Below are 144,179 nucleotides of genomic sequence, written 5' to 3' on the forward strand. Positions count from 1 at the left end.
TTTTAATGTCTTAAAAGCATTTTCCTGTTCACTCTCCATAACCCTACAACCACAGCCTTGTCTAGCATTCCTACCCACAGCCCATATTCATTGTGTCTGCTAAAAATGGAGTTTGATTTAATTTCCCTCAGATTGATCGTTTTGTTGGCTTGAATGATTCCCTACCAAATGGGACCACAGGTCACTCCAGAGAAACACCATTATGACACAAATGCAAATGACTTAATACACTTTATCCAAGTGTGGATGTAAGTTGTTACTGCCCATGGTCAAATTTGATTCCTCACTCCCTGAGAGAAGTGAAGTGGTAAAGAGCCAATATTCTCAGAATTCTGAGATTCATTCATCAAGACAGCACCTAGTGGCAACAAAAGATAAATGTCTTTATTAAAAACACCAGAAATCCACCTGCACTGTGGTGCTTTTTAAAGTAGGTGCTAGTCTAAACACTCTTGCAAGAAGCTGAATATCTACAAATAACCTTGCAGCTTTGTGACATATTCTCAGAATATTAGAACTATTATAGATCAAAGCTATTTTTTAAAAGTGTGTAGTTAAAGTAGTGCTGCATTAGGGATAATTGTGTACAGAAAGTGTCTGATTATACACTTAATGGCCAGATGTCATTCTTTTAATATCCTTTTGATGTTGGAAACTGCATTTGAACTTGCTCTTATATTTTTGCTGCAAGTGGAATTGCTCAAGTTTGTGCTATATTGCTAGAGCTGGAGCAAAGTTAACTCCTATTGCTCGAGAGAAAGGTAAGTCCCAGGTGACTGTGACATGCATGGTGATGAGCACAAAATGGGTGGACATGGATTTGTTAAAAAGCTTTCAGGTAAGTGACACTGTCATCACTTTTCCTACTACAGATATTTCTGTTACTTATATCTTCAGGACTTGAAATTATAAAGTAATTTTAAGTACTTTTACCATCAAACTTGTCTGCTACCAAATCATTAAGAGGTAAAGAATTCTCAAAGTTGGGAAGAGAGATACATAGCAGTAAATAGCAGATGAGTGAAAAAAAAGATTATGCATAGTGAACATATTAAAATTTGTTTAGAGCCAACATAAAGTACATACATACATGCAAGACATATAATCATGAATTTTCAAATGTAGTTCAGTTGAATATGTCTCTGAGACATATCTCAATTATTCCTCTTGCACAGTCTGGTCTGTTAGCTTATACTGGTGATTTCAGTCCAGCCTCATTTCCGAGAATATGAGAAACCTTACATAGTGCTGCTGTTTAATCTATTTAGTATTATTCTCTTAAGATTTGGCTACAGTCCCAGGAAAAGCACATAGATAAGGCAAATATTTGCAAAATAAAGGTGAAACCTTGGAGGAGTTAATTCAAATAAGCTAAACAGGACTATTTTCTTCAGGAATCATAGAAAATCCAGTTGCATAAATTCAAGGGACTTTAACATATAGAAATTGTTTTTACTGTAGTATGGCTACCACTTGCAAGTAAATCCACTGCTAGTTGTTAATTAGCTGTCTGGACAACAATAGCAATGAAAACACAACCCATAAACAGATTATCAGACTGCCTGTACATAGGGCAATTGCATAGGTAGAATCCCCAGGCACTTTGTCTTTTGGTTCTTGGCTCACAATAAAACCCAAACTGTCAGATCTTTATTCTGGTATTTTGCCTACTGCAGTCATTCCTGAACCTTCTCACCTACGCATGCTCCAGATCTCCTCAGTGTTGTTCCTTTTACAGTTACTTTCTTCCAGAAGGAAAACAAAAACATCCATATTTTTGGACTGTGTGCATATAGACTTACAAAGATGTGCACTTCAAAATGGCATAGACATTAACTGGCAACTCCAAAGAAAAGTGCTAAACTTTTGTCTAAGGCAAAAGACTTGAGGTAAAATCCTGTCACTCAAAATAACTTTTTCTTGTAGCTATTCCCAGAGGAGACAGAATAAAGTATTCTGTATTTTCAGCAAATAAAGAATGGAAAGGAGAAAAATGTTTCCTTATTCTTTTTGAGGTCATATGTCTGATCACAAACTCCATTTAAACAGGCTAAAAGAACCCTGGTGTAATAATCAGGGAGAAATGGAACCTTCAAGCATCTCCTTTTCAATCAAACATTTTAATTTGTAAGCAGAAGACTGAAGTACAGGAATATATGGAAACTCATTCTGCTCCTGGATATTAGATAACTAATTCATAAGGGTGCCACATCTGCTAAAAGCAGGAGGAAGAGGGAGAATCATAAAGGCAGAGGAACTGCCAGTGTATTAAGTGGCAAATTTCCATGATTGTCCTTAGATTTCTACCAATCTACATATGTAGACTGCCTCTGAGCACAGCTTCTGACATTCAAATCAAAAATAATGGTCAAGGGAGGTAAATGAGACTACTTGCATCTATATTCATCAGCAACAAGTGGTTTTAAATTATCAGTGTCATGGACATGCTATGAGAACCTCTGAGACAATCAGAAGTAACAGGAAGTAATCAGTAAATTGGGGGAGTCTAAAAAGTTAAAAAGAGGACAACTTTAGCAGGGAGTGCATGAAATGTGGCATGAAGCACAATTCTCCCCTCAGATGCTCTCAGTGTTGGTATAAAAATTATCTAATCAAAAATTAGTTTAATCAACCTGACTACCCCTTGGAGTAGGAATAAGGCTTTCAGGCATGATTAGAGTAACCATACCAACTAGAAAACATATAAACTGAACAAAAAACATCCAAGATTTGCCTCACTACTTCATTAGGACTTTACTAACAAACACTAAGAGAAATCTGTCACCCAATAAATGTCAGAAGTAACACTTTGAATAGAAAAAAATGGCAGAATTTGTGAGTATTGCATCTGAAGACTGAGATTTTTGGAACTCACAAACTGCCCAGCAAATGAGATTCCCGACTAAAGGAATATAGGTTAGAATGCAAAGAAATGAAGAGTAGAAAATCCATAGCATAGTCTCTTCTGTTCTCTTCCATTCTCATGGCAGTGCACTGGCCTTGTCTGCAGATCTAATCATTTGGACAGGCTTTCAATTCCGACCCTTTAGTTGACCAGAATGGATGAAGACCCAGCATCTGGAAGGCTGGACACTAGACTTTGGGTCTGAACATATCAAAAGGAGTAAAAGGGCAGAGCATGAATCTTCAAAACTGTAGCTTCCCAGAAGCTCCTCTAGTCTCCTTGGCACTGATATAAAGGAAGGGCAATATCAGGCAGAGACAAGCCAGTGTCATGTACTCAAAGCTTTTAACATCAAATGAGCCTGATGCTCAGGGTAAAGCACAGCAGCATACTTCTAGCAGAGCACCTGGTGGTTGGTATTGATTGCACTGGAAATGACGAAGAGGGAGAGTAAAATGAAAATAATATTAAGTTCAAGGGTACTGACAGTCAACGAGCAAAGAACAAGAAGATTCACACTGACATTTACATGTGTTTGTCCTGTTTCAGCTGCTATGTTATCAGTCCACCATGCCACAGACAGTGTGCTACAGTCAGGATTAAAATGATGTGCTTTTTTTCACCTGACACAGCAGAGTCCTTCACCACCCCAGCTATTTACGAAAATATATCGCATATAATTTTAGGTCCTAGAACAAACTCTCTTTTGGTTAAAAAAAAAAAAAAAAAAAAACCAGAAAAAGTACATGGAAGCATCCCTAACAGACCTTTCCCCCACCAGTTTGCTTAATTTTCCTTTTATATAATTTGATTTTTTTGCTGCTTACTAATTGGAGAAATGTTCTATACTATAATTTTTGTAAGATATAACCTAAAGGAAACAGATCATGACCCTGTGACTAAGACACTAACCTGGTGTGTAGCAGACTGCTCTTTAGAGGAAAACAAAAACTAGGTCTGATAATTTATTTCCAACAGGAATTTCAATCTGAATACTTGTTGTCTGTTTACACAAAGCCAATGCCAGCATTTTCCTGTGGGATTTATTTTATACTAAGCAAAGCAAGAGGGGACTAAATCTAGTCACAAAGAATCTGTAAAGCATAACCCCCAGGTTATGCTCCAAGAACAACATTATCATTTACTACCCACGTGGAACATGAATTCTCCCTTCACTCACCGCTGATAGTGTTTGTCAGGAACACAAAGTCAGACACAAGAATAGCTTAGGAAAAGATAGAACTGAAGACATAAAAATAATCTTAATTATAGCAATGGAGTTTCAGTGAACAGAAGCATCTGCCTTTGGGCAGACAGCACACATGGAGCCTATGCGTGGGTGCGATGCCTCACATCAGAAGGGACAAGTGTCTCAACCAGCCATTTGCTGAGACCATGGGAGCGCTCAGACAAGCTCCTTAAACACCCCAAAAAGGTCTTTGGAAGAAACCCCAATGTGTTTCCTCAAGTCTGCTGGATTATAGTGTTAAGCATACGTGTGATGTATGCTTTTCTTTTATTGAAAAGAAAACTAACAGTATCCTAATTTATGAATAACTTACAAACCATCTCTGGGCAGGAAAATAAACGGATTGCATGCTATTAATACTCTCATAGCTTCTCTGTTTGCAGGAGACAAATTTGGTGATGATACTGCTGAATGTTGGATATTGGGTATCCAGTGAGGTATTTGATTAGGCTGTCATTGTGAATAGGAAGAAAGGGGCTGGACAACCTGCCCCAGGAACGTGCTGGGGTCTCAGTATCTAAATTGCTGGTGGGACAGTGAAATCTCTGTCAGAGACTGGGCAGATGGCCCAAAGCACAGCCTTTTCTGCTACCATGGTGGGTGGCTGTACCCAGCATGGGTACTTCAGGGTGTGGTGCCAAGGAAGCCCACAGGACAAGTGGCTGCCTGGCTGGAAAGCCTGCTCCTTGGGAAAATCAGGGCTGGATCACCATGAAAGCAAGCTGCAAGAGTGGGGAAAATCCTTGCAGCACTCATGGGATGGGCTGGGCATGCCTTGAAACCCTCCAGGTCTGAAAGGGCCCTAGGTCTCTGTGCAGAGGGAAGCATGTGGTGGCTTTGTTCCTTTTGAAGGAGGCATTTGGGGTGTCATGGGTATATTCCCCCTTTCTGTGGAGGTGTGGTGTAAGGGGACGGTCAGAGTGGGCTGGTGCTGGAAACATAGCAGCTGTTTTAAGGCAACCAATGGAACCTGGCTGAAAATAACTCTATTTTCAAGTTCAAGCACCTAAATTATCTACATATTTTGGAAATTTTATTTGAGAGGGTCCTAGTCTAAGATATTCAAGTCCTTTTCTTCCCTTCAAAAGAATACTCTGTTCCTGTAATAACTCACTGATTATCATGCATTCTCCTGCTGCAGTTTACCATGACAATGGGATTACCATGCATTTGCTTACACATTTCTTAAAAACCAGGACTAAAAATTTCCACTTTAGCATGCCATCAGAAAGAAGACCAGTGCTTCCCTTCTAAAAGGGAAATGTGCATCCAGTCTTCAACGTCCAGTGTCACTTCCTAATGGTCTAAGAAGATGGGGAGTATATTTAGTCAAACCTCATCACTTTCCTTTCTGCAGTCCTGTTCTACATGATCTCTGTTGTTTGTTATTGTTATTAACCTATATTTGCCTCCAGAGGCCCCATTTAGCTCTGTGCTGGAAATTGCTTACTGCAGTTATTGCTGTTGCCAAACAGCTGCGGTACAACTCCTCTCATGAGCCCATTCAAAGCTGTTCAAAATCAAGAGAGTGATGACTTTACTGTAGTGACCTATTTCATACAAAGCTGATTTTGTATATTTAATGTGTAACTCTCCAGGGTTCAGAGAGGGAGCAGCATAACTTCCCCCCAGCAAGCCTTAGCTCAGGCCAGCTTTCCTGCAAGAAGGATTTGTTTATGATGGGTACCTGATAGGGGCACTAAGTACATTTAACAACTTCTTTTTTCTGTCAGAAGAGCATTTGCTTGGACAATTAGCCAAGATCCCTTAAACTAATGAATAATGAACTCGCTCACATTCAGCACATACATTGTAAATCTATAAGGTTTGTTTGGGAATTGAAGTAAGGAAGTTTCTACCATCTACTGGTCACACATTCCTGCTGTCCTTAAGGAGATCAGTGTTTGAAAAAAGATAATCAACAGCCCGGCACATCAAGGAAAGAATATTCTTGAAAAACCTTTTTGTCACACACACAAAAATAGTTGTTTTGTGTTTCAGTACTTGTAGCCAGTAAGGTTAAATATATCTAGCATAATTCCACTTCAAATAGGATTTTATGTATAAACTTAAACTAAAATAATATTTATGGGAAAATATTCCATGCTGATGTTTGACCTTTTTAAAATGGATTTTAATCAATAGAATGGAAATACATGCTGTATTTTACACATGTGTTGGGGATTAGGATTTTTACTTTTGTCTCTTTCTGTCATGGAATTTTGTCCCATCTGTTGCTAAGAAACAATGACTATTGTTTTTAAGAGAAGAAAAGAGGAGGGGGAAGGTGCAGCTGGTTACTTTCTTACCTGGGGGGTTTTCTCTTAGGAAAGACAAAGATACCAGGAGGTTTTGGCCGTGTGGTGATGGGCTGGGTCTCGCTTTCAGCATTGGAGAGGCACAGGCAGTCTGTGGGTGCTGCCCGGAGGATTCGCTGCCATGATGAAGCTTTTGTCATCCCATTGCTTCTGCTACCGTGGTGAGCCTTTGCTCATTAGAGCAGCTGTTGAACTGGGGCCTTACTAACACCCCTTCTGACTGGAAGGGACCCTCACCATCTATTCAGGTGTCTCAGGGCAAAAACCCAAGACCCCAGCCCATTCCCCCTTCCCAGAGGAGGCGTCTCCCTGGCTGCGTGCGACAGCTGCTCCGGAGGAGCCTGGCTGCCGCTGCCAAGCCCCACTGCTTTCTGCTGCTGTCTCGGGCTTTTTCACCACACTCAAACCTGCACCCCCTGCCTGCTGGGACACTCCGTGGCTCCTGCTACAGGTGCGGAGTTTCTGATACGTTTCCTTTGCTACTCTGGGGTCTGCTCGTCCCCGCCGTCCCCGCCGTGGCTCCGTGGTTCCTGCTGCAGCCCATTTCCCCACCCAGCCCGGCCGCCATTGCCGCGTGAGGGAGGCCGAGCCCGCGCCGCAGCGCCCCCTGCGGGCGCGGGGGAATCATCGCCCCTGCCCTGCCCGGCCGGGAGCCAGCAGCGCCCCTGCCGGCCGTGACTGGAACTGCGGGGAAGGGGAAGCGCAGCGGCCCAGGGGCGTTACTGGGTTTCTGGTTTGGTTTGTTGTTGCTGCCATGGCTGTTGTTTGTTTGCCTTGTTATGTACGTATGCATACTAGTAAAGAACTGTTATTCCTTTCCCCATATCTTTGCCTGAGAGCCTCTTAATTTCAAAGTTACAATAATTCCAAGGGAAGCGGGTCTTATTTTTTTCCATTCCATTCAAAGGGAGGTTCCCATCTTCCTTGGCAGACACCTGTCTTTCAAACCAAGACAATGTGTAAAAGTTGACCCAAGTCCTTCCATGTATTGCCAAAGTACTTTTGTATTTTTCAGCCTGAATTCTTCCAGGTCATCTTTCTATTAGCTTGATCTGTTTCCGTAGCTCTGGGAACACAACTATTTTACAATATGCAACTGTAAAAGGACGGAGTGGAGTTTTATGTTGGAGACTTGGCAAATCAAGATTTGCTTTTGTATAATTTTAAAATTTAACCACTTTTCCATCAACTAATCAGTTGAACAAATTCCCTTGGGATCTGAAATCTAAATCTTTTTTAGCTCATATCTGACAGCATGGAATAAAAATACTGCAATTGCAGCTTACTGTCATTTACGCTTGATGAAACTAACATGAAATGAGTGTAAAATTGATTGGGAAAAAGTGTTCAGACAACAGTAGGTAGAGACAAATAGTTTTGTTTCAAACAGGGAGAAAGCATTGACTGGGTTTTGCAAAAATAGTGGGTCAGTGTTTTTATTACTAACTTGGATGATGGAATACAGGACACAATTTTAGGTCCGAAGATGATTCCAGGCAGTCAGGGTAGCAATGATGCTGAAAGACAAGGATTCAAACCAATATGCATGTGGGAAAGAGATCTGAAAAAACCAGAAACAACTCAATAACAATCCATGAAAGATGGTACATAACAATAATCACCTGCATAACTGGAGGCACTGTAGTTTAGGTAACAGTTTTGAAAAAAAGAATTTGGCATTGATATTATGTGAAAAACTGAAGATGAATCAACAGTGTTTTAAAATAGCAAGCACCACTCCAGAAACAGGAACAGGATAGGTAGGTAAGATGAGGAAAATAATCGTGCTGCTCCATGCTCTATTAACAATATATTTTCTCTGTCTCTGTATCTCATTTTGAGCACTGTACTTGAAAGGAAAAGTGACCAAGAGATGAAGCACAATCTGGAGCATGGTAGAGGAGTGGTAGAAAATGTGACATAAGGAAGGGGACATTTCTAGCCTGAGACAGCAAAGACTGATATGAGATATTGTAAAAAATACCTTCCTTTCAAAAAGGAAAGGAATATTCTGTTCTCCGTATTCAGCAGGGCTCAAATGCAAACAATGTGCCTCAGCTGTAGCAAGGGAGAGATAAATTTAGTGTTTGGGAAAATGTTAAAAATTAAGATTCTCTGCAATAGGTTTGAAGTAGGTTGCCTGGGAAAACTGAAATCTCTAGTGCTGGAAATTTATTAGAAGCATGACAAAGTTCTCAATCTTCTTATCATCATGGGCTGTGGTTTGTGGATTCTAATTCCTGCTATTGCACTATTGCATGGTGCCAAACAAGGACCAAATCTTCTGCAAATAGGGAAAACAGAACTATAGAAACTACATTTCTGTAGTTTCAGTTGTTCATGCACAGCCCTTAAAGCCTTAGGCATCCAAAGAAGGTAAAAGAGCAAAGGGCAGGGATAGCATCATGAATAAAGAAGTTAAAATCCTGGCAGATTAAAGGGATTTCTTTTTTAGAGATGCTAAAATATCACAACTTGCTGTTTACCCTTTGCATCTATGCTGCAATCTGAGGAGGTGTAAGCTCTGTTTGACACCTTCTCAGCTGATGGGGCATTCAGAACTCTCTGTGCCTCTCTTGCTTTTCCTCCTGACTTGCTTTGTGTGGTATATATATACCACGTATATTTGGGCAACAGAAGAATTTGATGAACTAAGAAAAAAGATAAATGGAAAGGAAAAAAAAGAGGGAGAAGGGTCCTGCAGGTGTGGACTGAGAGCAGAAAGCTGAGGGAAAGAAAAAGCTTACACAAGCAGTCAGCACAGAGCAAAATCTACCCTTGCAAAACTGCAGGAATTTTCATGGAAAATGTGTTATTTGTTAGAGTTTTTTCAGCTGATGAAATGAATGACTACCAAACAATCCTTAAAGATAATAATCTGTCTACTTTCAATTTTAAATTGGTCTTCTTTAGAAGTAGATTATTATTTTGTAGACCAAAAAATGGTTCCTGGACAATAACTTCTTGCAGAACACAGCATTGCCTGAGTAGAGTTAGCATTTGCACAGTTGGTGGGAAAAGCGAAGCAAGAGGCTAGTCACATTTCTTTGGATTATTTTGTAAAGTGAAATGAATTCTTGTGCAAAATGCCAGATAAAGAATCCAGAAGCAAAGTCTCCATTGATTTCAGCAGAGCAGAATCCATTCCTGAGTGAGAATCCAGCCAAATCCAATGCACAGAGCCATAGTGCCATGGGTTGTTTGCCAAAAGAGTAATACCCCTGCCTAGGAGCCTAGGGCAGAGACAGACTGACCTTTTCAGTCTCTGCCATCTCAAATAAGACTGCCAACAATAATGATACCTAGGGATCAAAATACCCATCTGCTATGTATGAGGCTGAGAAAAGCAGCAGTCTGGGTGCTATTTACAAAGAAATTTGTTTAACTTAGAGCTAAGTATTTGCCCAAATGTAATAGTGCAGATGAAGGTCTGTCACTTTCTCTTGGTAGGAGTGTTGTTCATTACTTCATGCAAGAAGGGCACTGTCAGTACAATGTGAACAGAGTGCTGGAGAAGCATCACCCAGCAGATTACAGATGGGCAGGAACTAGCTAGGCCTGCTTTGGGTGGCAGGATGGCATCCAGAGGCATCTTCCATAGTAAATTATTCTGTGCATCTCTGAAATAGTGGTTCTGGACAGCATTCTCTCAGTCCAGTTCTGGCCCTGGGCACCAAGTGCAGACAGCAGGGCAGCCAGAGGTTAATGGCCAGCAATTGCTGCTAGTGCAGCACTAAGGACTTTTCTGGACACTACTCAGGGACTCCCTGACCATTGCAGAGATGAGAACAATGGTGATTCCAGCCTTTTGAATGCTAACAAGCTTAGAACAGCACCCACTGCTCAGACCATCAGCTCATTGCCTCATTTGAGAGATGAACAAATACAACTTTAAAGTCCTTTCATTTGAGCTGTGACTACTCACTAGTAAGACCAAACCTCTTTGGTGAGCTGGAGAAATTACTCTGATGTAAACTTGAGTTAGGATAAAGAGGAGGATTTCTGCAGCTCCAAGCAATACATGTAAAGGTTACATAAGGTCATTTTCATTTTTCTTCATGTGCATCTTTTTCTTCTAAAGATATGAAAAAAGCAATGTTAAGTTTTCTCAGATAAGACAAACAGAAAACACTGACAGTGTTCTATGGCTTTAAAAGGGGAAGTAGCTTTGAAAAGCATTTTGAAAGATAACATTTGTGAAAACTAAGCCATCTTGCTCCTCTGGGAGCTTCTGCTTGTACCTAATAGGAAATCCATTTGAGTCCAGAAATCACACCCTTGTTTGGAAAGGGTTGATTCTGCCTTTCATCAAACTTCCCCTTTATAGAAAACTAGGCAGCCTGTGGAAAATTATATTTCATTTAAAACATATCTCACTATTGTGCCTCTCAAAATCTTTGCAAATGTATATTTATTCTATTATCACAAATAATTTCAAATAATAAAAACTGAAGGCCTGTATTAGAAAGAAACTGTAAAAAACCAAAATATAACATAGTGTATTTACTCCATAAGGTTGTTCTTAGACTTACTTATGCTCTTAAAAGTCTGCAGTGGTGTGTTTTTTGTGTGGTCTGACATAAAACAGCTTTGTAAACTCAGGCTATATCAAAAAGCTTCTGACTACTTGGATATGAAGTGTCTTTCTTTGTGTTCAGTTTCTCTTAAATCTAATAAAAAATAGGATTATGTTGGTCCACCTTGAGGAGCAATGGCTTTCAATTTCCTACTGAAATGTGACCTTTTAAGGAATAAGCAGAGTACTGAGTAGATATTGTTGCCAATAGATGTTTGGAAAATAAGGAGTACGGAAGGGATTATATTCTTATTTCCTGGATTAAGAAAAAAGTACTGTGAACATTCTCAAACAGACACATTATATTTGTGTATTTGGCAGTATTTTCTGCCCAGGGGAAAGAAAACACTTGGTGATTCTCCACAGCTTGTACACGAAATTAGATAAAATAACTTTACTACTTCTTGAAGAATCTAAGAAAGTGCTGTGTTATCCCAGCATTAGTACCCTAAATTAAAACAACAGAAGATTCCAACTGTATTGCTTGGAAATGCTGACCCTTCTCTAAGTTAAGGCCCTGTTCCCAGCGTGGGGACATCAGAGGGTCACACAAACAGTTCTACTTCCACAGCTATTGGAGAGGAGTCATCCAAAAAACTTAATACCCTCCACCTCCAGATAAACTTTATTCAAAAATAATGTTAATCAAAAAGCTCTCTTCCCAACCTAACCTCTTTCTCTTGATCAATTCAGTCAGAGAAATGGAGCTGCTTTCTTTTTTATGCCTAGCCCAACCTTCTCTTTGTTCTTCAATTTGTAAATGTGTCAAATATAATTAAAACTGACAGAGGCCAAGATTAAATCAAACAAAATGTAAACATCGTTTGTGTTATTTGGTTGATGTAAAGCTTTCACCATAAAATGCTTTTAGATAAATTATTTCAGCTATTAGAGTGCTGTAGCACTGAAACTTTGCTCCAGCTGTTTGAAATTTTCAGGGACACTGTCAGGTCATCTTAGATTCAAAACCTAATACATGTCTGGGGTTCTGAAATTGCCTAAGGGAATCAGGTACCTGACTTCTACTGAAAGTCGGTGTGTGGTGGGAAGTTAATTGACTTCCAGCAGGAATTAAATGCCTTTGAAGAGTCTGTTCATGTCCTTGCAAAAAGCAGCCCATGTCCTTCATGGAGATAAATGAATGTAACTGCTTTCACACTTTACCTACGAGCAAAGTGCACATATTTTACTAAACTAGCAAGAAAACCCTAAGAGCTACCTCTACTTTTATTTGATTGTATTTTGGTTAGCACTAGATATTTCCTTTCAGTGTAAAATAATTATACTGTTCAATAATGATATTATTAAGTTGTGGCATAACTACAAGGTTAAATTTCAGCAGATTACTCCATTAAGGACTTTCAGTTTCAGCCTGGCAGGCTGCAACCTGCAGTTTAACCCACTGATTTTAGTGGTACTCCTGACCTTTTAAAGTGCAGATTCAGAATCTCAATGCATCCAAGGTTTTTCCCCAAGCATTTTTGCCTTAAAAACCTCACCCCTATATCTCAATAGCCACCATGAAAATTCAGGGCAGGCAACAGAGAAACTTAGTACTTTTGAAAACAGGTTTCTGTCTTGTTGACTGAGATTTGAGTGTTAAGCAATACGGCCTTAAAAGTTACACAGCTTTTACAGATCCCTGACTATATCTAATTCCTCATTGCTACTTTAAAAAGTAATGCAAGAAATGTGATGTTATCTGTATTTTTATTGTAATTTACTTTTCACACAGGATGGGCATTTGAGTCCTGTGTTAAATTCTGCTCTTATTTTGGTATGTGTACATCTGTATCTCCACTTGTTTTGCAAATTTAAGATCTTGATATTAAACTATAATATTATAGCTTATTATAATCAGAGCTTTTGGGGATTTCTCTCTTCAATGCCTTTTGTAAAACAACTGTGGTAGTACCATGGGATTGTAGTCAGAAATTTCTCTCTCTGATCTTAAAAATCTGATTTAGCTACAGATATTCTCTAAGAATTCTACACTCCCCTTGGCAAAGTTACCTCATTCAATGTTGAGTGTGGCTGCTGTAAGGGGAGCTCAATGACAAAGTCAGAGGTCTCTTAGGGACAGGATGACATCATGGTACAAGATGGCACAGGGACAGAATATGCTGGTCCTTCATCTCTGGCAATTGGCATCTGAACAGAGATGATTAGTGCAGCTATTCCCTCATTATCTTCAGTGGACAAAACCAGAGCAGAGATCTTGCACCTGGCAGGCGTGGCTCATGAGGAAGGCAGTGCTTGAGTGAGCAGAAGGTCAGGGCTGATCAATGAAAACAGAGCTAGTGCACACCAAATATCCCTCACAGCCTTGCCAAGTCTCTTGGATAAAGACTATTTATTAGTCTCTTGCTTTCATAACCATAGATGTTTTCAAACCTATTAAAAATAGCTGACAAAGATTCCTCTATGGTGATGAGAAACCAACACTGCTTACCAGAAAGAATGGAATAGAGCAACACAACTGTCTCATGTCTTGAAACCATCTGAAGACCCTCTTAATGGTTGCTGAAGCAATGGGTGAAGTCCTATACTACTTCTGCTAGTTGGCAGAGGAATACATCAGTAACAATGAGATCTTAGGATTACAGGCAGTGAACAGAGGCGTTTCTGAATGAATTTGGAAAGCAGGCTACAGAGCAGTACAACTCTGTTTTTATAGCCAAGTATTTTTATTCAGTGTGATTAAGACAAAGAAGGCCTTGGGATTAAAAAAAAAAAAAGTGTAACAGTGTAATGGATCTTGGGTATTATAATATCATCTGAAATAGCTCAGTGGCAATTTTTGCTAATATCTCCAAAAAACCAAATAAAACTGCTTGTCTCACAGAAGTTAGGTTTCTTATCTGATTCAGATTTTACATGGATGCAAATGTGAAGTGATACTGTTAAGACTATTCCATTGCTGCACAGATGAGTTGACAGATATCAGAATCTGGACTGATGACTTCAGCTTGAAGCTTTCCTTGTAACTAAGAACAGCAGGATTTGACTTTCAATCAGGATTTTTACTCCTAATAATGTCAAAAAAGCTTGCAATTTTTTCACTAGTTAAGTACATTTGTTGAATATCTTGGGTTAGCTTATTACATGAAAGGATTCCAGGCTTTTGCTTTCAAAATCAAATATTGATAAAATGAGTATAAAAATGTTAATCTAAAATATTAGAAATGTAAGTGAAAGAACTTTAGGCCAGAATGAAGAAAAATAATTAATTCCTAATTCAAATTAAACTGAAGAGGCTATCTGCATTGTTCCATATGAGAGAACTACATCATGATGTTCTAAATTTCTTAATATTGCAGTATTCTGAAAGGCTTTCCAGTTGTGAGAAAACACAGTCCTGATGCATATACTATTCTTTCCAGGGGATGGGGTCCTTTGTGACCAGTTCTGCTTATTTACACTCTCATATACTGTTTAGCTTTAATGTGTTGCATGTTTAAAGGAGAATCAGGAATTCAGCCCAGTCTTCTTTAAATTCTTGCTAGATTTTATGTTAATTTAATTCCTTATTTCTCTAGCTACCTAATACAAAGGATGATTTCACTGTCATTAAAAATCGCTTCTTTTCCTGTTTTCATGATCTTCTCACTGTTATTATTCTTCTCATTGAAATTTCCTTTCTAGTCCTAATGAGCACTCACAGCATTTCATTGAGAAAAACAAGGAATTAAAATTTTTTCTATTTCCCTAATCAAGACCCTGTCATTATTATCACTGAAAGCCAGAGAAACAGATGAAGAATGACAGAGTTACACGAAAAAGAAAAAGGACACTGCCAAAGTGATTCTTTTATCACAGTCATTTATAATAACACTCTGGATGCTGGTATGGCAATCTAATTGCATACTAAAGCCTGTTGTGTAAACTCAGTTACTAGTTGGATTACACAATGCTCGTGCTTCAGTCACAATTGAGGCAAATATGAACAGAAATTTGTAAAGTCTTTGCTATTGTGGAATAATTCATACCACTCATCAGTATGTCAATTTTCAATTTAATTTGACATTTTTGAAACAGAAAGCCACAGTGATTCAATTCTAGAAGAAAAAGTATCCTTGGAAAAGAATCATGTTTTGCAAATGAAGAAAAGAAAACTAAAGTAGGATAAGTTTTTATTCCATTGCTTTTGACAGTATCCTATTATAGGAAAGACTAAATAAATTCTAAAGGCAAAATTCTCTCCCCATTCACATTACAATAGCTCCAGAATACCTACCAACTTTCATACTATTTTCCATTAAATTAGATCTGCAATATCACAAAGGCTGATTCATCTTTTGGTCTCAGATAAGTCACTTCCAGGAAACAGGCATGATGAGAGTAAGACAGAAAGCTCCAAACAATTTCTGAATTAAGAATGTGCTCAGTAGACACACGTGGTTTCTTCCCATCCCACAGATTTCTTATCCTGAAATCTGTATGTCACATAATGGAAAAGAACAGGACATGGAAATTTTATCTGAAGGCTAAATTAAAATCCTCCTGCAGTAACCTGCTTGAGGAGTAGAATGATGGGGAAGAAGGAAGGCTGGGACTGGTACAATGCAAAAACATTAAGTGACAGCCCCCAAAAAAGTCAAGAGGTCTTCCATCAGGAAGTATGCTCTTCACATCATCCCACCCTCTGGTGGTGCTCTTTCCTTAGCTATTTCACTTGATTCACGTTGTTTCAATACCTGTTGAAATGGTTCACACTGTTTCACTGTTATTACTGTTATTATTTTACCTATCCACACTTGTCTCTGCCAGTCTGTTATTCATAATTGCTAGGGCTCCAACCCCACCAGAGAATCCATTTTGCTTCGAGTTAGAGCTCATTTGCCTTGGATACCCATTAGCAGTTTCTGACAGCTGTTTCTGCATGATGGCCAGAGAGACTTTATTGGAGGCCAGGAAGTCTTTCATGGAGATCATCTCTCCTGACAGACGGCGTCCATCCGTGTCACTCTCATTGACACCGCCAGTCTCAATGGAGATGTTCCTCTGGTTGCGCACATTTCCTGGCATCACCACATTCCTCCGTGAACGAAATAATCTCCTTTGGCACCTGTGGCAGCACTTGCAGGCTAGCTTCTTTAGTATCCAGTTTATGGACTGTTTGATGACAATAGAGATCACATTAAACAAGGAATAGATGCAGCACACCCCCATGAGTATGAAGACAAAGTTGCCAAAGCGGTAAAGGCCTTGGCTCTCATACCTGATGTTCTGGCTACTGACCAGATCACCAAAACCAATGGTGCTAAAGGCCACAAAGCAGAAGTAAAGTGAGTCAAAGTAACTCCACCCTTCAATTGGTGTGTACATTGCAGAGGCACAGCAGGAAATGATGAGGGATGCTACACATAAAATCAGCATTACATAGTACACAGAGGGCTTCCAGCCCGCCAGGCTGTCCACCTCAGAGGTCCCTGAGCCCCGCCGGCCGTTGTGAGGGAGAACCCCTTTCCTCCTCAGCTGTCTTTCGTGGCAGGACTTCATGACGTAAGCTATGACAGTGATCAAGCGCTCCAGGAACAGGTTAAAGAACAAAATGGTCCCTGCACATCCTATAAGGCCGTAAAATATCAGAAAAATTTTGCCTCCAACGGTGGCTGGGGTGGTCATACCAAACCCTGGAAGACAAAAAAGAACAGTTGAAAAAAATAAACCTGTAGGTACCATGTTAGGATTTTCATCACATGCAAGACAGATGAACTGGTACCAAATCCTTGTGGTACAGCTCAGCTTTGAGGAAAAATACCTTCTCCCCAGATGTCACCCACTTGTGCTTGACTATGTCAGAGCTGTAAGGGGAAGGAACACATGCCAACATTTCCTCCAGAATCAGAATGAAACAAAAAGCAGAACAAAACACATGGACAGGAAAAGAGAGTTTAGAGGAGGCCTGAATTTTGGTCTGGTTGCTAGGTTCACTGTTTCTCTCTGTGCTTTGGATTGCTTCCAGGCTTTGGGGTTATTGCAACCACTTTCTTCTGTCTGATGCTTTTCTGCACCATGGCTCTGTCCCAGGGGTGGCTCTTGCCTTCCAGAGATCCATCAGCACCAAATCTTTGGAATACAAGGTGAAATTTCTCTGAGGCTCACTTGACTCCTGGAGGTAGTGCAGGTGGCACATCCACCAGCACTTAGCACCCACTGTAGCCTGGCTTTGGAAGCCCAGGCTGGGAATACACATCAGATGACAGCCCCTGACAGGATCATCATGAGCATCCCAGTAGGAGTTAAAGATGCCCTGCATCTGACTTGGCTGTCTGTCACTCATCAACCCCTTTTTAAATCAGCATTGCTGAAGTTTTTCTATTTCTCTGTGTCCCACTCCATAGCTCAATTCTGCATGTGTATATTATCAAAAGTCTCCTCTAGTCTGATTCCCTGTCATGGGATTTCTCAGGCCAGAGGTGCTTCAGTCTACTCTCAAATATTTCCCATCCTAAAGCCTGAAAATAATAATTTTGTTTTGGTTAAAGCTGTTGATAAGACATTCTTGCTTTAAAAAGATATTACTACAGAATAAAAAGATGTCCAGAGCATCACTGAGCAAACTGGAATAACACTCATGACAAATCTTTGCTGGTGTTTTATTCAGATTATTAAAGGACTACATAACTGACCAACTAAGCAAATTTTTTGTTGACAGGACAGAAAAATCACTGGATTTTTTTTTTCTCTTTGTAAGTATGAGATGCCAATTATGAAATAAACACATTAGGCTCTGAGAAACAAAGGAAAATCCAGTCAGTATATAGTATATATATACTAGAGAGAGAGAGAGATTCTACAGTATATAGTCACTTGTACTTCAAAGACAAGAAAAGAGCAATGTGAAAAGACCATGTTTCCAACAGTGCCAAACTGCACCTCTCTTCCCTTCCCTGGCAACCTGCTGCCAGCACAGATTCCTCTCTAGCACTGGCCCTGCCTCACACTGTGAAGTGTCAGCCCTCACTCTCACCCCTCCAGCTCGAGCCCCACTAACACCAGCTGCAAACGTGGGCTCTCCAGGGTCTGCACTGCACTTTTGCCTGCATCCACAATCAAACATCAAGTGGTCCTACAGGAGGCTCCAGCCTCCTCATTAAATTTCTGTGCTAGGGAGAGCTGGACTGCAGCTCTGTGGTGTGGAAAACAACATGACAAGTGACAAACCACAGGTAAAATGTTCTTCACAGCAAGAACTTTCTCCTGTTGTTGCCTTTGGCACACAAATATTTCCTCTTGCTTTCCACCCTCCCTTTCTGTTCCATGACTTGATTCATGATTCATCTATAATTGTAGTTTTAATGCTTATTTTTGGTGCAGGCTGGCTTATATGCAAGTCATGACCTCCACCCTGTGGACAGACACAAAAAAAAAAAAAAAACAATGGACAAGAGGAATCTCTCAGCAGCTGGTGAGATCTGCCCAAAGAGGCTGTGGGGAGGGAAGTGAGGGGCTGCCATGTCCCCGCCCCAGACTGTTCCTCGAAGAAGGGAGGCAGATGTAGGCTGGGCAGAGATGGAAAGGTGGGGAGCCCCTGGCACAGGGTGAACAGCATTTAGGGACTGGCAGGCATCTCCTACAGCATAAAGCAAGTGCCCTGGAAAGAGAAATGCAGTTAAGGCTCACATTCCCAGAGCAGTTTTATGCCTTTTGCCTGCTTCCCACATGTTCCCTGTCGGGATCCTGCCTCTGGCATCATGGCCAGAGCCTGAAATCCTCAGGTTGTTTTTTTAACTGACTGGATTTTGTCGCTGGGTTTGTTCTGCGACCCACTAGAAAAGGCTTTACAAAGGCATTCAATAGGCATTCCAGGGAGTCATGCTGAACTATGAAAAAATGACTAAGTGAGCAATTAGAGCACCAATGTGACCCATAGAGCACAACAGCACAAGAACAAGAAGTTACACTGCAGATTGGGAAGCAAATACAAAATGAAATTATAAAATCATATAGAAGAGGAAATAAAAGCAGTGGCTGACACTTGGAGACTATTTGAAAGTACAAAATTGCTTCTCGTGATGAAGAAAAAATAAGGACACAACTGCAGGAAAAAAATGCCAGTGATTTTATGGTATGAGAGAATTCTGAATAAGTTTAGTGAATTTTATTTTACAAGCTGGGTGACATTTCTTAAAAGCACTGTTTCAAGTAGTAATTGAGATTATAGTTAATCAAGTGGAAATCAGATAATTCTGGGTTGGGAAAATAAAATGTTTTTAAGGTACTAAAAAGTGTTTCAATCAATTTGTTAGACATGTCTGCAGATATGGCATTAGATTATCACTATTGATAGAAATGCATGACAAATCCTGACTTTACAAGCCCAGCAATAAAGGCAGCAGTCTTAATAAAAATTTCAGGCTCCTATTTTGAAATCAGTCTAATACTGATTTGCCTCTGTCCCATGTTCCCTTGACTTCTATAAATGAATGTGATCTTTCTTAATATTCCATTGAACTGACCAAGTACATTCCTTATGCTTCAGTTTTCCTCTAAATATTGTGGTTTGTTTTTTCCACCTATTGCTTAAGCAAGAATTCTGGGGTTTTTTTGGTGAATATTCATTTTAATTCTGAATTTCTCTGTAGCAGATCTACTTTATTAGAAGCTAGAGGAAATTTAACTCCAAGTAGAGTCAGCAAAATCTTTCTAAACACTGCACACCTCCTATGGAAAACAAATCTTTAGATTTTGTTTTGGCAGCAAAATTTCTATTATGAAGTCTGGTACTGCAAAGCACTCTAAAATTCACCTGTGGGTTCAGGTTATATTATGTGGATATTCCAAAAGTATACACTTATATTAAAAAAAACAACTAAAATGGGAAATCACATCAACAGTATAATATAATCATGCTTCATTATTTCTTGAAGTACTGGCTATAAACGGAGAAAAGGGAGCAGCTGTAATTCTTATCAATAGCCAGTTTGATAAGAAGGACTGAGGTGCATCAGGAAGTTTTCCTAAAGCAGATTCCTCCAACAGCAAATAGTGAATTACATCAAGGAAGTATTAGTCTCAATCTAACAGTAAAAAGACTATTTTGAAATCAAACAAGAGGAAATAGCCATCAACTGCTTATTCCAGGCCAATATTAGTAATTTCATCTTTTCTGTTGCAAACTGCTCCAGTGCTATCAACTGCTGTAAGTGCTTCTCATGGGTTATTACCCACACTCATCTCCCTCTGCCCAGTGACACATGGTTTGGCATTTTGTGTTTTAATTCTGGATGTCCTGACAAGTTACAGTAATTGAACTTCAATATGAGAAATAGTTCATCAGTTCTAATCCCTCATGAATGAAGCTTGGGGCACCCCATATAGCATGTGTGTAGGAACACTGGGACAAACATAAAGATTTCACAGTTAATTTTAGATCATGCAATTGGGTCTTTCTATTGTTCTGAAAAATATCTCTCTTTTCTGAGAGGTTTCATTCCTGTTCTGAATGTGTGCAGTTCACTGCTCCTGCCCTTCCCACATAGAGGAAGTAGGTAGAAAAAGGGGGCAACAATGAGTCATTGAGATGTTGGAAATATAAATATAAACACAAAACAGGCTCCAGTTTAGCCTACAATGAGCTCTTTGTGATGTTTTGTCTGTATTCCTAATGTAATTTATATTTATTTCCTTTCTCTGTCAGTTTGGTTTAGGCAATCACTGGGGAAATTATGAATTTCCAGTGAAATAGACAATGGATAATAATTGAGGTTCATGATAGGTGTGAACCAAGCTAAATAGCGCAAAGACTTTCAACTGCAAAAAAAAAAAAATTCAAGAAAATAGTAATTACTAATGAAAAACACAGGAAGATACCTGCAAAGATGCTGACCCTCCTTTTTTCAAACACATTCTGTACTGAACTATCTACATAAGGATGTTTTGTTCCTCTAAAAGAGACAGAAGAAACAACTCTAGCAGAAGCTGTAAGTCAAAGGCTTCATTGAGAAAATGTCCTGTACTTCACACTGCTCCAACAGTGTGCAGACACCAATAATTTGGCAAAATTCTCTTCTGCCTTCTCTGGTGCTCTCTGAGCAGGTTAAGTACTCCTAACAAAACTACTTCTGCTGGAGTAATTCTCACCTGTAGAGACTTGTAGGAACAGCTAAAGGACTCTCAAATCTTGTCACATTGCTGCCCTCATGACACAGCTGTGTCAGCAAGCTTGTAAAAGTGTCCTGTTCCAGAAAGGAAGGAGCACATGAAGTCCTTCTTTCCCGAAAGAGAAGGAAAAGACTCAGTTCTGTGAGGACTTCCACTGTATGAGAGGACACATTGATGGAAGCAGGCATGGTGCTGTCATAGTTACCTGATGGCAACTGAGGTCCAATTTCTAATATGAAAAAATATCTTTACTGTTATTGATTTTGCTAAGTCTATGCAGAAAACCACACACACACACACATGCACACACAGACACCTCTGATTTCCCTTTAGTGGAAGATCAGCATCTGAACTGTGCAGCTGGCTGGTGAGACATGCATTCATGCATCTTGTCTTAAACATTAATTCAACACCTTGATCTTGTCTCTTATGAGGAAGGGAGAATGAGCTAGCCATGAAACTTTCCTTTAATGCAACAATTTTTTTGACAAAAGAATATTTTATCATGACAGTCTGGACTGTGGTATCATTTATTTAATTGTCAATGCTATTTTCTTGTGCAGATGGCCAAGAGGTGGGGAAAGACTCATCCTGCCCAGGGAGGCAGGGATACATGCCTATAACAGCCTTCCTTTGTGCTCTATGCTCTTCTATTTCCAGATTTGTCTGCCTGAGCAACCTCTGCACCTCCTGCCCAGCATCTCCAGCACTCCAGAGCTGTAAAACCTGGAAGTATCTCCAGGGCTATTTGAGCTGAGTCATAACTGCAGACTGCTATGATGAGTGCTCAGCTGCTTGGTGACCTGGGACCTGCCCTGAGTGCTGCTGCTGCTGCTTCCATCTGTGTCAGCTTGCACCTGCTATGTCATGCACAGGCAGGATGAGAGGGATGCAACCTCCTGCAGACCTCCTGGCAGGGTTCAGTCTGTTCCAAAAGGACAAACACTGATGCTGGAACTAATGGTGTAGGATGTATTGATGAAACAATACCTATATGAGACCTTTTTCCCTCTCTAACTTGTTTGGAGACTCATCACACCTGACAGACAGCACTCTGGACACTGTTTCAGTGAGGCTGAAGGGCTGGTTGGAGATAATGATTTGAGGACAGCATGGATGCCATGCTTGCTCTGTGCTATCACTGGGACAGAAGCCTTGTCTGAGAGATTTGGTGTAACATTTCTTGCCCTCTGAGAAAAGGCTTCTATAAACCCAACCCTGTGACACAGATGTAGGTTGGTGTTACACCAAGTACGTGAATGGGACCTCAAGGTTAGAAATAGCAAAACCTTGGGCTTTCACTGATTTGTTCTGGAAGGCATAAGAAAAACTGGTTTTGTGTTAGTGTGTGAGGCAATGTCTCTATTTAACACAGCAAAGTTCAGCTCACAGAGAGTCATTGTTAAACCCTCTCTGGAGAGTTGGATGCCTGTTACTGCCCTTCTCTCATTTCACATATGGGAGCTGCATGTTCTGCCTCGAAAAGAAACCTACCTTAAGAAAAGCTTCCAATGTTAAGGAATCTAAAAGACATAAATGTCACCAGAGGACGACACATAAATAGAAGGAATGCTAAAGGGATAACATTAAATGAACAATGTCATCAAAAAATCAGTTTTAATAGACATCTTGAGGGGGTCTGTTGACAACTCTGTTATCATGTCTGTGTGGTCCCTAAAAAATACATGACTGTAATTTTCATAATTTCAAGATTTTCACATAAGATAATTTATGGAAACCTTGCCATTCTGTGTTATATATTTAAGGTTATATTTTATTTAAAGTTCACATGAGGTCTTCTATAAGAAATGTACACAGCCTTATTACAGCTGCTGTGTGATCATAAATTCAATGTATAAATATTTTATGCCTACCTTCAGTTTTCTGTTTTTAATTTTTATGTAGTTTTTGATGCTGGAGGTGCTAGGTCTAGTGCCTTTCCATCTCCCCTAGATAGATTTGTACCTCTGTACAGCTTTTGTGTTACTATACGGATAGAACAAAGTTCAGTTTTGAAATACCTTATTACTATTTTCAAACTTCATAACTTGTTGGACAGTCATTTAAAGGTTTTTATTTAACCTTAAAACATATAAACATTTGTCTAATTAAATAATATGAAATACAATTTTTATATTTAATACAAAATAATATTTTTGTTTTAGTATGTTGTATGAAAAGGCACTTATGCCTACATGTGCCTGGCTCCAAGACAACCTGAAATCATATGCTCAGATGTGTTGAACAGCTTCTGCCTTGGTATGGGTACACTAATATTGACGAGTGGTAGTTCTGTGGACAAGGTTCATAACTGTAATTATGAATAATTCATACAAATTTACACCTGAGTCAGATATATATACATATATAGAAGCCTTCTTTTTTGTTGAATAGAAACATTTCTTTTCTGTGAATAGTCTACCTTACTAACAAATAACAGAACTTCAAACCATAATTCATCTTGGCAGGATAATAGTTTATCTGAATTGTGAATCAAATTAACACTGTTTCAAGGGTTTATTTGCAGTCATTCAGTCTGTGTAAACATAATAACCCCAACTATCATGGAATAGGAACATAATACTGTGTACTCATTAAGCTATAAGCTCATCTACTCTAAAGTTTTCCTTTTTAAATCATACAAAGCTGCTTGTATTTCAAGAATTTTCAAAGGTTAGTTTAAAATTGCTAATGGTTACTTTATTGCTGACATACGACTTTTCTCTGGAATAAAGTTTCAGCATTTCTTCTCATTTAGGGGTAAAACTATGGAAAATAAGGCAGGCTTTTTGACCCCCTTAGGGAAAAAAAAACAAACAAGTGGTGCCTCCTTGAATCCTCTTGGTAGCCTGAGCTGGGGGACATACTGCTCGGGGAATCTCAGTGGAGGGGATTTTGTAAAATTAAAGCTCTTCCCTGGCTTTATATACCAACAATTTTAAGCAACAATGTCACTTGTGATTCAACTGTAACAAAAATATCTCAGCTGTGTGTATTAAGCTCAAAAAAAAAAGTAAAGAAAAATAAATCTGCAGTATTACAGACTGTAAGGAAGCTGGACACAGATAAGAACTTATGTTTGATAAGTTGAAGAAACAGTACAGGTGCAGGTGGTGTCTGTGTGTGATTACATTTTCCTAACCAATATCAAGCCTTATCTGGATGTCAGAGAGGGAGTTTGGTAGCCGTTGCTACCAGAACCACCACGGGCCAAGGACCTCAGCAGTGCTACTTCCCAGGAAATAAAACCTCATCCAGAAAATTAGTTTGGCCTGATGCTTGGATGCATCAAACTAAAGGACAAATCAAAAGACCATGGCATAAAAGACAGTACAGATACTGCTTTAGTTTCTTGGAGACTGACAGAAAGCCCCTAAAAACTAAGAACAAAGGAAAAAAAATCATAGTGCTCAAGCAGGTGCTGCAGGGACTAAAAATATGAAGCAGAGTCCATGAGGTCACACCATATAGAAAAAGTTGTTGGTATTGTGTGTAATAAGGATTTTGAAATATTCCATATAAAATCAGAACCAGATATTAATATTGTAATTGAAATTTTAAAAACTGACAGATGATGACAGACAACATTATCAGAGATTTCAGTAAATATTCATCACTGGACAATTGGTTATGGAGAAATGACAAATCTGAGAGTGGTTGTGATGAGCATATGATGATAAACTTCAACTTTGGTTTTATTAACTCTGAATTTCTTCTCCATTAATCTGTGTCTCAAAAGCCAGGAGTTATGAAGGGGGCAAAGGCTATTTCTCCTTTTTTTTATATTTTGAAAGCAAACATTTATTCTGGGGTGGGGGGCACTGATGGATGGACACTTGGAGAAAAAGTCTGAGTTTTTCAAGCAATCACAGAATTACAGAACAGTCTGGGTTGGAAGGGGCCTTCTAAGATCATCTCATCCAGTCCCCCTGTCATGGCCAGGGACACCTTGCGCCAGACCAGGTTGCTCAACCTGAATAATGCTGGGCTTCTCCAAAGACAATACCACCTACCAAAAAAAAGCATTTTTGGCACGACATGCAAAAATATCAAGACAAGATACCATAACGAAGGGAAAGAAAATCAAAGAATGTGACAGCATTAGAAAGCACAGTGAATTTTGGCTCAGTGAAAAGAGTAAGTCATTGCTGAAACCTTGTGCTGGCTTCTATCTACACAACAGCAAAGTGTGCACCTTTGTTTTTGAAATTTCTGACTTTTTCAAAACATAAAAGGACTTGCTAAGTCCCTGGCTCATGGATATCCTAAATCTAATGCATATGTCCCTTCCTGTGAGGCCAGAGATGGCCTAATGGCATCTCTAATGGCAAATGACAGCTCTAATGGCAAATGTCTGTAAGACAAGCATAAATTCAGTGATCAAGTCTACTCACATGATTTTAGGAGGTCCAAACATTTATGTAAAACAGGGAGGCCATTTGTAAAATATGACAGAGAGGTTCAACACTCTGCTACTCCAAATCCTCCACAGTAACTTTGGCTTGCTGTCTAAGTGTTGTGCCATTGCAAATGTAAAAACACCCACAACACAATACCTATTTCAAGGGCTGAATCTCTTCTCACCTATCTGGGTGATGATCAGTCCTGCTCTCTGTGCATCAGGCATATTCAAAATCTCAGCATTTGCCTTACCCACGCAAACAGTTAAACAAGGACAAGACAGGCATGCAGAGGCGGGGAGACCTGAATGAGATTACGAGATTATAGCAAGATGTTAAGGAGTAGTTAAAAGCTACAGAGTTAGGCACTTTCTGATATGACTGAACAAGTGATGTGCTATGGGCATCCCAAAGTCAGACAGTGGCTAAGGTGGGAAAGGGACCTCTGGAGACTGGTCAGTCCAGCCCCCTTGCTCAGCAGGACCTCCCTTGCATGGTAGGTGCCCTGTTAGATGGGAATTCAGCTAGACATTAAAAGGGATCTTTGGCTTTCCACTCAGATATTTATGGATTTGTGGAAATAAAAAACATACTTTAATTATGTCTGGAAACAGAAATGTTCATATAGGCAAAGATAAAACTGCAGTAAATCCTTTCAGAGGTAAAATTATGAAACTGATTCTGAAACACTTTAAAGCTTAAATGGCCCATAATAGATTTTGACATCTTTATTTAAAGATCTTTGTTTATTTCAAGAAATCTTTCTTTACTTTCTCTCTGCTTTATGAGATTTTTCCCTGCAAGTGGGTTAACTGAATTAAAAGCTTCTTTTTTTTTGTGAGCAATCACTGCACTGCTGTTTGAAGTGCAAGCCATTCTAGAGAAGATCTCCTTTCTGCCCTGAGGTATCTGCAGCTACTATTTCCAACAAAATATTTGAGACCCTCCAGGTCTCAAATGAAAAACATAAGAGTAAAAACTTTGTGGGTGAAATGCCTGGCTGAACTTCTAAGAGGTTAGAAGCATAATTTGAAGCATAATTTAGAATAAAGCATAATTTGCTTTGGAAAAGAAGCACATAATTTAATAATAGAATTTCTTAGGACTCCAAGTGTCCAGTGGCTAACTGTGTGAACAGAAATCTGAAAGATTTGAGGCCATTTATCAAATCCTTTCTGCACTAGAAGGACTCTGCCATCTTTTGTCTCTCTATAATGGCTTCCTGGAAGTTAAGTCTAAAACAGTTTGCCATACATGAAAAGGCAATAATGCTTTGATACAGCATATAATGTACATGCTGAAAAATAGGTACAAAACCCTGTGCCACAAAGGATTCTCTTCTAAAATAAAAACTTGTTAGTGAAGTACTTGAAGAGACAGAGTCTATCAGACTTGTGAAAGAAAAGTTTTTGAACTATACAGAAAAAAATCACCCAGGCAGGAGCTGAAGAAATTAATGCTTTCAAAGTCACAGCAACTTTTCTAATAGGTAGAGAAGTCAAATTCTCCATATGAGTTTTAAATGAAGAGGAAAAGATTATTCTTTTATGTGAAGTTTTCAAAAAACATCATCAACACATATGATGAAGAATGATGTAGACAGAGAAAAATTAACCCTGTTTCAGCAGCACAGGCAGACCACAGCTGCCAAACTCCCACAGGTGCAAAATATAGGAAGAAACCCTAAAACCAAAAACACGCCAGACTGTTGTCAGGAGCATCACATGACTTCAGCATATATTAACATTAGAATGTTGAATGACCAAATTAGCTGGTCCAGTACAAAAGTATTTTGTGAAATAATAAAAGGATTAAAAATTTGGCTAGTAATTATTCCAAAGTACTCAGCTTCATCTTGTTATTAGATCTCCTGGGATGCTGATACTTTAATGAAAACTATGGCTTTCAAAACTATGGCTTTGACCTGGTGATGCCATATTTTGCTGTGTGCTGTATTGCTACCTTCCAGGACCTTTAGGAACACACAAAAATCTGTATCACACATACTGGATTTGACAAAACCCACCACTGTCCTTTCTTTTCTGGCCTCCTATAAAATGAAAATTGGCTGAAGTACTTTTTACTCAGTGTATTTATAAGTGTCTGTATATATACATATATATATTTAAAGATGTGATTTTAAAGTTTGACTTTGAATAAAATTTTGCTTTTCAAGTGTCACAATGAATGTTTTCTAAAAAACGGTTAAATGAAAACTAGCAAAAACATAAAACCAGCCACCAGCTGTTTTGCAGTCCCCAGAGTGATGTTTTGCTTACAAACATGACAGTAACATTCTTTACCAGATGTATGTCTGGGCTTGCTAAAATGTGGTTTCATATAATCTTGACATATTTATGGTTTTATAATGTATCTTTTTCAAAATGCATTGCTAATAGTTCTCCTAACAGAAGAAATGGAATGACAAGCTTTAGGTAATTCAAATGACCACTTGAGAGGTGGATCTGTGCAAACTTCATGAAATTCAACAAGGTCCAGTGCAAGGACCTGAATAGGTCAGGAGGATCCCAAGCACAAATACAGCCTGGGCAGAGAATGGATGGAGATTAACCCTGGGGAGAAAGACCTGGTGGTGTTTGTGGATGAAAAGCTCAACATGACCCAGCAATGTGTGCTTGCAGTCCAAAAAGGCAAACAGATCCCAGGCTGCATCAAAAGATGCATAACCAGCTGGTTGAGGGAGGTGTTTTTGCCTCTCTGCTCTTGTGAGACCCTACCTGGAATATTGTGTCCAGCTCTGTGGTCCCCACACAAGAAAGACATGGACCTGATGGAATGAGCCCAGAGGAGAGCCATTAAGTTGATCACTGGGCTGGAACACCTCTTCTGTGAAGACAGGATTAGAGAGTTGGGGTGGTTCAGCAGAGAGAAGAGAAGAGAAGTTTCTGGGGAGACCTTACAGTACCTAAAAGGGGCTTACAAGAAAGCTGGAGATGGACTTATCAAAAGGGAATATAGGGATAGGACATGGAGGAAAAGCTTCAAACTGAAGGAGAGCAGGTTTATATTAGATATTAGGAAGAAATGCTTTACTGTAAGAGTGGCGAGACACTGAATAAGTTACCCACAGAAGTTGTGGACTCCCCACTCCTGGAAATATTAGGGCCAGGCTGGATGGGGCTTTGAGCAACCTGGTCTAGTGAAAACTGTTCTTGCCCATGGCAGGGGGATTGGAACTAGGTGAACTTTAAGATCATTTCCAACACAAACCATTCAGTGATTCTATGAAATGCCAAATCCTTCTGGTTAAGAAATAAAGCATCCAATGCTGTCCATTATTAAAAAGCATTTAAAGTATCTAGTGCAAAATCAAACATAAAATCCATCCTTGTTTGAACATTTAATGGCTATTCTGGTTGAGCATGCATAGTTCAGGGAAAGAGGAATGATGATGTTTTCATGAGTGAATAGCAAACTAAACCCCATCCATCTGAGTGAATGTGCACTGACAGATGAGGATATTAAGACGCTTCGCTGCCACAAAAAAGTTTTCTTTTGTGTAAGATCTGTTATTGCCCTTATAACACAGATGATGAGGTGTCACCAGACAGAAGATCTGAATATACTTGAACAACCTTTGGCTAGCAGCTGTTTCATGTGCACGTTATAGCCAATTCATGTTCTCTTCCTTCTATCCTCTAATCTGCAGTTTTCAATATCAGGACCTTCTCAGCAACCATTTACAAGACTCACAACTGATAACATAATGTTTAAAGCTGAAGATGTCTTAGCAGACCTTCTACTGAAGGCAGAACTCACAAAAACCTTGGCACCCGGATTCAAGAAGTACCTCAGGAACTGGTACAGCTGCTTGACCATGTTTGAGTAATTACCACATACCCCAGGCAGTATTTGGCAGTGCAGAAGGTCTAGCAATACCTTCACCTCCTTCCCAAATCCTGGTATGGGTGGAGCCCGTAGATTATTGTGTTTGGTTAGATCTTCACTGAACAGGTGAGCTTATTGGAAGTCGTATTAATTTCCATTTCCATGTCTAGTAAACTTGTCTTGAAAAAGACCAGCTGCTGGACAAAGGGTCCACAAGCAGAGAAGATACCAGCATCCACATCCAGGGACTGTGGATGCTGAGGGCGTACAAGGGGAATGGACTGATGACTTTGACCAGGCTTGCACCCCCGAATGGCATCACCTCCTGCTGCTGTTGGAATGGCTAGGGAACAAAGGGGACCATTGATCTGGTTTTGCTGAGAATTCTTTTAGTTTTTATAGGAACCCTGCTTCCCTGCTTGATCTGTCAGGATTTGCATGTTATTCCAGCTCTGCTGCACATTCTGTCCTTCCTCCCTCCCATCTTCTCTTTTCATTTTGGCTTAGATGTCCTATTTCTGTTGTGTTCCTTAGCAAAAATTCAACCTCAGAAAATCCTTATTACCTTGCTTCATTATTTAATAAAGCATGTGAATTAGAAAATAACTACTATGAAACTTCTTAGAAACATCTCATTAAATCAGCTTCCAGCATTTCATAGAGATTAAACATGGCATACTTACTGACACAATAAAAACCAAAGACATGAGGGACGCTGGGCTAACTGACATCATGCACATGATTGAATTTTGGGTACCTCCTCCCAAACAAGTGTTGATGTGAGAACCAATCTGTTCTCATAAAATTATTAAGGGATATTAGCAAACCAGATTTACTTTACTGCATGTCAATTTAAATTTGAGAACAAGATTCTGTGGCTAAAAATATATAGTTTGAATGGCAAATTACTGTATTTTCTCCCTACATTATTAGGGTACATATTTCTCTTCAACACAAAATAATCATGACTACATGTATTTCAGTTTTATTCACAACTCAATTATGAAAACACAGAGTGCTCTGTAGATTACCTCCTACATGTCTTGCCACAGCTGAGGCCTTGGAGCTTGTGGGGAAGAGGATGTGCAGTTCTTCCACTCTTGTCTTTCTACAAAAAATTCACAATTTCAGTTTAAGACTTTGCCATTTTTACCTTGGAACTATTATGTCTGAGGAGATCTCTGATGATTCAGGCAAAGACCATTTGCTTTGCAGCCCATTCAGCACATGGAATTATTTTTTTCAGGAATGTTGTTCACCTCAGGTTTACTGAAAACATCAATGCTTATAGTATATTACTTTTGGTACATTAGAAAATGCAACATTAAAAAACCCACACTTCCACCTTTTATATGTCACCATAAAAAGCACCCTTTTAAGGAGAATGTACAGTTATGCTTCTTTTAGTACAATTTAATATTGCTTTAATTGTTCTACTCAGTTAGTAAATTCTGAGGATTTATTATGGTATCCCCCAATTAATTTTATTTTAAATAGGCTGAAGGGACTGTTTTTAAACTCAGCAGTGTGAGGGCAGGTAATTCAGCATAGTCACAGCTTACTGATGTGAGCAGGTGTGAGGAAATGACAGATTCATTCCAGAGTAAGCACATGCCAACACAGTCTGCTCAAGGATCAGGTCTTCCTCAACACAATGATACAGACTGATAGAGTATAGATGTCTTTAAAAATGAAACGTGCTTTACTGCTTTGGCTTGTAAAATGTGAACATGTAATTTTAAAACTTCTGCATTCTCCATTTTACACAACCCTTTGCAGCAGTGCTCTCTTTGGTGTAAGGATTTGTGAAGGAATTTTGAATGAGTTAGAGACAGGACCTCTGAGTTCCTATAGCTGATGCGATTTATTTTTCTTCTACATAGGCAGGAAGGATGAGTACGGCTCAGAAGGTCACAAGACCTCTAATTACAAGACCTTTTAAAGATTTACTAACAAATAAGACACTGCCAACAAAGATATTTACATTTTTGACCCAATCCTTAAATATTTTCTCTTATGACACATGCTGCAGTGTAAGCTTTCTTAGCCAATCATGTTTAGACATCCAAACCTACAGTACTGTACTCTAAAACGCTAAACTTTACTTAGCTTAACATGTCTCTGCTTTAAATTATAAATCCACATTCTTGCTTCTAGCACCTAAGTTTGGAAGCATTTTGGATTCCAACACTTTGGAGTGAGCCAAAGCTGCCTGTACTGACCCCTGAGAGCTGGGTCAGGCACACAAACAATTTGACAGGCTGAACAAATTTAAAACCTTAAACCATGGGTTCACTGTTTTGAGTAGGAAGGTATCTTGTGAGTAAGTTTTTCTACCAACTGCACTGGCTAAGGAAAATCTAGGTTCCCCCTACTGTTTCCATAGACTTCTCTTCCAAGATTTACACATCTGGTGTGTATTTTCCAAGTTTCTAAAACCCATGCTCTACATGACAAATAGGAATTCACATTCAGTTTGAGAAGCTATAATATACTTCCATTTCGCCATGTTTATTAGAGATCTGCCAAACACACTTCCTTTCTAATTTGTATTTGGTCATGAGAACAGCAATAGCTGTAAGAAGAGTAATTATATAACTCCCTCCTATTAAGATAAATTAAGGGTAATGCACACCAAACACAATAATGAAGGCATTATTACCATTGATGGAGGACAGGATTGCGGATTTTGAAACCTCAATGACCAATTTTGAGCTGTACCACTATTCTGAGTAACAATATGCCAACTTCAGCTGTTCTTGATCAGAGACCTTGCCACATCCAGCCTTGTTAATTGCTTTTGTAGTTCTGCTATTGGGTTAAAAGGAATTTGTGTAATCTGATGGGTCAAAAGCTGCAGATCAATGGTTTCACAAGAACAAGAATATGTTGGGGATGAAGGAAGAAAATAAATAAAATGCAGAAGGAGCTTAGAGTGAGGATAAGTGACGTGATGTAGAGTGAAGATCTGAGTCCAAACATCCCAACAGCAACGCTGAGAGACTGGGATTTGAATCTCCAGGAACGGACTTGAGAAATACTGACTCTCTATCAGTCAGTCTCTATCTTGGGCACCTTATACCAAATCCTTCATACTTTCAGGTGATGGCAAATTTGAGTGCAGAACTCCAGTGGATCTCGCTGTAAGCGGATCCCACCTACCATGTTCTGCTTGCCCTGTTGCTGCAGTTCTGCCAGCATCACCACATAAATACAGAAGTTGCCAGCTACATTGATAAAAACTCACAGCTTTCTCAATTTACACTGAAATTTGGTAAGAATTTATCTCAGTGGCAATGTCAGCAGAAGCAGGTCTTGCCCACTTGACCCTGGCACTGGCTTTCTTGTGCTAGTGCAGCTGTAGCCTCACATTGATCCAAAGGAGAAGTTAAAAACCACAGAATGACTTGGGGTGGGAAGGACCTTAAGAACACCTCATTCCAATCCCCCTGCCATGGCCAAAGACACCTTTCACTAGACTGGGGCACTCAGAGCCTCATCCAACCTGGCCTTGAACACTTCTTGGGATGGGCCATCTATAATCTCTGAGCAACCTGTTCCAGTGCCTCACCACCCTCACAGCAAGGAATTTCTTCCCAATACCCAATCTAAACATACTCTCTTCCAGTTTAAAAATGAACCTTTTGTCAGAGTAAATTTAACCAGTTCAGTCCTGATCCAGCTAATTGCACAATCCCACAAGAAGCGGGCAGGTGTGAGAGAGGAGGTTGTTCTGGGTGTGGAAGGGGTTTGGGACAATGGGGTGCAGCACCGACTCTGAAGAATACCAGTGATAGGGTATTTTCACCAGCTCCTAGTAGGTAAGTGATTCATCAAATGCTTTTGGTGCTGGATATGCCACCCTCTCATTCCTGAAAACTGTTGCTTTCTGGAGGTATGTTTCCTTCACTCCTGCTTAGCAGGGGAGGCCCAGAGAGCTGAGCTCTGCCAGTGCTGCTGCTGGCACTGTCAGAGCTCCTGTCCTGTCCCCTGGGGAAGATGTCAGCACTGAGGGCCTTTTCGTGGGTGTTGCTATGGGCAACTGTTTATAGGAGAACATAGGCAGAAGCTGAGAAACCCAGGGGGATGGAGCAGAGTAGAAACAACAGCCCAGCAGGAACAGTTATCAGAGCAGGTTGTAAATGCTGATAAAACACTATCTCAAGCAGTCTTTAGCAATTCCAAAAAACTACAGTCAATGTGCCAGCAGTCTAAAAGTTATTTTATTGCTCCTGGAAGTACATGAGAGTTCTCATCCTTTCTAAAATGAGGGCACTAAGGATGGGGAGCAGACAGAGAGGAGCAGAGGCACAGCAAAACAGTCAGCTCTGCAGCTTCCTCTGCTGTTTTCTCTCCTCTTGTGAAAGATAAGGAGAAGCTGACATTTGCAGATGTCACTTTACTACCTTCCTCACATCTAACAGGGCACTTCTTAATTTTTAAAAAAAAAAATTTAATTTTGTAACCATCTGGGAAATTCACATTTAGGTTCTTTTAGAGAAAATTATTTTCTCTTGCAGTGTGTGTGACAGGCATATGTACAAACCAGTTTAACCCAAACAGTTCAGCTGTCCAGGAAAAAAGCAGGTTACCCTTCCATGAAACCCTCCACTGAAGAAGTTTTCATTCCTTCCATTACCACAAAATGCAGCAGAAACAGTTATTATACAACTGAGTTTAAAAGCTGACTTCTCTACAGTTCTTTTGCAACTGTATTTAAAAGTGTAAGATGGACAGGTCCATGTATGCCACCATGCCTCAGCTTTGTAACCTTTCCATGACTACAGCAGTGAGCCAGAAAGCTCAGTGAAAGCAAGGTAGCAGGTATGTATGTCAATGCTACTGCTGGAAACCTGTGACAGTGTTTTTCCCCTGTGTCCTCCAGTTTGCCATTTCCCGTTGTCCTGGTCTCTCCTGTGGATACTGGTGCAGGGGAACCAGGAGTGCAATACTGCTGCTTCCATCCTAAAGGCCACCTGGACAATCAGGTAATTGATTTTTCTTATTTTAACAATCCATTCAATTGTTGTTTCCTTTCTTTTCCCAGATCCAAGATAAAGCTTAGATTAGCTTGCTTGCCTGTTTTATTTTTCCTTAGGCACTTCACTGGCACAAGTCCAAGCCATTCAGGAAGAGGGGGAGGAACTAAGACATTATACAAATAGTCTTCTTTGGGACACACTTGTTCAGATTAGACTCCATCTACCTCTGCTTTATATGATGATGGCAGTTCAGCTAAATCAACCTTTTTTCAAGTATGGCAAATTGCTTACTTTTTAACAAACCCAAGCAAGACAAAAGTCTCCTGGGATCTTATTCAGCCAAACCTAATTCATGTGCTGCTTTGAGTTTCATGCTTTATTTATTTCTATGACAAGAAATTCGCTGCAAAGATTAACAAGAACTTATCCTGAAATTTGCAAGGAAGTCTATCATATCATATTTTATTTTATTCTTCTATTTCCCTGAGGATAGAATAAAGCTCTCTGAAGAAGTTATAGTTAAACAGTCATTGATAGTTTATATTTAATTGCATTTTTTCCAATAAAGGATTATTTTATCCAAGCCAAACTCCAATAAATTGAACTAAATCACATCAGGAACTGTCACATCTTCAGGTCTCCAAACATTTTCCATCATCATTAAAAAGACACTGCTAGCAGCTAGCACTGCTACACTGCTAGCAGCTCACAGAAACCTGAGACAGCTTCTAAGTAGATGCAATTCTACCTGCTCCTATTTTTAATCTTCTCACATTTGAAACAGGCATAAACTGCTAGAAATCAACAATCTCACATTCTTCACATTTTAAGATTCTCCTCCCTACTATTTACGTGCAGGTAAACTAAGGGATAATTACAGCTCTGTACACAAAATACAGAACAGCACAAGATTTCCCTTCAAAGCAGATGCACAGCACATGCACATCCACAGATGAAGTGCTGTGTTTATCATCCTGGATAAAAGGCAATATTGACACCAATAATTAAGAAATAATTGCTAACATTTCCCACTGTGAAACAAGTGAACAGTTCCATCAGTGCAAGCTTGGTCTTACCAATTTAAAATAATAAGATGCAGGAAATTGCCACATTTACTCTTCATAGAAAGTTAAGTGTCTCTTCATGGGCAATGGATACTTATGAGCTCTTTTCACACATTCTAAAATTTATCTTTTTCTGACAAAACTTTCTCCTGCCTTCCAGGATGAATCCCACTGAGTGTCAACAAGCAATATTCTACTGCTATGAAGGGATGCTTCATTTTAGCTTGACAGATAGAAATCAGAGCCTTCAATGGAATGTGCACAGATGGTGTGTGGCTTATGCCTTGAAAAAAGTGAAGATAGGAAACATGAACTTCAGCTTTTTAGAAAGAAAAGCAGTTGTTGATGGCATGTGCAGATAAGAAGCAGGTGTGCAATGTACACAGTGAGGCGGAGTCTCAAAGACTTCCTCTTGGGCTTCTCACCAAAATATGAATGACTGAGAATATTGCCACTACTTTCAAAAACTTGCATATTTGCTTAGTTTATCCTATGGTGAGAAATTACAGACTTGAAGCCATGACAAATTGCAGTGCATGGGTCTTTGCTTAAAGAAATGAATCAACCGATGGATGGCCATTTAATCCCACTGATAATTCTTCTCTGCACTTTCAATTACAATGGATGGAACTGAAATTTTCTTTCAGTGATACAGAAATCTGATCTTCTGTGCTCTTTATTTTTAATGGTTTAAACCAATCCTGATAGAGTTATAACTGGTTTTCTCAAATGTAACTTTTTCTCTACTATACAAATCAAAACCACCTCAAGAATTAATTTTTCTTCATTGTTAATTACAGAGTCAGACTACTGAAAGTGAGAAAAACAACAAGAAGAAAGCATTTCAGTAATTGCCATCTGTGGCTCTTCAGAGGATTTCTCTTTTGTTAGTTTGCAGTTAGTGAAAGCAAGTGAGATCTGCTCTTACATCTGGGCAGATTCCTGGGCCGCAATATACAATGCCGTAATATTTTGGATGTAAACACTATAAGAAAGTGATGATTTAAAAATATTTCCATTAAGTAATCACCATGTCTGCTACAATAATGTGTTTATCAGCAGATGGAGTGGTAATTAAAGGCTAGAGTAAAACATCAGAATAACATTCTTTCTATTATTTAGACTTCTATTTTAGAAGCTGGTGACAAATACCTGCCACAGAGCATCTTCTCATGTAGTTTGATGCCTAGAATGCAGATATATGGGAGGAGTCACATTTCTCCCTAGGTATCACATGAAACTCAGAAAACATGACAAATAAAAAAGCAAAAACTATTAATGTCTGAAAGGAAACATTATGTAAGATGGGAGATTATGTTTAAAGCAACAAAACTGTTTATATTAAGAAGCATAATAGTAATTTACTTGGAATTATATCAATATTCTTGCTGTCAGTACTTCTTGACATGGGAAAATAATGAAATTTTCAGCAGGAAAAAGAACCCCTTCTTCATACATTCTAAATGAATTAATCTCTGTCAATGCTGATGGACAGATTCTGCCATAATTCCAACAGCTGAACTGAAAGAAACACTGAAAGTCTAAGCTGGTCAAACGATACAAACACAACTGTTAGACTGGCTGTATCTAAAATCACTTTTCTGTTTCTCATGCAGGCACAAAGGGATCACAGCCCCCTGCTTTTTCATAAATTAGAATGACCTCTAGACTTTTCTTCGAAAACAAATCTCAGGATACCCTATTATTTCCATTACTTTTTCCTAAAAATTTTATTTTCTCTCTCTATTCTTTGTACGTATCTTGAAGCAAGAAAGACAAAGCATAAACTTGACCAAGGGTGAGAAATCTGCTTTCTGAACATACTTCAGGTGTCCTATTGAAGGAAAAAAAAGACAAAGTGGAAAAAAACAAGCAATGAAGCAGGATATTAAAGACAGTCTGTCATAACAAATGTTTCAGTGCCCCCACGTTACTTATTCTCAAACCAGGTGAGGCAAAATTTCCAAAGTATTTCCTAATAATTTTAAACCTGTATGGAGTTAAAATGGGGTATCTTAAAAACCCATTCCATTGGGTTAAGTGTACAAAAACCCCTGCATTTGCAGTAAAATCTTGGCTTGGCTGAACTCAGTGGCAAATAATCACTTTGAAAACCGCAGAATCTGAAGAAATTATGATTCACAAGGCTTTCACACTGGTATTTGCTTGTACTTTTCATAACTCATAAACTGAAATATTATATTCCATTGGAATTGAAATGGAATGTATATTCTATTGTGATTAAACTGACTCTTACTGCAGTTGTATTAGATAATTAAGTGTTTGCCTCATTTGGCAGATGTTCAAAACTAAGACATAGGAGAAGCAAAGTCTATCAGCTAGTGGTAAAACTTTGACTCTCTTTTCTTTTAACAACTTAAAGCACTAATTCCTTGACCTAAACAGATGTACCAGGAGTATAAAACATGTGCTTATCAGGAAAGCATATTAAAGCAGTAAAAGCAACAACAACACTGCAACTCACAGCATCTAACAAATTGATCCCAGTGGCTGAGCTCTAATTGACTTCCCATGAACAAGTTACTCTACATTAAAGTGGACATGTGACTGCATGTCCACAGCTAAAGCTGCCCTACGCTGCTGCTGGGGGGGCAGAAAGGATGTCCTGCAAAAGGCCATGAACAGCAATGGCCTCACATCTTCCTGGCCTTTCCCACATTTCCAGCCTCCCTAACAAGGCAGCATGGAGTGTTTGGCTTCCCAGGGAATATAGATATGGCATTATGGTGTTTGCATGCCCAACATGGTGCTTCCCACCTCTGAAAATAACCAGGTAACTAGTCTTGGTAAAGGGAAGGACTGCTGTCAGCTGCCTATAAGACAATATGTCTATATCAATTAGAGAGGAGTTTGGCCCCCAAAGCATAGCTATTTACACAGCTTACAAAATGGTTAACTCCATTTGTATACATTCTCATCCACCGCACACAGACGTTCACAGAGGAAAGTTTTACACCAGCCATAGAGGTTGCTATGTCACCTCTTTCTTATGCCTTTGTAACTCCATTACAAAAAATCTGTTTACACTGGGGAAACACAATGGTGAGTCAGACATCAAGACAGAAAATTTAGTGACATATAAATCTGCTGTCAACAACTGATGTAAAACTTTGCACAAATGACTCAGTATCTAGAAAACAAAGTAAATATTATCTCATAAGGTTGACAAAAATTGACAAAAATTGGGGGAAAACACCATAACCCCCAAATAATTTCAATTGCTTAGTTGAGTAATAAGCTACATAGTATTTCAGCTACATTACTTTTGTATTACATAGACAAATATGAAAAGATTTAATATTCTGAAAGCTACATGTTGGACTTAACATTTCTGTTAAAATAAAGTTACATGGTATTCCTGAATTTAAAGTAGAATTCTTATTATATCAAGACTTCTAACTCACTGAAGTTATTAAATTGGCTAAAATGTAACATGCAGTAGGATCTGCATAACATCTGACAAAATATCCCTCATTGACTCATAACATAATCAAGAGTCTTTTCCTGTGCAAGAACTCTATCTTACTAGAAGAGATGTTATGTAGGTGCCTCTTCTGCTTATGACTGAGCATGTCAGCTCTCTCAGCATTTGCAATTATAGTCCATCTCACACTCCACTCGGCACAATTAAAAACTTGTAAGGAAATAATAGGAAAATATTCACAAAAATTTTAATTGACTTGCCCATAACCTAACAGACAATCCACATAGCTGGGACACTTAACACTAAGCATCTTCTAAACCACTGCCGATTCAAAATCTCAATCCGATATCTACTGATTAATAAATCTTCTGATTTTTTCCCCTGATATTTATCTTATACGTTTTCTTGGTTAATATTAGCCCATTACTATTAATCATGCTTTTTCAAGTTGTTTTCAAATACCTGTAGATTGTCACCAGTTTATCTTGTACTATCAAATATTTACAGGCTATTACATAACAGACTCTTACCATGCAATTAATATTTGCCTTTTTTAAATCCTATCATCTATTCACACTTTGACCTGCTGGAAATCAGTGTAGCTCTCCCTTAAACTCTCTTTATTTGGTAACAATTTTGTTTACAATAGGAAAAAAAAAGAGTCAAAAAGCTCTGTGTGTTTACTCAGATGAAGTCGTGAAAAAGCACTTCAGGGCCCCAAAAGACTTCTCCACTTTGGCCAGGTGTGTGAGGAACTGGTTGAAGTGAGGAGTTGCCCCAGCTCATTGCCCACCCTCTGGCACCATTTGTCTCTCTCTCCTCTGCCTGGCTCTGGACAGGGATGGTGGCAGATGATCTGTTTGATCCACTGCCAAACCCTGTGCAGCCCTCTGGTATCCAAACAAGCTTCTAGGAGGCTTCAAGAGGCATCAAGCAGAGGGTTTTCTAGAGAGGCTTTGTGCTAGAGAGGCAGTACAAGAGCTGGCACTATCCCACTAGCTAAATGAGGGAGGTAGAGCTCCCAACTGCAGACATCTGCAGAGCAAGGAGAAGGACATCTTTCCTCTACTTCCTTGTCACCTTCACAAAACTCAGTGAACTGACTAAGCAATAACTGAGTTTTCTGGTTTCTAGAAATACAGTGGAAATACATAATCTGACTTTGAAAAAACAATTGCATTTTCCTTGCCATGAAAGCATTTATCATGAGGACATGCCATTAGTGCTTCTAGTGATTGTGACTCAGAGAGAGAAGGGAACTGTTGGGTTCTGTTTTAAAGAAAATACTTCCTTAGAAGACTGTGGGCTTATTTTTAGAAGTCTGTAGAAGTCACTTTGATTCCTCAGAGCTCTTTCAAAATTACTGGAATATGTGATGTATTCATACCTACAATAATCGCTTTAAGATATGCTTAATAAATACTGTTATTTGCTCTAAAACTCAATTTCCATTGATACTCATGTTCTGAACAATTATCTGTTACAGTTAACTCAGGGCAGCTCTAACAAGCACTAAGGAGAAAAGTCAGTATGTAGGTCCCTGTTAAAGCTTGTGGTGTCTCTCCAAAATCCAGAGTTTCAGTGGTAAACTGTTAGCACTAAATTTATCCCTCCAAGTATCCTGTGTTAGATTAAATGGAATTTTTTCAGGTTTTTTTTCTGATGAAGACAGACTGAATTAAAACTTTATTTCTAAGCATCTATTCCAAACCACCATTCATATTTATGTGCTACAATGACTAAAAAGGGCTACTTCAACTGTAGCCTTTCTGATTTCATTATATATTCTGTCCACAGGCAAAATTAAAAGGCATACCAAGTGCTAAAATTGCAATAATACAAAATAGAGAGACTGAGTTAATTTTATCACTAGCAATTTTGCTGTTACTATGGCAAGTGTGAAAGCATTCCCATTATTTAAGACAGGATTTTGCGGTGCTACAAGTCCTCATCTCAGAGATACTTAAACCCTTTTTTAATATATTAATTACTTCTACTATCCACCTCTGACTTTTCCCTTGTGGATAAACATTGCCAACCCATGGCCTCATTGGTTGCAGCTTTCAAGACAGTTTCAATACAGCATTTGGATCTGATTCTGTCTAAAACTGCATACATGAACTGGCTCTACTTCTGATTATATCTTTGGCCAGGGAGACCACAACTGGACCTTGAATTTTGCCAGGAGAATGGGTCAGTAAAGAATCTCCCTGGAGAAACCAAAATCATCAGACTGTTGGGGGAAAAAAGGAAAATATATATGGAAGAAGCAGCACAAAATATATAAAAAACCTATTTTAATGCATCAGCGTATGTAGGGTCTGCTACATACTAGTATGTATAATAATAATAATAAACTAGTGAATGATTTCTTCAGCAAACTATGCCCAGCCATTCCCTGAGAATTTAAGTCAAACTCCATGGTTTGTCTTCCAGGAGAATAATCACAAAATACCTCCCCCCTAATTTTGTGGTGCACTTGCTCATTTTCAGTGGACAACTTCACACTCTTTCTATTGTCTTTAGTTTCCATGTGATTAAGTGGCTAATCCCTAAAAAGCAAGCAGCAAAGCCATCACAACAGGTAAGGAACAAACCTCCTAATGCTCCAGTTTGTCTTCTTACCTATTGTTTAAGGGCATACTGTGAAAAAAATGCTTCATCCTTGCATGGGAAGATGTGGGATGACGACCTCATGAGGTAGAATACTTTTCTCCTGATTTCTTCTTACCTTGGCAGAATATCACAGATGATTTCTATTTGTTATATAGCTTCTAGGAGAGTAGGCAAAAGTAACACCAGCAGACCATTAATCCTACTGTGGTAAAAGCTGGAAGCTTAAATCAACAGCATTTATGCATGCTGCAAAACATGAAGAATGTGTGTATAACAGCCAAGTGTTCACCCCTCACAAATGCATCATAAACAATATATACACATGGTTGCTGTGGAAGCAGGATGTAAAGATCCAACAGCATTTAAAAGGTGGGGGAAGTCTTGCTGCCCTACCCATATCCCCACCTTCCTCTCTGCCAGGGCACTCATTGCTTTCACTCTGAGAAGGGTATGCCCCAAATATCACTGCAGTATGAGATCAATTTTAGAAAAACAGGAAGATCTGCAGGAAAACATTACTTCAAAGGTAATAAACCACTAATTTTCAGTAGCCAGTAAATCATTCCTGAGTTACATAAACAGGAACTCCAAGATGGCTGAAATTCAGATTATAGCATAGTCCACTTTAATTTTAATGTTCAAGACCATCTGTAACAAATTGACAGCAACATCTTGGCTGCCACATCTGCTTAAGTGTGAGAATTAATTTTAGGGTCTAGTCTCTTGTACTGAGATAATCAAGTCCATATAGTCCAAAAGGGAAATTTTATTTTAATTTTCTACTTAAAACACCTCGTTAAGGAAGGCAAATTAGCAAGATGACACTGTGTGCAGTATTGTAAAGACCTTAATCAAGTCACCCCTTTGAGCAATATCTGACAAGTGTAGCTTGCTGATTTCTTGACATGTTTCCCATTCCAAAGCACTGAGCCAATCTTAAGATATTTCAGGACTAAATACAAATCACCATAACTAACACAACTGGATGCATCAGCATGAAAACATTAAGTTACCCATTCCTTAAATACATTTCTTTCCTTCCAGATCCATGTTTATTTTTAAGAACAAAGCACCACTCCTCAAGGAATATATCCAGTAATGCAGAGTTTGGGGTAAGGAAAAAATACACAATACATAATCCAAACCCACGTAGGCAAGAAACCAAGATATGTCCTTTTCTCCTTACCTATAATAAACTGACTTGCAAGAAATAAACGTGTTGCTGAGTTCTCAAATTCAGGACTTTCTAGGCTTAGGTAATTACCATCAGGCTCTAATCTAAGAAAATAGACTTGTGACTCAAACCACACTCAGTTCCCAGCGACAATCAGTGGCATTGCCTCTACAAAAAAGGAACTAAAATCACCATTAACAGCAAATTTCATATCCCTATGTGCTAAGCAAAAACATTACCGTTGTAAAAGACGCAATCACCATTTTTTCCCCTGATGGCAGAGCAACTAATTTCATTGCAATATGGCTCCTGAAGTGAAGACAGAAGTCTAAGAATGATTTGCATTTCAATATGGAAACAAGCACCTGAGAAGTGTAAACTCAGCTTCCTACACTGACATTATTAGCAATGCATTAGCAGTGATTTTTCCTAGCAACTGACAAAATTACAGGGACAGCAGGCTTTCTTGCCTATGCCCGCAATACTGTTCTTTCTAGCTGGTATGTTATGTTGGTTCTAAATGGTGGTTCCATATTTTTAAAACTATAAATATCTGGGTGAATTGGTGTATTTTTTCAATTCTTTACATTTCAGGGTTTATTATTTGTCCTGAATTTTTCCTACTGAGTACTGAAAGCTCTGATAATTTATGAGCCCGAGGTTTATACTGGGGGATAGAAGAGTGAAAAATCTCCCCCACAGAATTTCCCTCAACTGACTCAAAGGCTGCTTTCTCTGGTAACTCTTATCTTACAACTGCTGAGGAAGAGCCATCATACTCCTGATTTTCATTAAATGTGATCATGAGCAATGTGTAAGAGTGAAAGATGATTCACTGGATTTTAGAGAAGCACAGCTGTTCCATTTATACACCGCAAATTTTTTCATAGCCCCACAACAATGAGGAGAAATTGAATATTTCAGCAGAAAAACTGATGAAGGTAACAATAAGGATGCTGTATACTGGTTTCTAAAAATGAAAGCAAAGTTTCTTCTCTGTCATTTTTGTAAAAGATTTCCATTTCATCTTGCCCATTTCTGCTTCCAGCTCAGAAATTGCTCAAATTCTAATCCAAGTATATGTGAATATCCAGTCTATATATCCTTCCTTCTTATCCTTTATATTCTAGTGTATTTAGATTATTATTATTTTTTACAAAACAAAAATATTTTTAGACAAAGATCATGGTTTCCCTGCCTAATTCTGTCATGAGAAGCCCCCCATAATTCTGTTGAACCTATGTGTGTACATTTATATACTACATGTGAATGCAAAAAGTAATTACACCCACAAATATGTTGTGAAGCTCAAAGCTTTCAGAAATCTAAAGAAAAGCTTGGCATAAGTACTGATGGCATCTAAAACAAAAAAAAAAAAAAAACAAAAAAAAACCAACAAAAAAAAAAAGACATATTTGCAGTATTACTCAGGCTTTGCAATAAAATGGAGCTTATGTGCCCACTTGCCCCATTCTCTCTGTCAGTCATACTATGCTTCAGTAATTTTTGGACTTGTTGATCAGTCTCTATCAAATCTCCAAGATAATTATGATCCTACACATTTTCTGACAATGAGTTTAGGTGACAGACAGAGATGCTAATTCATGTTGTTGTAAAAGAAAAGCAGTCTGATAAAACTTCTACATATTATGTTTGACAGATATCAGCATATTCACATTGCCTGGCATTTAGCAATGTAACTTCATAAGACACAGCATGTGCTGACTTTTGTGAAATGAAGGGGATCAGAAGGTACTTAACAGTTTCTGTAGAGGAGGTTGGCTAAAGGAATGAAAGGAATAAACCAAAGGAAACTCAGTTCAAGTAAAAATTAAATTTAAAAACAAATCTGATCAAATCAATACAATCTCAGTCAAGTTTCAGTAGATCCTCACAAACACCAGGCCATTTGGCATATTAACACATCCACAGTCCAGTTGAAACACAAGTTACAACCCTGCTTTCTTTTCTGAGGTTATTACCAGATGTGTGAGCACATCAGGCACAGATAGAACTAAAATCACTAAACTCAGCTCCTCTACAGGGACTTGACAGTCATTATTACTCTCTGTATAACTCTGATCAAGCACACACATTTTCACATTCAATACATGGTATTACTCCTGCATTTTGATTGCTTAACAAACACAGAAGTCACCTACATGATGTATATGGTTTCTACATGAAAACATCCTATCTGAAAACCAGAAAAATCTCATACCAAGTACTGTCACAGCATATGCTGCAGTTGAGATGGCCACAAGACACAGAGTATCATCACACAATTCCAGAAGGCTTTAAGCACTCACCCACACAGAGTAACACCACCCTACAAGGCTTCAAGCACCTACCCATATAAAGTAACATCATGGCACTAAAGCTACAAGTAGCTGCTATTTCTTATTCTTCAGCCCAACCTTTTATACCCCCCATGTCCATGCATTGCACCTGTGTGCCCTCTGTTCCCTTTGGTGGTTGGTCAGTGCACCTGGGCACTCCATGGCTCATTGCTGTCAATGCTGTTCATCTGCTTTTCACAGCTGTACCCATTGGGGATGTGGCTGGGCTGCAGCCACACTCCCAGTTACCACAAACTCTGCACCTACAAAATACTGATCAATTTGAAGGCAGATTTGAAGGTTTGGTTAATTTTTATATATTATTTCACTTTCTTGATGAGGTGTGTAAATGAATGCAGATCTTCTTCATCATGCCACATGTCAAATACACATTCACACAGACATGTCACAACAGCCTGGGCAGCCCTTCTCTGTAACTTCAGCAAGGAAGCAATCTGTAAGATAAGAAATCTTCATGTTTAAGTGCTGATGCACTGAAAAAAGTAGTTTCTGCCCAAGACTAAGCCAATCACAGCCCTGCACCTGCAGATCAGCGCAGTCTGCAGGCATGGGGGCCTTGGCACTTTGGCTCCTGGTGACACGTTCAGGCACCCTTGGCAGTGCATTGCCTTGTGACATAAGGGCAGAAAGGCTCCCAGTTTAGACTTCACACTTCAGGCATAGTCTTTGACTAATGACCATGAAACTGTTATTGCCAAGGTTCATTATGTTATGTCAAAGGGGACAATGACAGTTTTTCCAACAAAATGCTCTTGATTTAATGAATCTAAACTGGCATCAGTTGCAATCCAGAAAGGTTCAAAGGACATAATAATCTCTCAAGTGCTGCAGGGTTGTTGTTTTAATTGATAATTTGTGCATATTTTGACAGTAATCACTGAACCCTGTGATGGTCCCAGAGGTTCCCATAGTGCTGCTATAAGAAGTTTTGGCAGATTCTGCAGTCCTCAGACCAATACTAGGAGGATTTACTCAAGAGCATATACTGGGGTTTTCATTTGCTTCACACATCAGAACTTCAAGCCTATATATTTTTGCCACAATACTTTGAAAATTTTAAATGTAAAATTAAAGACTTTAAATTAATAAATATAAAAAATAGCTACATTTTTTTCTCCAGATATTCAGGTTTTACAGAACACCTCACTTCCTCTTCTGTTTCACCTTGCTGTAAAAATGCCAGTATGAAGAAAATGAGCAATATTTCATTGTCCTGTGAAGAAATTAATGGAGAAAAAAGGCAAAAAAGAAATTTTAACTACATTTTTGTTTTGTGTGTAATTGCAGAAGGAAAAATTAAAACTCATTTCTGCAGAGACCTGTTTACATGTTTTACTTACCCCAAGTAAGAAAACAAGTAGTTGTTACTTCACAGTCGTTACTAAGGATGCATTAGATTATGCATTTGCATAAATTCAGACTGTATTTCAGACTGTATTTCATTGTTCCTCCATCAAGTAGCCAAAGCACCTAAATATTAGTTGCTTTGAATAAGCTACAGCAATTCAGCCAAACTATCCAAATCCTGCATGCTGGGAGTCATGTAGAGAGATGTCCAAACTCTCTTTGTATCTTTGACTTATATATTTGTTGACTTTACTAGGCACTGGCAATTATGGATTCTGTTCAAAAACACTAGTGGTGTTGCCTGAATTTATTGTATTGCAAGGACTGAAATAACCACACACCTGGGAAGTCAGAAGCTTCAGCTCTAAGTCCTGCTTGGCCACAAGGAGGCTTCAAGCATTGCTTTCATTCCCCAGAGCACTACCTAAACAACCAACTTGAACACAAGACTAGGACTGAGCATTTTCTGTTCCTTCTTAGGGAAGCTGTGCCATGGTGCTGACTTCATGGGAGGAGACATGGAGATGGACACAGAGCTGTTAGGGAAGGTAATGGTTGTGTTGCCTCCTCTTTCATTTCACCTGTATAGCAAAATGTTGACACTGACTATAACCACTTACAAATTCTGTTAAGGGATCATCCTTCATCTCTGCCCTAGGAAAATTAGGTTCTTCACATGAATCTGCTTCTGAAAAAACCATTCCTGTCAGCCCCCTAGCTTATTCCACATGACAGTTGGCTCAGGTAGAGCCTGAGGGAGCTTCTCCAGAGCTCTGTCCTAGAAAAGCACTTTTCAGGGAAGCCAAGATCCAGTTCAACACAGCCTGAAACCCTCAGTCATGCCTGTGTTGTCATCGGGGACAAGGAAATGGTCAGGAAAAAATGAAGAAGTAAACAATGACAGGGGAAAAAGGAAGATTGAGGGCAAAGTCTGTGGTTGTTGAAAGCAATTTCATATGAAGTGGAAAAATCATTCATAGCAGTGTCTGTTGAGCTTCTGCTGACTTCAGACTCCACAGCTTTACTGAGTCCTGAAACAAAAGCAAGACCCAGGAAGGCTCTGAGAGGGATATGTTTCTCTAAACAAACTAATGGCAAACACAACATTCTCTATTTTAGAAATAAATTTCTGAAATTAGAAACCCTACTACTATTTGACACAAAAACTGAATTTCGTTATTTTAGGAAGCAAAACCTAACCAGTTACGTTATTTCTGAGTCTGATTCAGTGTTTGATTTAACAGCTACTCTGCTGAGTATCTTTTTGCTCTACATTGCATACTTTTGTGGTGTCTTACATAGATTTACTTTTTTGGATTTCCTCTGAAAGGGCAAGTGCTGAAGACAGTACATGGCTACAAAAACAGTAGTCATATGCTTCAAAAGTTATTTGTCATTCTTTTGATATGGCTGATATTCCCGTACTTAAAAGCTGTCTTTGATGTAGTTGAGACTTTTACTCCTCTCTATCTATAGGGCTTTTGATCACCTCCTAATTAATGAAGTAATGACAACCAATTATATTTACATCTAATACAAAGCATATTGTTAAAGTTTGTCATTACTACTTTCCTTTCTTGCATGCTAACACAATGTTGTAACCCTAACATTTTCTGCCTCACTCCTGCTGGGAGCATTAATCAGTAAAGTTATTTATTCCATTTTGACATTTTTATTAACTGGCAATTATACACGAAGAGATGAAATATGTGCATAACTCATGACTCTCACAATGCTTCTTTCAAGCCAAATAAGTTATTTCTTCCATTTTAACATTTTTATTAACTTGCAATTATATATGAAGAGATGAAATGTCTGCATAACTCATGACTCCCAGGATGCTTCTTACAAGCCAAGTTTTCAAAATACTTAAAATGTATCAGGATCCTATTGTTTTGCCCTGGACAAAGCTTCATTAAAGCTATGGAAGGGAGCTACACACCTCTCTGCAGGTCTACATCCATGTTTTATCACTGGTTTTAATTATCTAGTCTGAGTTGGAGCTCTGCAAGAGCACAAGCCTCAGAAACAGTGGAGAAGGCTGATTTCACTTTCTTAAATTCACATTGATCAGCACAGTTGGGTTTTTTGCCAAGGAGAATTTGAATTTGGTGCTGTATTTAAGGCAAGGGTTTCTGACATCCTCTATGAAACAAAAAAGTTTGTTTGCTTTCTCTGGATTTAACTAGGATTCTGTTGGCCACCATAGATAAACTTCACCAGGCAGAACAAACTGACTTCTTACCAAGTCCCTTAATAGTTACTTGACGTGAAGAAAAGCCCATGTTGCCAGTGGTTTGATTATTTTCTAATTTTAAAAATAGAGCATCTTTGAAAAATTAAAAACAATAAGGGAACAAAAAAAGAAGATTACTTATATAAGAATTGTTTCTGTGTAGTAGAATAAACTAGGAATTTTCTAACAAAGCATTTTTTTCATGGGATATAACAAAGCTTCAAACCCAAGTGATTCACAGAAACATTTTGGTTTTGACATTTTTTTTCCCAAAACAGAAACAGGATTCTGACAATTGAGCAGCCATCATCCTTAAAGGTCTGCTAAAGAGCCCTGTTTTCCTTGTGTGTGGCTCAGAGACGGCCCCACTCTGTGGCTTGTCCAAGTAACTGATAAACTCAACACGAGTTTGTCACAGAGCCAAAGGTTCATGACAGCCCAGCAGTGCTGACAGTTCTTAGACACACAGCACTTCTCAGGCTTCTTTTGGCATGGGGAGAAACTGTCCTTATTCTAGGAAAAGGTCCCCAACTGTCCCAATACCAGAAAGGTTCCAGAAAGCACTCTCTTTTTTAGATTCAGCAAGTGGAGTCCTGGGAACACTCAGCAGTGTGTAGAATCCCTGGCATTACATATCTCTCTGCTCCATGCTGCTTTGAAAAATGAGAAAAAACATATATTCCTGAAGACAACTTTTTGTGTATGATCAGTAGAAACTTTTGGAGTCTCTGTATCTGAATGGTATCTTGAACCTGAACTAGCTCCATGAGGTCACCTGCTTCCTGTGACTCCTCTGAAGACAGTGCTATTGCAAACTGTCCTGTGGCACTCTGAGCACCAACACTGTGCCCTGCAACAGTTGCAGAGCTGAGGACTTCACTTGGCTAGTTACCAATTACCAGCCAGCTCCTTCCTCAGTAACTTGAGTGTCTGCTTTGTAAACAGTTCTGCTAAGAAACTCTTCCATTTGATACCTCGGTCTGTATTATGCAGTAGCATAGCTTCAGAAATGAAGTCACAGATGTTCTGCAGCCTAATTTACCTTAGCCTGGAGGAGAATTTTCTGCCATCAAGATAGATCCTACCAGTGGCACTCATGGTGGTGGTGTAGCTGCAGCAATGTGAGCTGTATCTCTGCGACAAGGATTGTGCAGAAATCTGCATAATTTTCTATATCCTTAGGAAGGTTCCCAGCATGTTCAGGACACCACAGGAGAAGGTTCTCAGCAGGAATGCCAGGCTAAAGCTGAGGCAAGAGGGAAGTGATGTATATAGAGAGATAATTTTTATCCTAAATATGTTCCTGGATCACATTAGCTCCTTGTTCAAGAAATTCTTACAACAGCCATAGGATGGGTCTCTCCCCTATCTGTACATGTAGATGAAGTTTTAAGTTCAGAGGTCTTGTTTACAATGACATTATGCCAATTTTAAGCCTTTGCCATAGTCAAAGAAAACTCAGACTGCACCTACTCCAAGTGATGATATTTTGTGCAAATGCTCTAAGGGATTAAAACACTTCCCACTAAAATGGTGAGAAGAAAGACAGGCATTTCTTGTGTGCAATAAATTACATGATTAATGAATGGATCCTTTCATTATGTTAAAGGTCTTTTCCACTTTAGAAAGTCAGCAACAAAGGCTCAAGCTCAAGGTAATAAATAAATAAATTAAATGTTGTAGGAGCAAGCACCCATGCAATGCCCTAATTGTCATGTGTAAGGGACAAAAATCTATCTTAGGACTGATTATAGAATCACAGAATCATTTTGGTTGGAAAAGACCCTTAAGGTCATTGAGTCTAATTGTTAACCAAATGCTGCCAAGGGCACCACTAAACCATTACAGCAAGTAGTCCAGGAACACACAAGGCAGAAGGTTTCGGAGCATAGCTTCATTGTCAAAAGGCAAATGTCCACACTAAACATGTTCTTTATCCAGGCCTATGTCTTCAAAATATATGAAGCACCTGTGAATTAGGGACAAAGTCTTTTAACCTGGATAATATTCATTGGCACTAAAAGACAGCTAGATCACTTCCGTTTGAGCAAGGCATAGTGAGTACCTGTGCTGCTGCGGTAGTTCAGCAGGTGGCTCGAAGCTTGTGATCCTCATCCTTAACACCTGCCTGCCCACTGGCCCATTACAGGGATGTCCTTTTTGTCTGCAGTTGCCTTGATCACCTCTACTTGTCCTTCCCTCCTAATTTCTGCCAGCTTGCTGCCCAGGTGTCTGCTTAAAAAGAGTGATGATATCCAGATAACTGCAGCTCTGCCTTTAACGTGGACAGAAGATTGAAAGTAGGATTTACATATTCATTTATGATGTGATATTTAGGCTGATGAGCCTCAGTGATAATGGGAAAGAACTTTAGGAAGAGCAAATACATGAACTAGTATTAATGGGTGATATTGGATGTTTTTATTTAATGGAAACTAAATTAAAAGTGCAAGTTTGTTATAAAACATGACTGTAAAATCACCTAGTAAAGCAGATCTGTGTGTATTTTGAGTCATACTAATGTTTTCTTCAGGGTGAGAAGACTGTAGACAGGTTGTATGAAACAGTATTTATCCCTTTGAATGCTGGTAAGATTAAAAAATCTTAAAATTATCTGCAATAACCTCAGTGCAACAGTGTTGCAAGATAAGACATAAACTTGAAGACTAAATAAAATCTTACTTCCATACTCAGTATTTTGTCCTTGATTTGAGTAGTGAAACACTTTACAATCTGTATAGAAGTACAGTGCAATAGATGGCTTTTAAAATGATTGAAACTCACCCACTTTGTTATTTACATGCTCAATTTTAAACACATCAGGAAAATGGTTCAAAAGTTTCTACAATAAAACCTTATTCAATTAACTTATTTTTCCAGTACTCTCCTGAATCAGCTCTTGAGGCAGGAGATAATTCATTCTAGGGGAAAAACACAGAAAAACCACCTCTAGTAGGAACCTTTCTCCCTATAAAAGGACAATTTGCAAAGCTTTTTAAAATGCAGTTTCAGCTGCATAAATTACAAAATATTTAGTATTTTATTATGACAAGCCTATTACCTGCTACCTTCTATTGTTCTGCTCTTTTGGATTCCAGACAAAGAAATTGGAAGGAACAAATGTTCCTTTGAAACTGTCACTAATGGACACCCATGAGTAAATATTTTTATTTATTTTTGCAATACTTCAATACTGTAACTTCTGAGAGTTTTACCTCATGGGGTACAACATGGGTGTTCTCTGTCAGAGAACAGCCAGAATACAGTGTCCAGCAAAAACATGGCAAAAATTCCTTTTATGTACCTTTAGCTGGAGGATCAAAATTAAACTATGGGCAAGGCTAAAGTTTTACAGAGGGTGCCAGGACTCTTCTAATATTGCAATGTTTTTGTTTACAGCTTGTCTGAAAGGTAGCATCTCCTTCAGCACAAGGATTTGTATTTGTGGTGAAAGAGGAAAGAATGGCCAGTACTGCTCCCTGAGGCACACAGATAGTCTTAAGAACCTTCTTATTAAGCCACAATCCAGTTGGACCAGCTGACTTGACAAACTAGGAATATTGCGGCCTGAGAGGAATGAGGCAGACTCTAGCTCTTTGAGCAGATGAGAATTTCTATTTAAAGCATTATACGTGAAAAATGAAAGGAAGAGGAGCAGCCTGTATAACAAAATTAACTCCTACTTAGAAAAATAAGATAAACTGGCCATTATAAAATATTTTTCTTAGAACAAACAGCAAAACAGTGCCAGTACATAGCATACAGGGAATGGAAAAGAGATGTGATGTAGGAAGACTACAAAAGGAAGACATATTATAAAAAGAAATGGTTCTGCAATATGAAAGAAAAGTTGCATATATAGAGATGATTTTACCCTAAAAGCACTATTCTATTTATATCTTTATGGAAATAATTTCAGAAAAAAATACTTATGCCCCTAACTGGACTATAATAAATCTTCATTTTCCATGCCATTAATGGAACATGGTCTTGCTCTAACTAAGTGGTTTAAAACTTTTGAGCTTGATTATGTTAATAACTTCATGTGTGTGCATAAGAATACGGAATTCAGTGTTGTGCCCGTTTGGTAGGCATTATCCTCTACTAGAGAGAATCAACAAAGCTCAGCTGCCCCTACAGTCAGGTATGAATGAGAAAATCACCAGCACAGATGTGCATGAGGAACAGTCTATTTTAGCAAGAAGGCTGGACAGCTGTTGCTGTGAAGTTCTAACCAATTACCAAAAAAAGAGTCTTGCAGAAAAGTACAAAATGGATGCAAATGCACGCTTAAAATATGAAACTGGGATTTTTAAAGTCTGCACCTGCCTTTTAGTACTTTTAAATTCAGTGTTTTGCTACTCAGTTTGGAGTTTTTTTGAAATGTTACATTTTTACACTGAAGGAATGCATGCTTTCCACTTCTTTAGTTTTCTATTAACTGATAACAGATTTTCAGCAGAACTACTTTCTATTAAAAAACAGTCACACTTAAAATAGGCATATTAGTTCTGTGTGAATAAAATCACAGGGTCTTATAAATATTCTCACTGTGAGAACAAAACCACCTCAAACTCAAAACCAGTTTGAGGTTGCAAAAAGCCTGGGCTGTATTTGCAATCAACAGTACCTACTAATATATTGAATTTTCACTTGTCAAGAAGTCTGAAACACTTCCATGAGCCATATTCTGCCTTCAGGGATGGCAGTGTGAAATCAATGGAACACTGAAGTCTAATGAATGCTATAAAAATCTCCATGCTATAATACTAAATATTTTCCTGGCAATTTAAATTATAAAATAATATTTCACTATTTAGCCACAAAAGTTCTTTTTTTTTTTTTTTTTCATTTTTAATATTGAAACAATTCTGGTTTTAAGTATTCTTAATGTGCTGAAAAAGCTTTAATATATGAACAGCTGGTATACCAGTCACCTGAATCTTTAACAGCAGAAATAATTCCACTGGACAAAAGTGCTATCTATGACTAAACATAAATAGTAACAAAGCCTTTATCTTCAGTATTTTACATCCTGACCAAATTACTCTAAAACTCAGTTAAGACAGTCAAAGACAGTCAGCCAATATTGGGATTTAAGTTTGCAAGCCTTCCCCCAGCATTTATGATATAATTTAGAAAAAATTTCTCCCTCTTTGTATATGCGGGTTAATCCATGTCAAAATAATTATTTTATATAAACAACTATAATATATATAATTATTTAAACTGACTAGTTAATAATCACTTAAGTCAATATAGTCTCTCTTTTTTTTTTTGTCAGCCTCACTATTCTGCACGCTCAGACCCTCTTTGTTCCTAGAATTCATCCATGGGCCAAATTAAGACAGCTCCTGTAATCAGCAAGTAATTTGTTTAAGCAAGTGTTGTTGTTTTCTCCATCCAACTTATTCCACTTCATGGCATGTCTAATCTTCTCAGGCCTGATTAAGCTTCTGCTTTCAATTTAAAAAGTAAGTTTTCCTCGAGGAAATAAGAAAATTGTGTCACCACTCTAGTCAGAAAACCCTTATGTACTGAGTGCTACAGTCTGTAGAACTGAGCTCCACCTCAGCCTGCAGCAGGCTCCTTAGGGAGCTTTTGGCTTGGAAAATGAGAGATACCTTAGAAGTAGGCAGCAGCAGAAGGATCATAGCAGGGCTCTCAGTTCATGAGGTCAGTAGGCTGGAGAGTGGCCTGGCTGGGGAAAGGATGCATTCTCCAGTTGGCCCATCTGGGGGAAGGAAACACCTCCTGGAGCTTTCCTTGGCGTGGTGTTTGTATGGCCATTCTGCCAGGGAACTGCAAAGGCCCTATCTCCTCCCCTTTCTGGCAAGGGCTGCAGTGCAATAGCCTGGGGATGGAGGCTCCTTCCAGAGAGCTGGCAACATCTCATTCAGACACACAGGACTCCTACATGGTCCCTGCTGCATGTCACCTGAAAGACTACATGCAATTTTCAGCAGTGTTTTGTGAAAAAAATGGACAATAACAGTACTTTCCTCATGCTCTTTGTCTCCAAGTCATACTAGTATATCAAATACAAGAAGAAGGAGGTACAACTGCCAGAACAGAGACTTCCAGCAAAGTACTTAATTCCTTGCAGGACCAAGTTCTTCAAAGTAACATTATGTTTATTTTTAGCTGGTTATCTTGATGACTATTTTTCCATCCAGTTTTTTTTTTTTTTTTTTTTTTTTTTTTTTTTTTTTTCATTCCAGCAGCAGTAAAGATATTGTTATATGTGATTTCACTGCTTTAATTAAGTACTTCTCAGTCCATGATCAGTTCTATTTTGGGCTGGTTTAAAGTTTATTTAATTTGAGACATATACCAACCAGGGTAGCATAGTGGCACAACTCAAGGCCTGCTTGATCCTCATATTAAAATGTTGTTTTATTTCCTGAAGGTAAAAAAAAAAAAAAAAAAAAAGTAAGAAGTTCAGTGTAAATTTGTCAAAAAATACTTATTATCTGCACTCTAAAAATACAAGTAAAAAATGGCCAAAGAACAAGACTCTATATGCAGTGTGATTAACACCCTGCCTTTTTTTTTTTTAATTAAGGAAAACAGGAATAATGAACACATACTATGACTGAACCTGGGGAAAAAAAAGCCCTGGCAGAGACAGAAAAATGTCATCTCATCCATTCACTGCACAATGAGGGAATTAAGGAGTCTGCATAAATCTTGTGGAGTGTCTGGTTAACCTGAGTGTAAAGGACTCTGGTGATGAAATCTCTATGTCATTCCTAGGCAGACTGCACACTTGCTTCATTTCATTTAGAAAACTTTTTCTCACATACAATCAGGATCTTTGTTGCAATTTAAGCCCATTCTTTTTTATTTCCTCCTGTCATCATTCCTTTTTTAAATTCTGGCAAAATGTTTGTCATTTTAACTTACCTGGAATTTCAAACTCTTCTATGAGTTGCAAAAGTGCTCAATCATTGCTTTAGTAATTTCTTTGAATATTCTAGAATGCAGTTGAGTTACCTTAAGTTATTATAAAAGATCTGACAGATTTAGGGATTCTAACCTATTCTTTTACTTTCCCCTTTCTTACAAGTGTTAATTGTACCACACAACAGTTCAGAGTTGACCTTTTCACAAGACTGATACAGAAAAAGCCATTACACTTTTCAGCCTTCTTGGAATCATTTGTTGAGAGCTCTTCCTCTTTTCTGTACAGCAGACCAATGTTTTTTTTAGTCTTTCTCATCACTATTGTGCTGATGAAACAGCATGATGCCCCTTGCTAACAGTGCAATTTTGAATATGTTTGTGTATTTCAATTTTATTCCTTTTATTTGTCTTCACTGATCTAATTTTCTATCCATTTTCTGTATGCTTTCTTCTTGTGACAGAAATTAACTTAAAATTTATACATCTGTCTTTTACTATAGTTCCTGTCCTCCTTCTATATTTCACATTTGGATCCCTTGAGCCAGCATCATTCATATCTTTTGTCCAGGAAACTGAAAGTCCCCCTTAAATAATTTCTCTTTAGTTTTGGTTTTTCTGAGATTCCAAACTGCAGACCTGTATTTAGAGCTTTGCTCTCAAAATCCCCTGGTTTTCTGTACTTCTTCCTTTCCCTCTGAAGAATAATTAACTCTGCCACAGCATGGTCATAGATGTTGCCTTCTACACGTACTTGGTTAAAGTCAAATCCAGAAAGGTTTTTTCTTAAGTTGCTTACATATTTCAAAAAGTTACTAGAGAATTTGTGCTCAGGTCCCAGCATATTCACTTGGAAACAGAGACACCCCCATATTATTATAAAGTCATGCCCTGGAAAATGCCAATTCCTCACAAAAAACCTAATCCCGATCTTCTTAAAAGAGCGTAACTGATAACATGATTGCCTTTACAGAGTTAAGTGCTTTTAGCTACTTACTGATCTCATTTCAATGAGAGAGGGAGAGAAGCTGTGGCAGAGAAGTTAGAGTCAGTACTGCCAGCAGTAATGTGCTGATCTGGTTCTGCTGCTGCCTGGATGTCCATCTGTAGATTGATAGGGTGGGATTTATTTCACCAGAATTTCAACACTAATAGTAGAAGTATGAACCTTTGCACTTGACATATCAGCTATTTTATTCTAGTCAGGAACAGGCACATTAAGACATATAAATTCATGTGATTTATTTTAGATATCTTCTGTAAAACTGTAGTAACAGTTTTACTGCAGTAACAGAAGTAAGAATATTTACATGTGAGACTGGACCTGGCCTTTCCCCCAACCTTGTGGATTACAACCATATGGCTTAACTTTTATTTTAACCAGTGTTCAAGAGAGAACATGCTAGTCTATCACACGTGTACCTTTTTTTGATCTTGCTTATTGCAAGATTTCCAGGTTGCTTTAATTTTGTACTTCCTTTCTACAACAGGATTTGCTTTAAGTTTTCTACATTGCTCTGCATATAGCAGAGACTGGTGACAATCCTATCATTTTAACCAATGTTCTTCTTTTCACATTTTCTCTACATCTTTGCTTTATACAGATCTGTCATACATTATAGAAAGCTTTTGGCAAAGTTAGAGTAAACCATCAAACTCGTCTTTCAAAGGTGGGCAATGTTCTAGTTTATTAACAGATGCAATGCAAGGCTGGTGGCAATTACAACTTCAGTGAGTTGACAACTACATGGTAGTCTCTGTAAGGCAAGTAAATGGCCTCAGTTTACCTGCAGCTTCCCTAAAAAGCCTTTTGCTCTAGAGATGCCTTTTTTGCTCTGCTTATAGCTCAATGGCTAAAGCAGGCTATTTTGAATTATTAGAGCTGTTTGCAGCTTGTGTGCAGTTTTGGGCACTACAATATTAAAAAGGCATTAAGCTGTTAGAGAGCATCTAAAGGAGGACCATGAATATCATGAAGGGCCTGGAGGGGAACTCTATGAGGAGCAACTGAGGTCACTTGGTCTATTCAGTCTGAAGGAGACTCAGGGGAGGCCCCCCTGCAGTCTACAACTGCCCCGTGAAGGGAAGGGGAGGGTCAGGCGCTTCACTCTCATGACCAGTGACTGGACTGAGGGATTGGCCTGAAGTTGTGTCAGGGGAGGTTTAGGCTGGATATTAGAAAAAGGCTCTTTACCCAGAGGGTGGTTGGGCATTGGAGCAGGCTCCCCAGGGAAGTGGTCACAGCACCAAGCCTGACAGAGTTCAATAAGTGTGTGGACACTGCTCCCAGGCACATGGCGTGGCTCTTGGGGCTGTCCTGTGCAGTGTCAGGATCTGGACTTGATGATCCTTGTGGATCCCTTTCAACACAGGATGTTCTACAATTCTATGACTCTAAATACTTCAGGGATGGTACTGTTAGGTAAGGGCAGATCGTTTGGTCTCAGTGACACCAGGAGTAAGCTTGGCCATGGCCCCAGGTGGAGCATTTACTGCAGCGGCCACTCTTTGCTCAGTCTATACACAGGAAAGACAGGGTGACCTCAAGGCTACAAGCGGTAGTCCAGCTCTCTGGGTTTAATGACCTTGGTGGTTTGCTGGGCATTATCACACACACTTTTCTTTTGCACAGCTGTAACTCCACTTAGCAGGAACTGCACTGACAGGTGAAAATGAGGAAACAGGCACTTTCCGACACTCTTCAGAACTCCATGACACAGCTGTAACATGGACAGTGGGGTTGTTTCACCCCATACAGACTTTCCCATTCACAAACAACACTTCCATGAGCAACCCTTTCTATGAGGCTGCTTAAAGAAGATGCTATGACTCCTTCTATCCCTTCAGTACAGTACATCATGTGGTTGCTCATTGCTGTCTACTGTAAAAATCCCAGCCTTCACTCCAAGCAATTTTATCTTTTGGGCCTCAGGTAATGTATCAGTTGACAAATTTCTTTTCTCATCTTGTATCAAGACTTTACACCTCCAGCCCAATTTGCTGCAAATTTTTGCAGAGAGGAAGGATGCAAATTTTAACAATTTCTCCAGAAAATGTATCTCATTTTGTGAAGATGATATAATTTCCTCCTTTGCCTCACTGCTCACACAGTTCACACAGAGAAGACAAGAAGCAACAGGTTCAAATTGAAATTCTGGAAATTCCATTTGAATAGGAGAAAAAAACCCTCTTTTAATGTGAGGTTGGTCAAACACTGGCACAAGGTGTCCTGAAAGATTGTGGAAGTCTCCACCAAGAGGGATACCCAAACTCCAACAGGATGCAGCCCTGAGCAGCTGACTGTCACTGACCCTGCTTGGAGTATGGGGGTTGGACCAGACAATCTCCAGAGATCCCCTCCAACTTCCAGCGGCCTGTGAAAAGGGCAGGAATATCATAAGTCAGTTTGAGAAGTTGCTTCATGTTATGTGTTTTTAACAAGATACATTTTATTCCAGCTCCCTACTTCTTGGAGGCACTGCTGTGCCAAAGTACCACAGAAGTCCTTGGATATCAGAGCACTTGATGACTGTGACCCTACAGTCTGATGCTGCTGAACACCCAGAGCCTATCTAATGTTGTATGTCTTGTAAAACACATAAACATTCACTGAAGTGCAAATTGGTACTTAGATCTTGTCGTATTTTTTGGTCTGCAGAAGTTTTATTAGGCTATGCAAAGTGGAATAGTTTCAACAGAAAACAGTGAGAGTCCCACCTTAAAATTATTCCCCGCATGGTGGGCAGGGCATTTGGATGAGACACAGGAATTGCTTCAAGTCCTGACTGAGAAAGAAGTTGATTTCTGACCACTTGATTTCTAGGCAAAAGGGACACTACATTATGTGACAAAGGGTAGATTGAAAGCAAAGTGAGCTTTTGGAGGAGCCCACTGGACATGTGTGGATTAGTTAGGCACCTGCCTTAATGGGATTGAGAGGCTTTGACACCATCTAATTCATTGGGGTCACTTCCTGGATAGTCTAGGTAGTCTCCTAGTTGGGCAGATATTTGTGGTTATGTTCCTTCATACCTAACATTTCCCTTACTGCAAAGGAAACCCTAGGACTGGGTCACGCTGGACATCACTGCTCAAAAGATGCATCAATATTAGAGGTTACAGGCTAAGCACTGATAGGAATAAACACTTTTATGGAACAAACCCTTTAATTACTAACCTGAGAAATTAATTATTTTGTACTAGTTCAGCTCTGTTAACTTTGTATTTTCTGAACAGATGAAAATAGGCTGGTTATATTTAGTTTTGACCTCTTGACTTGATGCACTGATACTATGTTCCAAAATCCATTTGTCAAACATTTAATGAAAATCTTAATTAAAAATACAGGATTATTTCTTGAGTTACTGCAAAACTCTACTTTCTTCTGAAACATATTATGGTATTTCTTTCTAGCTAAAGTACAGGAAACAGTTGATGTGACAAGTAATATTTGACTGACGCTTTAGCAGTAAATCAAAATGGCTAGGTCCACCTTATTTACTGCAGAAGAAATAAATTTATTCTGGTGGAGTAGCAAAATAATTCCTATTATGCAAAAGAGAAAAAAAAAAACTCATAAAGTTTACAAAAAATTGTTTTTACAGCAACTTACCTGCTAAATATAAAGCTTCTATACCAGCACATAATACTGAGTGTAGAAGGTGGACTGATATTAAGAACATGTCATAAGCACCTATTCCTAAAAAACTGTTTTTAACTGAAGACATCAAATTTTGTTTAGCTGTAGGAATGTACAGAGCCAACAGAAGTATACACTGAAAAACACATTAAATAAGCCTTCATACTTTCCTCAGATCTAGCAAGGTTGCAGCTAGAATAATACATTAATATTGGAACACTGTACTGGGACCTGAAAGAAGACATGGACCATTTGGAAAGGGCTGAGAAGAGAGACAAAATATTGATTTTAGAGGTGTTAAACAAAATCTATTGTTAGGATGTCAATATGGTTGATACTGTGGTTGCCTGCAGGAGAACACTCCTGAGTGGCACATCTGAGGAGACCTGGTCGAAGCACAACCCTGAGAATGCCCAGAGAGCCCAGCCTGCAGCACAAGCTAAGTCAAAGCATTAAAATGCACAACCAGTCCCACAAAGCAGAAGTTCTACTGAGAAGATTAAAAAAGAGACATGCTATCGATATGATGAAGGAGTGCAATGCCACTGACTAGATTAAGAAAGAATGCAATTCATAAAACCCACTGAGAAAGTGTCATCACTGATAAGACTGAGAAAAGCAATGTCAGGTCAAAGGAAGGGACAGGATGCAAACTGCCAAAGTCTCCAGACCATACACAGTCTTGAGGACATTTCTACAGAAACATTAAGGGAGCTGTAAAATATGGGCAATGGAAATCAGCAAGACATAGAAATTACCAAAAAGTATGAGTGGGTAAGTGGATACTTGTGTTTGTGATCATCTGCAGTTAACAGGATCACAGATACACTTCTCTCCTTAACAATCTTATTTATATAAGACATACATTAATGGAGAAATACTGGCATCAGTTAACAACTGTGAAAAGTAACTGTATCACTGCAAAAGGGGTTACAACACCGTGGTTTTTCTGAATTGAAAGAAGGCTGAAGGGACACACTGACAATGGTCTTTGAGTACCTAAGAGGCCATTCTCTGAGTACAAAGGATGGCAAGACACAAATAACACAAGTCACTGAACTGCAGTAAGGCAGACATCAGGAAAACCTCAGGGTAAAAATGCACAAGGCTGGATTCCTTGTCGAAGCTGTGGAATCTCCAACACTGCATGTTTGAAATGGCATCTTGGACAAACATCACAAAAAAAAAGGAATAGGATATTCCTCCTCTAGGAATAGAGGCAAAGCAGGTGGAACTTTTGAGATCTGGTCCAATCTGATCTGATCTTTTTACTATGATTTTATGACTGTAGCAAATGTTTGCATAAACTCTGCTTATTTATTTTAATCATACAAGAAGCACACTTCAAGGGACATGTTATAATGGCAAGCAAACTACACCAATCCACAAAAATGGGCTTAACAATGCTATAAATTACTTTCAATTGCCAGTTCAACAGAACATTGAAGCACAGTTCTTGGGTCTTAAAGACTTAAAGTCTAAGGACACAAACAAAGTTTGAAGCCCTGAGGAACTACAAAACCAGCCCAATGACACTTTTAACAATAGAATAACCCCAGACTTAAAAAACCTCAGTATTAGAGAGGAGTGTGCTGCAGGACAGGGCAAACTCTTATACATCCCACATAAAGCAAGGCATCTCTAATATCCTCTTCAGAAAAAAAAAAAAAACCACCAAAAAAAACCCACCAAAACAAAAAAAACCCCACAAAACTCTAAGCAGAGATTTCCCGAAGACTTAAATAACCATACCTCAATGTACATTTCATTCGTGGAGAGAGACTGATGTGAACTGTCTATACCATTACTAAGATTTAGTGATCCCATTTGTCACAGTGATAACTGCATACAGATTGCCTGTCTTTAACTAAAGATAGCTCTCTTCCTCTGAGGCTTTTAGCTGTCTGCAGATGCCTAAATGAAGACTTTCTGTTGACACCCATGGGCTCCCTGGGGTGCTTATGTCAGTTCCTGGTGCTATCCCTTTTCATCTTAATGTACACCTGTCAGACTGCTCGGAATTTCTATTCAGTATCACCTTCCCCTGAAGGCTCCTTCAGCCTGAATAAACTCGGGTTTATTCAGAAGTGCAATAAACTGTGCCCATCGACTTGATGGTTCTGCCTTGAAAAGCCTGAAGGAGCAAAAAGCCAAATGGTTTGAAACCCAGTCTTTCCAAGTTGTACACTTTGCAGCTGGACACCACAAAATCTATTTAAGGGTTCTCGTTAAGACCAGACGATCCTCAGAAAGGGCTCTGAGCATACAGCCTATGAAACCGCCAGATCTAAGATTTTCTATAACATTTCCCAGAATTTAAAGACATACAGGATTGTTTAAAGCTTTCGGGTTTGGATACGACTGGTCTCTCACAAAGTCTACCACCGTATCCCGAGCACAAGTTGATCCGTGCAGGTAAATGACACCCGCGAAGAGCATCCTTGTGTCCGCTGCCCTGCCTGCCCGGAGCTCGGCCCCTCGGGCCGGCCGGGCTGCCCGCAGCTTCCGCGGCGCTCCCTGAGCTGAGCGCTTCCCGCGAGAGGCGCGCCCGCGGCAGCGGCTCTTTGACAGCAAGAAGGCAAAAAAAGGAGCAGCGAAGAGACAGGACCATGCCCGGGCACCGACACGAGCCCGCTGTGAGCCCGCGAGCAGGCGAGGAGGAGACGAACAGCGCATCCCCGGGCCCCCAGCCCTGGCCCCAGTGCCCGCCCGGTGCCCGCGCGTCCCGCCGCTCACCGATAGTAGAAACGACGGTGCCCACGAAGTAGAAAGCGCCGGTGAAATCCCATCGGGGCCGGATGTCATCGACGCGGATGCCGGCCCCGCTCGCTTCCTCGTATTCGCGGAGGAAGTGCCGGAGCTCGGCACGGCTGAGGTTGTGGCGCCGGGTGAAGTTCTCCAGGCGTTCCTCCCAGCGCTCCTTAGCCTCCCGCTCCGTGGGCAGCTCGATGGCCGAGAAGACGGCGGCGCCGCACAGCATGTACAGCACGATCAGCACCGCCAGCAGGAGGAACCGCGCGTTGTCCGCGTTGAGGCGACCCGCGCTGGAGCAGCAGCAGGCGCCGCGACACGCCATCCTCCGCCCGCGGGACCGGGCTGCCGCGCCGCCACGCTACGTCGGGGCCCTGCTGCCGCCGCCGGGCATCACGGCGCCCCCCGCCAGCCGTACGCGGGGCCCGGGGCTCAGGGCGCCGCGGAGCCCGGCGGCGGCGAGCGGCGCTCCCGGGAGCCGGCAGGCACCTTCACCCCGGGGGCAGGGCGCGGCCCCGGCGCGGCCCCGCGGCGGACGCGCTTCGGGCTGCCGAGCATCCTGAGGGCGAGGGAACCGCTCGTCCCGTCCCGTCTCGCAGAGCCCCTCAGCCCCAACGCCCGCCGCGCGGGGCTCCCGTCCCCGCCACTTTCATATCCCCTTCCTGCCCCCGCCCCGAGCACGTCGGAGCGGGGCGCAGGGACAGGCACCGCCAGGCGCCTCCTGCCTGCCGGGGGGGATGAGGCGGGACTGGCGGCAGCTCGCCCCCCGCCCTCCCCCTTCGCCGCGGGGCTCCGCCGCCCGGTCCCCCGGGCCGCCCGCACCATGGCCTCGGGGAGCCGCAGGCCGGGCCGGGCCGGGCTGTGCCCCCGGGGGCAGCTCCTCCCAGCAGAGGCACGGCCGCCGCCTCCGAAGCTCAGCGCCCGCAGCGGGCAGGGCGGGCTGGCAGAGGGCGGCGGCCCCGCGGCCTCCAGCCCTCAGAGGGGCGAGGGGCTGGCCCCCTTCCCGCCCTCAGGTACCCGGCCCCGGGCGGTGGGGCCGAGGAGCGCCTGAAGCAACTGGGCCTCTTAGAGAGACCGGGCATGAAACCCGTCAGTCGATTATATGCCCCCCATCAAAGCCATAAAAATGAGCGCCTTTTGCCAAAAGAGAGCACCTCCTTCTCCACAGGTCTGGTTACCCACTGCTTTCCCGACAAGGTGTTACATCTGTGTCCTCCAGCGCATGGTAGTCGAAGGGAAATTGTTTAGGGAAGAGAGAAGCAGCCTCTCCAGCTGCAACGTGGTTTTAAAACGCATTATTTGCAGGTTCCAAGCCCAGAGCTGTCGATCCAAATCTGCTGGAAATATCATTCCCACTATAAGAAGAAAAAGCTAAATTCAGCAATATCTGGTAGTTGCTACAGTGATGCATTCTACTTTTAAATAAATGGGAGCTGGAATTCAGCTCTGCTAAGCATCATAGTATATAAGCATATTCTTTCCAGGGAAGGCCAACCTACATATATTTTTTTAGAAAGCAGGTTAACAAACTACAACATCCACTTCCCTTTCTTCCCCCCCCCTCCCAATTTTCTAATAATTGTGTTGCAGTCAAAATGCAATGGGGATGAACACTATGATCTTAGAAATCTCCCTTAATGGCAGATAATTGTACAATCTGTGTAAGAGACATTGATTGTCTCACGGCCTGAGGTATATTTGAGTATTGGTCTGAGCCCCAAGGGTGCACTGTGGGCAGTTCCAATGCCAGTGTTTGAGAAAGGATCACCTGTGTGGCAACAACTGCTAGAGCAGGAGGCACAGGGAGAAATGAGTCCTTTTCTTATGTTACACAGTAAACCAGCAGCCAGGGATAAATGGGAGTTGTGTTTAATTTTTTCCTATTTGTTGTTATTCATAGGTGATACATCATGCTGCAGGTTTTTAGTCCCTCATAATTAGTCTTTAGCATAGACTTTAGCATGGAAATTAAAATTAGCAGCAATGCTGGAAGACATTAAATAGCCAAAAATAGGAAGATGAGATGCCAGCCAAACTAACCAGACTGTGCTAAAGGTAACCACATTTCCATAAAAATTGCTGGCGTATCTTTAAACTTTTTGGCAGTTTTAAATCTTTAAAATTATCGGCAGCTCCTATTAGAAGAAAAAACCAAAACCCAACCTATACTTCCCTGCTTTGCCAGTCAGAAGGAAGACAGAACTCAGCCAGTGTACGCTCAACCAGCAAAGGCAGCAGAATTGAGTGAGCACCCTCTGCCCACACCAATGGCTCCATCCATCAAATCTGTTCAAGGGTGGCTTGGATTAGCACAGTGGGAAAAAGAGCCTTTAGCTGCTTGCAACCATGACATCAATGTGACTGCCCAAAGGAATATGAACAACAATAACACTATTCAAAGGAATATTCAAGGCAAATTATTCAAGGTTATTGAGTTCTCCCTTATTTACATATAATTTTGTTAGTGTGGAATAATAATTTTTGTATTTGTCTTGGGCATAGAGATAGTTATTGCATTAAAGCAGGTAAGATCATCTGGCACAGTTTTGAAAGACACGTGTACTACTGTCATTGATCATCAAAAATTGCAAATTCCCTTAATTTGTCAACTTTGATCTTGGCAGTGATTTAATCATCTCTTGAGAAGGTGGCTTTTTAAGGATATGCTCCCTATTAAAGGCTAGAACAAGAGCAAGTTGATATTGACTGGAATTTTGAAAAAGAAAATGAGAATATGGCTTATTCTAAAGAATACTTTGTTGTAAAACAGGTCACCATTCCCACTGCTCTTGGGTAAATAGCTGGAAAAACTGGGAGTGTGTGGGGAACAGTGTAATCAGTCAGCCATGCATAACATTTAAGCAAGGTGGATACAGAAATGCAGTGTATTCACTGGCATAAGAAAAAAAAACTTTTCATTTCAGGTAAAAAAAAAAGTGGTTAAACATATTTCTGACATTTAACCCCAAATCAAAGTGAACATCTTGCAAGCCTGAGCCTTGAATGCAATGCTGTTACCCTCAGTACAGCCACTTGGCATCACTATCAGGAAACATGCTGTTTTCCCTACCCCTCAGCACCACAAGCACACACTCCCTAGTGTCTGTGTGTGCAGGCATTTGGTGACAACAGATTGGTGGTGGTAAGGCTTAGCACAACTGTAAGATAATAGGAAAGAAAAATCAATGTATTTACCAATTCTGTTGATAATATTTACTGGCAGCCCTGTAATTAAGAAAGCTAACAGTCACTGAGTACCCCAATAATGATCACTACTAAGTGTCTGGTCAGAGTAGGATTATTATTAATGAATCATAAAATTATTTGGAAGACTCATGCAGAGGTTTAGTTACTCTCATTGACAGTGTCAGTACTTTTTAATTAGAGGTCTGCTTTAGAAGTGATTAGTTGGTACACCTAACCAAAACTCACTGCTTTAGTGAAGCTATGGAATGGCTAAAATGTACTCCTGAGCCAACTTTATGCCTAATGAACTATACTGACAGAGGAGCAAATAAACCAGCCCTCCATTACTTTTGATACTGAACAAAAACTCTTCAGGAACATAATAATAATAAACTTGACACTAACAAACTAAGTTGAACAAAAAAAAAAAAAAAAAAAAAAAAAAAAAAAAAAAAAAAAAAACAAACTTCATGAACATGTGAAATTGGGCATCTAGAGAAGGCTAAACTTTTCAACATCCCTATTGTTTTGCTAGGAGTTTCAAAAATATTCTATCTTTGGGAGACTTCTTTTGAATGTGAAGTAGGGAATCACAGAAGTATTTATTGTGTCCAGTTCTGGGCCCCTCAGTTTGGGAAGGACATTGAGACGCTTGAGCGCGTCCAGAGGAGGGCAGCGAGGCTGGTGAGGGGCTTGGAACACAAGCCCTGTGAGGAACAACTGAGGGAGCTGGGGGTGTTTAGCCTGGAGAAAAGGAGACTCAGGGGTGACCTTATCACTCTCTACAACTTCCTGAAGGGTGGTTATAGTCAGGTGGGGGTTGGTCTCTTTCTCCAGGCAGCAACTGACAGAACCAGAGGACACAGTCTTAAGCTGCACCAAGGGAAATACAGGTTGGATATTAGGAAAACATTTTTTATGGAAAGAGTGATAAAAGTTCTGGAATGATCTTCCCAGGAAGGTGGTGGAGTCACCATCCCTGGATGTGTTTAGAAAAAGACTGGATGTGGCACTCGGTGTCATGGTTTATTTGAGGTGTTAAGGCATGATCTTGATGGTCTCTTCCAACCTAGTGATTTCGTGATTTAAGATCATTTAGTCCAAACATTAGCAAAATACTACCAAGTCTACCACTAACCCATATCACTAAATGTTACATCCACACATCTTTTAGTAACTCCAGGGATGGTGACTCCACCACTTCCCTGGGCAGTCTGTTCCAATGCCTGACAACTCTCAATGACAGATTTTTCCCTAATATCCGATTTAAGCCTTCCCTGGTGAAACTTAAGGCTCCTCTTGTCCCCTCACTTGTTACCTGGGAGAAGAGGCTGATTCCCACCTGGCTACAAACTCCTTGCAGGTAATTGCAGAGATCAGTAAGATCTCTACTGAGACTCCTTTTCTCCATGCTAAACATTCCTGGCTCCTCCAGTTACTCCTTAGAAGACTTGCGCTCCAGACCTTCCAGCCAGCTCCACTGCCCTTCTCTGGACATGTTCCAGCCCCTCAATGTCTTTCTTGTCATGAGGGCCCAAAACTGGACACAGTACTCAAGGTGTGGCCTCACAAGTGCCGAGTGTGGGGGGACAATCACTGTCCTGGTCCTGCTAGCCACTCTATTTTTGATACAAGCAATGTGTTCTATTAATGGGATGCTGTCGATTTTATAAAATACCTGGGAGTACAGATGCAAGATACAAGTTCCAACCCAATCTGAAATGTACACATTTAGAAGATAAAACAAAGGATATAGTAACAAGATTGCCTTTATTTTAATTTGAATTTTGCATATAATAACTTTTATTCCAGCTACTGGGGTCAACTGACAGTCTCACAGAACCATAATTTTTAAATTAATTACAGCTGTAAATGCACAGAGACTCTCTGAAAACAGTTCTTATCTTGAAAACCATATTAGGAACCACAGGAAAGAGAAAGCATAAAAAAGGTATTAAAAAAGCAGGTTCATTTGTAATAATATGGTTGCAGATTCTCCAAGAATCTCTCCCTTATTAACATTTTAATGTTTCAACTACAAATTAGCCATTACAGCAGACATTATAGCTTACAGAACAGAAACAAGCAGTTTCTCCAAGTAGCACAGCAGGCTCAGTGTCAGCAAGTGGAACATCACGGAGTACTGGAAACACTTATGATGGAACCCACATATTCCCATGTGTATCAGGGGCATCAGTGTAAGGAATATTCCAAATCCATGGTTGATCTGTAAACCAAAAAGAAACATACTCATGACAAATTAATTCATCAAATGCAAAATTTGGTTCTCTTCCTCTTTTCCCTTTAGGGGAAGAGGAAGGTCAAAATTCTCACTGATTTTCAATTAACATCATGTGCAATTTCAGTTTAGTGGACATTTTTGTTGTTTTCTTTTTTTAAACTAAAAGATAAAGAGTCTTCAAAAGGCTTTGCTTTCCCCCCAGATATTATTTTAAATATTGTTTTAACCCAACATGCTCACCAGCTGTATAAGAATTGTATTTCAGACAATACACAAGTACAGTAATGCAGCCAAATTTGGTATGGCCTGGTGCCAGCATGTTTTGTGCTGCATCTTTCTTAACCCAATGTAATTATAAATAAGCATTGTAACATATTAATATTTTTCACAGGGACAGTAAGAATTCAGTACCTAAGAATGACACTGCCTGACCTCTGAAGAGTTCACATATACCCCTCACTTCTTCAAACATTACACCTTCAGATGAGCAACAGGTTTGCACCTCACAGTTCCCTCCCTCCCACTTCTCAGAATACAGAAGCTCTTTCCACTCCTGGGAAAGAGAAAAGGCAACACACCAGGAGTTAGCTGCTAGCTCTGCAACCTGCTCTGTGCTCTTCCTCCTACCATACATGTGGCAGAAATGCAGCTGTTCTGTGAATCCAAGGTATTATTCTACTTTTTGTAGGCTACTCCTACTGAAATAGAGAAAAATCCTTTAACCCTTTTTTCAGTGAGTTTTCTCAATTAAGAAATTTTTATAAATCTAGCCTGCTTCTTCTCTCCATGTACAAAATGAGCCCTGAAGGAATACAATTACATCAATCTGTAATATGCATATATTAAACTGAATTGTACCAAGGATGACAGGAATAGCTATTGATTGAAATTACTTTTATCCAATTTTAAATTTACAGGACCCAATGACAACTCTGACAATGTAGGAAGTGAGAATTACTGTAGCAAGGAAAGGAGAGTAAGAAAGTGACAAAATCAGTAATGAAGGGTTATATAAATTACACAACAGCACACTGTGAGAAGTACCATGGCAATTAAACACGGGGCAGAGGGACCACTGCTACTAAGTACTCATTATTACTCACTACTAGTGTGTTCTTAATTCTCATACTGTAGTTCCGTATGTTGCAGTAAAACATATCCCAGCTACACAAATGTTTTTAAATGTGTCTATTTACAGCAGGAAGAGAGCAGTAGGTAATTGGTGGTTTTTTTTTTTTTTTGTTACAGTGGACAGGTGATTTCAAAGCATGTAAAAAATAAAAGGCCTCAGAAACTGGAAGAAACTACAGCACTTAACTCACAGTGCACTGCCAAGAAAGCTCTCTAGGTTTCTGGCTCAACTGCAGGATATCTAGACTTTTGAGTCATCTCTTAAAAAGAAAAAAAATAGCACCATTATTTCCCTAAGCTTGTTTTATCAGTCTCCTGCTGAAGAGCCATGTGTACCTTTTGTATTTTCGGCGAATACCTTACCAGATAGTAAACATCAACAGTTAAAAAAATGGGTACAGAATAAAGCAAATGTTGGCAAAAGCATTGAGGATTTCAAACATACATTCAGATTTGAACACTGACTTCTATCTGTGACATCAGAATAAATCCAGTCCCACTCAAGCACTGGAATCTGTCACTCAAGAGTACATTATGCAGCTTAGATCTATCCATCTTCCCTACTTTCCTACCATCTGGCAGTTAACTCTGCTTAATTCAGCAAAACATGCAGGCAGAGGAAAACTTAAGATGTACAGAAATAACTCCAGTCACCTCTTTAAAGCATCCTGAGAGGTCTCAATACCTAATTTAGTTCTTTCTAATTGTAGCGATCTAAATAAAATTTGCTCAAGGCAGTTATTATTGTACTTGGAACTTTATTCTGTTAATGGGATGCTGCTGATTTTATAAAAAAGCTGACAATATTTTAGTAAGTCACGTGTAGAACCATTGCTGATTCAGTTATTTATAAAATGTCAGGTTCAATTTTAAATTATTAATCACTTTTAATAGGATCTATAACAGCAAGAGAAAGATAACTACATACAAATACTGTATTATGGCAGCTGCTTACTGTTGCACACAAAAATGACAGTCAAGCTTCTCAAAGTTAATTCATTTGATCTTCTTGGGGGGTGGAAACAAAAGCCCCATTAATTAACTTTTAAAGTGTCCTTACATACCTACCTTCCACACATTTTAAGATCAGTGCTTCATTTCTGATACCTCAACTTTGTCTCAACTGCACCTCACTTGAGTAATCTACTAGGCTGGTACCACAGCTTTGCTCTTGCCTCATTTACAAGCAGCAGAACTCCAGCAGTAGAGTCAGCACTCAGTAAAATAAATGGGGCCATTCCAGCCCCACTGCTACTTAAACATTGTCTGAAAGCTCAGGTGGAGCACTATTTCAGTTATACTCAGATTTTTGAACATCCCCTCACAATTGAATAGACTACCACATTTTACTTAAAAGGTAGAGAGGCTCTGGAGAACAAGACAAGTTCTTTTTGAGTAACACCTGAGTACCACTCAAAGAATCCATGCTGGCAGGCCACATCAAGCCTCCGTGTTCTCACAAATATGACAGATGGCAATACAGTCAAAACTAGGAAGACACAATTGAATAGAAAAGTATAAAACACAAGGAAAGCACATTTGTGATCCTCTTCCTATGGGTGTCTCTTGCACTGTGAGTGGAGATCTGGATGAAAGAATTCCTGGTCGATTTCTAAACACAGAGACTGAATTCTTACCTCCACTTAATTCAAAAGATAGCTTCAAAGCAACAAGTATTCACATATATAGAAAGGTTACAAATAACCAGACTTCTTCAAGTCATTCTACATGGCAAACTCACTCCCCGCTGCATGAATCTGGAAGTTCTTCCTTAAGCATTTGCAAAAGGTGCACACTACACTTCAGTCTCTCTTGTCCCTGCCCTCTGGATGAGCATGGCATTTGAAAAGGAACTAATCTTGCTCCTCTCAGTGCAAAAATTATACTCAAAGATCTCAAGAAGGAGGAAAAGCAGATGGGGAATAGATGTGAGATCTGTATGAATATTCCCAAAGAAAGTGATGATTTCTGAATGCCAGGACAATGACCACTTGTTTGGGGGGAAAAAAAAAGAGAAAAAAAATCACAACCCAGTACTGCAGTTTTAAACAAAGGATTTATTTTGTTTCTCAAAGTGCTGATGTGATGAGGGAAAAAAAAGTATTTTGCACTTTTCTGAGCTCTCCCCCAAACTGTTATTAAAAAACCTTGATATACTTATGAATTAGAAGTTTCAAGTTCCCTCCACACAACAGATGATTTCCTCAGCCAGTGTAATATCTAAATCACAAATGAAGTGAAATTCCTTGAATACAGTAAGCAACTTGTATTGGCAAGAGAGATAATAGCAATACTGCAACAGAGATATGATGATGGGAGCTCAGTAAGATAATGTTACACAATAAAAAGGTTATACAACAAAATTGCAGTACTCATTTAAAAGATTCTACAAGAAAATAAAAATCTGAGTACTGTTAAAGATACAAAGAAATGTTATTTATAATGATATCTTGCTAAGTAAGATAGGCTATTGTGTGCATGATTCCCAAATACCAGACTGGATAATTTTCAGCTTCCCTTCCAAAGAACTCTCAAATCATAATGCTGGTCTATAGTTTTCTTTTATCTTAGTATCATCAATACACTGAGCTTTGCAATAGTCTTTTTTATTATGACAGCTTGAATCTCTTGGTTAACTACAGAGGCCTTCAGGAGATTATGTATCTATATGATTCCTTTATCTAGATATTGAGTAGTACATCTGCTGACCACAAATGGCCTTCTGCTGTTCCGCTGACTATTGGAGGTCATCAACTGCAATTGCTCAAAACAGCAATGTGAAAAGAGTTAATAATGTACATGTTGCACACAACAAATGTTATCTGCTATAAATTAATGAGGTTCTTTCTCATGTCAGAATTGGAATGATCTTATTCTTTATTTTAAAAATGCCAGATGTAAAATACGCACGTTATTTCCTGCAACAAGGAATCATGCAAGCTATGTATATCATGCATAATGTAACTCTTTTGTGCTGGTAATTTAAAGCATTTGTGAAGAAATAGTCTACAGGAAAAATGCCTAGGTAAAAGTCCCCTGTGCAAACTTAACTCTGATCTGTCAGGATGTCATACTGTTGATTTCCTCAGACTTTCAACTACAAATCTTGCACTCCGCACAAGATGGCTCAAATCACATAGAAGTTCCAAAATTAGACTGGGCATCATACATCTACCCTGAAAAAGAATACTCAAACCAAACTGCATTTTAAAATTCTTGAATTGACCAACTATTGAAGAAAAATACTGACCATCTGGTGAATTTGCCATCTCATGACAGTGCTCTCACCTAATAACCTGAAGCACATCTCCTTTAGCCAAGCATGAGCTTTGAACTCAAAGAAGTTGGCTGGTAACGTGGCAAATCAGATAGTCAAGTAGCTCCTTCTGGTCTGCAAGTATGCAACCAGATCATAACATTACACAGAAGTGGCCAAACTAAATACTGACTCTTTAACTTGAGTTTCTTCTCATGCAAAGTTTTAATTTCTTTACAGTCATTATAAAGAGCTGGGAGAACAAGCACATTCAAATGTTACACTTGGGCTCTAGGAGGTCTTCTGAGGCAGTGTCTGATGTCAAGCTGCATTATGAGAGCTTCAATCTCAAACTGCAGGTTTACTAGTCAATAATAATGTTTTTGATTCTGCTGAGGAAGGAAACTGAAACCAATATGAATGAGATGGGTTCCAACCCTGGCTTCCTCACCTTAGGCTATGATTTACAATGAAAATATACACTTGTTGCTTGAAAAATTGAAAACTGAACTTCTAAACATACTTTGATTCACATTTACCATTTCTCTGACTTAAATAAGTGAAATATTTTCTGTCCAATGTATTAGAATCACTAGAAACTGGACTAGCTTCCAGTTGTCATCTACTAAAAAGAAAGGATATTCTCTTAGACTTTGTACCATATTAGGCAAACTGGAAGTACTTGAAGTTCTCCAAAAATTTATACAGGATGTTGCTAGTCTAGCTCTTTCAAACCCTAGAAAGTATATGGGTTTCAAGCAGCTACGTAACATTAATTAGAAAAAAAAAGGTAGTTATTGAAAAATATTAGATACTTTCCCAGAAGTCTTCTATCTTAATTTCTTCAAAAATATTCTAACTACTTAACTACTTCTAGAACTTAGAAGAAGAAACAAAGGTGAGAGAAAGGTGGAGACCACGTACACTGACATTTTCCCAGAACTTATATGACCTCCTGAGAGTACAAGTTTTCCCAGAACTTACAGGACCTCCTGTGAGGGAGCTGAGAGTAACAAAGAATTCCTATAGCTTTGCTGGACAAAACACCAACCTCTTCTTTTAAGCACTGTGCCACTAGCACAAAGCAGGGTAAATGAAAATTCTTTCAACTCTTTAAGTAACAGGTTAAATGCAAATACCTAAGCCTACCAGAGCTGGAGGTAAATATGCCATGCAGTCTTTCTTCCTTTTATACAGCACATGTTATATGTAATAAATGAGATGCAGTGTTACAATAGTTTCCTGAAATCACTATAAATATTTACCAAATGTAATTTTACCATACTCCCAATTCCCACTCATTGGAAATCAGACAAAATATCAATCACTGAATATCTGAAGTAACAAGGAAAAGGTAATTTGCTTTTCCATGTAACTGTGGCAGTGGAACACTGAACAGTGAACAGGGCCCTTCACAAGGGAGAGGGCTGTTCTTGTGAGATATGTTAAAGATCCTTTTGTGCATCCTTAATGAAATCACAGCTGTCAGTGGCTGAAAACTTCAGCTAGAGAACTAATGAATTAAGTGGACTGTCAATTTCTGAACAATGCCTGAACTTGTATTAAAGCTAATTTTCATCTCATTTCCCTACCATTTTTCCAGCCTCCTCGCCATTTTTCCAGCATGAGATTTGACAGCTTTAGCCCCCATTTACCAAGGGTAAAATAGATTTTCCCATAGGAACATAATGAAATACATCTTAACACATTTTTACAAGTTGTGAGAATTGTTCAGGAAAGAAATCTTCAACAAAGGGCAAAACAACTAAGGTAATTAATGTAATTGGCATGTAGAGAGACTAATATGTAGCTTCACTCTAGATTCATCACAACTGAGTTGGAACCGGTCTTATTTTCTTGCATACAAATTTATCTTCTATATACTATTAATCAGACAATAGTTTCACTCTTTGATCTCAATATATACACTTAAGAGAAAATTTAATGAGAAACAACTTGTTTATTAGAATGCATTTACCCCCCTGTTTTATAGGGTTCTCTTCCAGAGGGTTTAAGAAGTTTCAGAGCATTTTGAACTAAGAGCTCATTCTTTAGTTCAAACATTTACTGAAACATTTGTGTTTTAATAAACTATGTGTGTTTTCAATATCAATCCTATATGCTTTCTTTCTTAGATCAAGGCTTCTCAAAAAGAAAGATAATTACAATTTTTTGACATTTCTTTTAAGGACAAAAACAAAAATTTACTCTTCCCAAAAATTGCAGGTTGCACGTCAACATTATTCTCAATATATTTTTGTATTTTTCACCCCACAGCTGCACTCTCTTATCACTTTGCTGATTTGCATGTTCTCGAGATGATCTCAGAAACTGAGACAGTTGAGATTTTGTACACCTCTTCAAGTGTTATGAAATAAAACCTATGAAATACAGAATGGAGCAAAAGCAACTCTTCTTTCTTCTGATTTACAGCAATACTTTCACATTTGCACTACAGTATTTCTTTCACATTCCATTTCCATAGGACAGTTTCTAGCTCATGCCTGCTCTCTTCCAAACATTCCCTTTTCAACACTCTTTCCCCTATTAGTTCTGCAAAAAACCATTTGATTCCATAAAGAATATCTATTTTCTTAATGCATATAACAATCACAAAAGAGGAATAAAAACTAGCATAGAAGTTACTGATCCAAAACTTAAACAATAAAGAAAAATATTAGAATAAAGAACCTTATAGTTAGTTGCTTTCTTTGAAGTCACAAGCAGAACACGGAACTGATACCAAATGGCATACAATCACACCACAAAGAAGTTAAAATAAATCTTTGGAACACAGCAGTATTCAACCAACTCAGAGTTACTCAATTAGCTTGCTTCATGTAGAATACAAGCCAACTTTTCTTCTGAAGCCACACCTTACCTTTGCATCCATACTGTTCTGGTGGGAGGTCATAAGGTACAGGAAAATATGTTGCTGAATCTTTCCTTTCTGGAAGATTTCCCCTTCCTACATGAAAATAACCTTTGTCCAATCCCTATGAAAGAAGGGAAACATATAGAAGATTCATTAGTTTCTGGGGAAAAAGACAAACTTAATCTACAATAGATGCTTTCTCAGTGAGCTATTTTAATGAACAAAATTTTCTGCCTCCTTTACTGAGATTAGATACTTCATGAAGCACCTTCATGTCTTAAAAACTCAGCTTTTCTTACTTCTACTATTTCAGCTCTTCTCTTTTTATTACATCTATTGGCTTGCCCATGTGGGTCCATATTGGATATATTCTGACTTCTCAGGCCCCTATACATACACCAAATAATTTCCATGTTCACTAGGTGAACTCCTTCAGTGTTTAATATTTAACTAAAGTGAAAAGCTTCTAAAAATTTCTCTTTGCTGCTTAGTTTCATTCTGACCACATTAATTGGATGCTCAGTATGTTACATGGACTAAACTAGAAATCACTTTGTGTTATAGAAGCAAGTCTTCAAATCTGTGCTTTTCAGACATGTTGGGTAACATCATCCACAGACAAAAAATTTAATGAAGATTTGAAACTGCTTGCACAAAAGTTTCAAAGACTACACTTATATTAGAATGACAGCATTACTGTCAAACAAGGTTAAGGACTATAAAAAAATGCAGTACAGTACAAAGATAGACAGATTTAAAGTGATTCAATTAACTTGGGCAGGTTGTATTGCTTAGCTACTTCTCCAGAGAAACTGGATCCCAACTGTAGCGAGTTACACAAAAGCAAAATCTCTTAGTTCTGAGATTTCAAATAGCTGTCAATCAAGTAGAGTTTGATTAGAACAGACTAGAAATTTAAAGGCTATCAAGTTTCTTTCTTTATTTATAAGATATTACTGACAACTACTTTTCTTTCTAAAATCATAGAATAGTTTGGGTTGGAAGAGATCTTCAAGGGTCATCTAGTTCAATTCCTGTACACTGGGCAGGGACATCTTCCACTAGTAGCAGATTGCTCAGAGCCCTGTCCAACCTGATCCTGAATGTTCCCAGGGATGGGGTATCTCCCACCTCTCAGGGCAACCTGTGCCAGTGTTCCACTACCCTCACAGTAAAGAATTTCTTCCCTAGATCTAGTCTAAATATACCCTCTTCTAGTTCAGAACCACTGCCCCTTGTCCTGTCCCTGAAGTTCCTATTAAAAAGTCTGTCCTCACCTTTCTAATAACCCCCCTTTAGGTACTAAAAGGCTACAATAAAGTTTTCTTGGAGCCTTCTCTTCTCCAGGCTGAAGAACCCCAAGCTCTGTCTTTCCCCATAGGAGAGGCACTCCAGCTCTGACCATTTCTGTATCTCCTCTTTGGACTCAGTCGAACAGGTCCTTCCTGTGCTGGGACCCCAGAAGTGGATGCAGCACTTCTGGTGGGGGACTAATCAGAGCAGAGCAGAGAGGCAGAATCCCCTCCCTCCCTCCCCTGCTGCCCACTGCTTTGGATGAAGCCCAGGACACAAGTGGCTCTCTGGGCTGTGAGTGTGCACATCACCAGCTCATGTCCAGTTATTGACTTACACTTTATTCAAACTCTATGGGTCCACCAGGTCTGAGTTTCACAGCCTTAATGTTCTGTGATAGTACAAGCAAGCATCCTAATTACAAAAAAACCCCGTGGTACTCAAACACACACTGTCTGAATGGAGAGTCCCATCTATACACAATACTGCAAGTCTTTCTTCACTGGAGTTTCACACCATCAGATGCTATCATTTTAAGCTGGAGACAGCAACATCCACATGACCACCCAAAGCACAGGAATCAATGCAGCTTTGTGCCTTTTTCTTTAATATTCAAGAAGAATAGTAACCTACAAAAAGGAGAGCTGCCAAAGAATGTCAGACAGCAGTTCGAGCAAGTTAGTTCAAGAATCTCCTTTAGAATATAGATGCATCTTTTGTCTCAAGACCCAAAGTAACAACAAACTACAGGTTATGCTGTAAGAAACATTATGTATTATTTCAAGGACTAGGCAAAAGCCACTGCCCTTTAAATGAAAGAACAGAGGAAACAAACAAACAAGGTCCATGCTAAAAGACTGTGTGAAAGAAAATCCAGTTTGAACTTCCCTTTCTTATACTATTTCAGTCAGATATTTTGATAAATCTGCATTAAAACCAGGCTACAGCATTTTGTGGAGCTTAGCCTTGAGGTAACAAGTAATATGTTCAAAACAGAACAATGTAAATGTGCAAGATTATTTTTAAAAGCTCAAAAACATCTACGGGTTTGAAAATGACTGGAAAAATTCATAATTATTTACACAAAATGCAACAATCAAGATGTATAGCCTTACTTCCAATGAATTTGAATCACTCAGGGATTGGTAGAAATGTCATGTAAAAATGCAAAAACCATACTTCTGTTTATAGTGGAAAGAACATGAAATATGCCAGGGATTCTAGTAGCTCACAAACAACAGGAACTGTGTAAGTGATGGTGGTGCCAAGAGATTTTTTCATAACTCACAGCAGTCAGGTTGTACTTGGTAGGAGGGTCTGGGTGGTGTGTATTCGTAGATACTACTCACCAGATAGCATGTAAGTTGTCAGCATGTATGTGACATGTGTGACATTTGATTGCCCAGACATCCTGTGAGATGGTTCTTATGCTACAATAAACTTCATATGCCTGATGGACAGCACCAAAATTACAAAGCTGCTGCCTGGCACCATCTGAGTTGGACATTTGTGAAACCCTCACTGTCACAAAGCACAGTGTAAAACACAACCTACTTCAGCCTCCACCTACAAAGTAAAGACATTTTTCGCCGGTTTTTCTTCCTCCCTGTTATCCATTGTTTTCTTCAACCTAGCAATATTTTTGTTTCTACTTCATTTCTTCTACACTCCATGCCCTGTTATTTCTTCAGCATTTTTCTTTTCAGGCATTTTGCTTCCTTCTCTTGTTCTAGAACTTTGCCTTTCTCTGCCTTCTTATTCCTCAGTACTCAGCAATTATATTTCTCTTTCCTCTGAAAGACTCTGATGCTGTCCTCCAATGCTGCTTGACTCTACCAGTTCATCCCAAAACGGTTTTATTTGTCTGACAATTTAACCTATAGAGATCCTTCATTCTGGAAATATTCACCTAAGAAAAGACATTTGGTTTTCCTCAAAACACCCTGGAGTAAGTGTCTAGTTTGTGGAATACATTCTTTAACAAGGCTCTCTGAGAAGATTCACATGTTTTTAAAAATAACTCATGTGTCTATCTTCACACAGAAATTGAAGTAAGTCACACACTTTGTCTGTTTTGAGCATTTCCTGAATGTTAACAGCTCTCATTGCTGTTTCCAAAGAACAAACCAGCAGGATCTTGCATAAAATAATTTTGTCTGACTTGTAAATTTTCCTCAGCCATATTCTATTCTTTCAGAATTTTTCCCTCAGCAGCTTTAATTTGCTCTTTGATTGTTGCTTACAGCAATACATTTTGAAATGTTGATAAATACATATCTTAATTGGGAAAGAATTTTTTTTTGTACTTATAAAACTTTAGGTGCTGATATGGCTTCTATTAGTGCCTTAGCATCATATATTGAAAAAGCAGTCATTGGGAGGAAAGGGAAAAGGAAGTTTAACAGCTTTTGAAATACTCCCAGTATTTTGGAGACAACTGATTATCCCACTGGATTATTATGGTATTAATGTTTCCAATGCTAGTAAACAGAAAAAAAGTCCTCTTTGGCAAAACTATTTAAAAACTTGCTAGTTTTGGCAGCAAAGAATTAAGGATGCGCACAAACTCTACACTGGCCACACTCATCTGGCCAGCAGAACACACAGCAAAATCCTTCCTCAACACTGGGTGCAATTATTCCAAAGAGCTTTATCCAACTGTACTAGAAGATTTTTCTTTTTAAAGAAGCTCACTGTCACAAACTTAGGTATCTAAACCCAAAGTTTCTTGGTTTGGAAAGCATGTGTCTGGGTGTCTAACACTGGAATTTGAAAACCTTGTCGCAGTTCTGTGAACACTTAAAGCAAGGCTTAATATCTTGAAGTCTACATACAAAATCTTGGTTTACTTTACACTGTATTAGCTTTCCCACTCCATTTAACATGGGATGAAAGACTTCATCTAAAACTAGAGAAACCAAAGAAGAAAGTGGTAATACATTGCCTTGGAAGTTGATGTTACAGTCAAAGAGCTTAATTGACTTGATTTTGGTTCTGCTCTAAGCTGAGCTATGACTGAAAGTGCTGGGCTCAGTTATTCAAATGCAGCAAAAATTTAAGCAGTTCACATGCATCACATGCAAAATGCCTGGCTGATCTCTAATCCAGATTCAGTTCATACACCCAGACCAAGAGTCAACTACAAAACAGTACTTCACTCCAGTGAGTATTCAGCATCAAATACAGCACTTCAGAATCTGAAATACTGTTGTTAGTTGTCTGAGTTTGATTAACTAGATATAATTGCAGGATTTGATAGCACTAGGTAAGCAATTATGGGAAGGTTTTCAGTTTAATAGCATCTGTTATATTTCTCTGAGCTTCTGTTTCTAAAAGCTGACTGAGTCAGTACCATATTCAACAAAACTCTATAAAAAGTATTTCACAAATTTTTATACTATTTTACAGGTCAAGCTCAATTTATCCTAGCATCTTATCAGACACAGAAGCTGTGAGGAAGAACTATTTACTTAAAAGGATTTCCATTAGCCACTTCCAAGATTTTTCAAACAAAATAATTACTGGAACATGAACATCCCAGAACTCCATGCTTTTTGGTCATTGCCTTCTCACTATGTGCTTTACCTGTTAAAGATGCAAGTTATCATAGCCTCTGGAAAGGAATCCCCAGCAGCTGAAAGAGCAAGTTGAAAAAGAGAGAGTGTAGATGTAGGAGGTAAGAAATAGAGATTGAGATGGAAAAGGAAATATAGTTCAAACACAGGACAATCTTTCTTATAAACATTATTTTTTACTCAATAGAAGCTTGTGATCTAATGCCAGCATCAGCTGATTTTTCCCTAAACACTAAAACTGTAAATGATAACAGCTGCTGCTATATTGGGAACAACCATTCAACATATTTCTGAGAGTATGTATTAGCACATGAGGCCAAGACCCAACCTCAAAGCATAATTCTGGAAGCATTTGTTAAAAAAGACAAAAACTGGCAGTCAGATGACAGCAAGTGAGGAACGATCCACTTCCAAATTTGTATTCAGCAGAAAATAGAAGGCACAAACTGCAAAGCTAGAGGAGTTCTTAAGATAAGTGACATTAAGTGTGTGCTATGCAAATACACCAGGGTAGTGTAGTGTGGCCAAGTAGTCCCAGGTGCTGGATTAATGCTCCAATCTCTTCTGGGACATGGGTTCAACTTCTATCACTGCCAGGGATATTTCAATGATTGGATTATATGATCTTAAAGGTCTTTTTCCAGCCTAAATGATTGTGTGATTCTATGATGCCAAGTCTTAACTTCTACGAGAAAACATGTCATGAACTTTGTGATAATACTGCATGAAACAACCTGAACAAACAACTATCAGAAACTGGCAGCATTAAATAAACATTCTGATAGCTACAGCATGGTGAGTCCCACGAGGCCTAGGAAAGCTCAGTTATGTTTCAAAGCACTTCATGTAGTTTATACTTTGCATAACTTCAGTTGCAAACAAGCATTTCTGTTTTTAAAAATTTTAGTCTATTCCCAGTTCTCTGTTACCTTCACTTAAATCTACTCTGCCACATAGTATTCTAAAACCACACTGAACCAGTGTGACAAGCAGACTAAGTTATCAAAGAAGCACTTTTTATGCAGTTAACTGCAGGGCATATGCATAAGAAATTCATAAACTAAGCAGTGCAACTTGAATATTAGATGACTGCATGCACATAAGCCCAGTATCAGTATCTGACTATCTCCTTGTTACCAAGAGTCTCTGCAGGCACTTCTCAGTGAAGAAAGAAAAGCAGCTGCAGTGTCTCTCCCTGCTTTGCTCCCACATACACCATGGGATATCACATCCATGTGATAATCAGGTGACTCGTTCTCTTCTGGTTGCCAGTCTTCACAATTAATTATCAATATGTAGGAATCTGGGAGAAAAAGAACTAAGTATTCTCTCCCAAAATATGTACTGCTACATATTCTTGCAAGTTTTAAATAAGCTTCAATTAAGTTGTGCTCTGAGAGGTCTGAAACTCAACCATAAGACTACCTTGTGCACACTGACAGGTTTTAGTACAGCCATCGAAAAGCATAGGAGCTTTCCATAATTCACAAAGACAAGAGAGGTGAGAGCTGTAGAGAGAATGCTTTGTATTCACACCATGGTTAGCTAACCTGTTACACACCACTTTGTAAAAATACAGCAGGCCAAACAGACCCAGTGAGGAGAACCCTGAGAACATCATTGTGTCATAGTTTTATATCAGCATCTGTTTCTCTAGAATCTTATTTGCATTTTAAGAACTTTTGTCCCTCTACTTATGACTCTCCCAACTCAAATGATACAGAAGGAAAAAAACTGAGAAAAGAAGTAAAAGTGATCAAAAAATCTCCCCCCTAGGAACAACTGAGCAGGATAAGAACTCTCCAGTCTAGACAAAGATAAAAGTGTCTGCAAAGAGTGGTATGAAAAGGATGATTAGGGATCACATGGTTCTTGCATCTTTCAGTGCAAGAAGAAAAAACCTTCAAATGAGTAACTTTCAGAAGTGCTTCATGTGACATTATTACAATGTGGAACTCAGAGCAGACTGTGACTGCCTAAAGCCTACAGACATTTAAGAGCAGATAAGAGACGCTCACAGAATAAGCCTCTAAGTCATGAAATATGCAGAGACAAACTACTACATAAATGCCTGGCCATTATACTTTCCCACAAGTGTCTGCTTTTGACCACTAAATTTTGAGATGTTCCTTTGATATGATAAAAGTAAAGCCTTCTACTCCCTCATCAATGGCTATTTTGAAGTAACAAGAGTGACAAAAAGGGAAAAGCTGGAAGCCTGACTCTACTTCATACTGCACATCATGTTTTCTTACCCAGATCCTAGCCATTTATTCTTATTTTCTATCCAAAACTTCATGGACCATCATTCTCCATAAGCTCTGGTTCCAGAGCCAGGCTGAAAGAAAGGTACCTCAATAGGATTTCCCCATTCACCTTTCTGCCCGTTGAATTTGTCCTTCCTACTCTTTCCTTGCATTAGCCTTCAGATGATCATGTCGAGCTGGTTCATGGAATGACTTTGGAAACCTGTCCTACTTTGTTCTGGCCAGTCTGAGCTGGTTTAAGGGATAAGGAATCCACTCAGCACTGATGCCAGTACAACTAAGGGAATGAAGACAGCCAGAAAGTTGTGGTCAATGGTTCTGTATCCAGGTGGAGGCTGGCGATAAGTGATGTCCCTCTGTGCTGTCTTGGGACTGGTGCTCTTCAGTACCTCCACCAACACAGACAGCAGGACTGAGTGCTCCCTCAGCAAGCTTGTCTTGACATCAAGCTGAGCGGTGCAGTTGACACACCTGAAGGATGGAATGCCATCCAAGGGAAGCTGGACAAGCTCAAGAAATGGGCCCACAAGAACCTCGTTAGATTCAACAAAACCAAGAACAAGGTGCTGTACCTGGGTCACGGCAACCCCAGCCAGGAGGACAGACTGACAGAAGTCACTGAGAGCAGCCCTGTGGAGGAGGACTTGGGATACAGGCCAGACATGACCTGGCAATGAGCACCTGCAGCCCAGAAAGCCAAATGTGTCCTGGGCTGCATCCAAAGCAGTGGCCAGCAGGGCAAGGGAGGGGATTCTGCACCTCTGCTCAGCTCTGATGAGACCTCACCTGCAGTGCTGCATCCACCTCTGGGGTCCCCAGCATGGACCTGTTACAGCAAGCCCAAAGAAGGGCCGCAAAGATCAGAGGGCTGGAGCACCTCTCCTACAAAGACATGCTGAGAAAGTTATTATGTTACATGACTGTATCATCTGGTGGTCAGTTATGTTTATACAAAACCCATCATTTACTAGGTACAAATATGCCAGTACCATAAATTCTTTGCCTGGCAACACCCAGAGATAGCCAACTGGAAGTTGGAGTACCCAACTTCCAAGAACATTAATTCATCCCTTTCAGGTCAGTTGCTGTTAAAAGTCAAATTTCTGCACAATTTTGTTTACCCAATGCTTCACTATTCTGTTATTAATAGTTATTTACACAAATGGTGTTTCCTTTTTTTAGAGCTCATTGATATAAAAAACAATGCTTCCTACTCTAAAAAGCTGTAGGATTTTTCTTGTTTCACTCTCTGATAAACATTTTCTTCCACATAATTTTCTTCCACATTTTCTCCATGCTGGAGAAAAACATCTCTAAGGTTCATGATATCAGAGACCTCACTACTATGCAAACTCATTATAAATGTCAACAGTGAGATACAGGAATTCTTCAGCTGCAGTCAGAAACCATCAATCTTAATATGCAATCTCAAGAGACTACAATTATCCAGTTATGGTAGGCAAACATTTTTACAATGTCATAATATTAGAAAATACTCATTTGGGACTACATTACTAATCAAGAAATGACAGAACATGATGTGATCATCTGTGAACATTATCTAGGAAATAAATACTCTTTATCAGCAAAACATTTCTAAGGACTTGTAGCATACAAATACTTTTTCAGAGAAAAATGCAGTTTCTTCCCTGGAAAGAAGAAATTTCACACAGGAAGAAGTTTAAATGGTTTGTGATCATAGAATAACTGCTGTTGAGAACATTTTGGTACTGTCAGCTCATCAGAGAGGAGGAGTCAGCCACATAACAAAAATCTTGCATCTCCCCCCATCAGGTAATAGACAAAGCCCAACCTAAAGAAGGAAGGGAAGCTTTTTTCTTAAATACAATGTACAATTAAGGACTTTCCACCACAGGATTTCATAGAGGGCTAAAAACCAGCAAGTGCAGATCAATAAGGAACTCGATATTGAAAGAATCACATGACTGCAAATGCATTTCAGAGAACGAGCAAGAACGAGTGACTGGTGCAACATTAGGAATAATTTCTCAAGTTACAATACACACACCTTACTTCAATGTGAATATGCACTCACAGCCTAGTTTTAAAAAGCACAAGAGAAGAGATTTGATCATCCTTTCCAGTAACATTTAGGTATATGTTACAATTTCAAAACATTCCTGCCTGTCAGTAAGAGGAAAAAAGTCACAGCAAATCCATACCTGCTGTGTAGGAAAACAAGACTCTAAGAATACCTCACAAATTCAATTTCCTATTAACTTTTTTATCTGGAAGTACAGTACCTACTGATTGGATTATTCAGTTATGCTTGTATTCATAAATATTTGCAGATTTTCCTCATATGCCAGGATTTGTGCTTGAACTATGGACTTACAAATGCTGAAGGCAAGAAAAGAACTCCAAGTTCATACGAACGGATCATCATTTGGCTGCCATTTTTCTCCAGAGCTCCCCAGGCTGCTTTAGAGAGATTGGCACTGTGAAGAGAAACAAAGCATATTAGTGAGGCACAATCTTCAATGCAGAAAACTTTTAAATAACATAGCGTAGCAATGTCCTTCTAGCAGGAGAACTTAAATTCAATCAGAACAGTCTTCTCACAAAAAGTGACTTGGTTGTTATTCCTTGTTGCTATTTTCACAGCACAGTGGGAGCAACAGAGACAATATGTAGAAAGGCATTCATACAACACATGTGGATAATTATACAAGCCTATTTCTGTCATACAGATCTACAAGACAAATTCAGCCTTTTGAATCTTCTCTGCACATTTAAGAAAGGAATTTGGTACTGGTGAATAGCTTCAATTTGATGACTTAAGAAGATTAAAGGCTAGCTCAGTTATGACTAGTTACAATACATTCAGTACAGAGTGGGTTTGCATTTTACATTTTAGTACAGAGTGTTAAACAGTATCTTTTGCTCTTGGCATTCTGTTCTTGGATCTATTTATGAAAACAAATATTTATCCAAGAAGTTTTGTTTTAATTTGCTATTCAGCACCATGGTGTAGTTAATCTTTCATCAGTATCTACTACAAAGTAGACCAATTTGGGAGTCAAAAATATATGCAATTCTGTTGTTGAAACCTACTTCTACAGCACAATACAGAATTTACACCTTATGTTTCAGCTGGATGCTCTTTGGTAAAAGCAAATGGTGGAACAGAAGAAACATGAAAAGAAAATAAAGCAACCGTAAATTTCTGTATTAGATGGAGTGAGCATCTTCAAGTAAAACCTTTTAAAAAGCACATTAATCACCAGCACTACTGCAAGCAACAGTATCAATGAGTGATGAAATTTAAAGAGACAAAATATAAAGAGAAAAAAATATTAAAGTAACTGAGCATTTAAGAGTAAGAACAGATCATAATCTGTAAAATATAAGGCTGCATAAAAGTCAGTTTTGGCAAAACTGAAACATATCTGTATTTTTCATTTACAACAAGACATTCTCCCTTCAAGTCAAGAAATTCTTGCTTCCTCTTTTGGCTTTTTTAACAACGAAACAATAGAAATATAAAGCTTATACTTCAAGGCAGACTGCTAAGCAACTCAATCTGACAAAAGGCCAGGTTCCAAGTTCTATGTATCTGTATGTTTTATTACATTAGGGCAGCCCAAAAATAACTTCAGCTAACCCAAACTACCTATTTTGTAGAAACCAGCACATTCATACTAAACCATACCATGTCTTAAAGAAAATTAACCCTAATTAAAAAATATCACTTCAGTTGGCGTTGAACCCCAAAATTGGCAGTCACAACTCAGACAAGATTTTAGTGTGATTATCCACAGTTTCTGACATAATCATGTCAATCTGCAGCCTTAAATGGGGCAACACAATGGAGAAACATTTAATATGGACAAAAATTTGTATCACTAATTGAAGTATTATGTGGGTTATGGAAGTAACTCACCTGGGCTTGCAGCTAACAAAAAAACCTCATATATAAAGTTCTTAAGTGAGAGCTGTGCTGGTTAGATGTTTACCTTGTTACCAAGAACCAAGCAATCTTCTGGAAGTCAGGAGAGAGTCTCATGTATGTCTTAATGTGAGGTATAGCATGAGTTCGACCCGTGACTTCTGCTGACCATTTGCTAGAAAAGCAAAAGGAATTATTTTCCAATATAGTTTTATTTTGCGGTCTAAAAAATACTCATCATATGACAGCACCATGATTTCAGGAACACTGCTTATATTTGTCACACTCAATATTTATTTCTCCTAGAGAAAATCTTAAAATACTACATTTAACTGAACTGTTAACAATTCTAGAAGTCAGAAGGGCAAGGGTTTTTTTCTTTACAACCAACCCAGAAAGATATTTTGCTCAGTGTGTTAGGTTCTCCTAACAAGTTTTTTTCCACTTCTCTGTTCCAGATAGCACTCAAGGAACTAAGTCTAACCTTCTGGACAATACATTTTCTTTGAAGACTATCAATGTTTGTGACTTCAAGCAACTGAGTTTGGAACCAAACTAAACCTCAAAGAATTCCCCAAGTTTATTACAATTTGTTATCCATGACATAAAGGCAGGGAGCAACTGGTAGATTGTTGCTGCTATTCCCCTTTCTGTGCCTCTAAGCCACTGAGACATTTGAGAGTTTAAGAGAATAGAGAGGGCATATCTAGATGCATATTAAAAAACAAGATTAAAATAACAAGCCATTACTGGATTAATTCAGCATCAATGTTACAGAAGTAAGGTGTAAGCAAGGAGTAAATATATGTATGTAACTGAAGGTATGTAGTCACAGCATTAAGAAGCACTTTATCCTCACAGCTGTTAGTCCTCACCCAAATTCAGGAAGAAAGCTTCTTAACACAGCTTCCTTTACCCAGAGACATTTCTTTCCCCAGATTTGAATAAGATTCTTGCTTCAGTTGTCACAATCCTGTTTCCCTAACTCAGCATTCTCTTCTAATAGACAAATCAAAAGGATCAATTAACTAAAAAAAAAAAAACAAAACTTAAGTGCACTGTGCTTCTCTAAAAGCCTGAGCAGACTGACATGGAAGGGCTGGAATGATTTATCTACGTTGACTTTCAGGACTAACACTTACATACAGTGCACTTAAAATTAGGAGGCTTTTTATTTCCTGGGTAAGGACCTAGTTACTTTAACAACCTTATCTCCCCTGACGAAGGAAAAAAAAACCTCTGAGAACTGGTCTTGTATTCTTAAAGGGCAAGAGCTGAAACATTGCACATTTGATGCAAACTAGACTTCTTTATATTTTGATTCAAGCCACATCAAAGTCTGTTTCTATAGGACAAATTAAGATACACATGATACAGAGTTAGCTGACTAAACTTGTCTTTCCGTACAAACTCCACACTTTCCATACATACAAACTGTAAGGCTGAGTCATGACTCAACCACCCTGGTTAATAGCTTTTCTCTCACAACTGACAGTTTAGACAAGCATCTTAAAGTTTATGGGACAAAAATAATTAGGGAACTCCAATAAAATTGTAAAAATGAAAAATAGGAAAAATAGTAGAACTGGGAATTTAAAATTGATTTTCTTTAGATTTACCTCACTGCTTTGACCAGGGACAAACTTCTCCCCTCACCACTAACTGCAGTAATTCTGAGATACTATCTCAGTCTACTGCCTTTTTGCCTCCTTATCTTAAGACAGATGCAAGTGGTGTGCCTTAGCAAGAGTAATACCACTTCTATCTATCACCTACAGTACTTTAACTGCAGTTTGATTTCATCAAAAGTGATTAAAACTCCTATTTTAGAAACTTCAAATCAGAAAGAGGAAAATATATTTTGGCCATGTTTTCTTTAGTAGGACAGCACAGACATGTAATGACTAAAAGGAGAAAATGCATGCTAGTTTTGGCTAGTTTTGAAAGTTAATTTTCTTCATACTGGCTAGTATGGGGCTATGTTTGGATTTGTGCCAGATCAGATATTTCAGCTGTCACTTACACACAGCCTTTCCTGCCTCTCACACCACCCTACCAGCAAATAGGCTGGGAGGGGACACGGGCAGGACAGCTGACTCCAGCTGACCAAAGGGACATTGCAGACCATACACCATTATGCTCAGCACATGAAGCTGAGGGAAGGAATGGTGATGGGGGGGTCATTCAGAGTGATGGCCTTTATCTTCCCAAGCAACCATTAGGCACGATAGAGCACTACTTTCATGGGGATGACTGAACACCTGCCGGCCCATGAGGTGTGGTAAACCAACTAATTTTGCTTTGCTTGTATGAGTAGCTTTTACTTTATTAAACTGTCTTTATTTCAACCCACAGGTTTTCCCATTTTACTCTTAGGATTCTGTCCCCTATCCCACTAGGGGGGTGGGAGGGAGGGTGGGGGAGCCCAAGTAAATGGGTTTGTGGTGCTAAGCTGCAGGCCAGGACTAAGCCATCACAAAGTCCAGGAAATTTAACTGTACAGACATATCCAATTCATAAACAGAGACAGGAATAACTAAGTTTCTACATCATCACCTCTTTCATCATTTAGTTCTTTTACTTCAAATACTGAAATATTTTTCTAAAGATACTGGCAACAAGGCTTGAGAAGAGTTAAAACAACTCATACCATTAGTTTCAGCCTAAAAGAACACTTGTGATCTATGTAGATGCTCTGTCTCTCATCTTTTATGATTTTAGGGGAAAAACATTGTACTTCTGCAAACTGAGAAGAAAACTCAAAACTTAATCAAAATTTTATAAATCTAAAGAACATGCAAAGCTCTGTTACAACAATCATTATGGACTTATGTCAAACAAATAGGCATATGTCAAATAAATTGTCAAACCAACTTCTTCCACTCTCTGAAAACAAAAATTTGACAAAGTAACTGCACAAACATAAGGCACACCATATTAAAAGCAAATCAACTAATAGAAATGTTAAAATACAATACTATTAAAGCCGATCAAATGTTTTGAAAGCAGCAATTAACAAAAATTATTAATAATTGCAAATATGTCCTCATAAATTAGTAATACTGGAAGGAAAAAAAGCAATAATACCAGAGAGAAAACTCCCCAAATTACTCTGTTTACACAGTAGCTAATCTAACAAAGCAGTCTAGTCATCATATGCTACAATCAGAAAAGTAAAAGCAACATTAAGTTTAGTCATTTAATTTTTTTGAAAAATTAAAGTTCTGAGCTCTATTATAGGTTAAACACACTCAACTGGCAGAAGAGAGAAAAACAGCCCACAGACATTATAAAAAGTTACATGCCTGGGGCAGACATCCTGCCTCTTCAGCTGAGAGGCTGCAGAACACCATCTTCTAACTCCATTAACTTCTCCCTACTTGCAAAAAGGAGTTATTCATTTTCCTTTACTGTAAGCACAAAAAATTTGGTTTAGGTTTTTTTTTTTTTTTCCTTGCAGCTTTGGTAGAATCCCTAGTCTCCTGCTGGTTTCATGCTATTTTCCAGTTTGAAGAAGAATTTTCTAAATTCCTCTAATCCCTCCACTGCCCAAAGATTTGCATTGTAAATCTTTCAAACAGCTCATCTTCTATTTACATCTATTGAAACCTGCTGTTTTCTGTGTGCCCCAGGTTCCACAGATAACAAGCTGCAGTCTGTCTCCTGCCCTATGGTAAGAGTTTACATGCAGGCTCTCCTCAAGGGCTACTGTCCTGCATTATTGCAAGGTAAAAGCCTGCATCTGGGTAGTCACTACAGAGCAATTATGCAGGGCCACTGCCATCTGCAGCCAATTCCAGAGATGAACTTGAAACAGCCCTTTTGCTGCCAGAACAGGCGCCTGTATGTCCAAGGAGAAAGGTATGTGGGCATTTTCTCATAGAAAATGAATAAGTAAATAAATAATATCATTATTAATTAACATTATGTGTACTAAATCAGAGACTAATTGAAAAAAGGTTACATCTTTTTTCTAGTAAGATTCTCATGAGGTATGGCTACAGAAACCCAATTAAGACTGCACAAACACCCCCAGACTTATGATATTTTTTTGCTTTTTGAATCATGACTGAACAATCTGAAAGCTTCAAGTTGATTGAAGCTTTCTTCCTTTGCTGAATGTGCTCAGAAGACACAGTTTAAAGGAGGGAGACAAAGCTTCACATGCTTTCTGCCTGAGTTCCATTCCTTAGACATTGACCAGCAAGGTTCACAACAGCAATCACCTTCACTCTAGAATGGAGGATGCTCTCTGCCACTAGCATTTCTATTTCAGTCTCCTGAATATATACCCTACTGAACTAAATCTTACTTAGTCGATTTTCTTACCAGAGCAACTTCCATCCAGAAGAGTTAAAATTTTCTGATGAAAGGAATGGGAAGTTGTGGTCTTGTAAGAGGTTACAAGTTCTATTAATTTTTTTTGATCTTTGCAAAACAGCTTTTCCCATTGTTCTCTAAACATGCGTAGGTTTTTAACGTTTCAGCCTGAGGGAGACATCTGGCATGGAATGTGTCAGACTGTTAGAATTTGGCACAACTAGTAGCATATGGAAATAGAAATTTTTAATAGAAAATGTCAGGCATCTTTAACAAAAGATATTGTCACAAGGGACTGAGAATTTTTGTAGCAGGACTGTGGTACTTAGAAGAAAAAAATAAAGCAACCACCAAAAAAAGCCTCCCTAGTCCTTTTGTGGCTCACTTGCAATTCCTTTAATACAGAGGCACAAGCAGGGAAAGTGAAATACAACTGGAAGTTAAATAAAAAGGAGTAACATTATTCCTGTTCAGAGAAGGAAACATTATATAAAAGTTTACAGAAACCTAAATCCAGCAACATTATCCCATGACATTTTTTAAGGTAAACAGCATGTTTTCTACCAACTGCTGGAGATAAGACCCAGCAGATAAGAAACTAAAGGCCTCTATTTTAAGGAGTTTGGGAATATCGTACTTGTAACCATTTCCACTTATTTGCTTTTAACACTCAAACATTACAGCACTGTAACTTTAAACATACAGTCTGAAGTTTAAAAAACCCAGAGAATTGAGTTCTACTTACTGAAAATAGGAATGCAACCACAGCTGTTTCTGTGCTGTCTGTATACTGTACGGAAGTGAGCCACCAGCTTAAGGAAAAAAATAGAACATGTACATTTATTTTTTTTTGAAAGACATTCTAAAAGCAGCAAGCATCTTAGAGAATAAGCTATCTCTCCTACCTTCATAAGTTACTTTCAGGAAATTGTTAAGTGCTCCAGTAGTATAAAATGGTATATACTTGCTAGACTTCTTTCCATTTTTATAATTTAGCAAGTTCCTAAACACTACACAGCACTACAAGTCAGAAACTGTATATAGGGAGAACTATGGGTAGTTTTTTTTATATGATACGACTTAATATCAACAGATTGGAATCACTACCCATACAAACTAGAGGAAATAAACCAAGCAGCTTTCAGAACAAAGAATAAACCTTCCAAATCCCAAGCAATGTCATTTTAAAAAGAATTTCTGTGATGAAATAATATTTGTATTGATTTGGCCTTTGGCTAATGCACCTTGTGATTTCTTGAAATGGATTTAAGAAGAATCAGCCAGGCATATTGAATTATATTAGTGTTGTGTAGTAAAAAACGTGATGCAAAGCCTACTGTATTCAACATGTCCTAGAAGACACCAAAATAACCCTTTACAAAAGCTTTACTACTCTCAGGAACACACTAACTGCAGGAGTCTACACAACTGTTCATTTGCACAAACAGAGTCATGTAATTCACCAAGTGTAGTGGGTCTCACCCACTAGAATTATTTACTCATTTTCTACTGTGAGATAAGGACTAGGAAGAGAGCATAACAGGCTCAAACTTTAAAGGGCATAAAGAAAACTTTATTAACAGAATTAAAAGAAAAATAATAAGAAATCAGAACAAACCTTCAGAACATTTTTCCTTCCCCCATACCCTCTTTTCTTTCCCGCTGAAAATGTAAAAAGGCAAGACCCCTGACTTTCAGTCAGTTTAACACCTCTAAAATAGTCTTTCTTCAGTTCTCTCAGGGACAAGAGTCTCTCTTGCCATGCCATGGCAACTACTCCACAAGTAACAGTTCTCTCGTGGCTTTGTCACAGCGAATCAGCCGCCCAGGAAAGGAAATTTTCTACGCATGTCCAAACACTAACCAGAGGAAAGACAAAAACTTCTGAAAACATTCATGCCAGCTCCATGTTCAAAATCCACCAGCTGCTAGAATTCAAAAGCTACTCTTGTGCACAGGAGCATAGGTATCCAGCTTGGAACAGGAACACTTTTAATGATTCAGCAAAGCCAAAGGATTCCTGAATCGTTCAAGTTGAAAGCACCCTCTGGAGATCATCTAGAGTAACTCCACACTCAAAGCAGGGTTGAACAGAGCACACTGCTCAGTAGAGTGTCCTGTCAAGTTTTGAATATGTTCAAAAACAGAGACTCTACAGCCTCTATGAGCAACCTATTCCATTTAAACATCAGAAAACAATTTTGCTGTAAGGATAAAGTCAAATACAGGAGATTTCCATGTACATACATTGCCTTTTGTTCTTTCCCTGGTCACCACCCATAACATCTGCCTCTACTTTGCATCTTCCCATAATTTATATTTATATACACTGATAAGATTCCCCAGGAAAGTGTTCTTCTCCAAGTTCTAAGAATTATCCAGCTGTCTCAGCCTCTCCTTCTGTGACAGATGCTCCAATCCCTTACTCATCTTTGTGGCTTTCTGCAGTACTTTGGTTCAGTATGTCCGTATCTGTATTGTACTGTGAAGTCAACAACTAGACACAGCACTCCAGAAGTGGTCTCACCAGTGCCAACAGAGAGGATAGATCACTTCCTGGCAATGTACTTCCTAACACAGCCCAGGATTCTGCTGGCCTTCTTGCTACAAGGGTGCATTGCTGGTTCATCTTCAGCTTGGAAGACCATCAGCACTTCCTGGTCTTCTGCAAAGCTGTTCACCTCTGATTAACCCCGAGCGATCACTCATGCCTGGGGTTACTCTTGCCCCAGCTCAGTACCTTGCACTGCCAGAGGCGGCTGCCTGCTCATTTCTCCAGCCTGCACAGTTCCTCTGACTGACTGCATGATCATCCAATACATCAACCACTCCTCCCCAGTCTGCATTATTTGGAAACTCCCTAAGGTGTACTCTGCCCCACCATCCAGGTCACTGATGAAGACATTTACACACCTCCCCAGCATCCAATGCTTGGCACATGCCACCACTAGTGGATGACCTCCTGCTGGCCTTTATGCCAACACCCACAGCCTCTGAGGCTGGCAGCTCAGCCAGTTTCCAATTTGCTCCACTTTCCACTCATCCAGCCTATACTTAATCACATCATTGTAAAGATGTTAGAGAAGACAGGGTTTAAAGACAAGCTAAACAACATCTAGGGGCACTCCCTCCATCAAGCCACTTATCATAGAAGGACATCAGGTTAATTAGGCATAATTTCTCCTTTAAAAAAAAAAATCTATGCTGACTACTCGCAGTCACCTTTTTTTTTCCATCATATGTTTGGAAATATTTCCAGGATTCCTTGTTCCATTACCTTCCTAGGGATCAAGGTGAGGCTGGCAGGTCTGTGGGTCCCCTTGCTACAGACAGGAAAGAATTCTTTTCTTTCAGTACTCATGAATCTCTTCCAACTGCCTTGACCTTTTGAAGACTAGTTTTTGAGTAACAGAAGCTCCCCTGCATCAGAATACTACAGTACCCGTTTCTGTTTCAGGTTGGCTGGGGCCTATGCTTTTACAAATATGACTTAATGAAAATAAACATGGGAATAATGAACAGAACAGTCGCATATTACAATATTAAAAAAAGACCAATAACACCTTAGCCTCCATTTTATCTGATGTGCAGAATCATATTGCAATCACAACAGAAGGAGAACTTGAAGCACTCAAACCTGAATTTTCTGCCAAAATTAAGTGGTAACTGGAGTAAAAGGAGTGGGCAGGAGCTGTTGTTTTCCTATACAGTGACATATGAACATGGCCAGGACAGACAAATGTTACATACCAATGCCCAGAAAACCTTATCTATTCGACCACAACAGGAGAGCTGGAGTCAGAGCTCCAGCAAAAGCAGTAAGATTCTACTGCCAACTATTCTATCACATTATCAGCAAGATGAGCACTTCATGTTAACATTAACCACTGAAGTGATTTGGCAGGATATGACTACAAAAAGCAAATAAATGGGGATTCATCTGCTTACCAGGATAGCCTTCTAGACTTTGCCTCACATTGTTCACAGTAGGATAAACCTTCATGGAGGTAGAACAAAAAGTAACTTTAATAATAAAGCTCTGAATAGACAAGCTGTCAATTTTCAAACAATCTCCTTAAAGAAAACTTGAGAAAAAACAAACATTAAAAGGTACATTTTTATAGAATTAATAACTTTACACTGCAGCTTACAACTACAATTGTGCCAGTTACACAGAAAGTCTAATATTTTTACCACTTACAGAGCTAACCAAAACTAGCTATCAGGTCTCAAGTAATACTGCTTCAGCCACTTCCACAGTAGCCAAAACTAGTTCTTAACATTATTTTATGAGACTTTAGTCTCACACCTCAAATATGAGATATGAGTATGCAGGGGCAATTAGCACATGGTAAAGGCATAGTTTGACCATCATTTTTCCTTGATTTAACAAACTCCTGCCACAAACTTTTCTGCTCCTCCCCTTAATTTTGCTAATAACCAAAGGTATGAATGACTAAGGATTCAGTTACATCTCAGTAGGAAAAACAGCTGCATCTAAAAAACCCAGTGGAAGACAAGCTACAGAACGAGAAGATAATTTTGATGAGATATCATCTAGTGTCATGTAGATGGAAATGATGGTACATTTTTATAGCAAACCACACACAACTAAACAGCTTTAAGTGGCATATATATAATTTCATTATGAAAACTCCATTACTGTCTTCCAAAAGTTAAAAGCAAAACAATGACTAAGATTTCCAAAACAAATGATTAAGTGTTAAATAAAGGTCACCAGCATCTAAAAGACATACCAAATGAATTGGGACATCGCATTTACGGAAAGTTGTCACACTGCTGCTTGCAGCCACCAGGCTCTCCTGGAACTCTGAGCACAGCCATTTGGATCCATCAGCTCCCATTGAACCAATGCTTGAGAACTGTCCAACAAGAGGCCAGGATTCATGTGCTGGTATTGACAAAGCATGCTCCTTCAAAAGCTGGTGAGGGGAATTAAAACACTCTTAGACTTCAACACACACAGAATACCTTAATCAGTTTGATATCTTTTTTGATATAATAAATCCTCTGTAATTTACTTCTGATAATGAAGGAGATTAACATTCATACTACAAATTTAACTTTGCAATTAAAAAAAATCATCAGGCTTTCCAAATAAACTCACTTCAAGAGAAGATTATACATCACAAGTTTTATCCAAAAGCACCAAAGCCAACCCATTAAATAATGGGTGAAAAGAATGTTAGCAGCTTTTTCTAAAGACATGAAACATTAGCTTCAGAAGTTCCAATAAATAAAACAACTAAATATTTTTCATATTTGGTGGTTGTTGGCCATAAAATTTCTCTTGTATCCTAAAGCCATGACACCCAGCTACAATAGAAGTCTACAATAAGAGGGGAAAAAAGAACAATTGAAGAGAAAACGGAAATTATCCTTTTTTAGAGGAGTTCTTCAGCTGTGAATGGAATTTAAAGTCACATTAAGAACAGACTGATATAAACAGTAGTTGCCACCTTTACCCCACTCTAGACAAAACACACAATCTAAAGGCTTCAGTCGTCAACGTAGTATCATCAGGTCTATCTGTATCTTTACTAAAAACCTTTTTAAATCACAGAAACATCTGCCACAATATCATCTTTCTCCCTTACAAGCTTCTTCTTAGTTTTTCTTCATTCTGTGTCTAACTAGGCAAAAAACATCAGACAATGTGTACCAGAAAGGACAAGCTCTTACTGAGCAAAGGGATGTCCATAAGAGTAACCTCATGTTGAAAATCAATGTGATACATAAATATTCTGTATGTTACAGAAGTTTGCCACAGACAGCATTAGACTTTCATATAAAATTCATGACAGTATTTGAAATAATGCCACTTCAGCAGGAGGTGCAGGTCAAAAATTCTCCAATTATGAGAAGCATCTAATATATGACATGAAATATCTCATCAAATTCTGAAAAACAAACAAACAAAAAAACCCAAAAAAACCAACCAAACAAAAAAAACACCAAGAGTCCAAACCAAACAAGAAGGGTCCCTACAAACTTGATATATGCAATCTTGAAGATTTGCCATTACAGCTTACCTAAATAAACATAAGACCTCTAAAGGCAAGAGAGTTCAACTATTAACATAATACTGTCATATTCACCCCTAAGCATATCCCTAAGTCCCACACCTGTACATCTGTTAAATATCTTCAAGGATGGTGACTCCACCACTTCCCTGGGCAGCCTGTTCCAATCCTTGACAGACTTTGAAGGAATTTTTCTTAATATCCAAACTATACTTCCCCTGGCACAACTTGAGGCCATTTCCTCTTGTCCTATCACTTGTTACTGGGGAGAAGAAACCAACCCCCAGTTAGCCACATCCTCTTTTTAAGTAGCTGTAGAGCAATAAGGTCTTCCTGAACACTCTTTTCTCCAGGCTGAACACCTCCAAATCCCTGAGCTGCTTCTCATCAGCACCATGGTGCAGACCCTTCACCAGCTCTGCTGTGCTTCTCTGGACACACTCCAGCACTTCAACGTCTTCTTTGTCATAAAAGGCCCAAAACTGGACACAGCACTCGAGATGTGGCTTCGCCAGTGCTGAGTACAGGGGAAAATCACTACCCTGGTCCTGCTAGCCACACTATTGCTGACACTGGCCAAGATGCCATTGGCCCTCTTGGCCACACACTGGCTCATGGTCCAGCTGCTGTCAGATGGCACCCCCAGGTCCTTTTCCACCAGTCAGCTTTCCAGTCACTCTGTCCCCAGCCTGTAGTGCTGCATAGGGCTGCTGTGACTCAAATGCAGCACCTGCCACACGGTCTTGTTGAACCTCACACAGCAGGTCTCCACTCATTGATCCAGCCTGTCTAGATCCTTCTGTAGAACCTTCCTATCCTCCAGCAGATAAACACTCCCCTCCAACTTGGTGTGCTCAATAAGGAGCCCTGGGGAACACCGCTTGCGACTGTCAGCCAGCTGGATGTAACTCCATTCACCACTCCCTGAGATCAGCCATCCAGCCAATTTTCGACCCAGCAATGAGTACACCCATCCAGACCAGGAGCAGCCAGTTTCTCCAAGAGAATTCTGTATGAAGGTTTTACTAATGTTCAGGCAGACAAAATCCACAGCCTTTCCCTCACCCACTAGTCTGTCATAGAAGGAGATCAGATCAGCCAAGCAGGACCTGCCTTTCATACTCAAGCTGATTGGGCCTAATGACCTGGCTATCCAGTCAACTGTGATCTCCCCAGTTAGCCAGAACAGCTGAGAAATGATTGAAAGTGGCTCAATGAGCACTTTTGCCAGCTCCCTCAGTGGATCCCATTTGGTCCCACGGAATTGTGTACATTTCAGTGTTGCAGCAGGTCACTGACTGGTTCCCCTTGGGTTATGGGGATTTCATTCTGCTCTCTGTCCCTGTCTTCCAGCTTGGGAAGTTGGACACATGGAGAACAGGTCCTGCTGTTAAAGACAGGCAAGGAAGGCACCTCAGCCTTTGCCTCATCCTTTGTCACTATGTCTTCCCCCGCATCCAATAAATGATGGAGATTCTCATTAGTCTCTTTTTATTGTTAATGTACTTATAAAAGCATTTTTATTGTATTTTTCATCAGTAGACAGATTAAGTTAAGTTCTAAATTGCAAGCCTATGTATGTTATTGCTAACTTTAACTGTAACAATGTATTAAAAGACTTATGATGACAGCTAGAAAAATTGGAAGGAACTGAAGAATTCTGTCCAAAATTCTGTTTAGATTTTAAGGGATATTAACAAGAAAGGTTACAGTTTTGGTACCTTTCTGAGCCTAAGATGGCCCCACTTTTCTTTATCACTGCCTTGATATCGTCCAGGGGTAGAACCAAGCAGATACACTCTAAAAAAAGAAAAAAAAACCAACAGATTTTTGTAGATCTTAAGTGCTTTGGTTTGTAAAGTATCAAGGTATTTAAGTAAAACTTGCCAGCAAGATTGAACACTCAAGTGCAACCCGAAATATTTAATGTCTCTCATGGGATTTATAATACAAAGAAAAGTGGATTTTCAGCTGTATAATTTAATACCAGCATCCTATATGGCTGTCATACATCATCAGGCTGTTCTACAGCAGAGACAAGAACTAGATCTTTTTCAGTGTGCAAAAACGCAGAAGAGAGAGAATGCTAGCAATACACACAAATAGCTCTTTTGGCACATAACTATGCAGATAATTTTGAGTAAAGCCAATCTACTGCTACATCCAAATCAGCAGATTCAGGTATGAGTTTTCATTTGGGCACCTAATAGTTCAGATGCAAAGTACAGCTTTTTCAACACTTCCTAATAATGGATTTAGTAAACTCTTTGACTTTGCCCTGAAAACAGGGAAAAGAACTGCCTAAAATCACAACAAACTGATGCTTTAAAAAGCTGTTCCCTACTGCATACATCTCATGCCTAACTTTATCCATGGCTGATTGCCCCCTACAGCACATCAAATGGCAATCCTTATCCTAACAAGTGACTCTTTCCTATCACATGCATAAATTCCTATCAGCTAGGGCTCAACTCATCTGTTTAAACTCATGCTGATGATCAATGCAATCAGAGCAGCTGTTAGCTCACCTGATTATAAACTACATACTTTTTTTTTATACCCTCTGTAATCTTTTAAGACTCCTTGTAAAGATAAAAGCACATTTTAATGTATAAACTAGACAAGGTTTCAGTCTCTATTACCACGGCAAGATATGACCATTTTCAGCTTTTCTTTTCAACAATTTTTGTTCAGATTATAAAAGAGCAATTAAGTTGCCAAAGAGATTTACACTTTCTGAAGTAAATGCTCATATTTAAGTGCAACTATTTATTAGAAGTAAATTAAGCATCCTGAATTATTTTAAAGGAATATCAGCAATATTATATTAGAGAAGACTATTCCAAGACCAGTTAGACACAACATTGCCCACCAAAACCAATCCATGCCTGTTATAGGCAAAATTCTACAGGTATGCATGTTGATTAAATTCTGCCTTACAAACAGATGCCTACTCTGAATAAAACCCTCATTCCAGTAACCTGTGCTTATATGATCACTCTTACATGACAAACCCTAAACAACACGGTTTTTTTCCACTGGTAATATTACTGGAGTAAATACTTGAGCCAGACTGGCTCAAATGAAACCAAGCCCTTAGTACCTTATAGCTACCTTCTGCAAAGTTGCTGCTGGTGCAGCTTTCTTTCTTCTTTTAAAATGCATGCTTATAAAACTAGAAGTTGGTCTATTTGACATAATCTACATAAGAGAAATTTTTTAAAACTATATAAAGTCATGTTTGAACACTCAAGCCTGAAACAAGATTACCTTAACAAAATAAGCATGAGGTCTAACAGATCCTAATACAGATACCTAATTTCTAGGCAAAAAAGAAAAACCACATGTGCAAGTTACAAAATCCTTAAGATTATATATACCTTGTTTCTGATAAATCATGTTCTTGAATCAGATCTATCCATTCCTTGAGTGCAGGAGAATTGTAAGCTGCCAAGTAACTTATTAGGTCAGACTTAAAATTAGTCGCAGATTCACCAGCAGAACTAGATGCTCCCTTAGGTAGCCTTGGATATAAAGGGCTTAGCCATATTCTTAAAAAGAAAAAACATCAGCCATATAAACAAGCACATGCATTAATAACACACAGGTTTAGTACGGGAGGAAAACACATCTGAAGGTCCTAAGCAAATACTTGACAGATTCATTGTGGTACTAACTATAGATGTTTGTCTTTACATCTACAGAATCAGCTCATATCTGAAATCATGAAACTAATACTTTCAAATGAAATCAACATTCTCATAATTTATCCACACATACATTTACAGCTTTCACCACTGTTGAAATGATCAGGCTCAGACTTAGCAACCACCTGTCCTTTCATTTTCTATAGGAACATAGGAACATAGGAACATTTTCTATAGGAATAGAACACTGCAATGTGTTCTGCTAAACTACTGATTTGTGCAACTGCATAGAAAACTACCAATTAAAGCATCTGAAAGGTTTATATAGTTTGAAGAGTAGCCCACAATATAGGTTGCCTCTCAAGAACCTCCATCAGAGGATGGGCACCACACAGGGAAAACATTTAGCATTTCTTTCCAGTCACACTTTACTGTCACCATGGGAACCAAAGATTCTGCATTATCAACTTTACAATGTGTTGATTCTACCCTTTGAAATTCAGAACCACCACATCGTGATCCTGCATAACACTGCAGTATCCAAAAGCTAAAAAAGAAAATTATTTCTCATATTTGACAAGTAGGGGAACTTATTAAGCATCCCAATAGGTATTTTCATGCCTTCTTAGCTTTCTGAAAAGCTAACTGTCGTAAGATACTAAAGACACCAGTAAGATTTAAAGGCAAAAAAAAAAAAAATCAGTGTGTAATTTTGCCACTCACAGAGCTTGTATCAGACAAGTAAAGTCTCAAAACCCTGCCATATTTAATGGCAGCAGAATGGATGTCAAAGTGACAGTAACCTCTGAAAAATCAACTTCCCATTAGTTTGAAGAAATTTTATACCCTGATTTATTGTGGTCATCTAACTAAAAAAAAAGCTCCCATAAAAATAGCCAAAAACCTAAAGAGATGAGGATCCTTATATTAACATGCCACTTCATCCTGTTTTTTGTGCTCTCAACAAAACTATGTCCTGAGCTGGTCATTAAGTTTAAGGACTTCTACCAAAAAATAAAACAGGAAAAAAAATTCCTTCCCAGGAAAGGACACTGGGCAAATACTAGGTCATCGACTGTATTACAGAACCAATAATGCCCAATATTTATCAGACTACATTCTAGATATAGTCACAACAAAACCAGAATATTTGCACATCCACATAATTTTTGCAGTATTAAGATAAGTTTTAAATAGCTGCTTCAGATCAATCTAAATAGTACTTTATAGCTATGAAGTTTTTTCATAAAGAGACAGCACAGCATAATAAAACTTTGTATCAGTCAGATTGATTTTAAACTATCAGCCAACTAGGAACATAGTTTTGTTTACAGGAGAAAGCAAGTAAAGTTCAGACCCAGACAGCTACGAGCATTCTAAATCAAATTTTTATAATTTTTGTTTTAGAATAGCTCTATCTTAAGAGTGTAGGGCTTGAAACACTAGATCACCTAATATCCCATCTCCAGCAGGAGCAAATACCTATGGAAAATATTAAACATTCACCTGCTAGAGATTGTTGCTTACCCCTGAGTTTTCTGGTGCCAATCTTCAGCAATAAGATTGGATGTATGTATCACAACTCGAAGACCTTCTTCATACAGCAACAACATCATTTTCCTTTAAAAAAATATATAATTCTTCATTTATAAGTACATTGAGAGTAGGAGATAAATCAGCAATTCATTAAAAGGCTCCAAGAAAATTATTTTCAAAAATATGTTCTGCATCATGTAAGCACTTAGACTTCATGTGCATGCCAAGCTCACATGGCAGTCATTAGACTACCCCCATATATTTTATTCCAGAGTACAGCTTAACATCTCATGCAACTAATTATCCACAACAAAGTGAATATTTGCAGAACACTTCCTATATTTGCACGGTTCTTTAGATACTTATCTCTTTGCAGATAGTCAGAAAAAGAACTAAGGAACACTGAAAGGCCTTTACTTAAAACTGAATTTATTAATACCTAGTTACTTCCTCTTAAACTGACTTTTACTTTAAAAGAAGGTATGTATACACCTAACCATTGCCATAGTGATGGCAAAAAAGCTATTTATTTATCATAACTCTTAACTGAAGCTACAGCACAAAGGAATTTTAAAAATAGTAAATGAGATAAACATACACATTTGTATCTTTTGTAAAAAAATTCCTCAAATTTTCATATCCAAGTTTTCATTATCTGGGTAAAGGCAGCATATCCATGTGATCCCAAAGGATAAGATCTGAAACCCAAACTGAACTCAAACGATCTTTGCTAAAACATAACATCTGCTCTTTTCTGCAGATTTCCATCTACAAAATTGTTGTAGATGTCGGCGAACCAATGGGAAGAATGATGATGTCTGACTTATTTCAGAAGGCTGAATGATTTCTTTATTATAATTATGCTATGATACATTAATATACTATATAAAAGAGGATATTAAAAACTACATGCTACTCTCTCTATCATCTCTAACTCCCTCACAACTCGTGACCCTGTTCGCCAGAGTCCAGACATAGGTGGATCCAATTGACCATCGGGCCCAAACAATCCACCATGATCCAACCAAGCATTTACTCTAGGTAAACAATTCTCCAAACACATTCCACAAGAGAAAAACAAGGAGCAGAAATAGTTTTCTTTCACTTCTCTCTGTGCACCTTTATAAAAATCCTGAGAGAGAAAGGTGCTTGCCACACAAAATTTGCTTTGAGACACTTCTATTATATCCAGTTCAAGTTTTTTTTTTTCTTTGAGAAGAGCCCTAGATTCACTAGTTTACCCGTATGAACTGGAAAACATCACAGATTGTCCATATGAACTGGAAAACATGATCAGTAAATCAGTGTTGTGTTGGTCCTGCCTATGACTGAACAAGTTTGCATTACAGTTTTGGTATTAAGGCATGAGTTAACAGCCAGGACCTGCAGTCCACCTGTCTTAGACCAGTTCAGCTTCAACTGTGTAACCTGCACATCTCATATCTACTCAATAGCTAATCTGCCTCATTAAACTAGAACAATCCTGTCATCTCTAAATAGGAGATGTTTATGGGAGCTTTAAGATTCAACAATTTCTATGAAACCCAGTTTTGCTGCAGACCTTTCTGCTTCATAATGTTACTTACGTATGGTGAGTTCCAAATGCAATATCCAGTTTAGCCTACAAAATTAGAAGTTGATAATTAAAAATTGCCATTGTACATTGCTTCTTATTTTGTGTAATTTCACTGCTCTCTAGTGGACAGATCACAAAATACATTATCTTCCTTCTCCATAATTCTAATGAACTTTCCACAAGCTAGATTTTAAATGGTAATGTAACTCTTGCTGGAACTGTTCCAGAATTTGTGCCTCTCTTACTAGCAGGATTTTCAGAAATGGCAGCAGAAAATAACTCAAGGCTCCTGTCAGACACCAAACAGAAGCTAGCAATGTGCCCTTGAATGAAAGATGACTAACAGGGTCCTGGCCTGCATTAGAAGGACTGCTGCCACCAGGTCAAGGGAGGGGATGCTTCCCCACTGCTGAACACCAGTGAGGACACACCTGCAGTACTGGGTCCACATTCAACAGGAAACTCAGGATTACCAGACTGTTTCAAACAGAACAAAATTCCAAGATCATTCTCCTTCTAACAAAGAGCACAGCATCCCCATGATCATTAATATACTTCACCTGGCAAAATCTTGAAACACTGGCAAGTTGCCATAACCACACCCTTCCCCAGGATGAAGCCAATGTATTCACCACTTAGGGACAGCAAAACAATGAACATAACATCAGAAATAAAAATAGCATGTGCCAGGAAGCGTGCTCACAGCAATTTTAATCATATTATGGAGATTATTTGTGTCAGCATTTTCTTGTATAGAACATATTTGGGAAATAATAACTCTTTAATGAGATTTAAGATTATAGTGGCACTAAGACTAAGTTCTGTGCTTTACACAAAAATAATGCCTCCTTTTCAGCCACTCTAAGAACTTGAATTTAACATGTTAGTAGAGAAGGTGAGCAGCTCTTCTGTGAGCCCTGTGACATTTCTGTGGGCAGCTGCTCTATACAAGCTTTTGTGGGTGAAGCCTACCATTATCACATCTGACCAAGATCACTGTTATCATGTTCCTACGGTCCTGGTATGTATATTCCTCAAAGTGTAACAAAAAACTTCCCCCATAAGGTGTGTCTTCATCAGTAACAAGACTTTGAGTGTAAGAGATGGCTTAACTTCAACCAAAGGATGATACAAATGTTAATTACCTGACAAAAGCTAATATTCTCATAAGGCCGTGCTTGTGCAATTAGTTCAGCTTTGGATTCTCTCTTCTCACCGTGAACTATCAGCAATGGCTTCTTCCTTAAACAAAAGGAGATTACCATTAAAACATCAAGTGAATCAGCAATTAGCCTAAACCACTCCTTCATGTAGCTATGATATCTGGCCCCTAAATCTGATAGCCCAGCAGAAAGATGGCACTGAAATCAATATGCCTTATTAACTAACTCAAAATAGCAGTAACTACAGTAGAACCTCTAAAGAATAAACACTGGAAAATTTTAACAAAAAAAGAAGGGAAACAGGAAATGTGGAGTAAAGCAGGCACCAAAATAAAAACTCCTAATAAAAGATCATGAAAGAAACTCTTGTCTCTATAGCTCAAAACAGACGAATGTAAGCTCTCAGAAACACCGATTTACACAATGTGGATCTAAGACAATTTAGTAATTATCTTACAGAGAAGGTGGAAGATTGATAGGGAAAAGGAAAAGGTCTATTCTGGCAGTAATTTGGTGTTCACTTTCTAAAAGTAAACTTCTGGTCCTGACAAGCAGATCTAATCCATAGGGAGGTGTGTTGCCTCCCTGGGGTCCAGGTAAGAGACACCACCAAGAAAACTCAGCCCACTGATTACTATGGGTTTTTCAAGTGAGTACCAAGTCCCAACAAGACTGCAGACAAGCGAGAGGGCCCTCAGGGCCTTGGGACAACTGGTCAAGACATCTGGGGCACAAGTTGTGATCTCGTCTCTCCTGCCAGTTACAGGGAATGATGGGACAGGATGGAGGTAACTGCACAGAGTACAAGCAGCCAAATACATAACTATGGGGCATCTCTTTACACCTCCACTGGGATACTGGCACACTCAAATACTTCCATAAAGCACCTGCATACCATAGTACAGGGAACAAACAGGAGGAATTAGAGAGCTGTGTGCAGTCACAGGGCTTTGATATCATTGCAATTACAGACAAATGGTGGGACAGCCCACACAACTGGAATATTGTCATGAAGGGCTACACGCTGTTTAGGAAAGACAGGAAGGTGCAGTAGTGGAGTTGCCCTCTACATGAGGCAACACTTGGAACATATCAATCAAAATATGTTCCACTGTTATGGATTAGAATAAAAGAGCAGACAAGTAAGAGTGACACTGCTGTGCGTGTTTGCTGCCTGCCATCTGATCAGCAGGGCTAAGTGGATGAGGCTTTCTACAGCAGCAGTACAAGCAGCCTCAGACCCAGGCTCTTGTGGGGGACTAACTACCTGGACGTGTGCTGGAGAAGCAACACAGCAAAGCATAAACAGTACAGGAAGCTCCTTGAAAGCATGGATGACAGCTTTCTGACACACGTAGAGTGTGTCAGAGACAGACATCCTTGTGGAGGATCCCACAAGGAATGGTGTGCTGCTCAACCCAATGTGGTCCCTTCCAACCTTATCCACTCTGTGATTCTCTGAACTCTGGTTCTGCTGCACTTCCAACAAAACAAACAAACAAACAAGGCACGCTATATGCTCACTTCGTCTGCAGGAATTTGCAATTATCAGAAAGGAATTTCAAGCAAACAAGACCTGCTTTTATGACAATACCCATCAACTTGCTATATCATATCCATGAAATCATCCTGATCCTTTTCACAGTTTTCTTGTGCCCTTCCTACATTCTCCCTTTTCTCTTGCACTATCTGGCTCTTGACTCAGTAAACTGTATGGCAAAAAGCTTCTTGTTCCATCTTTACAGGTCATCTACTGCCATGTCATTGAGGCCCACAGTGGGACCTCCTCAGTGTTAACTAACAACAATCAGAAACCAGCTATCCTGAACTCAGACTATTTTCCAGTCTAGAAAAGAGTCAAGAAATCAGAGAACTACAGCTGTGGAATAAGAGAAGAAAGAAAACTAAGAGTCTGTGCATATCAAATTGGTAACAATCATCTGCACTGCAAAGAAGTGTTTATCATTCACTTATAATGGGACCTTGTATGAACAGAAATGATCTGGAAATTTCATCATTTCACCTTTGTAAACATACCTGAATTCCTGCGGGTACTGTCTTACAAGCCATCCCACATCTATACAGTAGTTAAACTTGTATGTAAGAAAAAGAAAACAGACTCATTAAAAAGAAATAGAACAGCTAGATCAATGAACTACAGCAAAAAAGCTTTTCATGTTCATCACACATTACTACTTACCTCATAGATAGCATATTCTAAAAACAGGTGTATTTTTGACTTTTATATCTTCTTTCATTCCTCTTTAACAATTTAAGAATTAATTTAAGTTTCTCAAAAGTGTGAATTAGTGCTCATAAAATTTACCATCCAGGAAAAAAAAAAGAATCACATGCACATAATGTAAAAGCTTAGGTTCAAGGATCAGCTCTTTGCCATGTGTTTATATCATGAATGATAGCAAAACTTCTAGGCAATAACAAAGATATTATTCCTGGACTGCAAGGTGTTCTGTCAAAAAACCTCATTTATATGAACATAAATACACGCTTCTCAGTTGCACTTTCCTCAAAAAACGGATCCGGAGTCTTATAATTGCCTGAATTCCACAGCAGAACATAGGATGGTGTTTATATTTCAATAAATTGTTCAACAGTTGAAAACATTTACAATTCCCTCTGTATTTTAATAAGGTTCCCTGTTAATATCAGCTACGTGACACAAGCATGGATTATCAAATTTAAGATTAATGAAGTGAAGCAATCAAGTGAAATCAGTTTGGCAAACAGGAAACTCACCTGGGCAGAAGATATGAGAGTTCCAAAAAGAGGAGACAAAATATCTATTAAAAATATTAAAGCATAAATAAATAAAAAAGACTTCAAGTAAATATTCTGCATCTTGAACAGCTTGATAACTACCACAGCACAATTGTTCATAGACCTGGTGTAACAGAGGCATTCACAAGTTTACTGTTCCAAGTATTCAAGTCATTGACTCTCCTGTGAATCATTTAGGATCATATGCTTGCAAAAATTAATAATCATCTCAAAGCAGAAAACAAGTTTTAAAAGCTGATCAGGAAAAAGTCCAACACCATATTGAGAAGGGGACATTAAATTTCTCTCTCTCCTATTGAGTGGACTTGAAGAACTGTGGCAGGGTAGCAGCAATAAGGGCATAGTCAATGCTCATTTATCTGCTGCAGACTGACTGGGATATGTGTATCCATAGTTCAATCACAGTAACACAGGAAACTAATCCAACTGGGGATTTATAACCACAACAACTGAAGCACAGCACCAACTACAGAAATCTGGTTGAGCAGGTAAAACAAATAAAGAATATTGCCTGTCCACCAGCTCAACTAATCACCTAGCAGGACTCCCAAAACAGGACAGGCCAAAAGCCACAAATTCACAAAGCATATAAAAACACCCTGGAGTAAAGCATTGAAGTCTCTGATGCCTGCTTGTGCTTATAGGCATGAGGCTGAGAAAAAGTTACAACCTAATTGTATATATAGGTCCTGAGTAATTTCTTCTCCCTCAAAGAACTACATTTTTTTATGCTTTATTTTATTGTATTTCTGTGCACAATTCTCTTGTTAATACTTGTTTCTGATTCTGTCTCGTGATGTATAAGATTTTATTTCTAACTACAAGGATGTTTAAAGGTGCACAAAGCTCTTTCCCCTTACATCAAATGACAACAGAGCATTCCTAAAGCATCAGTACAGTATTGTAAACTAAAGGCTCCATTCCATCTTGACTGATCAACAGCTCTCTCCCAGCTGAATTTAAACAGATGCATGAACCCCAGATGTACTTCATCTATTAATAGTGAATTACTAGGTCCAAACCATTCAGCAGCACAGAGGCAAGTGCACACAACTACTCAGAGTTATGCACCCAAGAAAAGCACCCCTTTAAGTGCCACAAGTGGTTTTCCCCAGACTAGCTCACAAGGAAAGCAGCAATAAGAAGCAGCATGAATTGGCTAAATACACATTATATTGCTATATAATATGCAGCCTAACTCAAGTTTCAACAAAGTATCAGCAAATAATGCTTCATACACTATACTTCTAAAAGAGAAAGGTCCAGATAACAGAAACAATTTCTACAAAGCCCATTTAGAATATGAAATATCAACAACACCAAGAAATACATGCATTTAAAAATACCCACAAACCAAAAATAAGCATTCTCTTGCTTTCTCCCAAAAGCCCTCTTCTAGTAGAAGCCACTTGTTCACCTTTTATGTGCAGGGCTCCAGAATTATAGTTCTGTTCAATTCCACTGACTTTAGTGAGAAAAAACCTGAAAGGATTGCCTCCAGTCACCAAATCCCAGGTATCCTGGGCTTCACTGGGTGTTACATTATACTCCTCTTCTTTCAGGTTCTCCAAGAGTTTGTCATCTTTGCAAAGACTCAAAGGATGCTCTTCGGGCACATCACATTTTTCTTCTTTCACTGTTTCTTTGTGGATATGCTTTTTCTGATCTTCAGGTTCTTCATCACTACTAGAAAGACACCAACCTGAGCCTTCTTGGCTTGGTCTCTGTTTTACTGCTGGAGGTGCATCTGTAGAAAGACTTTTATCAGTGAGCTTCAGGGGAGAAGCTTTTCTCTTGTGGGCAGCTTTCCTAGCTTCAGAGCATGGATATTGTGGTCCACTTGTTCTACCACATGCAGGATCTGACAATGAAGACGTACATGGTTTTTCACTGTCAGAATTTTCCTCAGCACTTTCATCGCTGCTAGATACTGTCCATTTACCGTGTGCGCCTTCCTGAAGCATGTTCCTAGGAATGAAAATACACCAAAAAAAATTACGGTTTTGTTAAGCTCAAGTCTGTCTCCCTTCCTAGTTCCTATTTGTTTTTTACTAAAGAATCGTGCTTTGGTATGTGGTACAATCTCTGGGAAATTTCATATCGTACAAGGCTTGTTTCTGTGCCCGGGAAACAAAGGAACACGTGCAGTGGTGGCAACCATCAAATGGGAAACAGCAAATGTGAAAACCTGCACATGGAAAACGGGCTAAGACAGAGACACCTATGGGAAAGCACTCTAAAAATCAGAGGTGTGAGCTGCACGACACAGATATTTCCCCACGGCCGCGCCATCCAGCGCCGCGCCATCCAGCGCGCTCTGCTGAGCGGACTCAGGAGCCCGGGCCCCGGCCGGGCCGGCGCTTTCGGGCAGCCCCCGCGGAAACACTGCGGGACCACGGCCATCCTCCGTCAGCCCCGTGCTCCCAGCCAGCCCCACCGTCGCGCCTCTCCCCTAAACCTCGGCGGCAGATCCCGGCCGCCACCGCCCCCAGCGCGCCGAGGGCCGTGCGGCCGCGACCGCGGCTCCCGCCGCCGCCCCACAGCGAAGGCAGCGCCCGCGGCAGGGGGAGGCGCCGCGCGGGCCACGGCACCAAAGAGCCCCGACAGCCGCTGCGGGGCTGCAGCCCGCCGAGCCCCCCGCCACCGCCCGCCCTGGCCGCCGCCAGCACTCACTCACCGACCCGCCGCCAGCCCGGCAGCGCCCGCGATGGGGAGCGAGAGCAGGCCCAGGCCCAGGCCGCGGCCCCGGCCCGCCCTCTCCGGCGCGGCCCCGCCCCCGAGCCGGAGGCGCGCGGCCGCCGTGAGGGGGTCAGGCGGCTCCGGGGGGCTGAGTTGGTCTAACGAGCTGGCATTGGACCTTTAGATCAGTTATGGGCAGGTGCGGCATTTGCATAATGGTTCGTTCGGCGCGGTGTTAATTAGTGTGTCTGAAGTGCCCCGCTGATGAGATAACTGCGCGAGGACTCCGGGAGGCAGAGGGAGGAAAGCAGGTGTAAAATTCATCGAAGGACGAGCGCGGCCCGCATCAAAGCGCGCTTCGGCGGCTGCGGTGGACTGAGCGCCCGCTTCTCGTTACTCTCATTTATTGTAAGCTTGCGGCTGTAGTTAACAAATTCTGGAAGTGCCAACACGCAATGAAAACGGCAGGCTACTCTAGGAAAAGCTTTCCTGAAAATTCAGCTGGTTTGTGTAATTTTCTCTGCTTGTCCGCAGAGTTTGTAGCCGTGTGTAACGGTTTTCCCTGAAATGCTCTGTGGATAAACCCTTCGCTGCTGTAAGATACCATGCTGTATTATCAACCCTTCCTGAAGATGTTCTGTGGGAAAAGCTCTTAGGAACGTGGGATGGCTTTGTACGTTATGTGTGTAATCTCTTCTCTAAGGATAGGCTCTGGAAATGTTTTTTTTTTTGTTTTCTACAAGTACCTCAGAAAAATTGATGGCTTCTGACTACGCTTTCATCGCACTTTCTCCTCATAGTTCCTGTTTGTATGGTGACTTAACTGAGAATTAAAGCTATCTGGTATTTTTCAAGAAAAAATGTATGGTCTGGTGGAAGAAAATTTCATGTGATTTATTTCCTATAAGTCTGTACTGTGTATTCTAAGTTTGCAAAAGGCTTTTTCATCATAAGCACATAGAATGTAGCAGTATGAAAAATTTTATTTTAACCTAAAATCCCAAACTGAATGGGCTCGCCCATTTTCAATTTTACTGGAACCGAGTAGATGAATAGAGGTGATTCAACAAGTGCCTCTTTTTTTTCCCCCTATAACAGTTTTGCAAAATAAAAAATCCTCGGTTAGGTTTATTGGTTTTTAATGCAAATCACTTTCTTTCTGCAGGATTTTGAAATATGCAATGAAGATAGCAAAGGCTATTTAAGCAGAGAAGACTCTACAGTTGGTCTAGTAATTGGGTTTTTTTGCTAGAAACCCTCAAAGGTATATACTTTTCCATTTATGTTCTGAAGATCCAGCTTATAGATGTCGCACTGTTGAGAACACTGTGTACTGACTGGTCTACAATAATTGGAGTGGATTGCTGTAGGTGTGGTAAACAGAAATACCTACAAATCCTAAAAGTAATTTTCTAATTTGCACATATTTATTCCAAAAGAAAATAGTCAAGCCCCTGGCTTTTCTGTTGAAGGCTTTGATGAATAGAATGTTGTATTGTACTTCATATGTGTACAAGATATATAAAGTAAGTGACTTGCTGAGCTTGTTATTGGTTTTTATTAGTGGTACATTCAATTCTTTATTCAGTGGTTTCAGTAAATGTGAAACTGCTACATGTCCCAGTAATAAACACGTGTTCTCAGAAATATATCTGGTTTTGCTTTCAAGTAATAGTTGGACATTTTTAGCCATGACTTCTCAAATGTAAATCTACAGCTCTACAGATTAAGAAAAGAAAGATCAATTGAGAGGAAATAATGTGTTTCTGTACTTACAGGAAAATACAGGATATATTGTATGGCTTGATGTAGTTTTAGAAGTAATATTTTTACTCAAGTAAGTACAAGTGAATTTAAAAAGAGTATAAAGAACACAAAAGATTTCAGAATACACATAGTGTATCTGTGAGTCTTTCTTATGTCATGTCAATAAATGAGACCAATCTACTATAAAGTGTATTTTATATATATGAAGTATAGAAAGGCTGAATCATCTTTCTTCTCCAGCTTGAGCAATCTTCTTCCCCAATGACCACTTGTGACTAATTATTATTTTTAAATTAAACACATATTTTACAAAAACTATCTTGACAAGGTCATAAATAAAATTGTGTCTATGACAATTTAGAGTAAAAGCCACTAAAATATTTTAGTAAACTATGAAAGTAGTAATTTCTGATGCATTTCAGCTGTGGGTAAACATTTTTTTCAATGAACTGTGGCCAGATCTAAAAATGCTTAAGGCTTCTAATGTGAGTCCTAACTGCTGAATTATGAATCTCAAAATGCTCAGCTTCTTCCTTATCTATCTTCTCCTAGCTATTTTTACCATATAAAAATTAAGTGTTCTGTCAAATTCCCTGGATGTTTCTTCCAGCAGGAGTACTCAAAACATGCTTAAGGCATTTAAACAAGAGCAGGCTCTGTGCATGAGTTACTGATGGCATCTCCTTGGAAGGAGAATACAAGTAGAGGACTCCTGGGAAGACAGGATATGCAGGTTTAGTTATTTCTCCCTGAAAAGGTGCCAAGTCACACCTGCTGTGGCTTTAGGCACCACTGTGACCATTTGGTCTGTGCAGCTGCACAAAAATTAATTAAGAAACCTTTGTTCTAGGGCTGATTCTGTCATCTAGTGGTTTTGCTAGCTCCTTATGTGGGCCCAATTCCAGCAACTGTTGCCTTTACCCAATTACTGCTCATTGTGAAGATCCCTAAAAGGTCCCTGGGGAAGGCAGATACTTTTCTTTTTGTGTCTTCTGCTGGTGTGCATTAGGCAAGGTTTGTAGCACAGCCACATATTTTGCTTTTGCTGATGACTAGGTCCTGAGTGTGTTTCTTTTAACGTCTGTGTGGTTTTTAATCTACTTTTGAGGAACACAAGTTTCTCTGTGCACCAGAGAGGGGCTGGTTTGCACCAGAGAGGGATTGCAGATGTTGCAATCCTAAAAGTTAATTGTTAGGATCCAGTTCTTGAGCATGTTATTGTGCATATTGCTTTGTTGTCAAAATTCACAAAATTCTTGGCTATAGGAACAGCCCTTCTATTTTTTTGGAAATTATTAAGAACAGCCCTGTCAAGGAGAGTCCTTTTAATTGCTTTTGCAAGACATGGGGAATAGTGTGCATACATTATTTCTTAAGGTGAAACTGTTTTGCAGCTGCACTACATACTAACATAGTTATTTCAGTAGAAATGGCAATTGCTAAGCATCATGAACTGCAATCAAGCAATTGAATTTTTAGTAAATTGTTGCTGCATTTTTTTTGGTCACGTTTGCATTTATTCTATAAGTTAAAAGTAATACTGACTTTACCCGCTAGATGTCATGAATGAACTCTTCCTTGTAAAATGTGAGCTCTAAGAATTTGAATCACATTCCTACTCCACTTGATTTTTCTAAATAATTTGTTATAACAAGGCTATATTGTGAGTAAAATACTATTTTAGTATGGTTATTAATAGAAATTTTGAACTTTATGTAATTTTAATGTTTAAAATTAAATCTTCTGAGGCAAATAACTGGGAAAAATGTAAACAGAGATTAAAGTCATTGTTGAACTGATATCGTATGTATATCTGCATATAAATACTGTCATTTCTGGGAACTAGCAACGTGGTAGGAATCATGTCTATGTGATTTTTTTTTTCCATTCTCTGACAGTTTGGTTCCTCTTTTCCCCAAAATTATTTCAAGTCATCTAAAATGTTCTTATATTTCAGCAACCATTCAGCTAACCAGCTGCTAACATTTAATTTTGCAAATGAAAAGGGGACTGCAGGAATTGTAGTCATCAAAACGCATCATTTCCCAAGCTGCAGTTTCCTTCCTGGTACTGTTGCATTTAGATCTAGCTAAAGCACTTTCTACAGTGTTCCTGGGAGGCCAGGTCCCCAGTGTCCAGTATTTTCCTTGACCCAATGCTGTACCTTCACAGGAGGACACCAGCAGGTCAACAGCTGCTGCTGATCAAGATGCCAGCAGCAGGACACCTTGACATCCAGAGTAGAGGAGGGCAGTCTGAGCTCAAGGCTGCTTCCAGCTGCTCTCCTGGCACATCTTATCAAAGATTTCTAGACAGGACTCCCTAGTCTGTTTATATATCTGACATGGTCATGAGGAAAGTGTGGCAGGCATGGTGGAACATACAGCCTTAGCTTAAGTGGTCTCATCATGTTTGGCTTGTCCTTTCTCCAGAGTGGAATAAGCTTAGGTTGCTCTGGAATCTGCTCACATCCTCTCAGGTGGCTGTCTCAGTGCTGCAGCTGTGTGCAGTGTTGTACTCTGATAACACAGATGTAAGAGTTTAGACTCATGAGCATGCAGTGGTGTCAAAAAACAATATAATATAGCTCAAAGTGGACCTCTCTGCTTTACTTGGTTATATTCTCCCTTTCTGTTCCTTACATTGTTCAAAGATATTTTGCAGGAATCTCTTGGTCACCTCCTAAATCAGTTCTGAAAAAAATTTTTTTTTTTAATTGTTTTAATCATGTAATTTAGCTTATTGCTTTTGTACTCTAAATGAATTCTGGTAACACACTAATATTAGTGAGTATTAGTGAATCTTGGAAATTTGCTAATCAGCATGTAAATGTCGCTCCAGTGTTCCTGTCAGATAAAATTTTGAGGTAAGAACCTGCTGAAAGACACTAAAGGAAATATATAGTACATAAAATAAGATGGGTTTCAGAAAAGCTGTAGAAGCATAAATGATGCAAATATTTTTTGCATTTCCTCCTAATTTTTTCTATATTTTGATGTTTTTCTTTTAGACAGATTTACCAAATTAATTTTGATCCAGCTAGTCTTCAGTAAATATGGTTTCCAATCTGAATATTAAATGAGAAATTTCTTTCACTGTTTAGAGGAAATAACAGATGTGGGTACTGATTCTCCAGAAGTTAGATTTAAATATTACAGTTCCTTTGTGTATAAAGAACTCAAATTTCTATAAAGTTAAGCATCTTTGTTCAAACATACTGAGTTTGAGATTTTTATATTGATTAGGACTACATATATACTTCTTTTTTGATAAGAAGGTGGTTTTATTTTAATTAGAATGAAATATTTTCTTACTAAAATGCCATAGTTGCCACTGTTGTATAATATGTTTTAATCATGAAGCTGGTCAGGGGTCTGGAGAGTCAGTCATAGGAGGAATACCTGAGGGAACTGGGGTTGTTTAGCCTGGAGAAGAGAAAGCTCAGGGAAGACCTTATCATTCTCTACATCCACCTGAAAGGAGGTTGTAGCCAGGTGGGGGTCAGTCTCTTCTCCCAGTAACCAGCAAAAGTCCAGGAGGAAATGGCCTCAAGTTGCACCAGAGGAGGTTTAGACAGGATATTAGGGAAAATTCCTTCACCGAAAGGCCTGTGAAGCATTGGGACAGGCTGCCTGGGGAGGTGGTGGAGATTTTGGAGGTATTTAACATACCTGTAGATGCTCTACTTAGGGACATGGTTTAGTGGTGAACAAGGCAGTGCTAAGTTAACAGTTGGCCTAAGAGATCTTAAGGGTCTTTTCCAACCGAAATGATGCTATGATTCTAATCTTTGATTCTGTAAATGAGCTGACCATGGCTATTAAAGAGATTTCATACAGTTTTGTAATACTTTTAGTGCTTCTATGTTATGCTTAGCTTGAACTTATTCTTGGCCCTCAAAGTGGCATTTCTTAATAGCAACATTGTATTGATTAATGACAGAGAAAAGTATTTAGTAATTTTTAGTGTTCAATCTGGTAAGTGATGAACATTTTAATGAATTTTTTGATAATGATACACTATTAACTTGGGAAAATACTGGAGTCCTACACCATAATTCAATAAATAGGCTTCTCATTTATATAGTCCTGCTTGGGTTTTGTTGTTCTTGACATTACCAATTTGCACTCAAACTTCTGTTTGTGGGGTCATGTGGTAAGTCTTATTGGATAAATTATTCATATAAAAAATGAAGTTGCAAAATACTGAGGTTGCTTTTATTGCTTAATTCTGTCTTTGCTTTTGCCACATGGCTCCACAAGTATTTGTATCAGTATATTTCAAAGGCATTATGGAAGCTGATTCTCTTTATTCTAGTGTTGGTGCTAGAGCACATGCTCATTAAGCCACACCCTTTCTTGTAAATCTTTAATTTAGGCAACAAATACAAAATAAAGATTGTTTGGTTTGGGATTTTTTCCCAGGAGAAAAACCACACGAATGTCTGAACCAGAAATAGTGAACTAAGATAAAAAGATGGCTCATGGATTTGTTAATACCTAATGGCATTTATAATTTTTAAGATGTCCTTTTTGTGTGTTGACATAGCTTTGTAGCCTGTTCTAACAGCACATGAATCGGCAGCTCTCCAAATCAATGAATAGGCGGGACTCTATTATAGGAGTCATTCTATAAAAGAAAAATTGTATGCTGTAATTTTCTGGGCCCTTATGTTACTATGAAAGAGAAGGAGTAAATGGAAGGAAAGCTTATACTGCTATTTTATCATTTCACTTCCATAGTTATCCAATTGAATGGAAAGCTGCTCATGCAGGCAAGTTCAGCATGTTTGGGCAACCTCTGTTATTATAGAAATGGTGCATGTACAGAACCTAGCAGTTGAAAGCAGCAAGACAGTGTAATCCTGGAAACTGAGATGGTAATAGTTCTTAATATATGATTTTCAAAGAAGAAGTAAGCAGAAAGGCACTGGAAATCTGTACACTGGTACACAGATTTGAATTGAGACAGCAGGTGGAGCTGAAGGAGTTGTGCTTTTGAACCACTGCAGAAAGAAGAGAATATGAATGAATCAAAAGAAAAAGAAGTGCAGAGCTTTTGTTATGTTATTAGATAAAGGAAAAATTCCTGTAGGGTACAGTCATCTTCTGAAGAAAATGAATTTGTTTAAAATGAACATACATCATATCTCAGAAATTATGAGAAAATAGTATTAATTTGTGTTTACATATTGAGCTGAAGTGGGATCCCTTTTAAAAAAAATCCCATGCATCTGTTGAATTTTTGTATCAGGATTTTTTGCATGTTTTATGGAGAGGCCTTAACTTTGGGGGTCAGATTTTTATTTCTTACTTTTTATGTTTTACTTTGATTTTAGAAGAAATGGTCAATTAAGAGTTTACAAACCAGATTTATATTTATTTTCTTTAATTTTTTATTCATTAGATAGGTAAGATAAATGTAAAAGACTTTCATACAGCATGCAGAAGGAATAAACAATTCAGTTTTACACTCAGTTTTACTGTGGGTTTCACAGGAATCTGTAGCTGGGGTTATACATTATTTCAGACTTTGCTTCTGGGAATGATGCCAGATAGATTGTTTATGCAGCATGGATCTTTATCCATGGCATGCAAATGCTTTTGGCTTAGAAAAGTCCAGGTGTCTCTCCAGTGTAAAGAAATATGAGATGGCAGGTAACAAGAAAAAAGTAGAGGTAAACAGAAGCATTATACTCAAGTATAGAAAATACGTGAGAAAAATTTAACTATATTGAAATGTTTTAATGGTTATTCTCTAACTTTGAAGGTTATTATTTCAGTTTTTAAAAATTTATATAATTAAAACTATTCACAATCAGTAGACCTTAGTTGTACATATTTTTAAGGAGGAAAATGAAACTGACTTTTTTTTCTGGCAGGGAGATTTATTTAATTTTACATTTTTCTAGGTCCATTATTTGAAAAGTTTGTTAAATCTTATGAGCGCAATGAAGATTGCAGAGTTATACAGTAACGAAACAACTAAATATTTACAGCTCTTGATATGCAACATAAGGATGTTTTCTTCTTGATATTTGAAATATTAATTTAATTCTGAAGCAATTAAGCAAAACAGAACACCTGAAGGAAATAAAAAGACAAGATGTCCTGGATGCAGCAAAGTTAAATAAAGCAGTGCTAGACTAATAAAGAAGGTGTTGATGTGACTATGAATAAAGTCAGGGTCAGCGGACTGCGGCGTTCTGGACTGTAGCTCTGTCTGTGGTAGCAGGAGCTCCTCCAGCTGTTAAAGGAAATCCCTGGCCATTCACCTCTTCTATTTGCTGTTACTGCCTCTCATTATGTCTCTATGACTCATATTTCCTGACTCATTTATGCCACAGGTTTTACCAGTTTCCTTGGTTTTGCCTATAGTTTGTTCTTACTTCTCAGAACAGACCAAGGAAGGGAAAACAAAGGAACTAGGGTTTTTTTCTCATTCTCATTGGGAAGTAGATGTGGAGATTCTTTCTCATTCCTGTTAAACAGCAGAGGATGTCCCATCACCAAATTGAAAAGGGGAAAACTTTATCAGGAACCTGTGAGCTGATGGATTTTCTGATTTTTCTTCCTGATCTCAGACAGGACTATGGTCCTTGAAAAGAGGGAAAGTGAAACATATGGCAGATCAGATGTTGGGATGATCTGATAAGCATGCATTCAGCTTTTTACCATGAACTAAAAGTAGCTTTTCAAGTGTTATTTTTAGTGGGTTATTTCAAAGGACTTAACTGTTTCAAGCACTGTGCTTTTTGTTTGCCTTGCCTTGCTATCTGCTGCACACAGTCTACAGTAGCCTTCTTTGCTTTATTTTCCGGAAGAGTCTGGAAGTGAATTCATAACCTAAGCAATTAATCAGCTGATATTGCTCTGATATAATGCATTCAGCAAGATTAAACTGAACTAATAATTTGAATAAGTGGATTGTAACATTTGTGGAAAAAAAATTTTAAACACAATGTTCAAAATATCTAAGTTGTCAATGAAAACGGTAGATTTGAAAAGTAATTTTGAATATCTTATAGTCTATATTTTCAAAGCTTTGCAAATTTGAAATTTTCAATTCGTTTGTTCAGTTTTTCAAAATGTCTGCTTGTAAAATGAAAACTTAAATAAGAAAGTTGTAGATGTAGGCACATTACTTTTGAACAGAGTTCACACTGGCAAAAGGGAATAAACAGTATAAAATCTGTTTTAGATTTTTCATCTTTATATAATTGCCTTTCTAAAACATTTTTCTAATGCAGTAACTTAGAATGTATCACCATTTCAAAACTGGGATTTGATTAGCGTACATGCAAACATTGTATTAAGTAGTTTAAAAAAACACCCTAATTTACATTATTTTTCTCTTGCCTATTCTTGATCTAAAAGATAGAGGATTTTTGGCTTTTGAAGACTTCAAGAGAGCTTTCAATTCTGTTTCTTCTAAATTATCTGAAAAAATCATATTTGAAGCCACCAGGTAAGATTAACAAATTGATCCACATTCCTGGATAGCAGACTTTTTGTTGTTTTCAGTTAATTGAAATTATTAGATTCTATCATGCAGCTGAAGATAAAAGCTTCAGCACCCCATTACTGTTTCAGTGCCTTTATTAATAAAGATTATACACAAATTAATGTGTAAATAATGTAATAATTAATATAAATTCTATAAATAGTAGGTAAAAATAATAAATAACAGGCACAGAAGGTAATTTGTTTCCCATACTGTTTCTTAAGAAGATTAAAGCTATTTGTTTTTACATTTTCCTCCTCTAATCAGGAAATCCGTGTTCAAGAGCTGTCTCAAAAAATGTAGTTAAACAGGAGTGCATATTGCAAGGTAGTAGTGCTGAGATTTCTTGCAAGGTGAGATTGGCTCAGAAGTATGAATGTTGAGCTTTATTTAGGGAAACAGAGCTAAGACTTTTGTCCTAAATTGATCTGTACAATTGGATTAAGACTGTATGAAAAGAAAGCTGTAAGAAATATTTTGGACACAGGTATTTGTGAGAAGTTTCATGTATTTGTGACACAGAATCTATATTACAATAGATTGTTGTAACAAACGAAGCATATATATTTTCATATTTGTAGATACGTTTCTTGTTCTTCCCTCTTTTTACCGCAGAGATCAAAATAAAATTTTGGGACTGATCATAATTTTAAAATATTTCTTTTATGTTAAGTAAAATAATGTATAATACTTAGAAGACATTTAGGGTTTTTAAATGTGACCACTGACCAAATGTGACTTCTAAAATTATCTGTGTATTAGCAATTAATACAGCAAAAGGGATCAGGTCTGTAGAGCAAGGAGTTTGTGATGGGCACCCAATATCTTTATTGAGGGGGTTACTATGCCTAATTCTATTTTGGTCAACAGACTGAATGATCCCTAGAAGGGGAGTCCTTTGGGTACATGCCAGGAGCATATCCTTCAGTTTAATTTCATCTGGAATAAATGCAGTTTGTATACTGTGAGCACTGTGATGTTCCCCGTAGTACAGTCAGTGATGAAGACAGGGAAATTCAACATAAAAGAGCATTCCAAGTCTAAAGTAAAACATAGGTAAATATTGAGACAAGGGGAAAAAGCTTAATTTGTATATTTCAGAGCTCTGTAATTGATAAATGAAAAGGTTTTTTATGTTTATTTATAAAATTTTCTCTTGGGTGGAAATGCTGTCTTCAAACTGGTTTCTTTAATTTGGAATGCATTGTTGCATGCATTATTTTCTTATACTTTAAGTAAAATGTTGCAGAATAAACGAAGTCTGTGGCTAGTGTCACAAAGGCAGGAATGGAAGAGAGGTGGGAAAAAAGTTCAAGGCACATTCATTATACTTAGCTTATCTACTTACGATACAGAGCAGGGAATTTTCTGCTATGGAGTGTAATTCTCAAAATATTCTGAGATGTAAAATTGAAAACAAGTGTGTTCAAGATATGCAGAACACAAGGAAGGAATACTACCAGTAATTAATTTGCATGAAGAGTGAAGGGCCCCACCAGAGTCATTTAGCTTTCAGAGAAAGTAGACTTGATTTGTAGGCATGCAAAATGCTCATAATAAGGGCATATATACATGTTGAACTAATTTTAACAAACTTGCAGCTTGAAAATTGAATCCTTCTATTTATCATTCATATATATGCATTATTAATATAAAAAAATCTTTAAATGTTCAATATAATGTAGCAAGAAAGAATAATGGATTATTCTGGATTATTATTCTAACCTACATGTAAAGAGCTTCTTTGCTCAAAGTCTTTATATGGCTATAAAGGAGATCCACTTGATACTTAAAGCCAGTATTTATCTTTACTACATACTAAAATCTTAGCAATGTAATTAAACAATTATTTTTAGTACAGATTTAATAATTGAAAAAAAAGAAGGATAAAAAATATAATGCAGCAAAATGTCTCAATGCAGTTATGTTATGTACCTCCTACTACCTATCCCTTTCTCTGTGGTTACTCTCAATCTTACACTGTCCCTCTCAGTCCTCAAGCTGACAGGTTCAAGGCAGGCATGGTAGAGTGAATTACCATTATCCCAACTTTTTCACCAGAGGAGTGTAATATTCATGTTTTCTTCTCTCTCTATCATCTGCTTTGGGTTATTTAAATATAAAGTTTACACCTTCTTCTTTCTTCTGATGTCTGCAAGCCCACATTGCATTCTAATTTCCAATATATGGCACAAAGTACATATTTCAGGTATTTGTTCTTTGCTCTGTCACCTATAAGAATATTTTTGTCCAGTTCCTGTGTCTGCATGTCTTTTACTGACCATAAGTGAGTTTTTAGTCTTGGTCCTCCAGTGTTAGCCTGTGCCCTGTGTCTTAACATCCCATGACTTTACTACTCCATATGACATGTCTTTGTATCTGCTGTCATGCCAGGCCTATGTTTCTCTACATAAATATATAATTTTACATAGAAGAAATTCTTGTTACTACTATCTCTGTAAAGCTATGTTTATCCTGTATAAAATTAAGAACAAATTAGACATAGCCACCTAGTCCTTGAAAGAACTGTTGTAACAGATAAAGCAAGTAGAATCTCCAGGGCAGGTCAAACAAGTTCAGACAAAGCCTGAAAAGCCTCAGTCCTTGCAAACTCGCTGCAGAGTTTGTGGCCTGTTACTTGGAGTGGCTGTACTGAATTTGCTGAAATCTCTTGAGGACCATATCTAATCTCATCTCACACTGATAAAATAATATTTCATGTAGATTTTCTTTCTCCTCAGAGGTTGTTTTCTTACAAATGTCAGTAATATACTGCACACAGTGTTGCTGAAGTTTGGAGAATGTGGACAGGTTTTCAGTTTATATTTGATTGTATTAACTGATTGTAATCTTGCCTGAACAACATTTCAGTAGAGTAACATTTGTTTCTGATCTAATATTGCAGTCATATTCAACAAAATAATCAAGGGCTTATTATACACCTGGTGTGCACCTGATTAGAAATCAGTTGTGCCATAAAAACTCAGTATTCTTGACACAGGAGTTGCAGAAGTTAAATGGTATGTTCTTCCATGGTGGAGCTCTCTGTAATGGGTAGCCCACAGAAAAATTGCTTCATACTGGTGCTGCTGATCTTCATGTAGCTACAAGTATATGAAGTGTGTCAAGTCCTTTGCAACAATTATTTGTGATAAATGGCCATCTCTAAGTGAACATGTTGTCTTTTAAAGTGGGATTCAAATTCTTAAAAAACTACTTTAAGTAGTTTTCCTTTTTTTAATGGATATGAATGGCATATTTGAATTATACTATATTATTAATTACAGATGCTGAAAAAATATTTGTCCTAGCTGTAACATTTGCTCAGAAAAATAGTTTATTTGTATGTTAAAGCCTCAGAGCATAATGAGAATAGTAACAGAAGTAAGCTGAAAACCAACCACACGTGAATGTGGATGAACCTATAAATGATGAAAAATGTCTTGCAAACCAAAAGTAGACAGAAAATTCCCATGCAGTTTTTAAAGCTAGCAAGCATAACTCAGATGTTAAGGAAGAAAAGAAGGCATTCATGATCGGCTTTTTATGCTACTGTGCCTTTAGATTGATAGTATCTCACAGTAGAGGTATATTAGTACTTTTGTATGTATTGGTACTTTCCATACAAAAAATGACCTAATTGTCTCATATTTCTTTCATGTAATTATCCAGTAATGAGAAAATAACCTGTTTTTCAGAGCCACCCCATGGAAGAAATCTTATGCTCTTCTATGCAAGTTTGATTTATAGACATGTACTGCAGAGCACAGTGAATATGAGACATTCATCTTCCTATGGCTAGTTGCTATGGAAACATAGTACACAGTACAATGTCATTCCAGCTCTGGTGATGCCTGCAGTAGTTTATCCCTTTGTTGTTCTTGTTTCTTAAGCAACTGTCTTGCAGCCTTTTATATTATCACACTTCATCACCTATACAAATCTTTTTCCTTATCTCTTGAAGACCATATCTAATAGAAAAGATCCATTTTTTTTCTACCTGTGCACATCAGTGGTTTTTTGGTATTTTTTTTTTCAGTCATGGGTTTAAAGCTTGTCCCATGCCCAAAAATAAGATACCATTGCCCTAACATTGGTAAAAAAAGATGCAAACCAGACTGCACATCAGAATGTAAGGGACATGTGTCAGCATCTTTATTTACTGTTTCCTGTCAGGAACTAGAGTTAAGAATTATTTTCTCTAACCAGTATCCCACTCAAGGAAGACAGAAAGGAAAATTAATTAGACTGTCCTGCCTGTCCTTAGCTGGTATTTGTGAAGTGTACAAAAATCCAACAGCTGTCTCAAAATACCCACTCCGTTTCACACTTGTGAGGGAAGAATTGGAGAAGTAAAAGGAGATCCTCATAGTTTACCTAAAAAAATACTAAGGTTATTATGGAGAACAAGAGTCAAATTGAATGTTTATTGTATTGAGCGGTTGTACCCTAACACAAGTTCTTTTTTTGAGGCAGTCTCTGTTTCCTAATTGGTTGCGCAGGGAACCAACACATTAATTAAGAGTGTATGTGTCCCAGGTTCTGCATCAGTGGGGTGATACTTTGCAAGAAAACTTTTTCAGTTAACACCTAAAGAAAGATGTATCTTTTGGGTAGTAGTAGTACTAATGAGATTTGTTTTGCTTTTCCTCTCTCTAACTCTGTTGCCAATTCTGTCATCTAATTGCTTAACAACATACTTTGCTATTTGTGGTGGCTTGACCCCAGCCAGTGACTCACTGACTGCCCCCACAGTGGGGCGGGGGAGAGAATCAGAAGAGCAAGAGCAGGAGAACTTGTGGGTTGTGATGAGGACGCTTTAACGAGTGAAGCAAAGCTACGCATGCAAGTGAAGCAGAATACAGAATTTATTCACTACTTCTCATCAGCAGGCAGATGTTTAGCTGCTTCCTGGAAAGCAGCACAGCTAATCATTACTTTGGGAGATAAACTCCATAACCACAAACTTCGCTTCCTTCCTTGTCTGTTCCCTAAACTTTAATTGTTGAGCATGATGTCATAGAATTATGGAATGGTTTAAGATGGAAGGGACCTCTAAGCATCCTCTAGTCCAACTCCCCAGACATGGGCAGAGACACCTTCCACTAGACCAGGCTGATCAGAGCCTTGAGCATTTCCAAGTGTGGGGCATCCATAAGTTCTCTGAGCAACCTGTTCCAGTGTCTCACAACCCTCACTGTAAAAATTCTTCCTTGCAGCAGATCTAAATCTACCCTCTTAATAGTTAAAACTATTGCTCCTATCTTGTCACTACTACTATAGATAAATCTGACACCAAATCATTCTAACAAAAATGTTAAATATAATTTTTAGTGGTTATAACCCAAGTCTGTCTGTTGTCCCAGTCCTACAGAACATTCATTAAAAAATCTGACCTTTTTTTCTTATCGCTTTTTCTGAAGAAAATTTTGCATAAGTACAGGTATGTATTTTTTCAGATTTGAAAGCAAAATCTAGCATGCAAGTGTTATGCGATGTGCCACGGACACATTTATCCCTTCTAAATAGTTCATTTGAGCAAAATTACTACGTGAAATAAATATTTCAATATTTGAAGTTATTAATTTAAATTAAGTTCATATGTAAATTTTAAACTTGTGCTTTTTCTATTTTTGAGGGTATGTCCAAACAAGTATTTAAAATTATTGTAGCAAATTTAAATAAGTCGCTGGTTCCTACCTCTTAGTTGTCATTCCTGCCTTTCACACTGGCCTTCTTTCACTGGGCCTTGAGCTTCAGCATGAATTGTTTCAACAGAGAGCATTCTTATTTAACATGAATCCTTTTATTTTGTATTGCTGCAAGTAGGGATATGCATGTGGTCAGTTGCCATAATGCATTCATGGTAATACAATTTATTAAAATATGTTAATGCCTTAGGAAGTGCTTAGCTGGTCATATCCTCAGGACTCTTCTTTCAAGCTATTCTCCTTCATATTCAATAAAACTGTGACACAATAAAACTATTAGAATGTGGCAGCTATAAAATAGATATCAAAGATTAATTTGTATTATGATTAATATCTGTGGTAATAGCAGTACACCTGCCAACATGCCTCAAATGTCAATCAGTTCTTTTAGCAATAGCTTATATTTATTCAGTTTAATGATGTCTTTACAGGGACTACCCACACAGATATTGATGATTTTTTAAATTGCACTGGATGATAGAAACTGGAAAAAAGACTGACCCAACCAAACTCATTTCAAATAAACTGTTGAACAGCCATTAGATGACAACAACTCATGCTCATTTTCATCTGAAGCTGAACCTTTACCCTAAATGGAAAATTATTACTTAAGTTCTTTCAGAGCATTTTTCTCCAGAATTAAGAACAAAAAAAAATTCTTTTCAATATAAACTGCATCTTCTATTTGAAGTTCAATTTTTGATGTATGCTGTTAGACTGAAAACCCGGTCCCATCACCTCTCTAGGAAACCCATTGCAGGGTTTGATCACTCTCTTGGTAAAGAATGCCAAGTCTAAAGCCCTCTGATGGAGCTCTGAACCATTCGAATGTCCTGTCACTGGATGACAGGGAGAAGGCTTCAGCACCTCCCTCTCCATTTCCCATCCTCAGAGAGAAATGAGGTCATCCCTCAGCCTCCTTTTCTCCAAACCAGACAAGCCCAAAGTCATTAGCTGCTCCTTACAGGACATTCCTTCCAGATTTTTTTGTCCTCCTCTGGACACATACAAAGAGTTTCCCATCATTCTAAATTGTGAGGCCCAGAATGGCACACAGGACTCAAGGTGAGGCCCACCACTGCTGAGTACGGTGGGATAACCATCTCTGTTGAGCAGCTGTTTCTGCTGGGTTTGATGTACCCCAGGATGGAGTTCACCCTCCTGGCTGCCTGGGCTGACTCACACCGAGCTGCTGCCAGCCAGCACCCCAGATCCCTCTCTGTTGGGCTGATCTCCAGCCACTCCTCTCCCAGTCTGTACTAGTGCCTGGCCCTTCTCTGTCCTCGTGCAAAATTGGGCATTTTGACATGGTAAGTTTCCTCCTATCACTCATTGTCCAAAGCCCCCATCTATCTAGATCCCTCTGCTGATGTCTTCTGTTCCTCGAGAGAGTCAATAGCACCTCCCAGTGTGGTATCATCAGTAAACTTGCTAATGGTGCATTCCAGCTCCTACATCCCGATCATTGAGGACTATATTGAACAGACCTGACCCTAGAATTGAACCTGAGGCACACCACTAATGACCAGGCACCAGCCAGATGCAGCCCCATCCACTACAACTCTTTGAGCTCAGCTCTTCAGCCACTTCTTCACCCAGTATGCAATGAAACTGCTCATTCTAAATTGTGAATTCTACTGTTGCACAACTTGTCTGGAAGGAAGTTGTGAGGGACAATATAAAAGGCTTTTTTAAAATCCAGAAAAACTACATCCACTGCCTCCCCTTCATCCACTAGGTGGGTGACCATATCATACAGGGATATCAAATTGTTTAAAAAGACTTTTCCCCTTGTGAACTTGCCCGACTGTGCCTGATGACTGTGGCATTCTTTAAATACCTTTCAGTATCATCCAGTATGATGGTCTCAATACCAAGAACTGAGGTTAAACTAAGTGTAGTTTCCTGTGTGTTTCCTCACAGCCTTTTTATAGATACGAAAAATATTGGCTAGCATTCAGTCAGCAGGGACTTCCTCAGACTCCCAAGATGCTTAGGAGATGACAGAGTGGGATCCTGCCATAACATCTGCCACTTCCTTTAGAACTCTGGGATGAATCCCATCAGGCCTCATTTACCTGTGAACATTCAGCCAATACAACTGATCCCTTACAATTTTGTGTCCACAAATGGAAAGTCACTGTTCCCACACTTGTGGTCATCGAAACCAAGGGCCTGACCAGGCCAAGGTCCACCAGTGTTGTTAAAGACTGAGGCAAAAACCCACAGAGAGTACAGTAGAATAATATAGTACAAATAGTATGAATAAATAGCAATACTACTGCAAAGAAGTGTTTGCAAAGTCCACAGTCCCTTTATAGTTGGAAAAATACATGACAAAAATAAAAATGAGCCAGTCTGTGGCATAATAAAAGAACAGTCTTATGTCAAATAGTTAACTAGTTTTCTTTGGATTTAGATTTTTTTTTCTCTTCTTTTGCAGTCTGTGCTGCATTTTAAGAAAATTAATCAGCATCATTAAAAAGGGGATATTGTAACACTATATCCTAACAAAACTTAAGCTAACTAGTTTAAAAATACCTGTTTTTAAAAAATACTTGTTTTTATCTGACAAATAAGTTATTATGTAATTTAATAAATTTAAGTGGCAACATGTACTCTATGACACAGCTGCATGGTGTCCCTTCATCATTAGTATTTTGTTTAAATTACGGATGTTATTAATAGTGTTTAACTGATCTATGTGCTCTTAGCAATCCTTATATTCCTGAACTGAACAAAGTTTATTAAAATATTCCTGTTTCAACTTTACAAGAATTTCTGTGGGATTATTAACTGTCTTCTTATGAGACTTATAGAATAATGGGTGTCCACTTACTGATACCTGTGGAGCTTACAGGCTGGTTTCACCGAGAACTGAGATCAAAGAAATCACTTTACTTCTGCAAGTTTTATAAAAATAGGTGAGTAATGAAGAGAGAGATGCTGCAAGTGCCCCAGTGGAGGAAGGGGATGTTATATGACTTAATGAATCTTAGCAAGCATCACAGAGTCTTCATGGAAGCAAGACCTCATGAAGACCCAACTGTGGAGAAACTTTAGACAAAGATTTCATCTGACTTGATACTTTGTCAGTCATAACATACAAATATACAAGGAATCAGGAATTCTTAGTTCAACTATTCCCAGAATTGTTTGATATGATCTATAACTTTATGTTCTTTTCTTGTAATATTTCCCTCAGAAGTTTGAAAAGCATAATGCCATAAATCCTGAAAGTTTAAGACAATATCTGTATTTTTGAAATGCATCCACTGATTTTTTTCCTCCAAAGCTCTTATACCTTGTTCAAATTCTCTTGAAATAAACATTGTCAAGAGAAGATTCCCTTTTAATTGTAGATTCCTAGAAAAAATAAGATTACATTTGCACCTAAGCACATGCTGCATCTTGCGTTTTGGTGCGTTGATGATACTACAGAAAAGGAGTCTTCAGTATGTGATGATGCACCATAACAAGAGGCAGTGTGTACACATTGTGTCAGGGAAAATCCTGGCTGAATGTGAGGAAAAAAATCTTCATTGTTGAGAATAGCCCCACTCTAGATCTCCTTCTCTCAGATGGAACCAGAAATTGAGTCAGATTTCTTCAATGTGTTTATACACTGCCGTCATTGTAGGAAAGGTAGGTAGTTCACACTAAATTCTCTATTCCTTTGCAAAAGAGATCTTTCATGGCAATTCCTCACCCTGTTGGTCTTTGGTTTCTAATGTCTTAAATTTTTTTAGTTCTTCATCCCATCCTACACCCTTCCTATGAATTCACAACTATGTTTTATGATATTTATTTTTCTTTGTCCATTTTGGCTATTAACTAGGCATAGGAAAAATTTTTTTAGAGAGTAAAGTGCTCCATAATTATTCTTTATTTGGAACATCTGATGATACCCACTGTGATAGGTGGGTAATGGGTGAGGATGTTACTTATTCATCAGATATCCTGTTGTTATTGCTATATTGCTGTTGAAAAACATTCTTTTTCCCTAGCTCCTCAAAATTCCATTTCAGTCAGGAACTGCCCCTGTTCAGGTTCTGTATCTTAGACTTGAACAACTGAAATTGTATTCTCTGCATAGACCCTTCTAAATCAATTCTTATTATTCATTTATTTTCAGACCCTGCCAATGCTGTTGAAGGTTTAAGTTTCCAATTCTATCATCACATGATATGGCATGGGATTAATCTGATGTAGCCTCATTACTTAAATTTGGACCTAGATAGATATTAACAAGACAAAATGAACCTATTATAAAAATCTGATGTACCACCAATGCTCTGGGTTGTCTGTCAGGACTACTAGGCATGACATAATCTTTTCATCTTGATATAGGATATGCCTTGTATATACTGTATGAGTACTGCAGGTGTATTCCTGCAATGTTTACCTGTGTTTAACAAACTCTAAATTCATTCAATAATTTTGATTTGGTTTTTTTCTCTTTCAGGATGTTTTCCTCTAAGATAATAATCAAGTACCAATAGGCTTAGAGCTTTAAGGCACATTGCTGATACTCAGACTGCTGGTTAGCTTAGAAGCAGAGATTCCCCTCTTTTTTCCTTTCTCCAGTTCCAACCAGCTGCTAACAATCTAGAATTCACCATGACTTCTCTGATAAATAGGACTGTGGGTTTTAGCCATTGTGGAGTCTCTTGTACCTGTTCAAGTATTTTCTTTATAGAACTCGATTGTAAGAATTACAGAATAATTGGTTTGGAAAATTTAAACCAATTTCAAGAAAACCAAGGTTTTATTTGTCATGTTTCAATCAATTACTTGATTAACTGTTGAAAGCCTGTTGTTGGAATTAGTAGAAGGCATTAGAATATGTGTGCACTGTTCAAGCAGTAGAGAACAGCCCTGGGGTTGCTCAGACACATACAGAGGTTGTATTTCTACACTCAAAAATGCATACGGAGACAAATTCAGATCTTGCTAGCAAAACAACCCAACACTTCATGCTCCCAAATGGCCTGTAGAAACAGGTAAAGAAATTATTTCGAGTTCTTCATGATTCAAAGTCTTATTCTCTAACCTATTTATGAGTCGGAAAGCAAGCCAATTCCCGTATTAAGAATGCAGTTTTGCTGTTGAGAAAGCAGTCAATTATCTCTGTAATTTAACTAGTAAGTGCATTTACCAAAGCAAAATAATGATTTTTGTAACTACCTTGTATTAAGGATTTTTATTTTTTATTTTTAGCATATTCTTAGTCATTCTTAGCATATTCAGTCTACTGTGTTATATGTGTGTGTGTCTTTGTCTCCTGATTATAAACTCCTAGTATTGTTAATCTCTTTTGAAATCAAATAATTCTAGGAAATGAGCAAATTAACAGCCCTTGTTTTCTTGACAGATAGCTTTGATTTGTCTTATCTTCTGCAACTGTGTGTCTTGCTTAATCTAATAAATACTAAGATGTTTGTCTTGCACATCTAAATCACAAACTTGGCAGCAAATCTCTTCTTCCTTCTATTGGTTTTTTATCCGCTGGGTTTTTCTCCCCTGAGTGACATAAATATGGTATATGCTCTACAATGCCAAATGTAATATTAATTCTTTACCTAAGTAAGGGAATGTAAATACATAGTGGCATTGTCTTCTGCTTATGCAGAAATATACATAATACACTATGACTATAATTTTTGAGCATGTTATTCCCATTTAAGGACCTAATAGATTTTAAAAAATATTAAGATTAATTTTATAGTGAAAAATAATAATTCTGAAAAAAACAGTAGCCTTTTAGTGTAATTTTAAAGGGTGTGTTATGTTTCATTTGAAAGAAGGAGAACATCTACTCTTTGTTCTTTTCCTCCTGGCTTCTTATGTTGGAAGATTATTACATTCTTCAGACAAACATTTTTATGCTGTCAAACTGTGCTTCATAAACACTTCAAATGGAGTCATGTCTGGAGTCATCTAGTAAAATGGTCAGTAAGGAGTCAAAGATGCATTTCAGTAACAAGACTTAATTGACTAATATCTTCTCTGGCCCTCACCTTAGTGTTATTTTTTCTGTTTATCTTAGTAAATATATGCTATTTTTTTTCATGGATGTACATAGCACAGCCATACTGGTTTACAGACTCATTCCTCTGTTTCTCGTGTTTAAAATCCTGACTGTTTAGGACTGCAGGATTTTCACCATCAGCCCTCTCTCATAGTGAATTTCCTTTTGCTTAGGTTCATCACTTAGAAAAGAGTAAGCAATAGTCATACCTCACATATATGCCTACAGATAACTCAGGTTGGTGTGAATTTTAGTAGCTTCTGAAGTCAAGTGATCATTGATTTCCCCTGAGCAGTGGCCGTAGTTAGACTTTAATGGATTTGGAAAATGCCGTTCTTAACATGTTAACAGTTCTTCATAGTAATGGCTTGTAATAGTGGACATTTTTGTATTTTATTTGCTTTATACTTGCACTTTTAGGAGTGGAATATCTACACAGAAGCTGAAAATAATGTCTTCCTATTCTTTTGATGAATTAGTTTTTTGTAATGACTAATTCTAATTTAAGTCCAGAACTCAATGTCAAGAAATATGGTGACAATGCCATAAAACTTTATCCAAAGGTTTTTATGCAACTTGATTAGGATTTTTTCACTGGCATGAGTTGAAATGATGTTATCTTGCTGAACTGAATGCATAATGAAACCTACAGAGACACTCATATGCAGTTATTGCTTATTTAGTGCATTTGTTATTTCATTTTCAAATCTTCATGAACGTTCAATGTGACAAGATACCATATACAGCCTCCCAGCCTCATGTGATCTCCTTCATAGTCTTGTGACTTGATAACTGTCATGGCTTAATTCCAGCTGGAAACTAAGTACCCCACAGCTGCTTGGTCACTCCACCCTCAGTGGGGAGGTGAATCAGGTTGAGATAAGAACAGTTTGATTATTCAAACAAAGTAAAAGAATTATAATAATAAAAAAAAGGAGAGAGGAATAACACCAGAGAGAAACAAGTGATGCTCAGCCAGGCAATTCCACCTGTTTATATACTGGGCATGATGCTCTATGGTATGGAATATCCCTTTGGCTGGTTCAGGTCCCCTGTCCTGGCCATGCTCCCTCCTGGCTTCTTGTGCACTGCTCACTGTCAGATCACAGGAGACTGAAAAGTCCTTGACTTAGGGCAAGCACTGCACAGCAGCAACTAAAACATCAGTGTGTTACCAACATGATACTCATACTGGATCCAAAACACAGCACTGTACCAGCTACTAGGAAGAAATTATTGCTGCCAAAACCAGGCCAATAGTATAAGATCTTTTAGGTTACAGAAAATATTATCTACAACTGCAGCTTTAATAGGGAATAATGAAGTGTTCTTGATAGTTTTTAAGTTCATTTAGATTAAGTGGGTTTCAACTTTTGAAAATTCAGGAAAATACAGCATGATGGCAGATGTCCAGGCACATCCAGCTGTGATTTATCTTTAGTGACCAAAGGGATATGGGACCTTTGATTTGGTTGGCTTGTTTGCTGAAGCTGGTGCTGCCAAACTGTGTTCCCATATGGATGGTATAATGTATTAGAGAAAATCCTAGGAGAAATTGTTGTATTGATGGAATTTCTGGTTTCTACTACCTCCTCCTCAGCCCTTTTAATGTTTTAATGCTTCTTAGTCCCAGGAAGACATGTATAAAGTAGAACAAGATTTTTTGAATAAATAGTAAAACTTGGTTGAGATGAAATTCAATGCCAAAGAATAAAGCTTTCTTCTTCGTATCAAAAGAGTGATTCAAGACTGACATATTGTATAACTGCAATTTATTAAAGACCTTGTGCATTGCCTGTGGATGGTGCCATTTGGCGTGCTTTCAGAGAGGGGTACAGAATATTTTTTTTTCAGTGCTTGAATATAGTATTGATTTAAGAGGTCAATCTTTACTGTATAATTCAGTGTCAAGGTAGAGGAAAAGTTAGAAGTCCTGTGAAGGGACAGTGTATGTGCTGACATGTAGAAGAAAGACTTAAGACTGGATAGCTGGAGCAAATTGCAACATGCCTACTCTGGAGTAGGGAGACACCTTGGCTTTTCATTCTCTATGCTGATTTTTGATCAATACTAACTCTATTTTTTTCTTTCACTGTATACAATTCTAGTTTTCTAGGGAAGTAATTCTAATGTGTTTACACTTTCTGGTTATCCTGTCTTAATTATTTTTAACACACTGTCCAATTTCAACTGAATTAGAGACAAATAGAGGATAAATCTTCCTAAGTTTCTATAATTCAGCAACATGTATTGTTTTCCAGCTGAGGCAGAAATTCAGTCTGAGAAATAGAAGCAAAATATCTGTTAAGCCTGTATTTATTAATTTCTTGCATATATATAATTTTTAAACATAGCTAAAGCTTCAATCAGTTATGGCATATAGTTAATCAGTTATGGCACTAGCCAAACGAGGAAAAAGAAAAAGGTGAGAAGCATGAAGAGAACCAGAAATATTGTAAAGTGAGAAGTCACTGAGGAGTCAGGTTATTGTGGTAGGTAGATGAAGCAAGTCTGTGGAAGGCTAGATGAATTATTTCTCCCTTTATTAAATAACTTGTTTCTACTCCTCTAAGTAATTTTTTTCTAGAAGAGAAAATTGGATTGATGCTGACAGCATCTGTTATTGGCAAGGCTAATTCCTTAGGACCTTATTAACCCCTTTCTAGACTGCTATAACCCTGAGTGGCTTTTTGAAGAGAATTTATTAAATATTCCATGACTCTGAAAGAATGTCAGAGAACAAAAATGAAGAGAGTTACAGGAGACTGAAGGATGGCAGGTGATTGAATTTCTTTTATATTCTGTAATAGCTTATGGCCAAGATTTTTCAGTTTTTAGTGTTAATATGAATGCTTGAAAGCAGACACCAGTGATGTCTCTATAGGAAGTCTTAACAGTCTTCCAGAGAAAGCTTACTGAAGTTAACCTGTTTGCTATTTTATGTATCTTAAAGAAACATATGGTACCAAAGTCTTCTGTTTCCTAATGGATGAAGCAATTGGTTCATCCAAAACATCCTATGTTTTAACTCCTACATTTGCTCCTGTGTCTTAACTACATCACATTTACTCTCTACCTCCATGACTGTCATATTTATGAAACAAGGTCCATCTTGGGTACTAGCTCATGGTGTCTTCTATCTTTCCTGCAGATCTATTTTTGACGGTTTTTCTCTTTTTAGTATTCTTGACTTTGCACCTGTATCCAAGTTAGCAGATACATTTCTTCATACAGAATATTTTGTGCATTATATTTCTTTTTAATTAAATAGAGATAAAAATCAAAGAAATACCATTAACACTGCATACTAAACTATATTGGCTGTTTAAGAATTATTTTTAAAAGTCTATGGGTGTTCTTAGGCAAGTTATTCTGAACAAGGTGTGAAAAAATGTGGAAATAACAGCAGGATGGAATGGGATAAAATGCTGGAAATGAATGACACAAACAGGAAGTAGAATGTGTTCAAAGATAAATGAATGTATATCCTAATGTTATGCATGTTGCTTAGCAACAGGCAGTAAAAGTGTGGATCAACAACTGAGTGCAAAAAGTAATTAAAGGAAAAAGGCATGTGTACGGCATGGTATGGATAATAACCAGAAATACAAAAGAGATGAGAAAAGCAAAGATGAAGAAAAAAAAACAGATTTAAAGAATGTTGAGAGAAATATTGAAACTTTTTTTTATTCTTTGTAGACAGATTTTTTCCCTGTAATATTAGCTAGGAAAAAATAGGCAGCAATTAATTTCCTCTGTAGTAATGCCTCACTATAATATAGCTTATTCTAAGGAAAAATAAATTTGAAAATGTGCATAAACTGTAAAAAAAAATAATATACTCCCACAAAATAATAAATGGAAAATACAATAAAAGTTTATTTGTCAACATAGAATTATCACAGAGTTTTAATTACTTAAGTTACTTAGGAAATGAGCATTTGAAATAATAGCATTCTTTTTTAGCAAGAATCCAATTTGCCTGTCTCTGAATCACTTCTCCAAAGAGTGTGTCCATATTTTTTTCATTTAAAGCCTTATTTTCAAATGCTTAGACAAAATATCTTAAAGTGCAGTTGTTCACTTAACTGTCTTCAAATATAGTTAAGAATTTTTTATAAAAAGTCTGTCAAATATTAGCCTTTTTTTTCTTCTCTGTAGTGGAAGATAGAGTATTTTTTAATCAAAGGTAGAATACGATAAAGTTCTGGAGAGCCTGATCAGTGGAAACTTCATAAAAAATACCTGATTAGTATATAGTACTTCTCATCAGCACATCACAAATCTCTTTGTATAAGAGAGAGTGTCATTCATTTCATACAAGTAAAATGTGGTGATCTCATGGTAAAATATCTGTCATTTTTAAGTATTTTAAGTGTTCTTTAGATGAAGAAAGTATTTTCTTTTGCTTTTTTTTTTTCTCTTTACTTTTGTTTGCAAGTTCTGGAAGGTGTAGGATTGTTATGCTATGAACGTTGAAACAAAGTTTCTCTGTATTTAAGGATCATACAAGGTCTTTGAGTTGGGAGCTAGCTTTCAGCTTTCCTGGATATAGTGAGAGAATGGCCAAATGTTAGCACTGACATAGATGAGACAAACTCATAAATGGGTTGTAAATAATATTTTCTATAGAAAACTCTGTGCAGTTGGAAAACCTGAAGGTTTTCAGATGTAACAGCTTTTATTGAGGTCAGAAAGCCAAGCCTTTCTTTATCAGTCTTGTGTATAAATTCAGTCTTTATCTGAATTTGTGCCAGAATTCATCAGTTGTAAATGGGTATCTAGTTGCTTAGGCTGGGCTACCAAACCTTAGCCATCTCACACTCATGTTGTTGCCTAGAGAAAACAGCAAGTAGAAAACTGTTCTACCATAGTGACTGCCTGGTTTGGATTTGACTTCTGATCTTGACTCTTCAGTCTTTCTCTAAATCTTGTACAAATATATATTTCGATTGTAGGCCTGTACGTAGATAAATCAGTGATGCACTCTTGACTGAGATCCATTGATTTTAGCAGCTGCACTGGTGCTTCAGCATATGCTGAATCAAGAATCAATTGGTTAACAAATGCTGCTCTGAGCTGGGCATTAAGGAACATGGTCAAGACTCCAATTTCACAGGTACACAATAAATACCTTTGGCTTAGGTTTAAGGTAAAAATTCTGTAAAGTATTAGTTCTTATAGAGTTTATAAGAAGAATTTAGACTTAAAGCACTTCCAAATCCTCACATTCTCTTTCATTTGACTTTATTGGTAATATATTTTTTAATAGTAAAAAATCTTTCCAAAAGTAACAAACTTCCTGTTGTAGAGGCAGTAGTTCTAACCTGAGAATAAAGAGATTCCTTAAAAATATGTTTGTTAAAGCAGACATAGCCATGTGCTTTGCTTGGAGGGAATAATCTCTCTTGTGATAATTGCAGCTTATAAAATTCCTTCCCAAAACCAGAACTGTGATGTTTCTGTGTCCATTCCTGGACCCATGTGATGGCTAATTTTTCTGCTGTTGAACAAGAAAATAGCCAGCGAAGTGTTGGATTTTGAATGAGAATCCAATTTTATATTACTCCCAGAGATTGATTTCAGTATAATATTATCTTAAAGAACTCTACTTTGTACATGGTATACCAGGTTGGAAGGGACCTCATGGGTCATCTGGTCCAGCCTTTATTGGCAAAAGCATAATCTAGGTAACATGTTCCAACACCCTGTCTATCTGGATCTTTTAAGTGTCCATCACTGGGAAATCCACCACTTCCTTGGGAAGATTATTCCAAGGGCTGATTTTTCTTGTTGTGCAAAAATTTCTTTTTGTGACCAACTGAAATCTCCTTCAGGGTAACTTGTACCCATTACCCCATATTTTTTCTATGTAATTCCTTGTAAGAAGGGAGTCTCCATCTTGTTTGCACCCGTCCTCTATATACTAGAACAGGGTTATAAAGTCTTCTCTAAGCCTTCTTTCTCAAGGCTGAACAAACCCAGCTATCTCAACCTTTCCTCATGTGGCCAGCAATTGCAGTAGCAGAAGGCAAGTAATTAGTTCATTTTGCTTTTAGAAACACTTGTCATGGGTCGGATTAACATATTAATCTCTGTGATAACCCTCAGACAGTCTATATAGCTGAGTGTTATGGTGTACCCAGCTACTAAGCACATCCATAGGCATGGCTCACCATTCTCAGAGAATGTCTTTAGCATACTCCTCAGGCCCTTGATGCAGGCTCACAGGATGATGTAGACATGTAGCCAAGACCTCTCCTAGCACCAGCACTGTAAGTGATGATAGTGAGACAGTCCAATGAGATGCAAATGTCTCATTTCCAGATCTGGGTCAAAACCAACCATCTGTTTTAAATTCAAGGTCACATACCAGCAATGAAGCATAAGTGCCCTGGAGAGTTCCTATCTCATGTAGCTTGGACAAAAGGAATGACATTTAGTTATAGTTTTAATAATGCTCTTTGGTTAACAAGTTTCTGAAGTGTCTGGTATTCATCTTTGGCTCAAAACTGAGCTTTCTGGACCATTATAAAGTACCATTAGTATTTTTTATAAGTTATAGGAAAGACCATGCTTTTTACAGCTACCATTTAGAGATAATATGAACTATGACAGTATATCCAGGTTCTTTACATTGTTATAGTTTCAAATGGAATTATACCAGAGCTGAGGGAAATGAGAAGGGAAATAAATATGGGGTTTAATTCTCATTTGACTGATTAAAAACAGAGTCACAGAAATGAGACATACAGAAGATAACACATGAAATCTGTAGGTGAAACATAAACTGAACATAGAGTTTATGAGAGTTGACAGAGGTAGGGACCCCAAAGTCATTCTCTTTTCCTTGGACAGGTCTTTTTTCCCCCTGTTTAACCAACCATTACAACATCCATTTTCAAAGACATTCAGCATCATAGTTCTGTTACTCAGTGTGCATGGGTCTGTGTCCTTAGTGAAAGGAAACAAATTCAGAGTGACTGCATGGTTCCTGCTATCTTTTTGAAATAATTACATGGGGGTTTGTATTTTGCCTCAGGTTCTGTGTGTGCCTCACCTTCATTAACTCTACTCAGAAAGCAAAGTAAAGTGCAAAATGAAATTAGTGCAAAATTAAATTACTGCACCACAGCTGCTAAAATTAGGCAGTTTGCAGTTTTGTCATTGGAGACCTGGTACTAACCTGCAGCTGGTCTTGCTACACAGTTACATAAAGGTGGGCACTGAAAAAAAACTAGAAACACTGAAGACAAACAGAAAGGGAAATAATTACCAATTTTTTATGCTAACATTGAAGAAGTAGAGATAAAGTCAGCTGCCTTCTTCTTCCATCTTCTTCTCTCTACAGCAATTAGTAATAAAACACAGTTCTCTCCAGAGAGTCCTGAGTCTTAAAACATGTGTTGGCAGGGTTATAGGTGATATGGTAATTATTTAAAGATGAATCAATTATGGACACTGAAGCTGTGGGCAACATGTTACTTTGACTCATATTTCAGAATTTTCCCAATTTTCATTATAACAATTGGTCATCTAATACCCATGATATGAATAGATTCCAGAGTTTTTTAACAAGAAGTAAAACTGTGATAACTTGATCTTTGAGCTCTGGAGGTCAAATATGTAACCTTTTTGTAGAGCTCATTAAAATGAACATGATAGATATGTGCAACCATGTAAGTTCAGAAGACTCTGTCAGTAAAAAGACTTTCTTTAACTAGAATCCCCTATCTGCCCTATGTGTGTATTTTTTCATGATTACCTGACAAGACTAATTATCCTACCCACATCTTCTCTTTCATACAGGTACATAATCAGTAGCAGGAGTTCTGCAAGATACTTAAGAAAAATATGGAGCCTGAAGCAGTTTCTTTTACATGTACTGGGAATGGCTGAGGAACTTAAGTTTAATATGTGAAATTTCTTGTCCACATAAACCCATTAATGTCTTGTATTTATGTGTTTTTCTTTTTTCTGTAAAATAAATAGTGGGAATGTTAAGGTTCCCCAAAAGCATTACAATTTAATTCTTTAAGTGGTTAAAACTGTAGAACTTTTATGGACTCTGCTGATCCTGATAACAGCTTGAAATTCTGTGCTTCAGTTTTGAAAATTAAAAGCATAATGTTATTAATGGTCAGAAGAAGGTGTTTCAAAACCATGTTCCTAGTATACATTCCTTAGACACTAGTAATATTTTATCATAGGAATCACGGAATTATTAGGATTGGAAGGGACCTCTGGAGATCTAATCCAACCAAGGCACTGTCACCTAGAGCAGGAACTCATCCAAGTGGGCTCTGAATGTGTCCAGAGAGAAAGACTCCACGGCCTCCTGGGCAGCTGTTCCAGTGCTCTGACCGCCCTCAATGGAAGCAAGTTTTCCCTTCTCTTGAGGTGGAACTTCTTGTGGTTTTTTTTATGGCCATTGCTCCTTGTTCTGTCACTGGGCACCACTGAAGACAGTCCGTCACCATCCTCTTGGCACCTGCCTCTGAGATATTTACATGCATTAATGAGATTCCCTCTCTGTCTTCTCTTCTCCAGACTAAGCAGGCCCAGCTCCCTGTGTCTCTCCTCATTAAAGAGATGCTCCAGATCCCTCATCATCTTTTTGGCCCCTGCTGGACCCTCTCCAGTAGCTCCTTGACTTTGCTGTACTGAGGAGTCCGGAACTGGACACAGTGCTGCAGATGTGGCCTCACTAGGGCTGAGTAGAAGGGGAGGATCATCTCCCTTCACCTGCTGGCCACATTCTTCCCATTCTTCCCAGTGCACCCCTGGATACGATTGGCTGTCTTGGCCACAAGGGCACTGCTGGCTCATGGCCAACTTGTGTCATACAAATCAAGGAAAAATAATTCACAGGTCTTGTTTCTTTGTAATCAAATTCAATATTCAAAAGTAATTCCATAATCTCAAATTATCCAAGTCAGGGCATCTCTGTCTCTTAGATACTCAAGATTTTGCATGAGCATACAGAGATGCCATAAATATATGGCCATACAGAGAGGCCATATCTAAAATTAGACGAAATTATGTTTAACTGAATTGTTTACTATAGGTATAGTTCAACTGTGTTCTGTTCTACACTGCCCATTTCTTGTGCTTCAAGCCTAGGCTAGTGGAGCCCATTGTAACAGTAAGAAAATAATTCCTTTTTGTGCTGATTTTATCACTTGATTTCTGTGTTTTACTGGCTTTTACCCACTAGTTTCTTTGCTGAGACTGCACATGGAGCTATTGTAAGTGGCAGGTTTTTGGCAGAGGCATTAACTTGTAAGAAACTAGATAAATACTGTAACTGGGTAATAATTGGTTTAATGGTTTTAAGAATTTTAAAGAATATAGATAAGATCTGGTAAATTGAAGGTGGAGTCCTCTGTCCAATTACAAATCTCTTTGAACAGAGCCCAGTTCCTCCAAATATACAGTTGTTCAAGATACTTACTAGTGTGAAGAGTAAGAAAAATGGCAGAAATTCCATACTTTGTTGCATTTTTTAAGTTTCTTTGATCAAAATTGTGTTATACACAGCAGTGTCAGAATTTTTTGCTTTTGGAGCAGATTCTATTTTAATATGAACACATAATAATTGCTACACGTGAAGAAACGTCCATGGCTAATTCCATCACAATTATTAATTCTTACTGTATTTGTGGGACAGAATTTCATCCAAAGACATGGAATGGAATCACTTCTGTTCTCACTAACCTCTCTTTAGATAAGCTTGGGAAGCTCTTTCCAATTTGTTTTTGTTGTAATTTCTATGACAGTTTCTAGTGATTTCAAGGTCAGCTTACAAGAGGGTCTGTCATGCTGGAAATCTTGATTAGTGGAGGCAAAATGAACATGTTCTCAACAGCATCTTTTGGGATCATAGGTGGTTTTTATTTACTTCCTTTTACCAGAAATGAAAATCATATTCCATCATGTACTTCCTTTTGGTGCAAGTTCCATTTAGCTATTTCATTATGCAAGTCTAGATTCATAAAAGAATCCTACATATTTCTATTGTGTAGTTGTAATTATTTGGTCTAGTCAATGCAACCTTTTACTCTCTTCCTGTTCTTCTATTTAATTTTATTTTCTTACTCCCCATAGATTTTGAGATTTGACAGGTTTTTTTCCTTAAAATTTAATCCCAGCTGTTCTTGTATCTTCTTAGTGAGTGGTCTGTCGAAAGCTCCAAACAGCTAAGAATATATGCCTTCAAAAGTAGATTTGCCTGTTCTCCAAAGGCAAGAGGCTCCTCACCATACTCATCATACCCCATGTATAAAAATATATCCACAGAACAGGCCCATTCAGCTATTGCTGCATTCTGTTTCTTCCTTGATTGGACATTTCTCTAAGCACCTGAATTTGTAAAAGACAAGCAATGAATTTATGTGCTGTAATGCCTAGAATAGTCTATTTAAATGCTTTTCCCAAAAACCTGTCCCATCAATAATTAAAAAGAGGAAGCATGCAGTTCCCTAGCATTCCTAAAATCCTTATTGAAAGCATTGCTTTGCTGAAATTGTTTACTATAAAATCAGCGAACACATGTTTCTGGTGAAGCACAGCTATTTAAATTTAGGAAGACTGGTACATGATTTATATAGATATTCTACAGTTTGATTCTCTTCCTGAAGAAGCTGTCAGTAGTGATATCCTCAGAATTTACATAAACAGATACCAGAGTTCTGAGTCTTATCCCTACATGTGTAATCTTGATTATATTTTCTGTTATTTCAAATGTGTATGTGAAAGTAATGTTGAAGTGTTCATTTTATTTTTACAGATGTAACTGAAAAGCAAAGCTAGAATTCAGTTTTTGGTACATTAGTAACTTGGAATTATGTATGTTTACAAATCTTATGAAGATTAAAACATTTAATTCATTGCCAGTAACTCACTGCTCTTCTTCTTCAAAGTGTATTTTTACATATTCTGTTACACACATGAAATATATTTTTCAGAGTGTGTGATTCTTGCAACATGCTGCTTTCTATGCCTTCCTCATATTTACATAAAAAGTTTTCCCTGACTTGGGTGTATCAGCCATTTATGACTAAGATTGGGGGATTTCTTTCACTTAGTTGAAAACGCAAGCAACCTGTTTCCCCTGGAAAACATATTTAGTGAATTACAGTCTTGTTTGCCATATGGTGCATCATACAGATGGATGATTATTATGCAAATCTTTTGATTAGTGAGTTTCTGCCATTCTAGGAATCATTTGCTTTATGTGTGTTGGCTTTGTACACAATTAGTTCCATTCTTAGGATGATCTGGGACTGTGCCAAATCTTTGATACAGTTTTTTACTTTATACTTTTTTCTTGTATTTATGGTTTGTTCTATTTTCTTTGTTCATCAGGCAGAAGAAGTAACTTTTTACTTCAATTTACCATATGAGAGATATAATGCAAGAAACTTCATGCCATGCTGAATGAAATCAGTAGCAAAATTTGCATCTTTCCCCCATAGACTCTGCCTCCATGGTAATAGGCATATGAGACTGATGAGGGGAGTAGTCAAATAAAATATTTCATTCTGTTTGCAACCAGAATCTAATCTGATGATTCCTACTAGCTTTTCTCCAATAAGCAAGTTTTGTAGTTGAGCTCTGGACAGTTTGCTATATAGTGCTAAGAATCTGGGTTTTTTTTTATTTCTACATGGTTCACAAAGATTCTGGGTAGGAATTGTATCTTCAGTTCTTCATGTATGACCATGGAATTGTATGTGAAAAGAAAATGTTACTTTTTGTAGCTAGGCTGGCAGCTAACCCTACTGTTAAATTTAGATTTCTTAGTTACAAGGGGCTAATGCTCACCAAAAAAAAAAAAAAAAATCAGAGGTTTTTCCACTGTATCAAGCAGGTATAATATTAATAAAAATTAAAAAGCATTCCTATGTGATATTGTTTATGAGCACGGACAGGAGTATCTGATTCCTTATTTCTTGTGAGAGGTAAAAATTAGCCCTTAGTACAGCTGGGACCCAGGGAGGTATAAGTGGTCATCTGGGCTCTCCCATATAGTGGTAAACTGCTCATCACAGGATGTGTTCCAGGAGTGGATTTTTTTAAATAGGCTGATCCTTTATTTTTGTCGCAAAACTTTGTTACGAGTGAGTCTCAAAAACTGAAATTTAAGTTTTTAAATGTTTGCAATATATTGACATTGTGGGAATATCTCAGACATAAACAATATAAAATTATACTGTTGTAACTTAACAGTATAAAATGTAAAATGCTATTCCTTAACTATATAATTCAAGGTTATAGTGAAGGAGATGGTTTCCAAGAGTAAAACAGTATTATATGATCAAAGCCATTGCCTTTCATCCATTTATCTAAATCAGCTCATTAAAACATTTAATGAATATATAGATACCTATCCCATGGAAAGCAGCTCTTATTTCTTCAAAGCTTGCTGAGAATAAAGCAGTTTTATCTAAGATAAAAACCAAAATTGACTAGCTGTAAAGCCAAACTGAGTAATTTACTTCATCAGAGGCATTATTGGTTGGAAATTTCAGGGCCTAGATGGTTAGAGCAAGCCATTGTAGTTTTAATCTCATTCATCTATTAATAATCTGTCTTTAACCAGTTGAATTTTAGAATTTTTAAGCCACTGCAAGGTAGAAGACTAATTCTACTGTTGTCAGGTAAGGGATCATTTGAAATGCTATGTTTCTGAATTTTGAAAATATTAGTGTAGGCCATTATACTTATGTGAAATAATACTCT

General features: G+C 38.5%; 2 protein-coding genes and 1 long non-coding RNA gene across 11 annotated transcripts; all 3 read right to left on the minus strand.

Moving 5' to 3' along the window:
* Window positions 1–13,712: 13,712 nt before the first annotated feature.
* Window positions 13,713–63,753, minus strand: KCNK13 (potassium two pore domain channel subfamily K member 13). 2 transcript variants are annotated; one of them, XM_068192626.1, is made up of 3 exons: window positions 62,910–63,111; window positions 30,439–30,515; window positions 13,713–16,684 (listed from the first exon to the last, which is right to left on the minus strand). In XM_068192626.1, exons 1-3 carry the CDS (start codon window positions 62,960–62,962, stop codon window positions 15,792–15,794), a joined length of 1,023 nt encoding a protein of 340 aa, XP_068048727.1. In that variant the 5' UTR covers window positions 62,963–63,111; the 3' UTR covers window positions 13,713–15,791. The 2 variants fall into 2 exon arrangements, with proteins under 2 accessions (XP_068048727.1, XP_068048726.1); XM_068192625.1 differs by lacking the exon at window positions 30,439–30,515 and having other exon boundaries at window positions 62,910–63,753.
* On the minus strand, window positions 45,339–50,112 carry LOC137475389 (uncharacterized). Of its 6 annotated transcripts, none has more exons than XR_010999853.1 (4): window positions 49,407–50,112; window positions 49,175–49,281; window positions 48,641–48,724; window positions 45,339–45,482 (listed from the first exon to the last, which is right to left on the minus strand). It is a non-coding gene; the product is annotated as an uncharacterized lncRNA (long non-coding RNA). The 6 variants fall into 6 exon arrangements; XR_010999855.1 differs by having other exon boundaries at window positions 48,641–48,703; window positions 49,407–50,110; XR_010999857.1 differs by lacking the exon at window positions 45,339–45,482 and adding an exon at window positions 47,017–47,083 and having other exon boundaries at window positions 48,641–48,703; window positions 49,407–50,110.
* A 4,108-nt stretch (window positions 63,754–67,861) lies between the features above and the next one.
* Window positions 67,862–110,552, minus strand: TDP1 (tyrosyl-DNA phosphodiesterase 1). Of its 3 annotated transcripts, none has more exons than XM_068192630.1 (16): window positions 110,422–110,552; window positions 109,162–109,712; window positions 107,703–107,746; window positions 106,983–107,038; window positions 104,928–105,024; window positions 103,793–103,827; window positions 102,198–102,290; window positions 100,404–100,574; window positions 98,745–98,823; window positions 95,737–95,922; window positions 94,928–94,976; window positions 91,725–91,791; window positions 86,727–86,834; window positions 85,106–85,208; window positions 75,621–75,735; window positions 67,862–68,337 (listed from the first exon to the last, which is right to left on the minus strand). In XM_068192630.1, exons 2-16 carry the CDS (start codon window positions 109,706–109,708, stop codon window positions 68,264–68,266), a joined length of 1,824 nt encoding a protein of 607 aa, XP_068048731.1. In that variant the 5' UTR covers window positions 109,709–109,712; window positions 110,422–110,552; the 3' UTR covers window positions 67,862–68,263. The 3 variants fall into 3 exon arrangements, with proteins under 3 accessions (XP_068048731.1, XP_068048729.1, XP_068048730.1); XM_068192628.1 differs by having other exon boundaries at window positions 109,075–109,712; XM_068192629.1 differs by having other exon boundaries at window positions 109,075–109,712; window positions 110,408–110,461.
* Between the last annotated feature and the right edge of the window lie 33,627 nt (window positions 110,553–144,179).

The sequence above is a fragment of the Anomalospiza imberbis genome, chromosome 6 (assembly GCF_031753505.1).
Source record: "Anomalospiza imberbis isolate Cuckoo-Finch-1a 21T00152 chromosome 6, ASM3175350v1, whole genome shotgun sequence".
NCBI classification, from domain to species: Eukaryota; Metazoa; Chordata; class Aves; order Passeriformes; family Viduidae; genus Anomalospiza; species Anomalospiza imberbis.

What these genes read in the sequence shown, in the direction of transcription:
- KCNK13 (XM_068192625.1), bottom strand. Translation starts at nt 63,249, where the DNA reads ATGGCGTGTCGCGGCGCCTGCTGCTGCTCCAGCGCGGGTCGCCTCAAC. An exon ending in CACCGTCGTTTCTACTATCG is followed by an intron (nt 16,685 to 62,909) that starts GTGAGCGGCGGG and finishes TTTGTCTTCCAG; the next exon opens with GGTTTGGTATGACCACCCCA.
- TDP1 (XM_068192628.1), bottom strand. Translation starts at nt 109,708, where the DNA reads ATGCTTCAGGAAGGCGCACACGGTAAATGGACAGTATCTAGCAGCGAT. An exon ending in GCGATGTCCCAATTCATTTG is followed by an intron (nt 94,977 to 95,736) that starts GTATGTCTTTTA and finishes ACCTCCATGAAG; the next exon opens with GTTTATCCTACTGTGAACAA. An exon ending in TGGTTGCATTCCTATTTTCA is followed by an intron (nt 86,835 to 91,724) that starts GTAAGTAGAACT and finishes TTGCTTTTCTAG; the next exon opens with CAAATGGTCAGCAGAAGTCA.